The 142,172-nt window shown below is 42.9% G+C and overlaps 2 protein-coding genes and 1 long non-coding RNA gene across 6 annotated transcripts; 2 read left to right on the top strand and 1 right to left on the bottom strand.

Annotated features, from left to right (window-relative positions):
* Positions 1-29,430: 29,430 nt before the first annotated feature.
* On the top strand, positions 29,431-105,910 carry LOC121280337 (interleukin-17 receptor C-like). The gene is made up of 19 exons (XM_041192224.1): positions 29,431-30,147; positions 48,484-48,505; positions 51,936-52,079; positions 55,401-55,496; positions 59,313-59,437; positions 63,689-63,800; positions 66,795-66,839; positions 67,105-67,241; positions 70,067-70,123; positions 71,386-71,443; positions 73,005-73,189; positions 75,747-75,797; positions 78,224-78,269; positions 80,401-80,546; positions 82,375-82,425; positions 86,223-86,280; positions 88,093-88,188; positions 94,717-94,770; positions 103,524-105,910. Exons 1-19 carry the CDS (start codon positions 30,043-30,045, stop codon positions 104,129-104,131), a joined length of 2,196 nt encoding a protein of 731 aa, XP_041048158.1. The 5' UTR covers positions 29,431-30,042; the 3' UTR covers positions 104,132-105,910.
* A 2,837-nt stretch (positions 105,911-108,747) lies between these two features.
* Positions 108,748-111,679, bottom strand: LOC121279859. Its single transcript, XR_005943513.1, has 2 exons — positions 110,560-111,679; positions 108,748-109,070 (listed from the first exon to the last, which is right to left on the bottom strand). It is a non-coding gene; the product is annotated as an uncharacterized LOC121279859 (long non-coding RNA).
* A 118-nt stretch (positions 111,680-111,797) lies between these two features.
* Positions 111,798-141,456, top strand: LOC121279858 (protein disulfide isomerase Creld1). 4 transcript variants are annotated; one of them, XR_005943512.1, is made up of 13 exons: positions 111,798-112,002; positions 112,114-112,164; positions 114,010-114,186; positions 115,136-115,218; positions 118,753-118,863; positions 119,341-119,432; positions 130,377-130,553; positions 131,660-131,755; positions 132,949-133,032; positions 133,882-133,977; positions 136,134-136,274; positions 136,570-136,622; positions 136,808-136,919. XR_005943512.1 is itself a non-coding variant. In XM_041191327.1 (12 exons), exons 3-12 carry the CDS (start codon positions 114,031-114,033, stop codon positions 139,846-139,848), a joined length of 1,062 nt encoding a protein of 353 aa, XP_041047261.1. In that variant the 5' UTR covers positions 111,798-112,002; positions 112,114-112,164; positions 114,010-114,030; the 3' UTR covers positions 139,849-141,456. The 4 variants fall into 4 exon arrangements, 3 of the variants coding, with proteins under 3 accessions (XP_041047261.1, XP_041047259.1, XP_041047260.1); XM_041191327.1 differs by lacking the exons at positions 136,570-136,622; positions 136,808-136,919 and adding an exon at positions 139,823-141,456; XM_041191325.1 differs by lacking the exon at positions 136,570-136,622 and having other exon boundaries at positions 136,808-141,456.
* Positions 141,457-142,172: the final 716 nt, after the last annotated feature.

The following is a 142,172-nucleotide window of genomic DNA, read 5'->3' as shown; positions in this document are numbered from 1 at the left end:
CAGCAAGGTTAACACGTTTGGGAAGAAAGGAATACTTATCATGGTTGGAAGAGGAAGATGGGAAGAAGAGTGACTCAGGAGGCAATAAAAAGCAAGGAATGGAGAGAGAAGAGGAAGTGAGCCTTTACTCTCAGTGTACTTATTTCAGAGTACTTACTCACTCACAATCTTTCAGCCTCAATCCAATGTAATCCACAATGGAAACTTCAGCCTTTTGGTCTTATATTAACCAAGATACCCAATGTAATACCCAATTATTAATTTCATTGCACTTGATAACCAGATATCTCAGATACTTTCTCATAATGGCCAGTTAGTTCCTGAAAACGTCAGCATGAGGTTTGTCTCCCATGACAGTAAATCCAAAACTTGACCATGCACCTCCTCGTGTACGTGGTTGGCAGACTGGAGACTCACTCAACACTTGATCTCTTAGGGTATGATAGGATTTTTAACTTGCTCTCTGCTGGGTTACACTGTTGTATTCTGGAAATACTGCCAAGCCACTGACACCTTTATGCTGACCAGCAGAAGAGGCCAAGGGTGCTCCTCCTTCCAATTTTCCCTCCTCTCCTCTTTCAGGAAAAAACATTTATGCTCAACACCTCTCCATTTAACAGAGCTGAATCCTGGAATTCTGTGCAGGAACAAGTGGACATGGACTTGTTTCTTACTGTTCATCCCATCTTTTGTTTTTTAAAAAAAAAATTCTATTACTATCCATTCTCCACAAGGATTGGACAGAGGTCATTGCAGGCTGACTATCCTAATGCTGCTTCACAGTGAAGGATGGGAAACCTGCCTGTGGTAGGGTAGGCAGTAATGTTCTGGGTCCTTTGCCTAGTCTTTATACCCATATTGCTATCAAGGCCAGGAAAAGAAAAGTTAAAGTAGCTAAGGATTTTGATCAAAGTTAAGATGTGCTCGATTCAGTTCCTCTGAACTCTCGGTATCTAGGCATCTTGCCATCACCTTAGTGTTAGTCATAGTGATGGCATCTGCTCTGTCAGTATACAAGCATGAATATACTACTTTTTTGAGAAAATATCTTCACGGTCAACATCACCGCATGTCAAAATTTTGCATGTTAATCTTTTGACATCCAGTTTCCGTGAAAAGAAGCCAAATGATCCAAATGGATCCATTTGATTGTTACTAAATGGAGGAATTGTGGATCTTGCATAAGTTAGAACGTTAGTTAGAATGGCAAACTAGAGGTCCAGCGGAAATAACTCAGAGCTTCAGAAATCTGCCAAACATCAAACTCTTCCCTTCCTCATATAAAATAAAAGCAAAATACAGCTGGCGCTAGAAATCGGAAATAAAAACAGAAAATGCTGGAAAATCTCAGCAGGTCTGACAGCATCTGTGGAGAGAGAAATAGACTTAACATTTCGAATTTGTATGACTTCTTCAGAGCTTTTAGCTTTGAAACAGTCATGCGAACTTGAAACGTTAACTCTGTTTCTCTCTCCATAGATACTGTAAGACCTGCTGAGTGTTTCCAGCATTTTCTATCTTCCGCTCCTCAGCTTGGTGTCCAAATACCAATTTGAGCTTGAGTCAGTATTCCTGATACTTCACCATTAACAATTGATCAATCTGTGGTGAGCGTAATGTACTGGCTAATTAATCCTTTTGTTAAAAAAAAAAGCACTGTCTTATATTACCCATTCTTGTTGTTCTTTCTGTCTTTTTGATCTATTGAAAAGTTGTGGCCACATATGTACATGGCTCATACCCTCCATATGTATTCAAAGCACTGAATGTTTATTCAGCTTCAGTGTGAGGATCTGTTTGTGTTTTTCTTAGCTTAACAACCTTTTGATATGTTTATAATACTTAAGTATTATGTATGATATGTGACTGAAAGAAGCAACATTACTTTGCAGTAAAAGAGGATCACAAGTAGAGACAAAAGCACTTATAGAATGGTGATGCCTACAACAATCAATCATAAATTGGTTAGAAACCAGAAGAAGGTCACTAGGCCCCTCCTGTCCATGCTGGCTCTCTGCAAGATGTTATGACACAGCCGATGGTAAATGCTGAACTGCTCAAATCCCAAAGGGAAACTTAAAACAACTGCCACAACTGTTTTAAGTAAGTAAGTAAATTAAGTAAGACGTAGGGCAGAATTTTGCCCTTGGTGGGGGTGCTGGGCAGGGACAGTCGGGAAGCCGACCGCTGCCCATCGTGAAACACGAGCCAGGCAAGCACTAACTTCCCACGTGTTTGTGAGTGAGCGCTGCATAATCTCTGAGTCACAGAGCTACTTCAGGAAGATGAAGAGAGAAACTAATTTATGAAACATGTCCCCTCATTTGACTCCGTCACATGAGCTGGGATATGTTATAATTAAAACTTTTATTATTATTTGCTTTTGGAAACCTCATCCAGCCTGGATGAGGTTTCCAAAAAAATGCAAAGGCCGCTTGGCATTTTCGCCTGCCCGCCAACTGTAAGGTTTGATGGGCAGTGAAAAACTTAACTTAATTGATTCTTTAATGGCCTTAACAGGCCTTTTAATTGTTGGCGGGCGCTTTGCCGACTCCGGCGAGCAACCAGTGACTGAACTATTGTGCAACTGCGCATTGACATAGGCACATTCAGCCGATGTCAATGCGTGTCATTTCATGCTCCAGCGGGTCAGTGGGTCCTGTCTGCCAAGTGAAAATTTCTGCCCATAGATTTTAGAAGACCCAGGCAAAGAAACATGATACCGTGAACAATCCAATTCAAAGTGAGTTTTCTTAACTTCAGTTCTTTGTAGATAGCAGTGTAGATGGTGGAGGCTTGCTTTCGACCTTGGAATGCCTGCCTTCTCACCTTTGTACATATTTTTCCCTTTGAATGCAAGTTCCCATTGTTTTACTATGTGTTTGGACTTTACCTCTGTATTAATAAAATCCGTCAAAGTACCAATTTTACCAGTAAGCTTTAGGAAAAATAAACACACTGGCCTGAATCTTCTGGTCGGTGTGCGGGGGTGGGTCCTGCTCGCTGACATGTAAAATGACGCATGGTGGCATCGGGCATGCGTCCTGATGTCATTCAGATCTTCAGTTAGGCAGGTGCATGCCGGGTGTGGGAGGAGTTCTTTTTCCTCCCAAATCTGTAGGATGAGTGCATGGAGTCTTGATGTGAGCAAGAACCCAGCAGATTTGAAGACCTCAGTTGGAATGCCACAGGGGCTGCAGGATTTGATGTTTCTCATCTGTTTGTTTGCTCATTGCAGCTCTCCTATCGATGGTGGATCACCCATGGATTCTACCACTGGGCACAATAAATAGTGCCCAATTCACAAGTACATCTTTCCCTCATTCTCTTTCTCAGGATTTGTGTACTGTGAGTATTTTGTCCCTCTGTTCTGCAGCATTTGTTACACAGAAATTTAAACTGTTCAACTCTTGTGAAGAGCTACCAATATTCTTGAAGATTATTTTTGAGAACATGTCTCAAATGCATTAATTCCTTGAGATTAATTTGAAGGAAAGTAGAATAGGTTGGATTGAATTGAAATGAGATTGTTTAAGAGGAGTCAATATTGTTTGACTCCCTGGATTGGAATTATATATATGTATGTAGGTTTTGAACAGACATGTCTAGCTGTAATTCCTGGAATGGGACATAAGCAGATAAAATGTTCTATATTTAAGTTGCAAGAATGTGGCATGTGTCTTCAGCCAATTCAATTCACTCCACATGATATCAAGAAATAGCTCAGTACACTGAGCACAGCAAAGGCTATGGGCCCCAGTAACATCTTGGCTGTAATGCTGAAGACTTGTGTTCCAGAACTAGCCGTGCCCCAAACCAAGCTGCGCCAGTACAGCTAAAAGATCTACCCGACAAAGTGGGAAAATACCCTGTACACAAAAAGCAGAATAAATCCAATCCAGCCAATTATCACCCCATCAGTCTACTCTCAATCATCATATATGATGGAAAATGTTGTCAACAGTGTTATCATGTGGTACATAATCAACAATAGCCTGCACACAAATGCTCAGTTTTGGCTCCTTGGTCCAAACATGAACAAAAGAGCTAAATTCCTGACTTTCAAAAGCTTGTCCACCATCTACAAAGTCTAAGTCAGTAGAGTGATGTCAAACTGTCCTCTTGCCTGGATGAGGGCAGCTCCAAACGACACTCAAGAAGCTCAATAGTATCCTGGACAAAACAGCCCACTTGATTAGTAGCTCAGCCTTCACTTTAAACATTTAATCCCTCCACCACCAATGCAGTAGCAGCAGTGTGTACCATTTACAGATGCATTGCTGGAATTCACCAAGGCTCCTTCAACTGCACCTTCCAAACCCAGAACCTCTTCCACCTAGAAGGGTAAAGGCAGCAGATGCATTGGAACACCAGCACCTGCAAGTTCCCCTCCAAGTCCTCACTTGGAACTATATCGCCGTTCCTTCACTGTCAAAATCCTGACAGTCCCTCCATCACAGCATTGTGGGTGTATCTACACCACATGGTTCAAGAAGGCAGCTCACCGCCACCTTCTCAAGGGCAATTAGGGATAGGCAATGAATTCTGGCCTTGCCAGTGATGCCTAAGTTCCATGAACAAATTTTTAAAAAAAGCCATGATCAGCATGAACACCTTATCACCAGTAAAGAAAAAAATACTTTTGATTATCATGAGGATTTAAGAAATTGCTATGGGGATGTACCTACCTCAATTGCACAAAAGACCAAAATCATCCCTCACCATTGATTATCCTGTAGAGTTATTGGCACGACGTGATGAAGCACAGATGGAAAGAGAAGGCAGAATGGTAAGGAAACAGTGAAAAGGGGACATCTTAGATTGATAGACAGTGATGGTAAATCAAAACAATGAGAATGCAACATTAAAGACTGGCTCAATTCCAGCATGCATTCTGATGTCAGAGTGTAAATATTTTGGCTCGAGACCAGTAGATGACCGACAGCCAAAACATAGTAATATTGGGAAAAGGGCCGGGACCTAGTAATACAAGATCTCTGCTATGTAGATCAACCTATTGGCTACAGGGAATCTTTGTCCACCCCGAGAAACTTGTCATTGTAAAACCAGCCACAGTGGCGGGGTGACATCACCAGCAGTTTTCCCCCTGTTCTACCTCCCCTGCTGGAAGTGTACTAGACACAGGCAAGATATTGGGATCCAGTACAGTAGGGGCAGCAAAAGTGGAGTCTACATATAGGGAAAATAAACTTGTGTTTATGTAGCACATTTTTGGACCTCAGGACACCCCAAAGTTTGTTACAGCCACTGAAGTACTTTTTTAAATGTAATCTCTTTTGCAATGTAGGAAAGGCAGCAGCAAATTTGCACACAGCAAGCTCCCACAAACAGTAAAGTGATAGGGACCAGATTCTATTTTTGGTGATTTTGAATGCGGGGTGCACATTGGTATTTGAAATAGGACACCAGGGTTAACCTCCCTATTCTTCTTCAAAATAATACCTTGAGATCTTTTATGTTCATCTGAGAGAAGATGGGGCCTTGGTTTAACATCTAACCTAAAAAGCACCTTCTCCAATGCTCTGGCACCCCTTCCGTACTACACTGGAGAGTCAACCTAAAATCTTGAACCCCTAACCTTCTGTCTCAAAGGCAAGGGTGCTACCAACTAAGCCACAGCTGAAATAAAAACAGAAAATGCTGGAAAAACTCAGCAGGTTTGGCAGCATCTGCGGAGTTAATGACCAGAATTTTTCCTGCATCTGGCCGGCTTGGCAGGCAGGGGCTGTTGCGGAGCCGAATGCCGCCCCCGGCATTCAGATTGGCTCTGAAACGCCATTTTATGCGGGTGGGCCAGTTAAGGCCCACCCAGTGTAATACGCCTGCAGTAGCGCTCAGCACTACCTGTGCAGGCGGGGAGAGGAGGGAGGGTTGGGGCCAGCGCATGTGTGCAAAGGAGCGCTTCAGTCTCCCTGAGGCACGGGGTCCTCATAAAAAAAAATATATTTTTAATATAAAATTTTTATTCAACTAGTAAAAGCTTTAGGAAACCTCATCCCGCTCGTGGATGAGGTTTCCTAAAAAAACATGAAGGCCGCTTGGCCTTTTCGCTTGCCCGTAAGGTTGGTCGGGCAACGTAAGAACAATGACATTATTTAATTCGTTAATAGGCCTTAATAGGCCTATCAGTTATCGGTGGGCACGCAGCTGACTCCAGTGCGTGCCCACCGAACGAAACATCGCAGGACAGCGAGATGACGTCGGGACACACGCCCGACATCTTTGCGCGTCATTCTATGCGCCGGCGTGTCAAGCCCGCCTCCCACACATGGACTGAAAAATCCTGGCCAATGTTTCGAGTCCGTTTGACTCTTCTGCAGAGCCACAGCTGAACTTGCTCCGGGCTGAGGTGATAGACTGGAACACTCCACAAAAGTACAAACCACACAATTCAAATTGGCCCTCTGATAAAGGGAGCCAATTTGATTATTTCCAGAAATTTCTTTCAGCTGACCCTGCCAGCTTTCCCTCCATACCTCCCTCCATGCAGCTTTCAAGTGCCTCAGTTTACTCCCTCTGGACCTCACCCCCAGCAGACGCTGCACCCATTGATTTATTTAAATAGACTGATTTTGTTCACTCCCCACAAACTCCAGCAGGTTCAGGCTCTCTTCCCCTTTGATCTATTGAACACCCTGTGCATTCATTCCAGAGGAGAAGAGGCCACCTTCTTGAGGCTACAGTCTTATTTAAATTTGGCAGATGCGCACCAAATAGGTGCCCTGACACAGCTCGAAAGATTGAACATAGAGTCATAGAGGTCTACAGCACAGAAAAAGGCCCTTTGGCCCATCGAGCCAGTGCTGGTCAAACAAGTACCTAACTATTCTAATCCCATTTTCCAGCACTAGGCCCATAGCCTTGTATGCCATGGCATTGCAAGTGCACATCCAAATACTTAAATGTTATGAGGGTTTCTGCCTCTACCACCCTTTCAGACAGTGAGTTCCAGATTCCCACCACCCTCTAGGTGAAAAAATGCTTCCTCACATCCACTCTAAACCTCCTGCCCCTTACCTTAAATCTATGCCCCCAGGTTATAGATCCCTCCACCAAGGGGAAAAGTTCCTTCCTGTGTAACCTAACTATACCCCTCATAATTTTATACACCTCAATCGTGTCCCTCCCTCAATCTCCTCTGCTCCAGGGAAAATAGCCCCAGTCTATCCAATCTTTCCTCATAACTAAAACTCTCCAATCCAGGCAATATCCTGGTAAATCTCTTCTGCACGCTCTCTAGTGCAACATGGGAAACCTTTATTTTATTTTTGTGTGTATAATATTATTATTATTTTGCATTTTCCATGTTTGAAATCTTTTACTGTGAAGTTGTTTCATGTCTCCAATATTATTGTCATTAAGATGTGCTTTTTGTCAAATAATGATCTTCAATCCACTGTGTGGAAATCGGAATTGAACTTTTAAATTGAACTGAAAAATAGACTTTTTAAAAACACAGAGATTAAAGTGATATGAACTCACCACCCAAGATGGCTAACCCCAATTTTCATTACAATATATTCTACTTGCCAATTCATTGGAGTGAAGTCAGTCTGCTTGCAAAACCCATCAAAGACAATGACTTTAGGGGAATGTGATGGTCTCACATCTCCTGTCTCATCAGTAAGGCATCTATGGCAATCACCTGAGGTATTCAACTGTTGGAGACAGGGCCATTAAGACTAATCGCTTGGACAATGGGGCCAATGGTAAGTTAGCTTCCAGATATGAGCTAATAAAGCCACCTTGGGAATGCAAGGGCAATGTTTTTTTTATTAATTCCCCTGGAAGTTGGAGAAGGTAGGTGACATGACAAACCAATCCTTCGCATGGCCAAAATCTTCTGTTCGGCCCCGCATGCTGATGTGTAAAATAATGCATGGTGATGTCAGGCGTACATCCCGATGTCACTGCGCGCCATTCTGATCTTCCGTCGGAGTGTGTGCACCGCAGTCGGCTGCCCGCCCGCCAAACTGTCAAAGGTCTGTTAAGGCCATTAATAAAACAATTAACCCTATTGAGAAAGCTGCCCATCCAACCTTAAGGTTGGGGGGGCAGGCAAAGAGCCCAGGCGGCCTTCGCATTTTTCATGAAACCTCAACCATGGGCACAATGAGGTTTCATGAAGGCTTTATTAATTAAATAAAACATTTTATGAAAATTCATAAACATGTCCCAGCTCATGGGGACAGGTCTGAATAATTTTATTTTATTATTTTTTCCAACTTTGAAAATGAAGTTAATCTCCATGAGGCAGCTCCGCGTTTCAGGGAGATTTCTGCGCTCTTTCACACTCATGCGACTCTCCCTCCTACCCCTGCACTCACAGGAGCGCTACCGTGTGCACGTCACGCTGGGCGGGCCTTAATTGGCCTACCCACGTAAAATGGCAGTGCATAGCCGATCGCAGGCACCGATGGGCTCCCAACCGGCTTGCCGACGGAGAGAAAATTCTCCCCCATGTTTCAAGCACGTGTTTTTCTCCAACCCACCTGGTAAACTTCAAGCCTTGTTTGCTGACTGGGATCATCCAGGACGCTCTGCGACAGACAGAGATTTTGTATAGAAAGAATCCAACCCTACACCACTGTTTCCTGAAGAACAACCAATTCAGTCTCTACACCTTTAAATCAGAAGCATTGAGACCACTGAATTCAGCCTGAAGCCAGCTGAGTCACCAAACTACAGGCTCTTTTACTTTTTGCTGCAATCTAATTTGGCCAAACTATCCTTCACCACGCTGTGATTTGTATTTGTGCGTGTGACCTTTGAGTGTGTGCACTCAAAAGTCGGTGAGAATTTTATTTAGATGCGGTTTAAGTATAATAAAGCTAACCTCTTTGTTAAACCTGACCTATTGGTTCTTTTATGTTCACAATGTGTAAACAGCCAAGTACTCAATGAATTGCCAAATATATCCTTTTCACACAAACAAATCTGCTGCGGCCAAGGAGTGGCCAAAGAAGGGACCTATTCGACTTTTCTTCACCTGGTAATAACAATTTATATAACCTATGGTTTTGTTTGAGGCTCGTTGATTTTGCAATCATAATACAGTTTACACCCAAAGCACCCATGTCCCTCTGTATTTAAAATATCCATAACCATGCTGTAGCACACCCTAGCTATACCACTCAAACAGATTTATTTGCAGCACTGTGATGTTTTTCATTAAAATAATATACCAAGTACTTGGCAAATTGCCATGTGTCTCTGGTAAATGTGTAATTTGCATATGTAATAAGTCAAATATATGTACTGAATTTATGTACCAATAGAAAAAATATCAAAATTAAATAGACCTAACTCTGAATTAACATTTTTAAAAACTTTTTAACTATAATTTTGTCAGTAAATATCAAAATTAAAATAGACCTAATGCATGTTTTTGACTTCGTTTCAACTATAATTTTGTCACTAAAGTCAGCTTTAAAACACATTTTAACTTAATATTAGAATTAAAGCAACTTTTTCAGCTATTGATTTTTGTGATTTAAAAAAAAACTTCCAATAGCACATTCAGGATAATTTATCATTTCAGCAATGTGAGAAACAATTGTCACAACCATAAAACCTGTTGCTCGAATTAAAGGCATGATCTATACTGTGCTGTAGCACACCTTAACTATTCCACTCAAACAGATTTATTTGGAGCACTTTTTTTTCATGCAAATAATAATTTGGATAATGATTAACCAATTTGTGCCCCAAAACAGCAAAGAAATAAATGACCAGATCAGCTGTTTGGGTGATGTGTAAGGGATATTAAATATTAAAATATTATGCTCTCTATTCTTCTATTTTCCAATGGGAACAAAGTTAACCACACAGGATTGTCCTCATAACTTATGGAACAGTCTTCTAAATTCTTTTCTGCAATTGAACCGTACCTGTATTCAGAAAATAAAATCAGGCATTCCTGTCCTTTCTCTACAATGTCATGGAAAATGCGTTTAGCAACAAGGGTGGTACTGTTGACTCATGGTTGAATGTCCTTTCTGGCATGTTCAATGTTATCGTTTATTATATTCCAAATCTTTTACTCAGCCTTAAAAGATGTGAATCACACCATTAACACCATGTGCACTCAGCACACAATTTTAATGCAGGATACAATAAAAGGAGTTCTTTTAGATAGAGGTGCAGCTGCCAATACATTCCTGCTTATTACTCAAAGAACCACTGAATGGTTGCAGCACTAAAAGAGACTATTCAGCCAGTTGTGTCCGTGCCAGCTCTTTGCAAGAGCAGCTCATCCGCTCCCACTCCCCTGCCTATTTTCTGTAGCCCTGCATTTTTTTCTCTTCACAATTTTCCATAGTAAGTGCAGCAGATCGTTACTGGCTGTGGGGTTACAAATATTTTAATACATGGATGTAGACGTTGGGTGATGAAGTAATCAAGTTGGAGGATGACAATGTCCTAGGCTCAGTGCTAAACTAGTGGTCTCAACCAGGACAGCAAATGGTGTCACTCAATCCTCTTGCAGTAGGAAGGGGGAAATCAGCCAGCACTTAGGCTTCTACAACCTCTAGTGAAAATTGCAATCGGATAAGAACGGGATCAGACTCAGCCATAATGCCCCCAGTGATTGAACATTCTGATAACTCTCCTTGTCTAGATCAGGGGTTGGCATTTTGTTTTAACCTGAATAGCGTTAAGGGACAGAATTTTCCCGTTGTCGTGCAGAGTCAGGCCCCGCATGTCGCGTGGTGATGTCAGGCGAGTGTCCCAACATCACCACGTGTCATTGCGATATTTGGCTGGGCGGGTGCACGATGAAGTCCGACACGCTATTAATTAACGGGTCATTTAAGGTCCTTAAGTGTTCAATCGATGCCGATTTTTCTGCGCCCGTATAATCTTCGGGTCAGCGCAATGGGCAGGCGGACAGGACACATTTGTATTAACCTCATCCATGGGCGGGATAAGAGGGCTCACTGGGGTCGCGAGAGTGCACAGTCAAGTGTTTATTTCTGAAAGCTTTACAAACTTGCCTGTGTGATCTGTGTACTTCAAAATACATCCCAGTTGCTTTTGCTGGACTCTTAACCTTCAGGTCAGCACTCTGCAGTAAGGAATCTCTTCCGGGCCTGCAGGTTTCAGGAAGCCTTCCCTTAGCCTGGGAATGGGAGCTGAACTGTCCACTGGAGGCAGCTTCTCTGAGGAGGAAGGGGGAGGAGGCCGGGAGTGCACTTTCAGCCTCTAGGGGAGCCACCTTTGGGAGGACAGGTGCAGCAACAAGGGGTGCAGGGCCAAGAGGTAGTCCAAGGTGGGAGGGGCCACAGAAGATGTCACTACCCTGTTGCCAGGGTATACAGGCAGCGAAGCAGCTACCTCAATATGTCTGAGGTGCAATGCCGAAGGAGGGTCCATCTCTCAAGGGAGACAGTCAACTGTATCTGTCAGATGATAGGGCCTGAGATCTCCGCTAACGCTAATTGCTGGCTTACCCTGTGTCCCGGGTGAAATAGACTGTACACATGTGGCCATCAAGGCACCAGCACATGAGCCCGGTGCCTTCGTCAACAGGAAGGGCTTCCACTCCATGAACATGCAGATAGTGTGTGATCACAAGATGCTGATTCTACAAGTGTGTGCAAGGTACCCAGGCAGCTCCCACTATGCTTATATCCTCAGACACTCCCAGGTGCTGAGGCTCTTCAGTGCTCCAGCCCAGCTGGATGGATGGCTGCTGGGTGACTAAGGCGATCCCCTCAGAAGGTGGCTCATGACACCTCTCCAACATCCAAGAACAGAAGCTGAGCTGCGGTACAATAGGAGCCACGTCTCCAAAAGGGCTGAGGTGGAGAGAACCATTGGTCTTTTCAAGATGCGCTTCCGATACCTGGACCGCTCAGGGGGCGCACTCCAGTACCCCCAGATCGTGTCTCGGTGATAGTGGTTGCATACTGCGCTCTCCACAATCTTGCGCTGGAAAGGGGGAACACAGTGAACAATGAAGACATTGACGCAGTGGCTGTGGCTGCACACGATGAGTCCAATAGTGAGTCTCAGGATGAGCATGCACAGTGAAATGCTGAGGGGCTAGACACTGAACCAGGCATACTCCAGGGAGGCAGGGACACCCGGGAGGCTTTAATCCAATGAACCTTCAGCTAGCACACCACAGATGGTCCACCAGGACAAGCCTGGGTTGTAAGCTCAATACTCAACACCTAAGTGCAAAATCTGCCAGATTTTATTAGTCTTTGTTAAAGGTCTTGTTAGTAAAGCTGAATATCCAAAAAAGCACTCATTACAGTTTTGGAAACCATACACATGCAGAAGAAAAGAGGCACCTTCAGCCATGGTGACATATCTGAATTTAATGTGTGAAACAAAGCAGCTTATTACAAAAAAAAGACAAGAGTGTTACAAATCAAATAAAATCATTAGGGCCTAATCTCAGCCCAACACAAAAGCACCAGTGAAAAACCCATGGTGTGCCTAAGGTGCCTTATGTTTTCATTTCCGGGTGCTATGTCTTGGTGCTGCCCCATCACTCAGAGTGGCATCTGAGACAGTCTGTTGACTCTACTGACCTGTTGGCCTTGATGACCTTGGCAGTCATCCTCTGGCCCATGGAGCCAATGCTTGCCCGGCCTGGGAGGGAGCTGCTAGTTCCACAGCTGGCATCTCCCCAGTCATTGCAGCATCATCAGATGCTTCGGTCACTGGGAGAATGGCGGAGGAGCTGCAGCCCTCATCCTGAACGCCCTGAGAGGAGCCCGCAGAGATGACAGGCAGTTGCTCCGCCGATGTGGTGTCGTTTTGGACCTCCCTGCTCACCGTGGATGGACGTGCACAGAGCTGGAAAAGTTGATACCCAAACCATCTCCCACACTGGCATTGACCAGCTGAGGTCAATGCCGATGTGAGGGCTTGCTGATCTGAGCGCATCCCCAGGAAGCCCTGATCGGTCTCCTGGAGGAGCCTCCCCACAAGAGTCACCACTCTGCATGCAGGATGCATGGTGTTCAGACATGTGGCTCATTGCTTCGGCGATCGTCCACGTAGACTCCTCCACCACAGAGACCAAGCCAAGCATAGCCTCGTGTATCTTCCCCCAGATGCTCCCGCACACCCGGCTGCATTTCCTGCACCTGCTATGTCATGGATGACTCCAGAGACACATCATCAGGCACTTTACAGCCTTCCGGACTGAATATTGAATTCAACAACTTTAGGTTTTGATCTCCCCCCTCCATCCCCACCCCCCCCTTTCTGTTTCTTCCCCCTTCCTTTTGTTTTTTCCAATAATATAGATTTTTCTTTTTCCCACCTATTTCCATTATTTTAAAATATTTTTAAATCTTTTATGCTCCCCCCACCCCCACTAGAGCTATACCTTGAGTGCCCTACCATCCATTCTTAATTAGCACATTCGTTTAGATAATATCACCAACTTCGACACCTATGTGTTCTTTTGTCCTGCTGTCTGTGACAGCTTTTGATGATCTGCTTCTATCACTGCTTTTGCCTACAACCACACCACCCCCCTCCACTTCTCTCCCCCGACCCAACCCCCCCACCCCCCACCAACACCACCTTAAACCAGCTTATATTTCAACCCTCCCTGGGATTCACCTAGTTCTGTCGAAGGGTCATGAGGACTCGAAACGTCAACTCTTTTCTTTTCCGCCGATGCTGCCAGACCTGCTGAGTTTTTCCAGGCAATTCTGTTTTTATTTTGTATTTCCAGCATCCGCAGTTTTTTGTTTTTTGTATTTTGCTTTTTGTTTTTATCACTGACTATAGGTCTGGTCCCCTGCAGTTAACCAACTTCTGGCGCCAGGGGCTCTCTCTGTCTCTGCTAGCAACTCCAGCGACTGTGAAATGCCCTCACCGCAGTGCCCCAGGACACTAGCCTACATTCGAATTCCCACCGAGGTGCTAGTGTCTGCACTGGTGCCTGCTTCACAGAAACGGTGTGACACTGGTGAGACTTCAGGCCCCTCAGGTGTCAGAGGGGGCCTCTACTGGTCCTCCTCCCAGCCTTGCTCCGATGATGCTGAGAGGAAGAACAAGGACAGTGGATCAGTTAACGTGGAGACAATGACAAAGTCCATCCCTGTCCCCCAGATCATCATGCGCTCATCCTTCCATAACCAATGGTCAAGCCATGTTGCAACTTTAAATCAATTAACATTCAGCAGTGCAATGGCTGTTGGGAGGAAAATGCTGACCTCACTGTTGGGCATAAATACCTGGCCATGGCACCCCAGCCTCACCAACACCAATAGACATTGGTGCATGGCGCCTCTCTGGATTCAGAGCCTCCTGCTCGAAGCGGCTATGAATGGGGATCTGCGCCTGGCCGCCGCCAGTCCTTGCATCTTCTGCCACATTATGAGCATCCTTCTCCTGAAAATGAGAGAAGAGCATTGATTTGTGCAAATCGCACATGGACTGTCTTTGTGCACGGCCCACCCCAACCAGAGTGGGACATATCAGGGCTCCAGAGCCTCCTCACCCTGCTGCTGCCGAACACTCACGCAAAGATACTCAGCCTGCACCCCAGCCCCCTGCCCTCATCATGTAGCCTCCTCCTCCAGTCCTGGGGGACCAGCACCTCCCACAATGCTGGCCACCTCCTTAAGGAGGGCAGCAAGGCAGTCGTCTGAAAAATGAGGGGCACACTGGCCCCCCGCCCCACCCTCCGGCCTGGCCTGCTCAAGCCCTCTGCTTTGGCCTTGCATTTGCCATTGTGAGCAACCTAGAAAAGGCTGCCAGGCCATCATTTAAACAGGCTGCTGGGTCGCCATTGGACCCGACAGCCTGTGCACACCAGCCCACACCTGCTATCCTCGGGAGTCGAGAAATATGCTGGGCAGGCCATAACTGGCTCGCCTGTGTAAAATGGCGGCGCGGACCCGATCGTGGGCGGCAATTGGGTCCATGCCCCCCCCCCCGGGCACCCGCCCCCTCCTCCCGCACCACTAAAATTCAGGCCAAGGTTTGTAAGGGTTACTGTGGGGGACTGTGTAAGAACACACGACCAAGAATCGAAGGGAGCATGTTCATGGCTCCATCAGTGTAAAATCTAGTCATGTATAGGTGTACGTAGTTCAGTTGTTTCAAATAAACCAGTTACTGTTTAGACTGTTTATATCAAATTCTCAGCAATCATTGCTCAACTGGACTAACCTACATACAACATTGAAGAGCCTTTTCAAAAGAATGTGCCCAGAGTAAAAACCACTGAAAGCTGCATGATGAATACTCAGCATTTCTAAACCAAGTACTTGGCAAATTGCAATGTGCCTTTGGCAGATGCACAATTTGCATTTGTAATAGGTCAAACATATGTATTGAATTTATGTGTCAATAAAAAAAATCAAAATTAAATGGACCTAACTCTGAATTATCATGTTTTTTGACTTTTTTAACTATAATTTTGTCAGTAATTATCAAAATTGAAATAGACCTATCTCATGTTTTTGACTTTTTCTCAACTACAATTTTGTCACTAAAGTCAGCTTTAAAACAAACTTTAATTTAAGATTAGAATTAAGACAACTTTTTCAGCTATTGATTTTGTGATTTAAAAAGAAATCTTCTAATAGCACATTCAGGCTAATTTATCATTTCAGTAATGTTAGAAACAATTGTCACAACCATAAAACCTGTTGCTTGAATTAAAGGCATTATCTATAACCGTGCTGTAGCACACCCTAGCTATTTCACTCAGACAGATTTATTTGGAGCACTGTGATGTTTTTCATTAAAATAATAATTTGGAACTATAAAGTGCAGCATTAGCTGATTTGTGCATAGCAAGTTCCCAAAAGCAGCAAGGAAATAAATGACTAGATCATCTGTTGTGGGTGCTATTTAAGGGATAAATATTCAGATAGGCTGTGGGATCTTTTATAAACATCTGAGAAGACAGATGGGGCCTCAGTTTAACATCTCATGTAAACGTTCCAACAGTGCAGCTCTGCCTCAGCGCTGCACTAAGGTAGCAGCATAAACCAAGTGCTTGTATCTCAAATGGGAACTGAACCAACAACATTCTAAGTTAGAAACAAGGATGCAATCACTGAGCCACAGCTCAGACGATAGGAAATGACAGGAGAATGAGTAACTGGGAGGAAGAAATCTGTCCACAATGTGTGTTTGAACACCAAACTTCTTGAGGCTGTTAATGTCTAGAATCAGGCTGTTCCACTGAAGACATGTGTTGTACATCTAGCCATACTGAAGCCATACATGGTCTTGGATCTGGTTTCCCAATTGTAATAACAATTTATATGAAACATCCCTGTTGGTGTGATAATACCAGACTGAAGACACCAATGGTGGCACATAGAGAGTGAAGGAGGCAGCAGCAAAATTTTAGAGAGGGGTGTACTGGAAGAACGGCAATGTCCAAGGCTGCCAAAGTGAAGGGGATGATATATTTCAAGCTGGCATAACAATAATAGAAACAAACATGATGGACTAAATGACCATTTCTAGTCCTGTACATAAACATAGCAATTTAGGACTTAAGATTAGGAGTAGGCCATTCAGCCTTTCGAGCTTGTTCCACCTTTCAATAAGATCATGGCTGATCTGGTTGTGGTCTCAACTCCACTTTGCTGTCTGCCCCCATAACCCTTGACTTCCCTGTATATCAAAAATAAATTCAATGATCCAGCCTCCACTGCTTTCTGGGGAAGAGAATTCCACTGACTAACAATCCGTGACATCCTGGTGATGGACATCCATCACTCCCAACTCCTCATCCCCTTCCCATGGCACCTTCCCATGCAATCGCAGAAGCTGCAACACCTGTCCCTTTACCTCCTCCCTCCTCACCGCCCAAGACCCCAAACAATCCTTTCAGATGAAGCAGCACTTCACTTGCACCTTCTTCAATTTGGTCACTGCTCTCAATGCGGTCTCCTCTACACTGGGGGGACTAAATACAGACTGGGTGACCACTTTGCAGAACACCTTCGGTCTGTCTGCAAGCATGACCCAGACCTTCCTGTCGCTTGCCATTTCAACCCTCCACCCTGCTCTCATGCCCACATATCTGTCCTTGGCCTGCTGCAATTTTCCAGTGAAGCTCAACACAAATTGGAGGAACATCACCTCATCTTCTGACTAGGCACTTTGCAGCCTTCCGGACTTAACATTGAGTTCAACAACTGCAGGCCATGAACTCTCTCCTCCATCTTCACCCCTTTTTTAATCCATATTTTTTAGTTTTACTTATTTTTATTTTTATTTATTCATTCATTTTTTAAACTTAAAAAAAATATTTTTTATTCTTTCTCCCTAACCACCAACCTCCCACCCCTATCCATAGGGCCATCTGTCACTTTTTTTTTTATGTTGTGCATTCACAGAGTGCTGACCCTTGTTTTGTTGTTAACATATTCTGCTATCTTATCTTTATGTCACAATCTGAATGTTCTTTAGTCTTTAACACTACCATTAACACTCCCTTTGTCTTGTGTCCATTACATTTTTGTCAATCTCTCCTGAGCTCCCACCTATCCTCGATCTTCTATCTTGCTCCACCTACTCCAATCTCTCTTAAACAGTATAAAATCCATCACATTTCCACTTCTCTTTAGCTCTGAAGAAGAGTCATATGGATTCAAAACATTAACTCTGTTTTTCGCTCCAAAGATACTGCCAGACCTGCTGAGTTTTTGCAACATTTTCTGTTTTTATTTAAGAAGCTGTAGTTGCACAGCCTGGGCATGGGTGTTAATCACTCATACATAATGTTCACTATTGTAAATAAACTCCCAAGAATATCTCCTTGCTTTTTGGTTCATTGTTATGGTGAGCAGTATTTGTGTCACTCAGATGTGAAACATTGGTTCCTGCACAAGGTCAAGGCAGGTGTCTCAGTCCAGGGCCGACTTCACACTCATTGACCATGTTAGTGATGCCTGCATCTCGATGGTGCTTATCATTGCTGCCAGAATGTCGTAGGCAGGCGTCACAGAGTTCTGTCATTCTCTCTGTGTGCCCTCAGCATCTTTGAAATGGGTCTGGCCCCCATCTTCAGCATCTGCAACCAGTGACAATGTGCTCCTGAAGGGGACAGATGCTGAAGGCTGACAGAGGATCAGGTGAATTTAAAGTTTCACGGCTGCATCTCCAAGCTATGACCTTGATCACAGAGAGCAAGGAGCTGCCCGCAGCCAGACAGGAATCAGACATTCACAGAGGCCATGTGAAGTTCTATGGAGTGTCCTCACTGCATCTCGTCATCATCATCCTCCTGGAATCTAGCGATTATTAGGGCCTCTGATGTGTGTCCATGACATGAGCCTGAGCACTGAGGGTATGTGCGCTACCATCAGCCACGCTACCAACATTCGCAGAGGCAAGGTGAGGATGTCAGAACCGTCCACGCTATTTCTCGTCATAATCCTCCACGAATCTTGTGGCTATGAGGGCCTCTCGAGTGCACCTGCCTGATCTGGCCAGTGCGATGGCTTCATTGCTTTCGAGGACCTCATCACCATCATCGCCTCAACGGACATCAGGAGACGTGCAGCTCTTCCATCTCATCCTCAGCCAGGTCAACACCCTGTTGCAGCGTCAGGTTGTGCAATGTGCAGCAAGCGATGATGATGTGTGACATCCTTGGTGGACTGTATCACTAGACCTGTTGAGGTACCAGAATATCATTTTCAAAATACCTATCATTTACGGCACCAAAGTCCAGGTCGCAGCGTGAGCCTCGGTAGTGCACCTGATCCTTTGTCCGCCTTCATCACTTGGCCCCTTCAGGAGCACACCATCACTGGTCACAGATACTGAAGAGATGGCGGCCAGCTCCACCTCAAAGGTGCTAAGAGCACCCAGAGAGAATGACAGAACGCCTGCCCATGACATTTTAGCAGCAATGACAAGCACCACCAGGCATCACTAATATTGTTCTGCTGCAGCCTGAGGCCACCTGAGGATGGGTGTCATCAGCCCCAGCCTCTGTGGGTAGCTCTTGTCCCTGAGGAGTTAACCCTGCAACCCTGAGACATGCTATGTATGCCGGAGTTGTGGACGCTCCCTGGGAATCACGCGCAGACCTGTAGGATACGTTTGTGGTTGACGCACACCAGCTGAGCAGTCAGCGAGTGGAAGCCCTTGTGGTTGACTGCTTGTTGCCGTGGAGATCTAAGCACCATCTGAGTATAGTCGATGGCACCTGTGAAAAAGCAGAGATTGGGGCAAATCCAAGCACTCTTGCTTCCTGGCCTTTCTGATCCTGGGCTAAATGCACAAACTTCTGTGCTGTCATGAAGATGGTGTCCTTGACCTCCTGGATACATTTGTTTGTGGAGGCTTGTGAGGTCATACACAGGTCACCAGTAGAGCCCTGGAAGGAGCCATTGGTGTAAAAATTGAGCGCTGTGGTCATTTTGATGGGCACTGGTGGTGGATGCCCTCCATGTCCCCTTGGCACCAAATCCTGCAGCAGGTGTCATATATGACCGCCCAGTTCCCTAGGCATGCACAGTCTTTGGCGACACTGGTTCTTGGTCATCTACAGGAATGACAAGCCCCGCCTATAGACCTTGGGTCCATTGAGGTGCATATGAGCAACGGCTCTCTGTGGATCTCCAGTTGCATGTTGAGCCAGACATCTCCGCTGCTCTCTTCTACTTCTTCTTTGCTCCCTGTAAGCCATGAGGCATACTGCTAAATCACCAGGCTCCATGATCCTGATGTCCTCCTCCTGCAGGATCAAAGAGAGAGATGCATGGGTTAGCATATATGTTCGAATAACCTCTCTTGGTTAAGCCTGAAGGCCCCTTCACGCATGCAGGAGAGTGCTGGCCACCACTTGGATGCCCAGTGTGTAATGCACTTATTGTCCAAAATTCCACCCAACTCTGCCCCACTCCACTTAACCGATTGGCAGCAGCTTCGGCCATTGGACTGCTTGTGCTCTCAGCTCAGGTGCAGCCATTCACCTAACCCACACTGCAAGGCTGCACTGTTAGCTTGAACCATAATGGATACCAGCCCAAACCTTAATAAAGACATTGCAAGGGGCTGTGTGTGTCTACCTGTGACTGTGCCATGGCCACCTTTCGCAAGGGGATTCTACAACTTGCCCAGTCGGCCAATTGCTCTGCTGTCCCCTAAAAACGCACATTAATTTGCAGCCCGCGCCCAACGGGTGAAAAGTTCTGGAGCATTTGGTGGCACTTTCATGCTTTTGCATTGCTTGAGTGAGCAGAATAGCTTCAGAGGCCTGACTCCAAGCATGTCAATGCAGCTGCAGCTGAATGGTCTCAGCTGCAGAAGAATGCTCACTTCTGACAAGTTTTTCCAAGCGCGTGGCTGCTTCCCTCACCCACCCTCCCCGGCGTGTGTTTGTGTACTTCCTTCAGCCTGTGCTGCCTTGCACCACACACCATCTCCCACCCCGCCGTATGCTTGTGTACTTCCTTCAGCCTGTGCTGCCTTGCACCACACACCATCTCCCACCCCGCCGTATGCTTGTGTACTTCCTTCAGTCTGGCTGCCTTGCCCGCCGCACCCCCTGACCTGACCCACACTGGAGCCCTTGCCCTGGCACTGCACTGAAAGCCAGTTGGGAAAAAGCGTCTTGCCTCTGCCCCCCATGAATGCGTGGCGCTTCTTCCTTGATGTCCTGCGGGCGATGCTCATGAGCGCTGCACAAGGTTGTGTTCACTCACCTCCGAGTTCCCCTTGAAGTTCTGGTCACCAGGTGCATGTTGGTTATGTACAGTTGCGAAACACATGCCTGGGTGATCCAGCTTGGGAGGAATAATTCTGGTGAGCAGGGCTTATAATTCAATGCAAATGTATTAAAATGGCATTCCCGACGTGTGGCAGCAGGAACGCGGCCCACCTTTGATGGGTGGAGCGGACAATCGCAAACTGGTTTCACGATGGCAGAAGACTGACTTTTGGCCTTCTTGCCATGTTGTTCCCCTCCCACCTGCCGTGATGCCCAGTGCCAAAGGGGCCAGAAAATTCCACCCAGGGTCTCACAAAGTCTGGTACAAATACCTTCCTTTCAATTTTTTACTGTCATACTGATATCATAGAAATACTGTGACTGAGCAAACTTTGCTTTGCTACAATAGTAAAGTGAACTTTGATCACACTGTCTTCCACAGGTCTCCTGGCAACAAATGTTATTTGATGTCACTATACTTTCATAATGGTCCAATATATAGACAAGAAGTACTTATAGGTTTCAGCAGGTGAGTGCTGTAGTTTACATATGTAGACACTGACAATCCAGGGTAGTAAACGATAGTAAATGTAGTAACATCATTGTAGTCTAGGCATTTAATTGTACAATGACATTTTTGTCCAAGTTATTCTCAAACTCCACCACTCCGCCATGCTAAAGATGTAAATTGTAAAGTTCCTGTCAGTCAGGAGCAAACATTGCTTTATCTAATCAGACTGGAAAGACAATTTACCTTACTGTTTGCTCTGTTTTCAGACTACATTTGCTATGTTGCATATTACCTTCTCATTGTCTTTCCAGCTTTGTTACGGTAGGGCAAGTATTTTTCATTATCTTTCAATAGTCTGAGAAGCAATACTTACCATAAGACCTGGTTAACCTATCAGATTTTAATTTTGGTTTTGTTGAAAATATTTTCTTTCATGTCAGATCTCAGCTGATCATTTGGTTTGTTTGATATGTATAAAATTGTCAATCGGTGCATTTCTGCTTCTCATCAAAATCAATGGTGATTGCAAATCTCCTGAATTAATACTATTTTGCTTATTGTTTTCCATTTTGTCTATTACAGAGTGGTGCTGGAGGTGTCAGAATCATTGAAGTATTCAGTCGCTTAGCAGGTTGCCTATAATCAATAATTATTTAACATAATTTGATCATAAATTTAAGCGGGCACAGACATACACATCAGTTCTATTGCTGCACGCTGAGGAGAGCTTTCATTTATTTAAAAAAAATCAAGTTTAATGTCATCCCAACCTTTAAGCCATTCAAAATACAAGTAGAGATTTTTTTATAAGTATATAAACAGGGATTTGTGGGCATATTGTTGTCACTCAATCTGTGTGGCGTCCCTAATCTTATTTCATTACCGGTTGCAATCCATGTTCAGCACACAAGCTCAATAAATATTAATGGACCATTCACCCTCATAACTCCACTGAAACTGACAGCAATTTCTGGAGTCTGCACGTGTGCAGAATAATGTGGAGATACAAAAGTTGCTGTTAGTGAGTCTACACTTCTCCAGTGGCTGCACTGTTGAGACTGGACTGGAAATCAATGGAATTGATGTGAACTTCCACTTCTATGCTATAGTAAAAACAGAAAATGCTGGAAAAACTCTGCAGAGCTGGCTGCACCTGTGAAGAGTTAATGTTTCGAGTCTGTGTGACTCTTCTTCAGAGCTTATAACTTCCTTGTTTCATGATGTTTCAATGTGATTGGCAGCCTACTTGCTGCTGCTCATCAAGGCATCCCTTCTCTGAAGCGTATGAGGAAATGGGCTGTTCACTAAACACCTGGAAAACTAAGATCTCCTTCCAACCAGTTTCTACAGCACAACACCTCCCCACATCGATTAAGGTCAAGGTGAGATCCTGGAAAGTGTGGATCATTTTCCATGCCTTTGGGAGCCTCCTTTTGATGAAGGCAGAGATAGACAACAAAATTCATCATCACCTCAGCCTTTGGCCAACTGAGAAAAGAATATTTGAGACCAGGATCACCAACCTGAGACTAAGGTTAGGGTTTAACAGGCAGCAGTGACCCCCATGCTCCCTTATGCTTTGGAGACTTGGATAACTACAGCAGGCACCTCAAAAAAGGCATTGCCTTCACAAGATCCTCCAAATTCAGAGGCAAGAAAGGTGATCCAATGGCAGCATCCTCATCATCCGCATTGTCCAACATCAAGGCGCTAACCACACAAATCCACCTTCGCTGGGTAGGATATGTCAATTGTATGCCTGACACCAGACTGCCGAAGCAACTTCTTTACTTGGAATTTGGTTGCATTAGGAGACTCCCAGAAGGACAACAGAAACATTTTACGGATGTCCTCAAAGCATCCCTGGAGATGTCAAACATCCCCACTAACTCATGGGAGTCTGTGGCTTGTGACTGACCAACATGGAGAAGGTTCATTCGAGAAAGCACCAAACACATTGAGAGACTTTGTTACGAATACAGAGAGGCGATGTCAAGGTGCCAGAGAGAGTGCACAAATCTCCCAACAACTCATCTCCCCAACCTTCCAAGCACCCTCTGCCTCATATGTGGCAGAGTCCACAGATCGAGCATTGGGCTTATCAGCCATCTCAAAACCCCATCGAACCAGAGTGGGAGCAAGTCACTCTCGATCCTGAGGGACTGCCTAAGAAGAAGGAAGAGGATATAAAAGATCCCGTGGCACTACTAGAAGAGTAATGATGGTCTTCTGGTATCTCAGTCAATATTTACAACTCAAACAACACTACCAATAATAGAAATAAGAACAGAAAATGCTGGATATACTCAATGAGTCTGGGGGCATCTGTGGAGAGAGAAATGGAGTTAACGTTTCAGGTCTGTGACCTTTCATCAGACAAAAGGTCATCAACCTGAAATCTTAACTCTATTTTTCTCTTCACAGATGCTGCCAGACATGCTACGTATTTCCAGTATTTTCTGTTTTTATTTCAGATCTACAGCATCTGCAACATTTTGCTTTTGTACCACTACAAAAAACAGATTAAACTGAGGTACAAACATGGTGTTCAGGGTTGGGGGACTATAAGGTGGGAAGCCATGGAAGGGAGATCTCCAGAAGAGATGAAGTCAGTGACAATGCTGGAAGCAATGGCTTGATGTTCAACGGTGTTGTCACGATCCAGTGAGAGGTAAGGGAATGTGCCAGAGTGTTGGCATTCAGCCTCTGCTAGGTAGAGGTTGGTTGACCAAACAACAACAGTGCCATCCTTGTCAGTAGGTTTGATGGCAATGTTAGGGTGGGACTTGAGAAAATGGAGTGTTGCAATTTCAGAGCGGAATAAGTTAGAATGATTGAGGAGAGCAGAGAAATTAAGATGGCCAATGTCACATCGGCAGTTCTCAATGAATAGATCCAGGGAGGGTAAGAAGCCAGATGAAGGGACACAGGTAGAAGGAGAATTCTGAGGACTACTTCATAATCTCCCAACACTGCAAAACCCACTCTTTTTATTCATTCAAGGGATGTGGGCTTCTCTGGCTGGGCCAGCATTTATTGCCCATCCCTAGTTGCCCTTGAGAAGGTGGTGGTGAGATGCCTTCTTGAACCGCCGCAGTCCATGTGGTGCCAGTACATCCACAATACTGTTAGGAAGGGAGTTCCAGGATTTTAACCCAGCAACAGTGAAGGAAAGGCAAAATATTTCCATGACAGGATGGTGAGTAACTTGGAGGGGAACTTCCAGGTGGTGGTGTTCCCATGTACTTGCTGCCCTTGTCTTTCTAGGAGGTAGTGGTCGTGGGTTTGGATGGTGCTGCCTAAGGAGCCTTGCTGAATTCCTGCAATGCATCTTGTAGATGGTACACACTGCTGCCACTGTATCGCTGGTGGAGAGTGTAAAGTTTTGCGAATGTGATGCAGTCAAGCAGGCTACTTTGTCATGGACAGTGTCAAGCTTCTTGAGTGTTGTGGGAGCTACACTCATCCAGGCAAGTGGGGAGTATTCCATCATACTTGTGCCTTGTAGATAGTGGACAGGCTTTGGGGAGTCAAGAGGTGAGTTACTTGTCACAGTATTCCTAGCCTCTGACCTGCTCTTGTAGTCACACTATTTATATGGCTAGTCCAGTTCAGTTTCTGGTCAATGGTAACCCCCAGGATGTTGATAGTGGTGGATTCAGTGATGGTAATGTCATTGAAAGTCAAGGGGTGATGGTTGGATTCTCTCTTGTTAGAGATGGTCATTGCCTGGCCCTTGTGTGGTGTGAATGTTACTTGCCACGTGTCAGCCCAAGCATGGATATTGTCCAGGTCTTGCTGCATTTGGACATGGACTGCTTCAGTATCTGAGGAGTCATGAATGGTGCTGAACATTGTGCATTCATCAGTGAACATCCTTACTTCTGGCCTTATGATAGAAGGTATGTCATTGATGAAGAGCTGAAGATGGTTGGGCCGAGGGCATTACCCTGAGGTACTCTTGCAGTGATGTCCTGGAACTGAGATGACTGACCTCCAACAATCAAAAGCATCTTCCTTTGTGCCAGGTATGAATGCAGCCAGTAGAGAGATTTCCCCCTGATTCCCATTGACTCCAGTTTTGCTAGGGCTCCTTGATGTCACACTCGATCAAATGCTGCCTCGATCAAATGTTAAGGGCATTAACTCTCACCTCACCTGTGGTGTTTAACTCTTTTGTCCATGATTGAACCAAGGCTGTAATGAGGTCAGGAGCTGAGTGACCCTGGTGGAATCCAAACTGGGTGTCAGTATGCAGGTTATTGTTAAGCAAGCACTGATTGATCACACTGTTGATGACCCCTTCCATTACTTTACTGATGATCGAGAATAGATGGGGCAGTAATTGGTCGTGTTGGATTTGTCCTGCATTTTGTGTACAGGACATACCTGGGCAATTTTCTATATTGCTTGGTAAATTCCAGCGTTGTAGCTGTACTGGAGCAACTTGGCTAGGGCTGATAGCCCATAGCCTTGCACTATCCAGTGCCTTCAGCTGTTTCTTGATATCATGTGCAGTAAATCGAATTGGCTGAAGACTGGCATCTGTGATGCTGGGGACCTCCAGAGGAGGCCAAGGTGGATCATCCGCTTGGCACTTCTGGCTGAAGATTGTAGCAAATGCTTCAGCCTTATCTTTTGCACTGATTTGCTGGGCTTCCCTGTAATTGAGGATGGGGATATTTGCGGAGCCGCCTCCTCCAGTGAGCTGTTTAATTGTTCACCTCCATTCACGAACGGTTGTGGCAGGACTGCAGAGCTTAGATCTGATCTGTTGGTTGTGGAATTACTTAGCTCTGTCTATCACTTGCTGCTAATGCTGTTTGGCACACAAATAGTCCTGTGTTATAGCTTCACCAGGTTGACACGTCATTTTTAGGTATGCCTGGTGCTGCTCCTGGCATGCCCTCCTGCACTCTTCATTGAACCAGGGTTGATCCTCTGGCTTGGTAGTAATGGTAGAGTGGGGTATACACCTGGCCATGAAGTTATAGATTGTGGTTGAGTACAATTCTGTTGCTGCTGATGGCCCACAGCGCCTCATGGTTGTCCAGTCTTGAGTTTCTAGATCTGGTGGAAGGCTATTCCATTTAGCACGGTGGTAGTGCCACACAGCACGATGGAAGGTATCCTCAGTGTGAAGGTGGGACTTTGTCTGCACTCCTCCTTCCCAAGATCCATAAACAGGACTTGCCTACAGAACTGATTGTTTCCTATCACAGCCCTATTTTTTCTCCCCTAGTTCAGTCACTTCTCCCCTACATCTGTGACTCTTCTGACACGCTCCACCACTTCAGCAGTTTCCAGGCCTTAACCATCCAATCTGTATAAACCTCTATCCCCCACCAGGATGGTCTGAGAATTCACCACTTCTTAATTGAATGGAGGCTTAACCAGTCCCCATTCACCACCACTCTCCTCTGTCTGGCTTCACGATGAATGACTTCTTCTTTCTCGCCACTCATTTTCTCTAAAAGTCAGGTGTTACTATGAGGACTTGAACTAGCTATGCCTGTCTTTTCATGGGCTATCTGGAATGTTCTTAATTCCAGTCCTACTCAGCTCTCTTCACTCACCTGTTTTTCCATTGATGACTGTATTGACGCCATTTCCTGCTCTCATCCTGAACTGGAAAATATATCAACTTTACTTTCAATTTCCACCTGCTCCTTGTTTTCATATAATTAATCTCTGACTCTTCACTTCCCTTCCTCAACTTCTCTGTCTCCATTTCTGGGAATATTCGTGCAACCATTCATTACAAGACCACTGACTTCCATCCTCCCTTGACTACACTTCTACACACCCCATTTCTTGTAAGGACTCTGTTCTATTCCCTGTTTCCCTGACTCCCTTGATTCTGTTCTGACAACAGAACCTTCCATACCAGTACTTCCGATATGTCCTCCTTTCTCCCCAACCAAGGATTACACTCCCCAACACTGTTCTTGACAAAGCCCTTGACCATGTCCATTCCATTTCACACACTTCTGCTCTCACCCCTTCCCCTTCCTCCCAGAACCACAATAAGACTCCCCTTGCCCTCACTTTCCACCTCACCAGTCTTTTTATTTAACAGATCATTCTTCACCTTTTTCACAACCTCCTGCATGATGTTACCACCAAAAAATTATTTTCCTCTCCTCCCTTTCAGCATTCCAAGAGGACCATTCTCTCTGTGACACCTTGGTCCACTCCTCAATCACCCCAACACCAGCTCCCCTTCCCACGGTACCTTCCCGTACAAGCGAAGGTGATGCCACAGCTACCCTTTCACTTCCTTCCTCCTCACTGCCCAAGCCTCAATCACTGCTTCCAGGTGAAACAGTCATTTCCTTGTAGCTCTTTCAATTTAGTATTCTGTATAAATGATTTGGAGGAAGGGACCAATGGTACATTTGCTAAAGTTGCTGATGACACACTGATAGGCAGGGAAGTAAGTTGTGAAGAGGACATAAAGAGTCTACAAAAGGATATAGATAGGTTGGGTGAGTGGGCAAAGATCTGGCAAATGGAGTATAATGTGAGATTGTCTGTTTTGGCAAGATGAATAAAAAAGAAGCATATAATTTAAATGGTGAGAGACTGCAGAGCTCTGAGATGCAGAGGGATCTGGGTGTCCTTGTGTATGAAACACAAAAAATTAGTATGCAGGCACAGCAAGTAATTAGCAAAGCTAGTAGAATGTTATTGTTTCTTGCAAGGGGAATTGAATACAAAAGTCAGGAATTTATGCCTCAGTTATACAGGGCATTGGTGAGATCACATCTGGAGTATTGTGTACTTATTTATGGAAAGATGTAAATGTATTGGAAGCAGTTCAGAGAAGGTTTAGCAGATTAATGGGCGGGTTGTCTTATGAGGAAAGGATTGGATCCACTGGAGTTTAGAAGGCTAACGGGTGGCCTGATTGAAACATAGAAGATCCTGAGGGGCTTTGACAGAGTGGTTGTGGAAAGGATGTTTCCTCTTGTGGGAGAATCTAGAACTAGGGAGCACTGCTTAAAAATAAGGGGTCCCCCATTTAAGACAGAGATGAGGAAATTTTTTTTCTCTCAGAAGGTTTTGAGACTTTGGAATTCTCTTCCTCAAAAGGTGGTTGAGGCAGAGTCCTTGAATATCTTTAAGGCAGAAGTAAACAGATTCTTGATAAGTAAGGGAGTGTAAGTTTATCGGGGAGTAGGCAGGAATGTGAAGTTCAGGTTAAGATTAGATCACCCGTGATCTTATTGAATGGTGGAACAGGCTCAAGGGGCCAAGTGGCCTACTCCTGCTCCTAATTTGTATGTTTGTATGTATTCGCTGCTCATGATGTGATCTCCTCTACACTGTGGAGAGTAAATATTAGTTGGGTTATTGCTTTGTGGAACACCTCCATTCAGTCTGCAGCTATGACCCTGCGTTTCCAGTCACCAGTCATTTTAGTTCCTCACTCTACTCCCACTGCTTGTTATCCTTGGACTCCTGCTCTGTTCCAATGAAGCTCAACATAATCTTAAGGAACACCTTCCAAACTTAACATTGAGTTCAACAATTTCAGATCACTACTTTTTGGACAGCAGCTGTTGCTCATGATTCTGCTTTTGCCATTTACACTTCCTCCAGATGCCCATTAGCATCTCTTTTTACATTGCAACATCATCCCTCCTGCTTTCCACCTTTTCACATATCTTCCCTCTTTTCCTTTTCTCCACTGCCCCCCGCACCCCCCTTTTCCTGCTTGGTTTGACAACTGTTACCCCTCTGAGCAGCCCTGGTCCTGACGAAAGATCATCGGCCTGGCAGGTTAACTCTGCTGTTCCCTCTCTCTGCTGGTGCTGAGTATTCCAGCATTTCTCTTTTTATTTCGGATTTCCAGCGTCGAACATACTTTGCTCTTGCAACAGATTTAACCGATCATTTATCTCATCTACTGCCAGAAGAATGTTGCACTTTTGCCCGAATAAGAGAGTTGTAGCACTTCAGAAACAACTCATGATTCGTATTTTATTCAAGAAATACGTCTCAGCTCAAAGGCTGAATTGATATGCGACTTACATCAAAAAAATCGTATGTAGACTAAGTAATCAAGTTAAAACATGTGACAATCATGTAGTAACAAAAATAGATAAACGAATTTAGCAGGTGAACGGGATATTAAAAGAAGGAATACTGAATTAAAGTTATATTAAAATTACAACCAATCCAGTATAACTACATTACAGACACTGAAGTGCATGTAGATTTCATCAGTTAAAAGCTTCGTTGAGGACCTGAATCATAGAGGGTAGGACCATCTTCCCGTCCTTCATTGGCTGTGAGGTCTTTTACGACTTACAGCGGAGGTGAAAAAGGAGCTATCCATGCAAGTTTTCTCTCGTAACACAACCCTGCACAAAACGGCGGATAGACCGATTAAGTTTAATGTCACAGCGAGGCACTTGGACTCTGGAGTTGCCCTTTGGCTCCTCATTTACGCGAGATTCAGCTGGGGAGCAGGCAGTGCCATTCCCAGTCGGGCTGTAGGACCCAGTGGAATCGGTTCTAGCCTCCAGGAGGAAGCACTGGCACCTGTTACAGTAAAGAGGCGATCAGCAGCTTCGACTAGCAGCTAGAACTCATTGGACCCTGACTGCAGAGAGAGAGAGAACACACAGCTTGAGGGGCAGAACTAGAAGCAAACCCTCTTCTTTTCATTGTTTTTTTTGGCCTGATCTTTGGATATTTTGTTTGTGTGGGAAACTGCTTTCGTCATGGGAACAGTCACTTAGTGAGATGGGAACTGCATTCCGGGCGATCCAATCGAAAACGAACCGACTTTCTGACTCCCTCCTTCACCTCAAGCAACGGGCAGTCCCGGGTAATGCCCGCGATGCAGCCGAGCCTCTGCCTTATCCTGTGGCTGAGCGGAGTCTTCAGCTTGGAGAAGTTCGATGGACCTTTGCTTGAAGCCAGTTGCCCCCATGAGGTGAGACTCAGCCCTTATCAGGGATCTTATCTTGATCTCTTGCCCTTTTCTCCCTCTCTCCTTTCTTTGCCACGTTAATATCCCACCACTCCCCAGACACAGTCATTAGTTGCTGCCAGTATGTTTCTGTTTCATTATTTCTCCACAGACATTTCAGTGCCGGCAGCCAGTTCCAGCTACTAATGGAATGAACTGTGTAATTTTGAACGGTCTGCACAGATTGAATTCATTGGGCCCCACTAAGGAATCTCACGGCTGCTCTGGGACAGCGGGGAACCCAGTCTCTCTGGGACATGGGCTCCCTCTCTTTTCGTAGGATATGCTGATAGGGTTAGAGGAAGGAGGCTGGCTAGACCATTTTGTCCAGTGGCCCGTTTTTGTGCTGTAGACTGTATTGTAAACGTTGTGACTTCTAACATACATTGGATAAGTTTACTGATTTTTACAAAAATAATTTTTAACCCATTTATCATGTGAACTTCAAAGTTTTTTTTAGGGATATATAAGGTAAGGGGCAGGAGGTTTAGGGGGATGTGAGGAAGAATTTTTTCATCCAGAGGGTGGTGGGAACTCACTGCCTGAAAGGGTGGTAGAGGCAGAAACCCTCATAGCATTTAAAAAGTGTTTGGATGTGCACTTGCGATGCCATGGCATACAAGGCTATGGCCTAATGCTGGAAAATGGGATTAGAATAGTTAGGTACTTGTTTGACTGGTGCAGACTTGATGGGCCGAAGGGCCTTTTTCTGTGCTGTAGACCTCTACGACTATAATCTAGGAGGGTCAGGAAGTAACATTGCAGTGAAATGAGGTTGAGAAAAATGATAGTTATTTTTGTGTTGGTACTTGTTTCCCACCTGCGCAGTAACTGGAATTGAGTGTTGATTACTTCACATTTAGTCATTGTGATATGTGAGAAATCATAATTGCCCTGCAGGTATTTTAAGATGTGATGCACAGTTACACTATCAAGGTGTGTTAGCCTCTGAATCTCTACACTGTGTGGAATACCTTTAATTATGAGGATATACAGAAATGTTATATTTCATTGACAGTGTGTTTTGCATTTTGTATGGAGGATCACTATGACCCAGTGATAGACAATATGTTGTGTAGTGGAGCTGATTTTATGCAGAGAGGAAAACTCAAACCTCAAAGAAGGACACACTGCAAATGTGCCCCTTTCTGCGGTTAAGGGACACCCTCATTGAGAGAGATTTCCAGTTTCTCCCTTACCCGATTTTCTTGCCCTTCCCCACCTCATCCCCTCCACTCCCCACCCTCTTTCCCTCCACGGCACACCCAACCCATCCCCTCCTCTCCCCACCTCATCCCCTCCACTCCCCAGTCCCTTTCCCTCCACTGCACACCCCAACCCATCCCTTCCTCTCCCCACCCCACCCCCTCCTCTTCTTCCTCCTTTCAGCCTCTTCGTTCTTCCCTACCCCTTTTTCTCACTCTCTCCTCCAACCCTACTTGAATACTGTGCTTGTTCTCAATTTTGTATGTGAGTATTTTAAAAATTTCTTTCTATTTTTCTTTGTCGGCCAGCTCAGACACAATGAGCTGAATGACCTATTTCTGTGCTGTAACTTTTCTATGGTTCTATTTCCACAGGAGATTAATTAACATATAGTAGGGTATCATGATCTGGTCGTTAAATTCTTTGTCGGATGTATGTATTATGATGAGACAACTTCAACATCATTGCTTGTCAAATCATAAGGTGCAATATTTGTTCAATGTGTTTTGATGCTAGGCAGTTGCTCTTTGTAATTGTCTGCTATAGTACCTCGTGATGAAAACTGGGAAAACATTAGAAATGCAAAAAGATGAAAAATTCTTATTTGCATAAATTATAAACAACAATATGTGCTGGAGCATGTTGTAAGGCAACAGCACACTCCCAATTGAGATGATTTTTATGACGTCAACTTTTCCCCTTAATAACTTGCTGCCTTATAATACAATGTATATGCAATGTGGCCAGGAGTACGGTACATCCTATAAGATACAGTGTATTTCCAGTGTTGCACTTCAGTAAGTCAGAGCATTTCATTAAATATGGAACAAATCCAAAGGAGTTGATAGTGAGATATCAAATTCTGTTTATAAGTAATTATTCTGAATGGAGAAAAGAACAAAGAAAGACTAGCATTTATATAACACCACTCACAACCTCAGGATGTCCCAAAGCATGTTAGAGCCAATACAGTACCTTTGCAGTGTAGTTGCAATGTAGAACATGAGGCAGAAGATGGTCCCGGATATAACCATGACCTGGCAACTTGTTTTATGATGGTAATTGAGGGAAAAATATTGGCCAGGACACTGGGAGAAGACACCTGATCTTCTTTGAATTATACCATGGGATCTTTTACATCAACCTGAGTGAGCAGATGAAAGAAGCTTGGATGTGAGTCATGACAGAGGGCTTTCATAATGCATGACATGGTTATAAGTAGGATGTTTAACACAAGTTCAATCACAGAGCAAGTAAACCTAAGATTTGAGAAGTTCAAGTAAAGCTAGAAGCTAGAAATATTTATTCCCTGCATACAGAGTATGAAATATTTCAAACTTTGCACCACTGATGGACCATCAAATATATGGGGCAATTTATTAGAAAATTGTGGGAGTGTAGCCTGATACCACTCACTACTAGCATTGGGTCACAGAATATTTCAATCTTAATGAAAGAAGTTGCTTTTATATATAGTACCTTTATCATATCCCAAATCACTTCACACAGCACACACTATTTTGAAGCTTATTTTTATTCATTCTTGGGATATGAACACTGCTGGCAAGGCTAGTATTTATTGCCAATTCTGAAAATTGCTTGGAGAAAGTGGTGGTAAACTGCTTTCTTGAACCGCTGCAGTCCATGTGGTGTAGGTGTAATCTCAGTGCTGTTAGGGAGGGAGTTCCAGGATTTTGATCCAGCAACAAAGAAGGAACTGCAATATATTTCTAAGCCAAAATGGTGAGTGGTGCAGGTGGTGGTGTTTCCATGAATCTGCTCCCCTTGTTCTTCTAGGTGTTAGAGGACGTAGGTTTGAAAGGTGCTATCGAAGGAACTTTGGTGAGTTGCTGCAGTGCATCTTGTAGATGCTTTACGCTGCTGCCACTGCGCCGGTGATGGAGAGAGTGAATGTTTAAGGTGGTGGTCAAGCAGGCAAAGTTATTCTGGGTGCTATTTTGCTTCTTTAGTGTAGTTGGAGCTGCACTCATTCAGGCAAGTGGAAAGTATTCTATCCACTCATGACTTGAGTGGGCATTGTATCCATGTGGACAAATGTGGTAGCAAACAAGTTAAAAATGTATTGATGGTGTTGGTTGTGCATCCATTTTAACATCCATTGGCAGGTGGGGAGAAGAAACCCCAGAAAAAATCACCATAACGTTTTCAAGTTTGTGCCTCCCCATCTAGGTCAGTCCCAATGTACAGCATGCTTCATAGCACATCGACAAGGATAGTAAAATAATTGATTCAGTGCCTTACACTGTGTACAATTCATTTACCTGTTTTATTTAAATAAAATTATCTGTTATATTGGAGTCTGAGTCTCAGTCACATTCCAGTGACTAGTATACAGAATAAGAATTCTCTGCTGCAAATCCACGGTCTCATCATTGTTTACCACTGTTTAGAAGATTGAAACTGAATTCATGAAAATGCCTCATAAAAAAAACCCAAAGACATGACACCATGACTAGGCATTTCCTCAGCTTTCCTCCCACCCCATCGCCTCATTTCCAGAAGTGTAGTGCAAACTCTCTTTATGTGGATAAATGGCATCTCTGCTGACCTTTCATCAAAGTTACTGTTATGTTATGGTAGCAGCTTTGAAGAAATTTCCAGCCTATTTTTCCAGTCCTATTGAGATCATGGGAATGTGACCTAGGAACACAGTTTGTTGTGCTTGTGTGTATATATATTAAAAATGTTGAGTGGATCATGACTTTCGAACTCAAAATGCACTGAAAGCTTTGACGCCAGGTTACACAACCAGGAAAACCTATGTTAAAAGTACCAATGCCACCCTGAGTCAAGGCAGCTGGACACCCTTCTGCCCACTTAGAAGGAAATTGGAAATTGGTGAAGGAAAGGGTGATTGGAGAAGGAAATTTGGGATTGATGGATGCCCACCCTGATATACATCCTTAGAGTTTTCTGTCCCTCTTTTCCTTTTCCCTCTATCCTAACCAACCCGAAAGTCCCCACATGCCCATGTCGGCCCCTTTAAGTTACAGTGCATGTGCAGCCATGCAAAAAGTTTCAAAGTGGCCACACATTTAAATAAATCACCTGCACGCTCAAAAACTCAGAGGAAACATTGACCCCTTCTGCCCCTCCTCACCTCTCATTCCCCTCCTTCACTTCTCTGCCTTTCCCTTCTTCCTCACTTCCTCTCTCTGCTTTACCTTCTCAACCCTTCCCAATCTCTCCCTCTTCTTTCCCATTATCTCGCCCTTTTCCCATTTTCCCCTCCTCTATGTGGATCCAGTGATCCTCACCTCAACCTGATATCTATCAGCCCTGCCTTCCACTAACAATGCTTTATCTGAATACTGCCTACTGATCTACAAGGAGATTAATGAGTAAATACAAGGGTGTCAAATTTCCATGAATCAGACTTATTATGCAATATATCCAGGAATGTATGCAGAGTTATCGGGTAATATATTGAGAAATCTTACGCAACACAGATCAGGGTATAAACAAGTCCTTAACACTGCTTCTCTGTGAAATATCTTCCACTCAGCCAACTGAATTCTATCTTGGAACTAATTTTGCAATACTTCCTTTAATGAAATGGTAGAGCTTATTGCATCAAACAAGCATCCTGTGACAACACTGCCTTGTTACCAGTTCCAACGTGGTTACACTGATGCGAATAGTTGGAGGAAGGGTTGCTCAAGAAAATAGCTTATTAAAAGATTTCTGGAACATAGCTTTTTGTCACAATCTGAAATATTCAGGTACACTACAGTGGGAGAACAGGCTGGTTATAGATTGAGTGGAAGTGTGAATTCATTGCAAAGTTTCTAAGTTCAGCAAAAAGTAACCTTGTTTGAAGGATATTCAAAGATGTAATGAACATATGAGACCTGAGTGCTGTGATAAACTGCTTAATTTACTTTTTATGGTTAGGGACATTAACTACAGCTTTGTTATACAGTCTCAGCCACCTACTATTCTACAATAACAACAACTTATATTTTTATAGCATCTTTAATGTAATGAAATATCTCAAGGCGCTTCACAGAAGCATTATAGAACTAACTATGACACCAAGCCACATAAGGGTATAATGGCCCAGATCTTCCAATCTCTGGATGATTGGAGACTGGACCCCTCAAGTCCCAGTGCACTGACTCCATGGGAATTGCCCGGGATGTTTTGAACTTCCTAAGGGCAATTCCCCTGCTCCCTGGGATCCTCCAAGAACATCTCCAACTCTGAGTTAGAGATTTCAGACGGTTCCGAAGTACTTACCTGGATAGTTACCCAAGAAACGTTAGACAGAAAAATCTTAATCCAACTCCTGGGTAACTATACAATTGACTACCCATTCTCCCCCTTGACCACCCCTGCTCACCCCTGACTCTCCTCCAACCTGACCTGACAAGGGCCACAGACATATGGGAACACCACCACTTGGAAGTTCGCCTCCAAGTCACTCACCATCCTGACTTGGTAAAATATTGCAGTTCCTTCATTGTCAATGGGTCAAAATCCTGGAACTCCCTTCCTAACAGCACTGTGGGTGTACCTACACCACATGGACTGCAGCGGTTCAAGGAGGTAGCTCACCACCACCTTCTCAAGGGCAATTAGGGATGGGCAATAAATGCTGGCCTAGCCAGCGATACCCATATCCTGCAAATGAATAAAAAAGAAACAGATTGCAACTGTATGGAGAAGGCACCAACTTCTCAAGGGCAGTTAGGGATGGGCTACAAATGCTGGCTGTGCCAGTAATGCCCACATCCCACGAAAGAAAAACGTAGTCCGAGTTCCACGCTTTCCTCAGATTGTTAACCTCGCTTCTGTCAAGTCTGTTCAAGTGTATACTGATGAAATTGAAGAATGCATCGATACCAACAAAATGGGTGGAAAAATGATTGTAATTTTGGGTGTGGCTTCCCAATTACACTTCCCCTCCCTGCCAGCACCCCCCTCCTGCCGCCAGCGTGGGGGGACTCGAGAGCCGGCAGCATGCCTGCCGACAGTTAGGAGGCCATTAAAGTATCAGTCGATGGTGATTTTTTGCTGCCCGTCCAACATTACAGATGGTAGACAGGTGAATCTGCCCGGCGGCCTTTGCCTTTTTGATGAAACCACATCGAAGGGCGGGATGAGTTTTCCACTATTAATTACAAAAAATAAAAATGTTTGGACAGAATTTTCAACACCTATATTTTCATGTGAGTGAATCTGATGTGTGGACGTTTTTTATTGATTGGTTTTTAATTCTTCAGCCCTCTGAGGCAGCTCTCTGCCTTCAGGGAGCTTTCACTGCGCGCTCCCCCATGCCTGCACAGACTTCAGCACTTGCCCTCCTCCTGCCCCCACCCCGGCAGCGCTGAGCCTTTCAGGGCGCCTTTCACACTGGCTGGCTGTTAATTGACCAATCAGTGTTAAATTGCGGCCTGAGGCCGCTCGAGGTCAGCGGTCCATTCTCTGGCCACTGCCGGGCCCCAAAATTCTACTCACAGCGGTTGAACACACTGCACTTACAGATTCCATAGGCTTAACATCTCTGATGAGGCATGATGGGGAACATCCCTGCCTCTTAGCCAAAAGCGCCAGGTTCAAGTCCTACTCCAGGACTTGATAGCCAAGGAAGATGCGTTCATAATGCAGCCAAACAGGTTGAGTATCAACTTGTAAACCCTTTCAACATGTGCCAATGGCAGGCCGGAAGAGCGGGAGAAATTCCTGGTCAGCCATCTGATGGAAAGAAAATTGGAGCCTTACCATCACTGTCCATAGCTCCTGACTACAACATGCATGTGAAAGTGTATGTTGCCATTAGCAGCTCTGACTCCTTTGGGGTGAGGGGGCACTGGTGTGGATCAGAGTGGTGCCAACAGCGTGGGATTTGACCCTTGGTGAGGTTGGACTGGATTCGGGACCTGCCTCCTTACCCTTCTCAATGTGGAGGTTGTGACGCTGTGTGTCAGACCTGTCTCCGGGCAGAGAACTGAAGAAAAAGAGGAAGAATCTTTGATACTGCAGCTAAATGACTAAAATGACTACATATACTCCAGATTAATGGTATAAAGGTTGCATTTTGAAACAGCCCAACAACCCAATAATCTTTATTTTTCCATCAAAGCTGGTGTATAAAACAGCAAGAATTTTGTATGATGCCTTTATCATAATAAAACATCCTGAGGCACTTCATAGGAGCGTTATAAAACAAAATATGACATTGAGCCGCAAAAAGAGTTTAGGGCAGGTGGTCAAAAGCTTGTTCAAAGAGTTAGTTTTCAAGGATTGTGTTAAAAGAGGAAAGAGAGGTTGAGAGATTTAGGGAGAGGATTTCAGAGCTTAGGGCCTTGGCAGCTGATGGCATGGCCACTAATTGCAGAACAATTAAAATCGGGGATGCTCAAGAGGCCAGAGTTAGAGAAGCACATAGAGTAATGGAGTTGGTAGGGATGGAAGAACTCCGCACAGGAGGGACAAGGCCATGGAGGGATTTAAAAACAAGGATGAATGGAAGTGTTGCTTAACTGGGAGCCAAGTTAAGTTGACGAGCACAGGTACGATGGCTGAATGGTAATTTAAAATGTACCTAGTAATGGTAATCCCTGAAGGTGAACGACACACGCACGGATTTGGAGAATAAAGAAACAGGTAGGGTGGAGCTGTTTGGATAATGTTGTAGAGGAATTGTTCCCATGACATTGAAGTTGGTGTACAACCTTCAACAATACAAACATAATTAGTACCTGGAATTAAATATTAAACTAGTGGATGAACATATTGCGTCGGCTAGTTTGGAGACAAAGTTTTTGTGTAAAGAATCCCCTCACACGTATGGGGTTGGGGGGGGGGGTGGGGGGTGGTGGTGCGGGGATAGTCAACGAATAATAATTTGAGGAGATGTGTAACAGGCAGCTGATTTGGACAAAAGTGTCAGACATTCAATAAAATCCAAAGTCAAAATTACACCCCCCATCCCTACCCACCCCAAACAGTGGCTCTTGACTATCGGTGAAGTTTACCATATGAAAGTCAAGGGGAATGTTTGGAGACCAGGCCAGCTGTAATTATTCTGCTGCAAGCAGTTGTAGAAGGTGCTGAAAACTTGGAGGCAGACATGAAAATGATGATTGGGGAACCACCAAAGGGGGAAGAAAATCTATATTAAAAAGTCAAGGGATTTGGAGTGGGGGGAGGGGAATGAATCCAGCTGAGAGTTAGCCTGCCTAAATGATTAAGGACTTGACTGAGTGATATAAAATAACATTGGTGTAACGTATTGGCAGAGATAGGAAATTCCTGTGTGACTAAAATAGACATAGTTTGGACTTTGGAGCAGAGTTGCTTTTGGCAAAGTTTGTGAAAGCTCTTTATTCGATAATACTTGCAGCAATAGGAACTTCTGTGTGAAACTGCTTGAAGCTCAAACAGGGCATCATAATTCTAGCCAGGCACTGCCTGCAGCTTTAGCCACACGATGCATATAACTGCTAAAAACCAAGATACAGGAGTGGCATGTTTTGGGTACAATACCCTATATCCTGAAATTGGAAGAATTGATGTGTTGTTTACACATGCAGCACACAGCAGATACTATTAATGCCAGCTTCACAATAATTGTATTAACAATATTCTCCAAAGGCGAGGGCTATCATCCAACACTTAGCCAGTCAATGCTTTAAGTCAGAAAAGACTTGAGGTGGAACTTTATGAGACCCTGGACCACCACTGTGGCCTCATGCAGTGTGTAACTTATCAGAAAATCGCAGGTGCATTACCTCTGCTTTTCTGTCTATAAATGTCAGATCATGGGCCAAACACCTGCAATTTTCTGATAATTCACCTGCTGCTTGCAAAAGGCGGCACCAAGTTCTATCTACCATTTTCACTGTATTGTGTTTTCTGGCTTCAAAGTTGATTTTTCTGAGCAAGGCACCATCCCCAAAATGGCCTCCTCCAACTCCATCAATTGGGACTGTGTTTTTTTGGCACTGCATGAAGCAGATAAGAAAAAAAAGCCAATCAATGCAGTTGATGACTAACCAATTTATGCTTCAAAAACACTCAATCACTAGAAACAATTAGTGTGCATCACTGAGATACTGATCAACAACTTAATATAGCAGGATAGCTCTATCGAAGATGGGATGTGTCAAGTACCATAGATGTCCACTATCATGCTTTTGGCTATGTGCACTGAAGTTTATTGTCCATAGTTTGACTAAAGTCCATCTGTTTTGCAGACTAACATCTCAAAGGTGAGTCTGTATTTCAAAGGGTTTTCAACATATGAATGAATGACAGAGTTACCAGGCAGTTACAGTTCTGACTTTGGTTTTCTTTACTATGCAAAGGAACAACTATGTGATGTTAAATTAGACCACATCTGGCAGAGCACAGGTCACTACCCCCACTCTAAGAATTATTTGTCTGTCTTCTGTGAGAAATATCTCAAAGGAAAGTCAAAGGAACTGAACTGAAGATTTGCCTGCTTAAAGCTTATATCAACTAGTATAAAGCTAATGTCTCATTTGGACTGACTTAAACAATTCACTGTTGCTGATTGAACTGTAAATAGTACCAATCTGTGAAAAAATCCTATTTGTTAGTAAAATAAAAGCAAAATACTGCAGATGCTGGAAACCTGAAATAAAAACAGAAAGTGCTGGAAAAACTCAGCAGGTCTGGCAGCATCCGTGGAGAGAGAAACAGAGTTAACCAAGTCCAACATGGTTCTTCTGAAAAAAAACTTCCTGTTTTTGTTTGTTAGTAATGTTCTGGTGAGACTGGTTCTAATTGTTTTCCAAAGTAATTTTGGAATTTGGGCATGTGGTCCAGATATGGTAAATGTAAATACATCATGTAATCTCAGATTAATTTACGGGTTTATGCATTAGCTCACGGAAAGCCTGAACAAAGACATTGCTCTGGGCATTAGTCAAAGAATCTGGAAAGGCCTGAATTGTAACAAAATTAGCATGCCCATTTCTTTTCTTCAGCGCAGTACTTTGTACTTGCTGTTTTATATTTCACCTGCCATTGTCCTGCCCACTTGCATATTCTGACAAACAACATTTTGTTGTTCTTGTGCAAGCTCCTCAAGCTGCGCCTCCTAGATTGTTGTCATCTGCAAGTTTGACCACTTTGCACTTACCTTATGAATCCAAGTTGTTGATGTAAACTAGAGCAACACTGGTCCCTGAGGTACTTTGCATTCTCCCTGACATAACTCTGAACCAAGAGCCCTCTTCTTCCTACTCTAACCACACTTGTCACTCATCTTACATTTGCCAGAGGTAACTATTTGTATCTATAGTTAACCTCTTTGAACACCAGGATAAACTTATCCCCACAAGCGTATGCTGAGAGATTATAACAGTTGAAGATTAAACATTTCACCAAATTAACATCTGTACAAATTTCAGAACTCTCCATGAAACCACAGTCACTGCTCAACCACTGAGTAGTGTGGAGATGGTAATTTTAATATTAATGAATTTAGGTTATGTAGCAGCAATCATCACCCAAGAATTGTTATGACATTCCTCTGCATGTTACTTTAGGTATGTACTGATGGATTTAAAATAAACAAGTGCCTGTTTTAAAATATTCCACCGATGAATGGAGTATAAGTATATTAAGATTTGTATATGAACTTTGCCAATTGAAAATATCTCTCTAAAAGTAGGGCATTGGGACCAAATACCCTACACCTTAAACTTTTTATACTAACACCCCAACCACTTTTTCTTTCCTCTGCACATTAGATTATTGCCATGCTTTCAGAAATTCCCTGGTTTCTCTGAGAATCTCTTTCATTTACTTCTATTTGACAACAGCATTTCTCCATTTCTTGTCCAGCGTGAATGACAGGTTTCTTAGCTATTCGGTGATCACTCACTTACTGTCCACCTCCTCTGTCTCAGCACACCACGTACTCAATTTTAAGCCTCATAGAGGCAAAGATGAAGTGGTAAACAGCAGGTGCTTAGCAAATTCCCAGGCTCTGGTGAGTCAAATTCAAGGAGCACTTAATGTGGCAGTGGGACCAGGCCAGGATTTTACCGTCCCCTCCCTGGCAGCCTTGCAGGGGGTGCCCATAAAATTCCCTGGTGGCCTTCTCGTCACCCTCCTACTGCCCCTGACCTCTGCAATTTTACATGGGGCATGTGAGGCCTACGGAAGCCCTCTGCCCTTGCCCCATGCCAAGCTCTTAAGTGGCTAATAATTGGGCTGTTTCTCACCCGACCTCCATTTTGAGGCTGACGGGAGGAGTCCGGGGCAGGGTAGAGAAGGTCTGTAGGCCACCCTGCTCAGATCTCGAATGGGATGGAGGGGGAATGTCTCTCACAAAGGCTCCCTTTCTACATTGGGCACTGACCCCCCCCCCCCCCCCCCCCACCCACACCCACCAGACAGACATAAACCCACCTTTCCTGCCCCCTGGGAACTCCTTCCCTCCCTGGCCTCTCCATCTAGAACCCAGCCCCTTTCCTATCCCCTCGTCGGGCACCCCCTCCGTTCCCCACTGTCAGACACCTTGAGCTTACCTGGTCCTGGATCTGGGATTGAGAATCTGGGGACTGCTTATAATCCGTGACCTGGCCACTGCTGTCATTGGCACTGCTGGAACTACGGAGTTATCGGCCAGTCAGATTGCCGGGGGCTCTCTGAGGCAGGACTTCCCCTCAAGTGAGGGGCAGAAGTCCCATCTCCGGCCAATTAATGCTCCATGGAAGGTTACATGGCTGTGGGGTGGCTGTGATTGGTGGGGATGCGTTTGCCATCGACTCTCCTGCATTTGAAAAACGCTGCCCCAGGTATTCCTGGTTGGAAACCCAGGGGCGATTCCTTTCATGTTGTTGAGGGATTTTCAGGGAACATTGGAAAACTTGCAGTTTGCTGAACATGTGATGTAATCAAGGCAGCCAACACTTTAATTCGTGCAGCTGGAAGGAGAAAACAGATATAAGGGCAGCAGACAAGAAACTTGAAGGGAAATGTTGGCCAGACTTTTCCATCATTCAAATAAAAAGGCCTGTATCCAGATACAACACATTTGCTTTTTATTACATTAACCCTGTTGCAGAGCATTTGTGAAGAAGGAATTATGTAAGTTAATTTAATATCTTCTTGTGTTCAAGTTCTGTGATCTTTACCCCTCCCCGACAAGGGTAAATCTTCCTTATGAAGTTATAGCTAGATTAAAACCTCAACTAAAAGAAATTCTAATTTATTGTAAGAGCTTAATCAGCAATGCTAACTAGGGATTTGGTCCTAAGAGAAAGTGCCCTTTCTTCCAGGATTTGTAGACTAAACAAAATTATCTTGGGAAGAAATATACACAGATGTGTTAGAGTCATAGTCATAGAGTTATATTTCTAAGGATAACACAGAAAATTTAAAGAATCCTACAATTAAGAATTCTAGAAGATTTATGTGGTTCATGAGGTTACAAACTGAGACTACAATCTTTTTAATATTTACTATATAAGTGTTATGGAAAGGAAGACAGTTAATTTACACAACACTAATTTCTCCTCTGTAAACACTAGCCCTCTGTAAACAGAAAGATGTTTTTATTTGTTTCCCTCTTTGTAACGGGTGACATACTTCCCAACCCCTCAGTTTTGGTGTGATCCAATTTTTGATTAATAACCCCACAGCAGACTCGAGATAAGATTAACTCAAAGGGTTAGTTTATTTGCACTTACTCAAAACATGAAAGAGGGCTTGCAACGTCCCCCTCATATTCAGATAGAGAGGGATAGAGAAAATAAAGATATACAGTACAGTGACCACAGAGTCCAGAATCAAAGTCCAGTGAGGTATTCCTTCATGGAGGTCGGTGGGTTGAAAACCAATGCAGGATAATTCACTTCTCCGATGGCGTTTACTTCACACGATGAGACAGGCATGCAGAGATGAATCAGCCTTGTAGGTGATGGTACAGACTTCCAGCAGAAGCAGGATAGATGGAGCCAGCTGTCCAACCTGGGCCAGAGCTCCTTCAGTGTGGACTGCTAGTCAGCTGTTAAACAGCAGACTGAGTTATGAAGTTCAGCAAGATAATATTACTTGTTCCACAAGCCAGAAGCCCATGTCACATGAGTCTCACCTCTCCATGATCTTTGACAAAGGATGTGCATCCATCGCCTGGGTTCCAACGAGTCTTAGCCATTAGGAATTGAAAGGAAGGTTGCGGGGCCTTTGCCTTAGCACACGATCCATCTCCTTCTGGCCAGCCAGGGTTATTAAATGCAGGTGGCCTTTGTATATCTCTCTTTGAAGTTGGGCTGTATAGTCCACAGGGGTACGTTAGTGGCTTCTCAGAGATGATGAGGTGTGAGTTTTTCTAAAATTGCCAAATGGCTTCTTTTGTTCAGGGGTCACAGACAGACACAGTTTCAACCATTTTAAAGGTCTTTGTTCAGTTTTTAAAGTTTTAGAGTTAGAGCTGAGCGTTTCTATATATATTTTATAAAAGTATACAGTGTGAGATCTTAGTCCCTCACATTAAGTTAAAATCTTGGATTACATTATAATATTGTTTTGAATACTGCAGTTTATGGGGAGATCTAATAAGACCTTAACCCTCTAACTGTGGAAACCTGACTACCTTGCAGAATTTGCAGATTTGACTACTTGTTTACCTACATTTCTACTTTAAAGAAAACCTGTTGCTTTTAGAATAAGACTGTTATTTTGTGTTTTATTGCCAGAGCCCGTTTGTTCTGGGCAATTCTTTTCAATCAAAAGAATGTGCTTTTCTGAAAACAGTGTCATGTTATCAGTTTAAGCCTTGTTGGCTGTCTGGAAAGCCTGCTTTCAAGGCCTCTTGTCTGTCTCTGTGTCTGTGAAAATAATGGGCAGAAATCTGCGCTGAGTGGGTGATATTTTGGTTGGCGGGCGCATGAGAGTTGGCAGTGCGCCCGCTGATAATTAGGAGGCCTATTAAGGCCATTAAAGTAGCAATTGACGGTGGTTTTTTGTTGCCCTTCCAGTGTTATGGTTTAAGACTCCCGTGCGCACCCACTGACAATTAACAGGCCTATTAAGGCCATTAGAATAATAATTGACTGAAATTTTTCGCAAAGGCCAAGTGGCCGTTGGATTTTTTTAGGAAACCTCATCCATGGGCGGGATGGGGTTTCTAACAGCAATTAAAAATTAAATAAAATTTTTAACTTTCATTCATTACATGTCCCTGCTCATGTGACAGTCACCTGGGGGGGGGATGTGTTTTAAACATTGCTAAGTTTTTTATTTTTGTGTTTTGAAATCTTCAACTCCCTGAGGCAGCTCTGTGCCTCGGGGAGTTTAACTGCACTCACTCGTGGACATGTGACCTTCCATGCTTGCCCACCTCCAGCCCCCACCCCGGCAGTGCTGAGCGCTGGAGCATGCCTTTCACGCTGGCTGGCCGTTCATTGGCCAGACAGCATGAAATCGATGTCAGGGCCCGATCGTGGGTGACAGTCAGCTTCACAACCACTCCTGGGCCCACCCGCCATGCTCGCCCAACAAGGTAACAATCCTGGCCAATGTGTATTTCTCACAGAAGACTTTTAGCTGTATTTTATCTGAATTAATTTTTTAATCCTTTCATATACGGAGTCAATTTCTTAACACTTAAACTTTGTGTTATTGATTATTAGGATAATCATAGAATGGTTGCAGCACAGAGGAGGCTCTTTGGCCTGTCAACCTGCTGGCTCTCTGCAAGTGCAATTTAGCTAGTCCCACTCTCTGGACCTTCCCCCTAAACCTGCAATCTTTTTTCCCTTCAGATAGTTATCCAAATCCATTTTGAAAGTCATGTTTGAATCTACCTCCATCACACAGTCAGGCAATGCATTCCAAATCCTAACCACTCATTCACTGCCTAAAAACATTTTTCATCATGTCGCCTCTGGTTCTTTTGCCACTCACCTTAAATTAAGTCCTCTGTCCCGATCCTTCCACCAATGGGAACAGGCTCTGTCTAGATTCCTCATGATTTTGAACACCTCTAGCAGATCTCCTTTCAAACTTCTCTTCTCCAATCTATCTGTGTAACTGAAGCCTCTCATCCCTTGAGCCATTATCCTAAATCTTTTCTGCTCCATCTCTAGAGTGCATCCTTCCAAAAGTGCATTGCTCAGAATTGGACAATTTAAAAACTTACTCTTTAACCAATGGATTTAGTCCATTGTTCAATTTAATTTTGCTGCGAGCATCTTGATTTATTGACTTCAGTGGCAAATAATATGTTTTAAATTACACTCAACTGATTTCCTTGGGTGGAATTTTACGGTCCCATTGCTGGTGAGGGTAGGGCTGTAAAATGTGGTGAGCTGTTCAAAAGTCCACTGACTTCGGCAGAACCATAAAATCCTGCCGGTGTAAAATTCCACCCCTTTGTCTAATTGAAGATGCAAGAGAGAAAAAGAATCACCACGAAGGAAGGAAGGTTATATGGATAAATAATGCAGAATATCCATTAAAATTGCACAGATTGCTACTGAAAGTCAAAGTGCGCACTTGCTCTAATGTCACAAATTTGCAGTAAAATTGGGATAACTTGGCAGAAAACAAATAGAAAGTTTGAGATTTTCATCCCAATATGTTAACTTTTCAAATTAGCATATTTAGCAATGCTGGTTATATTTTTAAATGTCCTAACAATAAGAATCTTTAAATATGTAAAGCATACTGTCAACAATTTCAGTCCTTTCGTACAACCATCTGCAAGACACAAGTCAGCAGTATGATGGAGTACTCCCCACTTGCCTGGATGAGTGCAGCCCCAACAATATCCAAGAAGCTTGACACCATCAAGACAAAGCAGCTTGCTTGGTTGGCGCCACATCCACAAACATTCACTCCCTCTACTATCGACGCACAGCAGCGCATACTATCTATAAGATGCACTGCAGGAGTTCACCAAGGCTCCTTAGACAGCACTTTCCAAACTCATGACCACCACCATCTAGAAGGACAAGGGCAGCAGACACATGGGAACACCACCACCTGGAAGTTCCCCTCCAAGCAACTCACCATTCTGACTTTAAAATATATCACTGTTCCTTCACTGTCAATGGGTTAAAATCCTGGAACTCCCTTCCTAACAGCACTGTGGGTGTAGCAACACCACATGGATTGCAGCAGTTCAAGAAAGCAGCTCACCACCACCTCAAAGCAATTAGGGATGAGCAATAAAGGCTGGCCCAGCCAACGAAGCCCAAATCCCTGAATGAATTTTTAAAAAACTTAAGATCGATAATACATTTAATCCTGCTAGAATGTATCCCAAATCATCTTCGACAACCTGATGATGGAGACCTGCCAACACTTAGAATAAACAGCAAGGTGAAGATGGCACATTTTGCCTTTTAAGCTAAAAGTAAAAAATAAGAATTCAAAATTAAACATTTCTTAGCACTTAGATTATATTTTTATTGCAAATTGTTTCACTATCAACAATTTCAGTCCTATCTTACAACCCTCATGTGATCGCAATGACATTCCATTGGGACTACTACATGCCTTTCAGAATTCCCAGGTACCTGACTGAAATCAGTGGTGAGAGTGTGACTATTACTTTGGTCTGGTTTATGTTCCAGCTGATAATATTTTGGGGGTTGGGCAGTGGTGAGAAACAAATTCCTTCCCCTTCTCTTGTCAAGTCGATTTGTGCAGATGCCTATCCCTGATCAAGGACTGGCACACACACAGCCAAGTGACATTCATGCAGTGACTCCAGACTGGTATTGATGTACTGGGTTTCACACAGACACACTGAATGCAGATCGGGAGATGGAACTGTTGTTTAGAAGTATGGGTGGGGTGGGAGGAGGTTGATGATGAGCCCAATGACTACAGACTCAAGCTTCGTGCCTGCAAAGTGAAACCTGCTGACTATAAACTGAGAAATACTAGATACTGGAATAAGGTGACTGCACATTTTGATATTGAGGAGTACCTGGGTAAGGGCTTAGGGACTAAACATTGCCTGTGATGACTCATGCCTGGAGCATCTTGGCTGAGGACTGAGAAGGTTGTTTGCAAAATATTAGTTAGAAGTTTGGTGATTGAGGTTCAGTGACTACAAACTGGAGCTGGGAACAGTGCCTCGTGTGACTGAAATTAAAGTTAATAAAAGGGGGAAAGTTAGAGGACAGAGAAGGAGCACTGTGGATATAGAAGTATTAATGACTTCAGTACATTGACAAAATGAAAATGTACTTGCATTGGATTTGGGAAAAGGAACTGTGTGACTCAACAGATTTTGGTTGCAGGCTTGGGAGCACAGACTGCTTGAAATATGAAGAATGACGTCCAACTCAATCAGAATGTGTGTGGCTCAATTTCCTGCTGGCCAACTTTTCACAATCTTCCTGCAGTTTTTCGAAAACCAGCTGCGAAACAGTCACCACAGCAATAATTACTGTAATGTTTTGACCTACTTATTCTAGATATGTTTTGTATTTTTGATATCTAGATAAATGCCAAACTGAGGACTAGTCTGCTCTCTGAGTTGCAGGTAAAAGACCCATGGTACTGTTTTGAAGAAGAGCAAAAGAGTTATCTCCAATGTCCTGGTCAATCCTTATCCCTCAACCAACCTCCCAGAAAGAGATTATCTGGTCATTATCACAATGCTGTTCCTTGGAGTTTGCTCTGCACAACTTTGCTGCAGCACCTTCCTACATTACAACAGTAAATACACTTCAAAAGTACTTCATTGTATTAAATGCTTTGGGACCTCCTGGGGTGGTGAAAGGCGCAAGTCTTTATCTTGATTTTTACGGTTTTGCTTTAGTTCTCTTTCCTATTACTGCTGAGAATCTGCTTCCTCAAAAGATGGTGCCTTGGACTGTTGGCCATACTTCAGGCAGTATTATAAATACAAGTTATTATCTTCCATAAGTCTGTGTCAGTATTGAAAAGGAGTAATTTTCAAACTTTGTGCTTCATTTTGTGGTCACTTAAAGTCGGAAAAACATACACCATGCACTGGAATTTCTGATACTCGCTCCTTGGGGGCAAATCTCTACATGGAAGATGAAATCAAACAATGCTATGATTTTAATCATTTCAATTTTGAAACTTTTTTCTCTCCTTTCTTTACAGGCCTTCTCATGTGAAGCCAAGTGTAAGTATTCTACTTTTAATAATATTTTATAGTAAGACCACCCCTGTTGTCATCGTTGAGATACCAATGATCTATCTGCAAAATGCATGTTGGCCTTTCAGGTTACACTTGATGAAAAATATTTCTGATGATTGTTAAATGTTTAAGCTCTGATTTTCCAACAATAGCAAAAATGGGATCAGCCCACATCACAGGCTCTCCCGAGCAGGCAATTCATGCTGAATTTAACAATGGGAATCCCTTTCCCTAATTTACATAGGCTACGGTCACATTTCAATGGGAACACATTTGGCTGCAGAATCTGGAGAAGTGACTTTTTCTTCAGGTGTCATGTTTTACGTCTACATTTCACGGTCCTTGATAGCAGCCAACGTCTTGTATCTGTTCTGCTTCTTAAACTGTCGCTGTATTCCCTCCTTTGTCTCCCTTGTGCTCTGCTACCCTCAATTTTACCTGTCACTACCACATCTTCTAGTTTCTCTCTCCTAAGTGCGTACCCAAGGAATTGCAGTTCTCCCTAGGTGATCATCAGCGAAAGTTTCTCTTACATGCCTGCTTTCCTCAGAACTCACTCATTAGTTGAATGAAAGCGGATGCTGGAAATCTGAAATAAAAAAAACAGAAAGTGCTGGAAATGCTCAGCAGGTCTGACTCCTCCTCCTCTTTCAGGTACCATGCCCTAAGACGACCATGGACTTCCATTGGATTGGTCCATGATGCTGCTTGACAAAGCTTCCCATTGCCCTCTGTAGTATGGCTGACCAGGAAACTCTTCCGTTCTTACTGCCTGCCATCAGGTGTATTGGAAAGATTTGCAGGCTGATAATCAAACCTGTTTGGCCACATTATGAACGCAGCTTCCATGGCAGGTTTGGCAGTTGACTAACATAGTTGACTCAAAATGTTAACTCAGTTTTCCTCTCCATGAATGCTGCCAGACCTGCTGAGTATTTCCAGGACTTGCTGTTTCTATTCCTCATTAGTTGTCTGTGTTGTCCAACTAAACCTCATCAAATGTCTCAGAAACCAAGGGTGGTATTTAATCGAGGCAACGGAGGTCTCGCTTGCTGGCTGGAGAGAAGACCTCCGTCCCCTTCTTTGGAGAAAGCTCGCAGGAATTAAGCGCTGAACAGAAACTTAAGCGGCCAGCGGCGAGCCTTTCCTGGGATTAAGAATCCTGGGGGGGCAAAATTCCCATCCCTGAAGAGCAGCCAGCCTTTCAGAGGCCAGTAGCTGTCCATTGCCAGCTGCACCATGGGGGAGGTTTAGGATCACCGAGAAAACCAAGCCATACTTGACTAAGGGCAGGATGGGGGCCGCAGGGAAGGGGCCACTTTTCGTGCTTCCTGCAAGGCAACTGGCCTGCCCACTGCTGGTTGAATACCAGTGGTGGCAGAATAAGGCCCTTAAGTAGGCATTAATTGCCTTCCTGTCCCAGATTTAATCGGGGGAGAGGCAGGAAGGCAGTGGGGTCCCCACTCAGCACTCTACCCCCTCCCCTGTGATTAAATGCCCCCCAGCCACCAAATTCACCTCAGGGGAGGGCATTAAATTGTGCCCCACATCTCTGTTGCCTTTAATTTATCTCCCATTGTCTTGCTTATATTTTAATTTTCACATCCATATAGTAACATTGACCAGATATAGTCAAGGCTAGACTAATCTAAAACATAAATTGATATATTTAATTTCTTGAAATAATTATTATTTCTAAGTGGTAGGATAAGCTTGAAAGCCTCACTGCATCCCAATCGAGGGCCTCATACTTGCAGCATTTTGCAACCAGTGCAAAGACATTACAGGCTGTCAATCTTACTTAAGGTGATGAGTGTTATGATCCCCAGCTGAGGTTACCACTGAGCAAGCCTGATCTCAGGGTGGAACACAGCTTGATAGATCCTAACTTTCATTTGTTTGTTTAGATACATGGAGAGGGGCTACTGAACAGTCACCGGAGTCAGCTAATGAACTTTTAACAGAAGAATAAAATATATATTAAACAAGAAAGGATGAACTATATTACAATACTCCTTCACCCACAACTATACCTTTTACAGATATGTACAGATTTGTAAGGATAGCACAATTTACAAAAGCTACCTTATGTTCTAATGTTCACAATAATTATATAGTCCATGTAAACCAACAGGCAATCTGTAGTCAGGCACATCATGTTCTGAAACCATGTGACAGATGCCACCTCAACCAGATGCTATGGGTCCCCCCTCAACTCCACTCCCCCCCCCCCACCCCCCAACCCCACAACCAGACATTTGTCACACCGGGAGCCAATAAGTCTCGCTAGACTCTGTCTTTCACATGCAGGTTTCCAATCTCCACTCTCCAAGAACTCGCTTTAGAACATTCTCCCAAACCAACACTTTCTTTCAGATGCCTCCCACAAGGATTCACTTTCAGTGTTTTGAACTCTCCTTCTGATGTTCCTCTCCCCTAGGTCGCCAAATGTGTTCAAGCTTTCCTCCACACACTGTCTCTCACTGACTCAGCTGTCAACAGTACACCACTGCTTCACATGCCCATAGCAAAGAGTTACAGATGTTCAATTATCTCTTTGGACCTTCTGACTTCTCACAAGCCTATATTGCTTTGACTCTGCTTCCTGGAGCTTAAAGCTTGGAGCCTTTCTCTGCTCCTCACCCTTAACTTCACTTAACAGGACCTTTTCCAGGTTCCTGTTCTTCCTTTGTCTAGAAGGTCTTCTTGGGACTTTCTCCTGTTCCACTCCCCTGGATTTGGGGACTTTCTTCTTTAGCTTGGGACTTGCTATCTGACCTCTTTGCTGCAGTCTCTCTCTGGCAGCTACTTTCAATCAACTTAAGCTTGGGACTGGCTACTGCCTCTTCTAGGTTGCTTCTGCCAGGCAGCTGCTCCCAACTGAACTCAAAACTGCTGTTTCTCGTTTCTTCTGCATGTGTGTATGGGAGGGACCTGCCTCCCTGGACCCCTGTTGCTAGGCAACAGTCTATTTTTTTCTACTCTTGTGTTTGCTTAACTTCTCTTACGGTCATAAACTCTCATTAGACATGCAGGCACCTTTTAAAGTGAAACTAAACCTGAACTTGACATTTCCTTAACTCACAGGTACAGAAATACAAATCAAACTTAAACATTAGAGGTAAAACTCATTCCTAACACCCACAAACACCAATATAACTTACCTAAACTATCTCTATTTCCTAACATGATATACCATAGAATCTACCTTTGAATTCTCAGTGATTTCAAAGTTCAGACTATAGATTATGGAGCAGGCAGGCTATCACCCCTGCTGTTGCAACATTTAATGTTTGAGCTTTAACGTTATCACTTAACCTGCATCAGCAGATATTTCACTTCTCCATTGACCCTTTTATCTTCTATCTGCTATGTAATTACCATGCTAAGCTGTTTCATAACTCTTACTTAACAGACTGTGACTCTGAACAAAACAGTGAAGAGATGCCAGTGAACACACTGCTTGCAACTAACTTAACAGCCTCCACTATACTCTACTGTGAAGAGAACAAGCCTTGCAACCCATGTATACGTGTCCAGCTGACTGTGTCACTGGCAGGTAAGAGTGAAGGACAAAATATTAAGAATGTCAAACTGTCCAAAAATTCAGAAACTTCAAGATTGCAATTAATCAATTGGAAACTGCAACTTATGAGCAGATTTCCTCTGACATTGAATATATAAGGAAGTATTTTTAATAGACACAGTGTCTGATATATTGCATTGACAAAAAAATCCTTTTTGATTCCTCAAATACTGAAATAAATTTCGATGAAACTAGATATGTATCCTATGCAAATATTTATTGAAACATATGGCAAAAGGCCAGTTGGTTAAAGACTTATTTGCCTTGTGATCAGTAAAAATTGGCCATTGTTAAGAGTTGTATTCTATTATACATCACCTGCCACTCTTAGCAATGGAAAGTCTGAGAAAAAAGTTACATAGCATTTATAGACTATTTTATTATACTTGCTCTGCTGCTGCCTCCCGCAGCCAGAGACAAATTAAAGTTAAAATTAACAATTTGTTTTTAGAATAGCAGCCATGAAGACACAATGGGAATGATTTGAACACAACTTGCTTGGTGGACATGGGGCAGAATTACATACATAAGGCAAAATTTTCCCTTCGTTGGGCAGGCAGGCCTAGGAGCAGCCGCAAAATGTACCACCACCTGCGATCGGGCTCTGACTGCGATTTCACACAGGCTGGCCAATTAGCAGCCAGCCAGCGTGAAATGCACGCTGAAACGCTCAGCGCTACTGGGGTGAGGGCGGGAGGAGCGCGAGCTCTGAAGCCTGTGTGAGTGCAGGGGAGCGTGGAATGAAAGCTTACTGAAGGCAGGGAGCTGCCTCGGGGAGCGGAAGAACTTCAAAATGAAAAATAAACATTTTACAAATGACGTAAACGTGTCCCTACATGTGACTCAGTCATATGAAGAGAGACATGTAAAAACCACTGTTAAAAATTTTAATTTTTTTTTTAAGTAACTGTTGAAAACCTCTTCCTGCCCGTGGATGAGGTTTCATAAAAAATGCAAAGGCCGCCTGGCCTATTCACCCGCCTGCCAACCGAACGATTGAGCGGGCAGCAAAAATTACAAACTTAATTGATTGCTGAAGGGCCTAAATAGGCCTCTTAACTGTCGGCGGGTGCACTGCCATCTCTTGCATGTGCCAACCGAAAGATTACAAAGTGCACGTTGATGTCAGGACGTTCGCCCAACGTCATCACGCACTAATTCACTCTGGGTTGGGTTCGCGCCTGCCGTGGGACAGAAGTTTCTGCCCACAGTAACCTCGCAATTAAAGAACAGAAATTGGCCATTCAGCCCATTAGGTCCATGCCAGTGCTTATGCTCCACACAAACCTCCTCCCACCCTTCTTCATGACCCCATCAACATATCCTTCTATTCCTTTCTCCCTCATGTGTTTATCTAAACTTTCCCTTAAATGCATCGGTTCTTTTCACCTAAAGAGATGGTGAAGATAAAATTGCTGTGGCCATGTAACACCCCATTCCCACCTTGCTGCTATATTTATTGTGGCCTTCCATTGGGCCGGTCATGAATCTACCTGAATTATTACTCACTGCTGTATGGAAACCAGAGTTCAGCTTTGGGCTGATGTCTACAGGCACACTATCCACTTCACTGTAGTTTCCGGTGCGAAACCAATTTCCCGGTCACTGTGGAGCGTATAACGGACAGGTTCAGCTGAATTTGGCACCATTGGGCCCTGGATTAGCAATTTTCTGGTGGAGACTGAGCACGCATGGCCATGCCTGGAATTTGATCCCCCACAATTACAGTTTTGCATCCAAAAAATAGGCTCAACAGGGACCAACTTCACCCCTTACGTGTCTAACTAGCTGAAAAAATATCACAATGGCAAAGCCTAGTGAATATAGGGCAGGATTCCCCCACCATCGGGGGCGAAGTTGAAGGGCGGGAGCACAGGCGCGCTTCTGATCGGAGCCCCCGATTGGGGGCACGGCGCCATTTTAATTGGCCTGCCCTGCGCAACGTCTGCACAGAAGCAATACGCACTCCCTTGCCGGGGGGCGGGGGGAAACCCAAAAATCGAGAGTGCGCTCTTTTGCACATGCGCACGAAAGAACGCACTCATCTCCCTGAGGCTAAGTGCTGCCTCAGGGAGATCGGCTCTAAATGTAAAAAAGCTAAAAATAGAATAATAAAAAATTTCCCTAACATGTCCCTCATGTGACATGAGTTGGGACATCCATAATTTTTACAACAACTTTATTAAAATTTTAAAAAACCTTCATGAAGCCTCATCCCGCCTGTGGATGAGGTTTCATGCTTTTTCTAATTCCCGCCGGGGCTCCTGGCCTGTCCGCCGACCTTAAGGTTGGACGGGCAGGTCCACTAATTAGTTCAATGGCTCTGTCAATGGCCTCGATCGGCCATTGACAGGTCGGCGGGCACACAGATGATTTTGCTGTGCCCCCGCCTACCAGAAAATTTAAATGTGGCACGGTGACATCGGGAGTTTTGCTCGATATCACCGCGCGTCATTTTATGCGTTGGCGAGTAGGCCCCGCCCCCCGCTTGCCAACGGGAAAATCCTGCCCATAGTTTTTTTTAAATTCATTCATGGGATGTAGGTCAGCATTTATTGCTCAGCTCTAATTACCCTTGTTTAGAGGGCATTTAAAAGTCAACCACATCACTGTAGGTCTGGAGTCATATGTAGGCCAGACCAGGTAAGGACGGCAGATTTCCTTCCCTAAAGTACATTAGTGAACCAGATGGGTTTTTACAACAATCGACAATGGTTTCATGGTGATCATCGGACTTTTAATTCCACGTTTTTTTTATTGAATTCAAATTCCATGGTGGGATTCAAATCCAGGTCCTCAAAGCATTGCCCTAGGTCTCTGGACTACCTGTCCAGTGACAATACCACTATGCCGCCATCTCCCCACATGTGGCAGGGAGCAGTCTTGCCTCGGTACTCAAGCCCCATTCCAGCACTTGAGCATATAATCAACATTGACAGCTCAGTGTGGTGGTGTTGTCACTGGTCATATGGGAATAAAGGATTCTCTTCCAAGGACAGGGTGTTCTCCTGGATTGACATGGCCAGCGTTCTTTTCTCAAAAGCAGTACCAAGAAATCAACAGCTTAACTGGTGATTTGGAGTAAGAGCTGTTCCTGAAACCTTGCACGTGCAATTGGCTCTTACATTTATCAATGTAACAACATTGACTGCAGTTCAAAATACTTAATTGGCAGCCAAGTGCTTTACGATGTCCTGAAGATATGGTTAGGTGCCACACGAATGTACTTTGTTTCTTTAAAAGAAAGTAGAGTAAGATAATAAATTATAACTCATTTATTTTGACCGATGGCAGAGAGTAAATGGAATCCGGGGGGAAGTGGAAGCCTATCCAAAAGAAACAAGTACTCTGACACGGTTGAAGAAAGTGAGGACGAAGACAATAATGAAGGTAACAATAATAAACAATGAACCAGACCTACACAAGTGCTAAATCTAAATCTGTGATAGAAATCCAGACTTATCCAGCTTGATTTTCAAATCAGGATTGGGAATCTGATCATTTCCAGGTCCTGACCCCACATTGCGCCTGCATGGCGCGGTCTTCAAATATTAATACCCTATTTGGGCCGAAGACCAGCTGGATGCCCAATTCGTGGCGCCAAGCTCTGCGAGGAGATGGGAGCTGCCTGCTGGAACAGGAGTGTCAAAGGCAGACAGCAGCCATGATGGGGTCTGTCACTGCCTTGCACAAGAGAGGAGGCAGGGATTCAGAAGCCTCAGCACTCAGAGAATTGGTCAAACAACCAACCAAACAGTACTGTGCTTGATCTCACAGCAAAACACCCGGTGGTAAAAAATCTTCCCGTTTTAAAAAAAAATACAGCTTCATGCATTGAACCCACTAGCGGAGCACTAATGTGATTGTTCATTTGAATCTGGTGTTTTTGGATTTGAAAATCACCATCTGGCCCTCCCTAGCCGGATAACAAGTTCCTTAAGAAGCTTATTGAGCCATTCATTGGAGATGAGCCTGAGCCTGCCCCGCCCCTCCCTTTGAAAATTACGTCACATTCCGGAAGTGTCAGGATCCAGTGACTCGCTCCGGGAACAGGATTTTCAATGCGTGTCTGCATGCCTTCTCACCCTGCCCTGCAATTAAAAATTCAGCCCACTTGATCGGGGCTCCAGCCAACATCAAACCTTATTTTGATTCAGACTTCAATGAGATTGGCTTTTTTTAAAAAAACCTACAAACAGTGAAATGAATGCCTTTGCGCACTAGTCAAGTGCTACAACCCCAAGGGATCCACAGTAGTGTGACCAAGCAGTCCAATTTACCATAAAACATGGTCAAAGCAAAGTTTGTATGGACCGGGTAAAGGGTATATAAGAGTGATCTCATCTAGTTTGTGAAGTGCACACTTTATTATGAAAGGTGAGGCAGGAGTAAATGGTAATTTTATTTCACATTCAATACATAAACACCAAAAACATCAGTAGGAGATGGGTACAAGTAGGAGGAGGAGAAGTGCATACTTAAAAAGGAACATTGACCACATTATGTCACACACTAAACTGCCCGTAGAATGTACACCTGGAGGATGATCCAATACCAGTTTCATGGTCTTGTAACTGCCGACTCCCTCGGCCCCCCAGCCCCCTCAACTTCCCAACTGGGATTGTTGCTCCTGTGTATACCGTAGTGCACTGAGCTAACCTCACGTTGTAAAGCAGGATCAGTTTTCTTCGAAGAGTGTTTTGACATTCCTGACACAAAGGACGGTGATGCTTCTTCAACATCAATATCATCATCAGCAAAGATAACAGAAACATGATGTACAGGGCTGTTAATTTAGAGATATGTCACAAGGCACCTTACAAAGGCAAAATCAAACAAACTGGATATTGAATCAAAGAAGGAGTTGGTAGTAAGAGGGCTGGTGAAAAGCATAGTCAAAGAGATGGGCTTTAAAAGAAGATGTTAAAACATGGGAACTAGAGAGGCAGAGACACTTAGGATTTTCAGAGTATGGGGTCTAGATGGTGGAAGGCATAACTGCCAAGGACTCAAAGTCAGAAGAATGCTGGGCTTGGGGATGTAGGGGCAGGAGGGTGTGGGGATGTGTTAGTTGTAGGGCTGAAGAAGCTCACAGAAGTAGGGAGGAGAGAGGCCATGAAGATATATAAACATGAGAATGAGAAATAGGAAAATAGGAGTGATAGTACTGGACAATACATAGGGCAGAATTTTTCCCCTGTTGGGGAGGCGGGGGTGGGGGGGGGTTGGATGTTTAGGAGCGGATGCATGGAGGCACGGCTCCGATCGGCTCCCATGATTGGGGGTGTGCCGCCATTTTACGTGGGTGGGCCAATTAAGGCCCGCTCGGCGTGATGTCCACCAGGAAGCACTGTGTGTCCCTGTGCGGGGCGGGGGGATTCCCTGAGCTGAGAGTGTGCTCTTTCGTGCATGCACACGAAAGAGTGCACTCATCTCCCTGAGGCTAAGTGCTGCCTCAAGGAGGTGACTCTACACTAAAAAATCTTAAAAATAGGGAAAAAAAATTCCTTGACATGTCCCCTCATGGGACACTGTCACATGAGTTGGGACATGTCCATCACTTTCAAAGACACTTTTATTACATTTTTAATAACCTACATGAAACCTCATCCTGCCCTTGGATGAGGTTTCATACTTTTTCTAATGCCCACCAGGGCTCCTGGCCTTTCGCCAACCTTAAGGTTGGATGGGCAGGTCCACTAATCACTTTAATGAATTTGTCAATGGCTTCAATTGACCATTGACAGGTCGGCGGGCGCAGAGCTGATTTTGCTGCACCCCCGCCTTCCTGAAAATTGAAATGAGGCGTGGTGACATCGGGAGTTCAACCTGATGTCATCCCACGTCATTTTACGCGTCGGCGAGCGGGCCCCATTCCCCACTCGCCAGCCAGGAAATCCTGGCCAGAGGCAGCAGGGTTTAGATAAATTGTTTATAGAAGGTGGAGGTTTTATGACTGCATTAGCAAATTTCTCCTTTTGACATGGAAGAATTCAGTAAAAGTTTAGGGCACCTTTGTAGCCACTGGCAGACTTAAAAAAAGGGTTCCAGATTTGGCTGCAAGTTTATATACCATCCGGAAATTGTGGTCTCTTCATGGAGGTATATGTACAACTGGCAGAGTGGGAGTGGGTATAACTGTACCTGTCTGCTATTGCCTTCATGAATCAACTTCCTCCAAAATCTGAAAAAGATCCCATCATGGTGGAAGCTGCCGGGGGAGATTTGACGGCCCAGGCAAAAATCCATTTACTTTCAGTGGGACTGGATGATCCCAGCGGCAAGGGGGGCCGGAAAATCCTGCCCAGGGATTCCCAAGAGGAATACACATATGGGAAACACACAGTGAAATATCCCTGGGGAAACAGGGGCAGGCATGGACTGTAGCTTTAAGAAGCTGAGAGTTTGTGGGAAAAGAACTAAGCAACAACTTAGTTGCTTAGTTGCAACATCAGTTCCTCAAAATGAGGAGGAAGCTTGCCCCAAAGTACAGCTCATGACAAGGACTTGCGCTCTGGGCCTTTTAATCTGGGGACGCTGTTGTTGCTGCAGCTGTCACTCAGTGTGGCTGACCAGGATACTCTCCCACTCTTTACCGCCTGCCGTATTGGAAGGATTTGCAGGTTGACAATCAACCTGTTTAGCCATGTTATGAATGCACCTTCCGTGGCCATCAAGTCCTGAACTGGGACCCGAACCCAGAGCTTCTGGTTTAGTCGCAGGGACACTACCCACTGTGGCCACAAGACCTCCAAGAACGTGTGCAAGTAGGTGGAAAAAATATAAAAGATACAGCAGATACTTGATGGACGTCTAAATTAACCTGGCCACTTTATCAGTAAGACCTCAATCCAGCCCCTTGAAGCGCATCTTTTTTCTGGGCTTTCTACCTTTTCAAGTTAATTCTACATTTTAAATCTAGAACATGAATTTTGTTTTCTCCTCATCACTAGAATTTTTTAAAAAACCTATTTGTTTCTTTTGCTTTTCTTTCCTCCTTCATGTAAATGGCTTTCAAAAGGAGAGGGAATTCATGAATATAATATTTAGTGAACCTTATCCTTCAAAAAAAGATGCCCCTTTCACTCTGTCACCCATTTTCTAATATAGGTAGGCTTTAAAACCAATGGCAACATTGAACAGGATGGTCTAATTAACGTGCAGGTTTTCAGAAACAAAAAAAAAACGTCCTTCTTTTCCTTACAGGCTTTGGGTTGATATATATTTTTTCACATCAGCTGGATGATGGGATAAACATGTGTGCACAGCTGAAGATTCAATTTCCTCACACTGATTATGGAAACAACACATCATCAAGACCCAGGCCAATGGTAAGTGCGAGAGGAAGAGCTGGAACTCCTAGATGTTGATCATGTGTCAAAAAAGTTGATGTTAGACCAAATATGAAAAAAGAATACTGTTTTGTCATTGTTAATCTATTGTACAGACATGCACTTATTTAGATGCTGCTCCTCCTTTCCTACTGCCCAGGACCCAAATACTCCTTCCGGGTGAAAAAGCGATTTATTCATACCTCTTTCAATTTGGTGCACAGTATTCACCACTCACGATGCAGTCTCCTCTATATTGGGGATATCAAAGGCAGATTGGGTGACTGTGTGGCAGAGCAGCTCCCTTCAGTCCACAATCATGACCTGGAGCTTCAGGTTGCCTGTTATTTAAATTCTCTGCCCCGCTCCCGCTCTGACTCCCTGTTTTCAGCCTCCTGCACTGTTTCAGTTAAGGTCAATGAGGAACAGCACCTCATCTTTCCATTAGCTACTTTGCAGCCCTCTGGACTCAATCAAGCTCAACAATTTCAGATCATAATCTCTGCCCTCATTGTTTTGGTGTGCACCTGTAGGTGATAATTCTGCTTCTCTCATTACACCTCCTCTAGATCTATATTTAGTTTCTTTACTTGTTCCATTATCATTTTGTTTTACCTTGCACCATCATCCCTTTTGCCATTTAATTTCTCCTGTCTCCCCCCCCACCATCACAGACATTCCCATTTGTTCTCCACTACCCCCGCAATAACTCTGCTTAATATTTGCTTAAAACCTGTTACTCTCTAACTCTCCCAGTTCTGATGAAAGATCACGGACCTGAAATATCTGCTTCTGTCCACAGATGTTGCCTGACCTGCTGAGTATTTCCAGCATTTACGGTTTCTTATTTCCAAAAAAAATCAACATTTTCAACATTTCCCAGTGCAGTGCAGCTTCATTGTAAAGCCCTGTGGATTCCCTTTGTTTTGAAAGTCTAGTTTCCTTGTAAAACCATTCCACATCAAGAATTGAATAGCTCGTTTGTGTTTAGAAAATACCTTGTTGTAAAGTTTACAAACAGCAGGGAAAAATGTTTCTTGTAATGAGTGGTTAGGATTCGGAATGCACTGCCTGATGGGATGGTGGATAAAGATTCAGCTGTAGCTTTTGAAAGGGAATTGGACACGTATTGAAGGAGACAAAAATTGCAGGGATGTGGGAAAAGAGCAGGAGCGTGGGACTGACTGGATTGATCGTCGCAAGAGTTGGTGCAGCCTTCATAGGCTGAATGGCCTCCTTCTGTGCTGTACTATCCAATGATTCTATGTGGCATAGACAGCCTCCGCTTGTAATACCTCTGACTGTCAATCTCAGCCTGAACTGAGGTTTTGAATTCTTAGGTTCATTTGAATTAAGTTTGATGTCTACTTAAATCTACTAGATGGAGGGACAGGCATTTAGCAGTAGCTGTGCAGCACAATGGGCTTTAATGGAATATCAGAATCATTGGTGTCAGAAGTGAGGGACACCAGGAATCTGACTCCATGCAATGGCTCTGCCAATGGTTGTGGATCAGATTGCGCCTGAATAGTTGAGCCCTTTCAGCTAAAGGTGAAATCACAAGCACTGAGATTTACTGGGATGGATTTCAGAGTGCTTCGGAAGGGTTATGTTCAGGAATTCTGGAAGCACAGGCTTCCCTGAATACTATGGAGTTTTAACTCCCAAACATGTTTGGATTTTACTTTCCTGGACCCCTGGCCAGCAAACAGCCTAATTGACATGTTCGACTGCATGCTGGATGCAGAAGGCTGCAGTCAGGATTAGTGGTGGTGAGAGATCACCAGGGGCTGGGTCTGGGTAGGAGGTCATGCAGATGGGAGTCAGACAGGTCATGGGGACATTGGGTCTGGAGGAAGCACTCCTACTCCTCCTGATTCACAAGCAGTGCTGTAAAGTCACAGAGGACCATAGGCTGCTCTCTCATTAGAGAGAGAGAGAGAGAGAGAGGGACAACTGGTGGTGAGTTTAACCTGAGGGTCACCACACCTGCTGCAGTCCATGTGGTGTAGGTACATCCACAGGGCTTGGACTGCAGCGATTCAAGAAGGCAGTTCACCACCACCTTCTTAAGGACAACCAGGGATGGGCAATAAATGCTGGCCCAGCCAACAAAGCCCACATCCTGTGAATGAATAAAAAAAAATTGAATCGAACCCACACTGTTGGCATCATTCTGCATCACAAACCAGCTGCCTAGCCAACTGAGCTAATCGACCCCCAGTGCTGTAAAGGCACTTACCTTACAGCCTCCTGTGACTGCCAGTCTTCATCAGGCCTGGGAGAGCTATCCCACAGCAGTTAAAAATGGAAGCACTGTCAAAATGGAGGCAGGCAACCTCCTTAAAAGATTTCAATAACCGACTCACCTCTTGAGAATGCATTGGTTACTCCCCTTTGTCCCTTGTCTGTTAAAACCAGAAGTGGAAGATTGGAGGTTGATTAGGTTCAGATTTGACATTTTTAACATTTTAACTTCCCATCCAACCAAATTCCATCCATCAATAGAATCATAGAATTATTTCAGCAGAGAAGGAGGCCATTCGGCCTGTCACATCCCTGCTGGCCCTATGCAGGAACAATCTATCACTGCCATTCCCCCACCTTTTCCTCATAGCCCTGCACATCTTTCCTTTTCAGATATTTATCCAATTCTCTTTTGAAAACTATGATTGAATCTGCTTCTCCCACACACCCTCAGGCAGTGTATTCCAGATCCTTATCACTCACTGCATAAAAAAGCTTTTGGCAATGCCAATTACCTTAAATCTGTGCCCTCTGGTTCTCAACCCTTCCGCTAACGGGGATAGTTTCTCCCTAACTACTCTGTCCAGTCCCTTCATCATTTTGAACACATCCATCAAATCTAGTCTTAACCTTCTCTCCTCCAAGGAGAACAGTCCCAGCTTCTGCAATCTCTATGTAACTGAGCTCACTCCTGTGCGTTACAATTACCCTGATGGTAACAGAAATGACGTTGAAAAGGGAGTAGCAGTCTATAAAACCGGAACAGCTTTGTAAGAAAAAACACCAGCCTTGCTTCTAAACTGAAAGAGACCACACTGAAGGGAAAGCTGTATCTTGGTTGTCCTCACTCCAAATTAGAAGGCATCAGGGAATAGTTAACATTACTCATTGGCTTTCAAATTCAAGTGGTTCTGTAGGGAGAAAAACTAATTCTTTCTGTGCAATGTGAAAGAGATTCCAGAGGTCTTGTGGTGCTTGATAGTGCCCCTACCTCTAAGCTGGAAGCTCTGCGTTCAAGTCTCAATCCAGGGGCAGAATATTACAGAAAATTGTCGGGTGGGCACGAGCCTGACCTGAACGAGCGTAAAATGATGTTGGGCGAGCGTCCCGACATGATCATGTGATACTTTGGTTGGCGGGCGTGTGCAGGAGTCGGCAGCACACCCGCTGACAATTAACAGGCCTAGTAAGGCCATTGAAGTAATAATTAAATGACACTTTTTGCTGCCTGTCCAACGTGTTTGGCGAGCAGGTGAAAAGGCCAAGCGTCCTTTGGATTTTTTAGGAAACCTTATCCAGGGACAGGATGAGGTTTCCAGCAGCAAATAAAAATTAAAAATAAAAATGTTTAAATTTCATTCATAACATGTCGCTGCTCATGTGACTCTGTCACATGAGGGGATATGTTTTTAACATTGCTTAAGTTTTTCATTTTAAAAATCTTCAGCTGCCTGAGGCGGCTCTGTGCCTCAGGGATCTTTTACCGCACGCACTCGCACACAGTGAGAACTTCAGCACTCTCACTCCTCTTGCGCTTTCCAACCACTCCTGGGCCCACCTGCCGAGCCCGCTCGACCACCAGAAAATCCCGGCCCAGGACTTGTTCGCCATGGGAGGTGTGTTCATTACCCAGCCAAACATGTCGATTGTGAACCTGTACATCCTTCCATTATGCCTATGGCAGCTGGTATGTGTGGGAGCAGTCTCCTGGTCAGCCATGTTTGACATGGTGTTGCAGCCTGTTCCAGGAGAAACCAGCTATGGAAAAGGCATAAGCACACACTTTGTCTACCTCATGTGTCAAGAAAGATGGGAGAATAGCAAGAAAGAGACTCATGTGGGAGGGGAGAGACACCTCCCTAAGGGCACAAAGGAAACCTGCCTCAGTTACATTGCCTGCTGGTTATAGTAAGCTAACACAACATTTGGGTAAAGATGGAATGCAGTTGCTATAGCCCACAGGGAAAAAGAGATGAATTAATTGTTCTTTATTTTTCCTATTAGGGAACCGTGGAGTTGAGTTGCTTTCAAGCAGTTTTGAATAGTAAAGTTCTAATAAAAGCTTCCACAAAATTTGAAAACCAGGAGGTTTTGCAGCATATGCATGAAGTTGAAGGTGGGTAAAACAACAGAAGGTACTGTTGATCCTCGTGTGATTAAGAAGCTACCAGTAAGCTCACAATGTGCAGAAGCAGAAACTAGATGCTGCGGCTGCATAAGCAACTTTAGCAAGCTCCCTGTCCATGGAGTTTCACAAGCCTATTGACAAGACACACTTTAGGAAGGATGTGATGGCTTTAGAGAGAGTGCAGCAAAGTTTGGTTCCAGGGACCAGGGTCTCCAGTTAGGTGAATGGATTGGAGAAACTTGAGGTCGCTATCCTCAGGGAAGAGAAGGCTGAGAGGAGATTTGATAGAGATGTTCAAAATCATGAGGGCTCTGGACAGAGTGGATAGGGAGAAACTGCCCCCATTCGCTGAAGGGTCTCGAACCAGAGCACACTGATTTAAGGTGAATAGCAAAGGAAACAAAGTCGAGATGAGGAAAAAACATTTTTTTGCAGCAAGTGGTAAGGATCTGGCATAGCTGCCTGACAGTATAGTGGAGGCAGATTCAATCGTGGCTTTCAAAAGGGAATTGGATAAATACTTGGAGAAAAACATTTGTAGAACTATGGAGAAAAAGCAGGGGAATGGGATTAGCTGAGTTGCTCTTACATGGAGAGAGCCACGGGCACAATAGGCTGAATGGCCTCCTAGTGGTAACCTTTCTCTTTCTTTCTTTCATGGGATGTGGGCATCACTGGCTAGACCAGCATTTTTATTGCCCATCTCTAATTGCTCTTGAGAAAGTGGTAGTGAGCTGCCTTCTTGAACCACTGCAGTCCGTGTGTTGTAGGTGCACGCACAGTGCTCTTAAGGAGGGAGTTCCAGGATTTTGACCTAGCAACAGTGAAGGAATGGCGATATAGTTCCATGTCAGGATGATGTGTGGCTCGGAGGGGAACTTGCAGGAGGTGGTGTTCCTATGTATCTGCTGGTCTTGTCCTTTGAGGTGGTAGAGGTTGTGGGTCTGGAAGGTCCTGTTGAAGGAGCCTTGGTGAGTTGCTGCATGCATCTTGTAGATGGTACACATTGCTGCTACTCTGCGTCGGTGGTGGAGGGAGTAAATGTTTGTGGATGCGGTGCCAATCAAGCAGGCCACTTTGTCAAGCTTTGTCATAATGCTATTAATGTATATAATATTATTGGAAATTATCTTTCTTTTAAAATAGAGGTTTAGTTTGTGGATGTGTCTTAATTGGATTAAAGCCAGCTAGTCTGGGTGCTTTGATGTATACTAGTTTTGAGATATAAGAGAGATAGAGTGCATTTGCATTTTGTTGAATACAGCGTTCAAGAAGGGAAGTGAAATCTGACATCTAGCTAGCAGAGCCCAAGCAATGTTTGTATTAATAATAAAATTGGAATGATGAAAGGGGTTTTAATGTTAGAAGAGGTGGGGTTCAAAGGGGCTGGTGATACAGTGAGAATTTACATTCAATGAGATGTGCTAGATATAACAGATAGCAGTTTTGTGTGTGCAGGGCAGAGGCCTACCACTGTGTCTGCAAAGGAACTAAAGTGAAAAGAACCTCATTTTGAATTTGTAAGTTGTAAATGTTTTGCCTGGTGTCTGCTTAAAGTCTATAGGTTGTTGTTGCTTTAATGGAGGTTAGTTTGGGAATTTGTTATATGTTATGATATTAATAATTTGTAGCCATGTGTATTTATTTATCTTGTGTAAATTAACAAATGTCTCATGTAGTTTGCCATAAAAATCTCTCAAGAACTGGTGGTCTGATTCCTGAATCTAGAGCTGCATCTCAAACATTCCACTTAAAAATATAGGTTATGACAGTTGTTTAAAATTTCCCTCTGGGATTTTTAAATAACTTGGCTTTACCAACTGCTGTGTCACAACAAGCTTCTTGAATAGTGTTGGAGCTGCACTCATCCAGACAAGCTGAGAGTATTCCATCACACTCCTTACTTGTGCCTTGTAGATGGGAAGTCAGGATGTGAGTTACACTCTGCAGAATCCCCAGGCTCTGACCTGCTCATGTAGCCATAGTCTTTATATGACTGGTCCAGTTCAGTATCTGGTTAATGGTAACACCAGGATGTTGATAGTGGGGATTCAGCGATGGTAATGCCATTGAATGTCAAGGGCCGATGGTTGGATTCTCTCTTGTTGGAGATGGTCATTGCTTGGCACTTGTGTAGGGGGAGTGAAGGTTACTTGCCACTTGTCATCCCAAGCCTGGATATTGTCCAGGTCTTGGTGCATATGGACGTGAACTACTTCAGTATCTGACAAGTTGCAAATGGTGTTGAACATTGTGCAATCATCAGTGAACATCCCCTCTTCTGACCTTATGATGGAAGGAAGGTCATTGATGAAGCAGCTGAAGATGGTTAGGCCTAAGACACCACCCTGAGGAACTCCCGCAGTGATGTCATGGAATTGAGATGATTGACCTCCAACTCCATCTTCCCTTGTGCTAGATATGACTCCAACCAGTGGAAAGTTTACCCCTGATTCCCATTGACTTCAGTTTTGCTAGAGCTCCTTGATGCCACACTTTGTCAAATGCTGCTGTGATGTCAAGGGCAATCACTCTCAAGAGTTTAGCTCTTTTGTCCATGTTTGGAATGAGGTCAGGAGCTAAGTTGCCCTGACAGAACCCAAATTTAGCATCAGTGAGCAAGTGGTGCTTGTTAGCACTGTCGACGACCCTTTCCCTCACTTTGCTAATGATCAAGAGCAGACTGATGGGGTGGTAAGTGACCGGGTTGGATTTGTCCTGCTTTTTGTGGAGCGGACATACCTGGGCAGTTTTCTACAATGCCAGTTGGATGCTAGTGTTGTAGCTGTACTGGAACAGCTTGGCTAGGGGTGCAGCTAGGCCTGGAGCACAAGTCTTTAGTACTCTGATTCTATGATGCTAAAGAATTTCTGGATAAATTTTATAGTATCTGAAGATGTTTATTTCTGTGTTATTTTGCTGCTGCACAAAATAAATGTTTTGACATACAATTCCTAATGAGTCTTTTGTGTTTCCTTGCAGATTGTACCTTGAAAGATTTTCTGGAGAACATAGAATGGTGCAAGGGTGAGGAAACACAGTTTGAAATATAACGTGTATATATAAAATACATATAATTTTATAATCATGTATATTTTTCATATTAATGAAATAGAAGCAGTGAAGGGCATTGAAATTACAATTGATGGCGCAGTATAACTGAGGGACATGAGTTTGCACCAACGATGAATGTGCTGGATTCAGCTTTCTGTAATCTTAATTCTTCTTAGACCTAAGGTACAATATAATTTTAACATGATCCTCATATCAAACTTTCTTTCTTGCATTGCAGTTCCAACCATAAATACCACATTAGAAAACAAGATGCAAATGGCTGTTATTAATGTGCCGCCAAATTATTACAGCGTGTTCAAGTATAATGTGACGCCACCATTTGAGAGCAAAAACCCACTGGTTACTGATGTATCAGTAAGTAACGTTAGAAACCCTGTTACTAATGTGGGCATGTAAATCTGTAATATCTTTAAACTCCTGAAAGTGCAAAACTTTTATTAAATTTCAAACCATCCTCATATCAGATCAGAAGACTGACCTGTAATTCCCCACTTGGTGAGTACTGCTTAATTGCTGTTGTGGAGTGGCACTAAGTCAGGGCTCACTGTTACGCCATGCCAATGGATGTGGAAAAATAGATTGGTAAAAGACAGAAGAAGGTGGAAAAATGGTTAAAACTACATATTTGAAGAACAGGCACAGCCATGAGTAATGTGGTCTCAGCTGCCATTTGGTCTGGAACAGGTGTCAGTCTTACACTTTGAATGAATACAGTCAGTAGTATTTCCTGCTAGCCAGCCAGTCTTTACTCCAAATCATAGTGAGCAAGTTTGTGACTGCCGTTGCAGGCACCTAGGAATCCCTGGATCCATTAGACAGCACTTTCCAAACCCACGACCACCTGGAAGTTCCCCTCTTAGTCACTCACCATCCTGACCTGGAAATATATCGCTGTTCCTTCACCAGCACTGGATCAAAATCCTGGAACTCCCTCCCTAACACTGTGGGTGTACCTACACCACATAGACTGCAGCAGTTCAAGAAGGTAGCTCACCACCACCACCTCCTCCTGGAGCAACTAGGGATGGGCAATAAATGCTGGCCCAAGACTGCAAAGTCCACATACCATGAATGAATTTTTAAAAATCTTATTAGTTTTCAGTGTCCCCTGAAAAAATGGGAAACATGTCATTCTTACCACTTTGTAGGTTCGAGTGATAGGGTTTCTTATATCATTACCTGCCTGTTTTAAAATTTAGGAGGCCCAGGCTGGAATAAGGTTTTCTCAACATTTCATTTCACATTTACACATTTCAGGAAGCCCAGGGTGGAGCAAGAGGCCAGGTCAACATTCTGATTTATCAGTGTGATTTCCAACTCTGGCTGGACATATTCCAGGAGACGTGGGCAGAAGTTGCATCATGGAAATCCGGCAGTGTGGTGCAAGTGGGTTCATGGAGCGTGAGAGAGGAAAACAAACAACCAACTTTACTTAGGCAAATGGGACGAATTTGCAGCGAGGGTGAATAATGATTAAAGTTTAGGATTGGGGGGAGAAAGCTTTACTCACTCTTAAGGGGCTTGATGAAAGATCCGGTGGCATGGTTTCAAACAGGGATGTTCAAAGCTGCTAAAACTGAGGAAAAAAATGACCTTTTTTCTCCCTCTTCCTCTCCATTTTTAATTAAATAAAGTGATCTGAACCCCCACTTGTCCCCATCACACTCAGGCTAATGCTCGCTGCTCATGTCCAATCTCTCAATGAAATTCAAACCCCACCTATTCCATCACTGCTCCCCAAAATCCCAGGCAATCAGAATCCCCTTGGCTTTTATTTTCGGTTTAAGGTTTGAATTTGGTTGGGTAGTGCTGTGCCTGATTTATGAAGTATTTAGATGAACACTTGAAATGCCACAGCATACAGGGCTACGGGCCAAGTGCTGGAAAATGGGATTAGAATAGATAGGGCCAAAGGGCCTGTTTCTGTGCTGTATAACTCTATGACTCTATGATGTGATGCCACTGCGTTGCAATGCTGCATGATGGGAGGTTGTCGTTTCACCCCCTTCTTGGTGGTTGCTAATGATGAATTATGGGACTGATCTGTTTGAAATATCATATTAAAAATCTCCCGGATTGCTTTCTTTGGCCACCAGCAGATTGATGCCGATTCCAATGGACTTTTAGCTACTCCAGGAGGGTTGGCAACCCCTATTTATAAGTTATCATTGGGGTCATTTTCTTTCTTTCTCACAGAAACTCGAGGTTTCAATTTAACAACTACAAAATCCAAAATGTCCCAGACATCGTGATCCTGCAGTCTATTGGCCTTGTAATGACTGGGCCAAAGTTCAAATCATATGCCTACCAGATACTCAAACTTGGTCAAAAACAGAATTACCTGGAAAAACTCAGCAGGTCTGGCAGCATCGGTGGAGAAGAAAAGAGTTGACGTTTTGAGTCCTCATGACCCTTCGACAGAACTTGTGTAAGTCCAAGAAAGAAAGGGGTGAAATATAAGCTGGTTTAAGGTGTGTTTGGCGGGGGGGGTGGCGGTGGTGTTGCCAAACACCACCACCACCCCCGCACCCCCCCGCCCCCCCCACCTCCCCAACACACCTTAAAGCAGCTTATATTTCACCCCTTTCTTGGACTTACTCAAGTTCTGTCGAAGGGTCATGAGGACTCGAAACGTCAACTCTTTTCTTCTCCGCCGATGCTGCCAGACCTGCTGAGTTTTTCCAGGTAATTCTGTTTTTTTTTTGTTTTGGATTTCCAGCGTCCACAGTTTTTTTGTTTTTAACTCAAACTTGGTCATTTGTTTGGTCTGGTCATGGTGGTTAGTCCAATAGATTATGCACCTTAAAGCAAAATAATTTTATACCTTTGGAAAATGGATTTGACAGAAGAGTAGTTTGGAGACTTGAAGTTGTGACCATGTAATTGAGAAGTCATTACTATGAAGAGATGCTGGGGGTGAAAGCACAAAACAGTTGATAGCGAATCGGCTGCCCCTTTTACACCACCTGATTTTCTTTTTTCCAATTGATTCAATGATTAAGATATTTGGGCAGAATATAAACCAGACAGCCAATGTACTATCAGCTATTTTGCATGAGAGCCCAAGACCAATTTCACCCCCATGGAGCTGGTCGGCCTGTTAGTTGTGCTTCCACAACTGTGAAAGGTGGTTTTTCATAAATACATGGAGTGATAGTTCTTTATTATTATTTATCCAGAAAGTGAATGAGGTGCACCTCAACTTCTCAGACATCGTCCCTTGTTTGTGCGTGCAGGTATGTACCTATCAAACGATATTATCTAAAATTATGAGAGAAATATTAGTGATGGCCTCAGTTTCTGAACACCATCCATTACATATATTTGTCCCATGACTGGGCGGTTACTCTGTGAGACCTGAGGGAAGCTCACACTTCGGTGAAGCTTTAAATAAATTGTCCTTGAACACTAGCAGAACCCTTTGTGGTAGGCCATGTGAATTGACAAGTGATTGTGAGTCTATATGATGCTTGAAAGTGTTTGTAAGAATGTCCTTGAGTTTCCCTAACATGCAGGTAATGATAGTGAAAAAGATGAGTGAAGGCTCTCTCAGTGGTATGGGATTTGGATTAGCAATGCTGCTTTACCTCTTGAGGTCATTGTATCTCTTCCTGTGCTGTGCAGTAGCTCCTGGAGTTGTGAAGGCTGCAATGACTGCCTGTGCGACCTCCCTCCAAACAGCTTGAACCATCATCTTATAAGTCTTCTGCTTTCAGTGCCCGAGAGTCTCCCTAATTTTAGCCAGCTCCACTTCCAAGGATTCGCCTGAGAACCTGGGAGCCCTTCCTGCTGTGCAGCCCCCCCCCACCACCGAGACTGCTGCTCCTTCAGGCATTCTTGCAACTCACAACCATCCCCCTCTATTGAACAGCATTTTTTAAAGTTGGCAGCAACCTTTCTCCCTGCCATGTTAACCCAATGAGGAATGTTGCCTTTGATGGCTAATGAGGAATTGGGAAGGAAATTTCCTGAGATTAGCAGCAGTGCCATGTGTAGGACAAAAGTCCCACTCTGCCATTAATCCGCCAATGAGAGGAAAATTCCATGATGCTCAATAAAGTCACTATTTACTTTATACCAGAGGGAAAAGTTTAGATCATTACTCAGTGACGTTTCCCTAAAAAAATGAGCATACTTGTGTAAACTGTGTTTACATCATTGGACACCTTGACATTGATCAATAAGTTATTCACAAAAGCTTGCTGTGTGATTGTGAGACTGATATTTTCACACTGTAAGTGTGATTCTTCATACAAATATTGTTATTTTTCAAGAAGTGAGCACTGAGATATGCTGGCCGTGTATTTTCTTTGTACGGTTGCTTCAAATTAAATTTTGTCATTGTAGTTTTGTTTTATTTGTTTGAGATCGGAGGAAATTATTATATTCCAATGGATTTTGATCCATTGGATCCTGCTTACAATGGTCTGCAGACTATTTAGAGGTGACAATATGGTTCAGCACTGACTTTGCTTACACGTTATTCTGGTTTTGATAGGCATGGTCTGCAACAATAGAAGATGCCAGACGATGTGAAAAATGTCCATTTTCTCAGGGTGAGCTCAGCTGCTGCTAGAGTTTTTTTCTGCCTTCGGGTGTTTATGTCATTTGTATATTCATTGTGAAAACGTAATTTTATTTTTTTAAACATTTTTGTTCCCATTGTGATTTATTTATATAAGTAAGCAGAGTATCTGTTACTTTACAAAGAAAGGGGTATGTGCAATTTTTCTGATGTCCAAAAGGAATCGTTACAGTTACAACCTTGAATTTACCTATCTGTGGGCAGGATATTATGGGGAGGGGGCAGATGGCTTTATACCCCCCATACCCCCGAAGCAAAGTCGGCGTGGAGGTGATCTGCTCCATGCCAGCCAGCCCTGCAGCCATAACACACTGCAGGCAGGCTAAACAGGTACTGTGTGGAATTCCCGCCCCTCACCGGGGAGGAAGTCCCGCCCTTGGACCTATTGCCAGCCAATAGGATTTTGCTACTGGAGGAAGGAGGTGGCCCAATGCATCCAGGAGACAGGTAGGTCCAAGATCTTGGGCAGGGAGGGTTTGGGCAGGTCATGGAGGAGATGAGGAGGGGGCGGCGGGGGTTGTGAGGGTGAGGGTCATGGGTTTAACGCAGCAGGTGGGTAGAAAGAAAAGGGGGGCGCTATGTTAGGGGGGGGCAGCCCCCGCAATTCGCAAAGGGAAGCCCCCGAAGATAGAACTCCGTCCACCTCCCCCCACCCTCCAGCCTTTCTTCCAGCCCTTTGAAGAATTAAAAAAAAAATCAGGCTGCCCAATCCTGCCCGACAGCCCACGCCAACCATTTTATGGCATGGGCAGCATATTATAAGAGCCAATTGGCTTGGTAACAAGCCCAATTGACCTTTGATTACCTATTTAAATACAGCGGGCAGGCTGCTGATTTCGGTGCCTGCCCACCCCATATTTTATGGGACCAGGATGGGGGCAGGGTGGGCAGGAAGGTGGGGTGGGCACCCACCCTATTTTACGTACCCCACCCCACCCCTCCCCTGGCAGAAAACACACCTGGTGGGGGCATGTAAAATGCAGCCATGTGTTTCACTGTGATCAGTACAGACTGGTAACAGTTGTAACATCCCAGCCACATAGATAAAATTCATTGGTGGAGGCACCAGGCAGGTGGTAGCGAATTGGCTGTCTGTTATATATCCTGCCCAATATTCTTCAAAGGATTCAGGGAGGGAGAGGCTGGGTGACAACAATCAATAAACTATTCAATATTCAAAGACTGATTCAAGGTAAACTGACTTCATCTTCTCTATGCATCACCCAGTCCCTCGTCAGTGCTAAGCTTCAGTTCCACTGCTGTAACACAATAGGGCCGATTGGCCTACTCTTGCACCTAATGCTTGTGTTCTTGTGATGGTCCCTAACCTGTTGCAGCATTCAGTTCCTATTAATGAGGTTCATATACTTTCACTTGGTACTAGCTCTGCCTGTAAACATTTTTAAAAGCTCTGTCTGTATCCAACTCACATTTTACCAGCTCACATTTTGTGTAACATTCCCTCTAAAGAAAACTTCCTGAGTGATGCAAAGTAGATTTTGGTTTTTGCTAACTTTTAAAATTTCTCTTAGCTGAGGAATTTCGAGAAAACATTTGGAAGTTGAGCAGCCTGGCAGTGGAATATAGGAGGAATGCACTTCAGTGGACAATTTCATCGCCATGCGCCATGAAGGGCGAGATCTCCCTATGCTCAAAATCAGGGGATGATACGTTATGTCATGAGATCCCTCAATCCAGACAGGCAATTCAAATTAATGTAAGTCTTTTCTTGGGTCACTAACATAGCTCTAAGCTCAGCCTACATTTGTCTTTACCATTTAAATTGGATATTGTAATCAGTCTGGTGTACCGCGGAATGGTAATATGTGGGATCAAGATAATGATTTTCCACAGGTTAAGCACCTGATCTGAGTGAAATGAAAGATCAGAAGGTGAATAAGATGTTCATACATCACTGAAATGCTCTGATGAAAGACTTCAACCAAAATATTAACCTGTTTGTCCTTTCACCTATTGTGTACTTCCGTGATTTTCTCTTTATTTCCAATTTCCATTCTTCAGTTTAGCATTTTATCATGTTCTACTATTACTTTGAACACTTTTTTCCTGTCACAATTTTCTTCTCTTCCTTCCTTTTCTGACGAGGACCTCATCTGAGGAGCCTTGTCTCTGGCTGTTAATGCTGGGGCATTGCAGATGAGATTCTTTTAAAATTTGATCTCACGATAGCAATGATAGCATTTATTATCTATCCCTAGTTGCACTGAGAAGATACTGGTTGCCTGTCTACTTTGTCACGTGCTCCCTTACTGAATTTGCAAGGGAATGGCTTGCTTTATCACTTTTTGGGGAGTTAAGAGTCAACCGCTTTGGTGTGTGACTGGAAAACACATAGGCCCGAATACATAAGGATGGCACTTTCCTTCCTTAAAAAAATTAGAGAACAAGTTGGGCTTTTATGACAATCTGAAATCTATGCTTTTTTTAACTGATACCAGTTTTTAATTTCCATATTTCAAATTCTCCAAGTGCTATTGTGGTACTTGTCCTCTAGATTATTAATTCTGACCTCTGGATTACTAGTCCAGTAACGTAACCACTGCATCACTGTGCCTGTTGCTCTCTGACATCCATGCTTGCAAATTTTCAGCATGGGATATGGAGCAGGAACTTTTCCTGGTTTATGCCACTCACTTATTCACTGGACAAAGTTGACATGCCATCAGCAGAGCTTGTTAGCCCTTTAAGGATTTCATGATGTTCTTCTTTCAATTTATTACAGAATATTTGTGGACTCATTAGCAGAAAAATCGGGGAGCAGAGGCACAGCAGCATTTCAAGTCACAATTTTGGGTTGGGGGGAGCCAGTGGGTGTGGGGAGGAAGGCAAGTCAACACTAAGCAAGATAGCGGTGGCAGTGGCATAATGGTAAGGTCACTGGACTAGTAATCCATAGGCCCAGGCTAATGCTCTGGGGACATGGGTTCAAACCCCACCACAGCAGCTGGTGGGATTTAAATTCAATTCGTAAACCTGGAATTAAAAGCTAGTCTCAGTAATGGTGGCTCCAGTCCCACAGCAATACGGTTGACTCTTTAAATGCACTCTGTTGTATCAAACTATGAAGTCCAAAAGGAATGACACTGGGTGGACTACCTGGCATTGCCCTAGGCCTAACAGCACTGTGGGTGCTCCTACAACACATGGACTGCAGTGGTTCCATGAAGTCACTCACCACCACCTTCTTAAGGGTAATTAGGGATGGGTAGTAAATGCTGGTTTAGCCAGCGACGCCCACATCCCATGAATGAATAATCATGAGAATTTAATTTCTCATTGGGATTCTACAAATACCATGGGTATTCTGTGCTGAAAAAGTTCACCACATTGTGCCATCTAAGTTACTGTCTAAATAAAATATAGGGAAAAATAATGCATTTAAAAATGTGACAGCCCTAAAATTTTGTAACAGCTATTTCCGCTTCAAGTACCATAGAAGCAATGTGATCACTGATTTATATACCTTCTGGTTAATTCTTCTGTTCTTCTCAGGAAAGGTTGAGCAGGTTGGGCCTAAACTCATTTGGTGTTTAGAAGAATGAGAGGTGATCTTATTGAAACAGATAAAATTCTGAGGGGACTTGGCAGGGTAGATGCTGAGAGGATGTTTCTCTCATGGAAGAATCTAGAATTAGGGGGTGCAGCTTAAAAATAAAGGGCCTCCCATTTAAGACGGAGGAGGTGTTTCTTTCTCAGAGGGTCATTAATATTTGGAATTCTCATCCACAGAGAGCAGCAGAGGCTGAATCATTGAATATATTCATGGCTAAGTCCGACAGATTTTTGATTGACAAGGGAATTAAGGGTTATGGGAGCAGGTAGGAAAATGGTATTAAGGCCACAATCAGATAAGCCATGATCTTATTGACTGGCAGAGTAGCCTCAAGGGGTCAAATGGCTTATTCCTGCTCCTATTTCTTATGATCTTCTTGTGGAGAGGCATTGCACTGACAGGTCTGGCAAACAATTTAAATCACATCATAGTAAAGTCAAACCTGAGGAGAAGCTAAAGCCTGAAGAGGATTACAGAGAAGATCTGTTGTTTATTAGTATTGATGTGATTGGTACTGATGCTGGTGTCTGTTTTGGTGGTAGTGTCATAATTAGCACTGGTCAGAATATTTATTGTTGGAATGAATGAAAATAATCACACTCAAATCTCAGCCTGAACAAAAATCATTGGATCTTTAAATGTTGGTGTCTGTTAAAAGAGTAGCTTTATTCTCAGTCTTTCCATTTTCTCTTTCAATCAGAAACGGAGTGAATTCAAAGGTGTGGATCCGCACCCCTCCCTCTGTATAAAGGTATTTACCGACATTACAATGTATAATAAAGGAATTGAAAATAGATGCAGACACATTTCAAACTGTACACTGCCATCAGTAGAAATGGAGTTGATATGATTAAGAGACACTGTCTTGAGGTTATGGGTAAGTTTCAAAGCAACAAGCTGCAAGGCACACATTTATAGCCTGTCTGTACTCACTTCACTAATCTCTGAGTAATATGATGGGAGTCTCACCATCAGCACCATCATCAGATGCTTAACTATTAAGTGCGGATGCATAACTGAAGTAACCATTCAGCAGGAGCTCCCAACCTATAACTCTTGCTTGCTTCCAGGTCCCGTGCAACTTTGAGCAAGTACGCCTTATTTTGCAAGTCATTTGGAAGACCAGATGAAATATATCATAGAAGATTCTTATATCTATTGATTTTTAAAAGGTGTTACATAAGAACAAGAATTTTTCTATAAATAGGATCAAATATAGGATATTAATTGTCTTGTATTTACTACATTTTTCCTCTATTTCCCATCAGTTTCCTTGGCCTCCCTTCACCCTTAGCTAAATATATCCTGATCCTTTTTTGCGTTTGCATCTGTGGGTGCAGAACACTGTCTACTAGCTTGCCCAAGAGGTAGCATACTATTTTATTACCAGGATCATCGGGGAGAGAGCCAATCCAGCTCCCATCTAATGTATGTCCTCCCACAGAGCGGTGAGAACCCTGGTCATTTTTTCTCTCCCTGACACACTCCCTTAGCACTGCTAGGGTGAATTGTAGTCCATTCAAATTTAACTTTGAATATATTTTTGAATTAACTTTTTCCAAAGCATTTACAATCTTGTGCACTTCCAAATTTAAAAATAAAAAAATAGCTCGTATATGTCTCTGTTTAAGGCTGAAGAACCCAAGTTTCTTAAGTCTTTCCTCATTTTATGAGACCTCAGAGGTGGTGGTTGTTCTTTGCACTGCCTCCAGAACTGAAATGTTTCCCCTTCTTTCTCAGGCGAGCAGAACTGAGCACAGTTCTGAAGGCAAATTCTACCCAGAGCACTGTACAGTTTGATCATATCTTTACAAACGACTACTAAAGACTTCAATCTCCCATTAATTCTGTTGATTGTCACTTTGCAATGGGTTGGAAATTTTGAGCGATGCGCCTATTTAGTGGATCTTTTATCCTTTGTTATTTCAGCACCATTCACGGAGTACAAGTATTGCCCGTTTTTTCCTTCCTTTGCATAACCCTTGACATTTCTAGTTATTAAATTTAATTTGCCACTTTTCTCTTCCTATGAGGATCTAAATTCATCAATGATGTATGGATCTTGTGATGAGCTAGAACACTTCACTCGTTGATAATTATTGTAATATTTGATTGTTATGGTAAAGAACTATTTCTCTAGGTGTTAATCTTAACGGGAATTACAGTGTCCTTTTATCCATATACTTCACCTAATAGGAATATTCCTATGAAAAACGAGAAATCCCGGTGCTTTGTTTTATGGCCTGACTGCCCTGACCCAAGCTCATTTGCTGCTGAAACCCTCACCCATGCCTTTGTTACTTCTGGAATGGGCTATTCCAACACTCTTCTAGCAAGTTTATCATTCTCCACCCACTATAATCTTGGAGTCACCCAAAACTCTGCTGTCTGTATACTAACTGCACCAAATTTCATTCACCCATCATCTCTGTGTTCACTGACCTACATTGGCTCTTGATCCGGTAATGCCTTAATGTCAAAATTCCCATCTTTGTTTTAAAATCCCTCCATGGCTTCATCCATCCATTTTTCTGTGAACTACTCCAAGATCTCTGCATTCCTCCAATCCCCGTCTCTTGCGCATCCCTCATTTTAATTGCTCCACCATTGATGTCTATGCCTTCAGCTGCCTAGGCCCTAAACTCTGGAATTCTCTCGCTATACTTCTTCACCTCTTTTTCTCTCTCTTCCATTAAGATGCCCCTGAAAACATACCCCTTTGAACAAGCTTTTGCTCATCTGTCCTAATATCTCCTTATGTGGCTCGGTGCCAAATTTTCTTTGATAATGCTCCTGTGAAGCACCTTGGAACGTTTTACTGAGTGAAAGGTGCTATGTAGGTGGAACTCGTTGTTGGTTACATTTCCACAGGAGGAACATCATCCCTTTAAGACATTCTTGTTAATAAACCATGATGCAATGTTTAAATAATGAACTTCTGGCTGAATGTGCACCCCTGAGCCAATGTTTGTTTCTCTCTATAGAGAGAGGAATGTTGCCCATTGTACTTGCTCTTTTAATTCCCAAAGGCTATTATAAACAGATCATTAAGTCAAATTCTTGACAATCACACAAACCATTAAAAATGTAGTTTATTTACTACTTGTGTTACAAGTTTTCAGATTGTATCTTATGATGCTGTTTTTCCTTTCTGAATCTGTTTTCTTCTTTGCTTAGATTATCTCAGGAGATCACATCAATTTTAGTTGCCCTTTTGATGCTGGTGAGTAGGATTTACCTGCTGGTAGTTTTTTTTATTGACAGACTCTGCCATGTTTTCTGACTGCTCTTTATGGCATTTCTGATTAAAGACTTGGATTTACAAGGGGCAAGGCATTTTACTGACTGAGCTTCAGCTTATTTGCTGCTGAAAACCTCCTCTATGCCTTTGTTACCTCTAACCCACTCCCGCTCAGACTCCCATCTTTCATCCTCCATAAACTTGAGCCCACCTAAATCTCAGCTGCCTGTATTCTACCTCATACCAATTCCCATCCACCCATCACTTCTCTGCTTGTTAATCTATGTTGGCTCTGAATTGAGCAACACCTTGGCAGAATATTACGCTCAGCGTGCGGGTGCATGCCGGACATGTCAGACCGTAAAATGACGCGCAATATTTTGTTCGGCGGACATGCGCTGAAGTTGGTAGTGCCCCGCCAATAATTAAAAGGCCCATTAATGCCATTAACAATCTAATTAAATTCAAATCTATGCTGCCTGTCCAACCTTATGGTTGGCAGTCAGGCGAAAAGGCAAAGCGACCTTTACATTTTTCAGGAAACCTCATCCACAAGTGGGATAAGGTTTCCTAAAGTAAAAAACATTAAATAAAAACTTTATTTTGGAATTAAAAACATGTCCCAGCTCATGTGACACATGAGCAGACATGGTTTACTAAATTTTTATTTTCTTCATTGTTTTAAACAGCTTCTATCTCCCTGAAGCAGCTCCATGCAGGGCGGGCCTTAATTGGCCTGCCCGCATGAAATCGCAGTGCGGAGCTGATCACGGGTGGCAGTCGGCTTCCCGAGCACCCCCACCAAGGGCAAAATCCTGCCCTTTGACTTTCAAATTCCCATTCTTGTTTTTCAATTCATCTATGGCCTCGCCCCTACCTATCTCTTGCCCTACATGCGATACCTGTGTTGGTCCAATTCTGGCCTCTTGAACATCCTCGCTTTTACTCGTTCCACCATTGGCAGCTTCAGCTGCCTACACCCTAAGCTCTGGAATTCCCTCCCTAAACCTCTCCGCCCTCCTTTAAACCCTCCTTACAATCTACCTCTTTGACCAAGTTTTTGGTCATCTGCCCTAATATCACTTTATGTGACTTGGTGTTAAACTTTGTTTGAAAATGCTCCTGTAAAGCATTTTGCAACGTTTTATTACATTAAAGGGTGTTATATAAAGGCAAGTTGTTCTTGTTGTTTTAGGTATGGTGTTTTGATGGCACTCAGTAGATGAAGCCTGAGATGATGAGCGATGATTCTTGGGCTGGAATCTTCTAATCCCGCCTGCCATGGGACCGGAAATTCCTGCCTCAAGTCAACGGACCCTTGGCTGGTTCGTCATTTTCTGTCCCACCCGTGAATTTTCCCACCACAGGCAGGACTGGAAAATCTCCGGCCTTGGGCTCTTTTCTCCCTCAGACATTTTCACTCTCAGTTTAGTTTCTCCCCAAATTTCTTTCAATTATTTTTTGCCTTTCCATTTTCGAGGTACAGTACAGAACACTGATCTGGTTTCCTTTGAACCCTGGGGCAGTTTTCTTTCCAAACACTGTATTTGGGCAGAAGCTGTACAAAATTAAAAGGGGAAGCTAGATAGTTACATGAGGGAAAAAGGAATAGAAGAAAATGCTGACAGGATGAGATGAAATCAGGTGGGAGGAGGCTAATGTGGAGCATAAGCACCTGTTGAGCTAAGAGCCCTATTTCTGAACCATAATTAGTGGTAATAATATGTAAAAGGTTAATGTAATTTAGGTTCAAAACATGTCTAATCTGATGATTTCCTTTGTAGAGCTATAGCATTCCTCTCCTTCCCAGCAGCTTATATAGGATCCTGTTTTATGTTTTGATAATGCACAGTTAAGAATCGGATCATCAGTGACTTCAGCTAGTTTTTATAACTTCACCTGCTTTAAAGTGAGATAACACAAAGACAAGGATAGCTGTAAAGGATCCATTTAACCATGTGATTGGACCAAGTGCCAGTCCTGTCCTATATCTCTCTGGGGTCAGTAACCATCATGAAAGCAGGTTTACTGTACAGTTAGGAATAATAACAGTTACAATTGGAGACTGATTATTATACATATGATTGTTGCTGTTATCAATTAATGTTTTTAGAACACTCACTGCCATGGAAAGTGGAGTCCAAAGTGAAGCACAGAAATGTCATCGTGACTATATATCATAGAATAAACAAAATGAACTTCTCGATCTGTGTTGTGAAAGGAAACAAGTGTGAGCATTTCCAACAGAACATAAAAGAGGTAAGTTAAATTTTTAATGGACAGCTCAATCGTGCTTTGAAGTGTTTTTAGGCTGAAACATCAACTACTCGCTTATAAAACCAACATGCCAGTGAAAGCTGGGTGCTAGTTACATTAGGCGGGACTAACATAAGAGAGAATGTTTAGGCCTGTGATAGTTAGTGGAGACCATAAGAAATAGGAGCAGGTGTAGACCGTACAGCCCTTCAGTACAGCCATTTAATACAATCATGACTGATCAGTGGCCTTAACTTCACTTTCCCACCAGTTCAATGATGGAGCAGCCATAACTCTCTGGGTAGAGAATTTCAACGATTCACTTTGAGTGAAAATTTCTCCTTACGACAGTCTTAAATGATTGTCCCCTTATCCCGAGACAGCGCCTCCATGTTCTCAAATTCCCAACAAAGGGAAACTACCTCCCAGTGCCTACCCTATACAGCCCTTGCAGAATCTAGTATGTTTCAATGAGATCATCTCTCATTCTTCTAAACTCCAGGGTGTGTAGACTTGGAGAATAATCTGCTGAGAATCCCATGGTTATCATGGAATGAAGGGGACCCACTTTTCAGGAGACTACCAGTGTTACTTGAGAGTAAATGGACAAAGGTTGTTATAAGCTAACCCATTAACCTAAGAAGGCTTGCCATTCAAGAATGGTTTGTTAGGCCACACTGGCACTTGAGCAAAGTCAACAATTTTGTGTGGACATTCATAGATGAGTGGTTCTCTTCCAGTGTCTCACACCAAACTAATGGATCGTGCCCTGTTTTCTTGTTCCTTTGCTTGGTGTCTGTGACATGTCTTTTTCTCCACATTAACTCTGCAACCTGGGACACATTCCACAGGCACTTATTGAAACAAGACTGGTCAAATCACATTAAGTAAGCACTGCGTAAAAGTTTTACGAAGCCAAAGAGAATCTCACTCATTACTGTCTTGCGAAAATTTCTAATTGCATTCTGTGTGGACATATTGGTAAGTGGTGTGAAAGGTAGTGTTCTATGAGGTCGAGGTTAAGCCATAATACTGAGCCATTCATAGGAGTTGTATTCTATCTGACCATACTATAAGTTGGGAGATCACGATGCTGACAACAGATGTCTAAAATGGGAAACCAATTCCATTCACTAACTCTGATATGCCTCACCTTTAGCAAACAAAAAATCATCCCCAAAAGTTATAGATTTATGAACACTCATTATGGATTAGTCTGAACTGGTATTATTTGCTGCAGCTCTCTATCCAGGACAAAGCAGCCTGTTTGACTGGCACCCAATACACCACCTTAAATATTCATTCCCTCCATCACCGGCGCACAGTGACAGCAGTGGATATCATATACAAGATACACTGCAGCAACTCACTAAGACTTCTCAGACAACACCTTCTAAAACTGCAATCTCTATCACTTAGAAGGACAAGAACAGCAGATACGTGGGAACACCACCACCTGGAAGTTCCCCCACAAGCTCCACACCTGACTTGGAATTGTATCGCCATTTCTTCACTGTCGCTGGGTCAAAATCCTGGAACTCCCTCCCTAACAGCACTGTGGTGCTCCTATGGCTGTCCAATAAAGCAGCTCATCAGTGCCTACTCTAGATCAATTAGGGATGGGCAATAATTGTTGGCTCAGCCAGCAATACCCACATCCTGTGAAAGAATAAAAACAACATTCTATATGTGGTAAGTGAAAGAGGTGAATAAGCCATTCAGAAATGACTAATTATGGTTTCTTTCAAGTATGAGAAATCAGATACTTTTTGCAATATAATTGGTCTTTGTGGCTGTTACTAATCTCAGTTTTTTTCCACGGTTAATACAGATTAACCAGCAGAAGAAGCAACTGGACCTTGTTTCACAGGACTGCTTTCAGGTTGGTGTCTTTGTTCAACTGTAATCCTCTTAAAACTGACCAAAATTGTTCTAAAAATGGTTTAAAGGATGAATGGACTGCCTGGTTTAGAATTGTATCTTAAGACTAGGGAGATCCCTTGATTTGATTCCCATTCTGTGATGATTTAACTGGCTGCAGCACCACAGTTGGCCTCAGCAACTTTGGATTAGCGAAATGGTAGGGAGAAAAATCAGCCAGTGTTTTCTATTTTACATCATCTTGACTGCTAGTGTTTGGAAGTTAGGTGGGGACCAGTCTGGTCATGCATGTGATGTTTTTCACACTCAGTGGCCACTGAAAGGCTCACACAGGAAGACAGACCACTTGGGCAATGTGCCAGAATTTTGCTGGTGTTCAAGGATCTACCCGAGCACCTTCAGAAGGGAGGAAAGGAACAAAAGTGTGAATCAGAAGTGAGGGACTACTGTTAAAAGACATATTCTGTGTTGATATAGAAAATCTGCATTGTACAAACTGTAGTTCCTGTTTCTTTATTGGATCAGTAACTTGAAAGATTCCAGGTAGTGCAGCCTTCTGGAACTGCTTAAACTTATCTTTTACAGATCCGTTTGTTCCAGTAATAATCCTTGACTTCTTGCCATATGAATTTAACTTCTGCAATTAACTTCTTAAATCTAATACCCTCCTGAAACCTCAAAAAATTTCGATCAGTGATTTGCCTGTGCCTGAAAATTGTGATTATGACTCATAAATCCCCTGTTAACATGAACTGTGAATGATTTGTTTTTAATATCTATTTCCTGATGTTTCTTAGGTCAGTGTATTTCTAGTTTGTTAAGACTGAACAAATAGCAATGTCTCTTGGTCTGGGCGCAAAAATAAACAAGGAATGTGCATTTATACAAACTGCTGAAACTATTTATTTTTCTATCTGGTATTCCTGTGTAGAAACAATCTTATCCTCTAAATTGCCTCTCTTATACTCTCAGAGGAAATGTAGGGCAGAATACCCCCAGTCCCTCAAAGGTGGCATTAGCGGGGCTGGGTGTGTGGAGGGGGTGATCTTCAGATACTTGTGCGCCAGGAAGGCTCCCCGATGCTGTCCTGCCTCCGGGCTAGTTTCCTAGGGGCAAGTTGTCATGAGAATTGGAAACCTCCTCCGTGGAGGTTAGAAGCCAATTAAGGCCCCTCTTAGGGGCACGTTTCAGACGCTGATGGTATTTTCTCAATGACGGACTTGTCCTCCTGCTGAGTCCAGAAGCTGTCAGCAACTTGGAGGTGGCCTCCTGGGTAGCCATTACTACCCCCACTTAATGGTCCATTCACTGAATCCCCCACTATCAACATCCTGGGGGTTACCATTGGCCAGAAACTGAACTGGAATAGCCATATAAATACTGTAGCTACAAGAACAGGTCAGAGGCTCGGAATCGTGCAATGAGTAACTCACTCCCCAAAACCTGTCCACCATCTACAAGGCACAAGTCAGGAGTGTGATGGAATACTCCCCACTTGCCTGGATGAGTGCAGCCCCCACAACACTCAAGAAGCTTAACACCATCCAGGAAAAAAGCAGCCCGCTTGATTGGCACCACATCCACAAATATTCACTCCCACCACCACTGACGCACAGTAGCAGCAGTGTGTACTATTGACAAGTTGCACTGGAGGAACTTACCAAGGCACCTTCGACAGCACCTTCCAAACCCATGACCACTACCACCTAGAAGGACAAGGGCAGCAGATACATGGGAACACCACCACCTGGAAGTTCCCCTCCAAGTCACTTACCATTCTAACTTGGGAATATATCACTGTTCCTTCACTGTCACTGGGTCAAAATCCTGGAGCTCCCTCCCTAACAGCACTGTGGGTGTACCTACACCACACGGATTGCAGTGGTTCAAGAAGGCAGCTCACCACTACCTTCTCAAAGGCAATCAGGGATGAGCAATAAATGCTATCCCAGCCAGCAAAGCCCACATCCCATACAGGAATAATTTTTTAAAATGAGCCGCAAGAATGAAAAGGCCGCAGCCTCAGCCATAACCATCCCTATGGAGGGGTTGCCTCTTCACACTGAGCCCTAAGAGTTGTGGGCATTCCTAATTTTTAAAATTTAAGCAGTGGCTTCTGAGAGCCCTTCTATTTTAAGGCACTCCCACGCTCCCTTACCTGCTTCAGCAGCACCCACCTCTCCTGATGGGGCTGCTGTCTAGCTGTCTGGCCAGTGCTGCAGGCCCTCCTATTGGGCCTCCCACCCCAGGAACCTGTCCATTATCCTCAATTGGCTGCTGAACGTGGAGTTGGCCTGTAAATTGACTGCCTTCTGTAAAAACACAGCACTGCAGAAGCGAGCGGGGTCAGGACACGTATTTGGTCCCGACGCCTGAAAATTTTTTATGGTGAAATGATTCTGCCCATACAGTCAGCAACTTTGTAGCATCAGTGTTCCAGATAACAGAGAAAGGAAATCACATACATTCAAAAATTGATAGATTTCTGTAAACTCTTAACTGTGCTGGGTCGGAAATCTGTCCTGCTACTTTCCAGAAAAATCTAGCTTGTGAAATCAATGCTGTATCATCCTTTGCCACTTTCCTTGTACAATGCAGATGTTAGTGAAGATGAAACCACCCTTAGTAGCAAACTCAAAGCCATGATTTAATTGCAACAATATTTTCTAATACCTTGCCTTCCTTGCTTGGAAATCTGACTGTACGTAGCCACTGAGCATAAAGAGATTAAACTGTCACAAGCTGTAGAAAAGGAAGGTGAGGAAGGAGAAAGGAACAATGGAAAGAACTAGCCAACTCACTCAGCACTGTACTGTTGTTTTAGCTTGGATTAAGTATTTTCTGGAGTTGGACTTGAATCCATGATCTACTGACTCAGAGATGAGTCAAATATTGAGCCAAGGCCAAAGAGAATGAACTACTCAAGTTTAAAGCATTTTTAAATAAAGTGAAGCTGCCCTTTAACTGTTTACAAGATGCACTGCAGCAACTCGCCAAGGCTCCTTTGATGGCACCTTCCAAACACACAACTTCTGCTGCCTAGAAGCACAAGAGCAGCAGACACATAGGAAAGCCGCCACCCAGAGGTTCCCCTCCAAGTCACACAACTTCCTAACTTGGAACTATTTCGCCATTCCTGTCAGCTGGGCCAAAATTCAGGAACTCCCTCCCTAACAGCACAGTGGGTGTACCTACACCATAAGTACTATAGGGATTCATGAAGGTTACCTCCTCGCCCCCACCACCCTCCACCTGTTCAAGGGGAGTTAGCTTTGGGCAATAAATGCTGGCCTTGCTAGTGACATTCACATCCCAGGAATGAATGTAAAAAAAGCTGCCTTTTAAAATTTCAGAATCTGATCTGAATAATATTAAAATATTGCTGAGTGACAATCAAAACTACTGTTGTTTCTTCTTTTAAAAAGGATTAAAATAAATTTTTACCAGGGTCACCACTATAGCTATTCTAGAATTAGAAAGAATCTATATATGTGCATAACCCCTCATCATATCCTCAGGATGTTACAAACCACATTTCAAACAATGGATTATTTTTGAAGTGCAGTAATTTTTGTTAATCAGGCAAATGGGGCAGCTAATTTGGGCAGAGCAACACCAATGAATGGCCAGATGTTCTGGTCTCTTTTGCTGATGTTGTTCGATGGAGCATGAAAATAGACTGAGCCTCAGTTTAACGTGGCATCCAAAAGACATGGGATAATGTGTGCTAAAGACTGGTTTGCCAAGGCAACCTTTATCAACTCGACCAGTTGATCTCATACAGTTTGTACCTTACAGGTCTGGCGATCAGATGTGAACTTCTCGCCCAGAATCACCATCTGTCCCTACGATATGTGTAAGTATTGTATATTTAATAATAACCTAAAGATTTTATTGCATTGGTAACAAATTTTGTTATTTTTACTGAAAGCAGCATTTGTGCATACGCTGTGGCCAAATGGTAATAGCCAGTCATGCACAGATATTGGGATCATGCTCAGTCAGTCTACATTAAAAGCAGCGGCATTTAGTGAGCATAAATGAGGGAGAGAGTGTCACACCAGACAGCCTAGCACAACCAAAGCATCAGGTAAAAGAATTTTTGTGTCTCCTAATATGCAAGTAAAGGCAGAGAAAGGTACATTAAATGAAGAATAGCAGTAAACAGATTTGGATGCACTAATAAAGGATCTGCTTTCCCTCCCCTTTCTAATTTCATCCAACTAAGCCAGCAGAGAGAGTCTTTTGCCCCAGCTCTCTCCCATTTCTGTTCTTTTCTGCTGAAGCACTGGAGCTGATGAACACAATTCCATGGATTCCAGCAGTCCTCTGGCACCTTTCTTTTGAAGCTAATATTAGTGTGTGGAGTATAGGTGGCATCTAGAAAATTTCAACCTTAACAGGTATCACAGCCAGAGCTAGTCCTATTCACAATTGCTGTTACACATATGTACACTCTGCAGCAGATTTCGGTAGATAGAAATCAGGAGCAGGACCCTTGAACTGGCACTTGTGCTCATCCTGGGGCATTGTTGCTGCCCTGACAGATCTCTGATGTAGCATAAAGTGAGGATTGTATATTTAGTGTAGTTCTATGGCACCAAACCATCAGAGATATTGGGCCGTTACTTCCAACCGGCATTGGAAAGTGCTGGCCCACAGGAATTAGAAGAAATAAATACCAAATTACCTGGTCTTGAAAGTTACACTGACACTTCTGTTTGCCGGAGCTGCTTGGGGCCTGCTTCAAAAGGCTCCTTGCAGGCCCCACTGAAGTGCAGCTCTGGCGGATTCAAGGAGGCCACGCCCCCTTTTTTACAGCACTTTCTGCCATAAAGTAGGTAAGTTTAAAGGGCCTGTCAAATTGACAGGCCAGGGAGAAGATAAGTGTCTAAGGTAAGTAGATAGGATTTGGGGGTGGGCGGGTGCATTGATAGTAGGGTAGGGGGTTTGGTTGGTCGGGGGTGGGACATTGGAGTGTATCGAACGGATGGGGGGTTTGGGGGATCGGAGGCCAGGAGTATGTGGGGTCGGAGGTCCGGGGGGTGGGGAGGTCAGGGTGTGGTTGGAAGGGAAGGGGAGGTCGGTGGTCAGGGTATGGGGGGAGTCCCATGGCGTCGATCTGGGTGTTTACAATAGTTACCCAGAAGTTAGAAGAGCTTTTAATTCTTCTAACTTCTTCTGAGTAACTATTGGTGTAACCCTGGCGGAACCATCCAAAGTTTGTGATTTAAACTGCATTTTCAGATGGTTCCCAGTGCAGGCAATTGTCCAGAGGAAGTGTGCCCTTCTGGGCAATTGCTGTGCAAACCCTTACCTGGGAACTTCCAAGAGGGATTCCCAAGTGCATCTTTGGGGTATCCCCCAAATCTGACGTTAGGGAGCTCTGAGGTTACAGCCCATTACTTTCATTTCTAAACTTCCTGCCTTAACAGTGCCACAGCCTCTACATGGAGATACAATTAATTCTTCACTACATAGTAGGTTATGGCAGCTCTAGACAGTGCATTCAGCCTTTATCAAATTGAAGGTGTTGCACACCCATTGCATAATGAGTAAGATGGGGGAGGTCACTATGACTTCATAGTGTACGCTGATCTGTATTGTTATCAATACTGGTTTTTACCACTTCATTGAAGACTCACTGATGACTCGTTTATCTTTGCAGATGCCAGAGAACGATGGGCTCCATTACTGGTAGTATTTTTAATACTTGTCATAATTGTGATCGTCACAATTACTGTCAAGACGCAGATACTGAAAGGTAAGGAACAGACATTCTGTAACCCATAGTCTTTAGCCATGAGGACTGGCAGTTTAAAAGTATTCTGTATAAATGTCAAATATTTTTGTCTCTCAGAGCTCTGTTGACAACATTTTCACCTCCAGGTATGAGTCCCACACCAGGACTTAAGCATCTAACATAGACTGAGACTCTAGTGCAGTACTGCATGCAAGGCCAGTGCCTTTATTGGGTGAGCTGTTAAGATTGAAGTCGTATCCATCTGTTCATGTGGGCACCGAAATTGCCAAGGTGGCAAGAGGAGCAGGGAGTTTTCCTAGTGTCCTGGCCAATGTTCTTTCTTCAACAAAGGTCACTTAAAAAAAAAGGCAGACTTACTGGCCATTTTATAACTGTTCATAGGACATCGCTGATACAGAATGGCAGCCATGTGGGGCTCACCTAGCAAGAAGCATTACACTCAAAATAATTCATTGTGTGAATCACTTTGAGTCATTTCAAAAGCTTGATAAGACAAATCTACACATGCCTTCTATCTGTGTACACTTCTTGTCATCTTTTATCATTATAAATTCCTATGTACACATTTATAATGAAAATTGCTGATGTAAACTTGACACCTCCTGATTACAGCTGCCAGTGCATGCTCCAGCACCACCATAGGTGGGAGGGTCATTATAGAAAGGCAAGTTTATATTATAAATGTGGACGTAAAAGAATTTAGAAATGTTAAAAGTAAAATAAGGACAGGATGTGTGGCTTTAAAATGGGGATTAAATTATGTCATTGTGCCCTGGAACAATATCCCCTACCCTCTAACCTTGATTCATCTGAAAACTACATATGGTTTTCATTCCTTACATGTAATGTTATGAAAGATTGCTTAGATATATAAAATATATTACATTTGGAAATTACCATTCTGCCTTGCTTCCAGGTCGCACTGGATCAAACTTTCCTACTTTAAAACTATTGGTCACGCAGACATGTTCGCCATTGCACACTCCTGTGATTTTAGTGTTGGTCATGGCTCAATGGGTAGTGGGTTCAAGTTCCACTCCAGGGACTTGAGCACAAAATCCAGACTAACACATCAGTACAGTACTGGTGGAGCCCTATGTCGTCAGAGAAGCTGTCTTTCAGATAAGGTGTTAAAACAAGGATCCCGTGAACTTCCACGTGAACTTAAAAGATTTTATGACACTGTTTTGAAGATGAGCGAGGGAGTTCCCCTTGATGCCCTAGTCAATATATATCCCTCAACCAACATCACCAGAGTTGATTATCTGGTCATTTAACTCACTAATGCTTGTAGGATCTAGTTCACCACAAATTGGCTGCCATATTTTCTATGCTAAAACAGTGACTACACTTCAAAAGTACTTAATTGGCCGTAAAGTACTTTGGAATGAACTGACATAATGAAAGATGATCCATACATGCAAGCTCTTTCTTATGATTTAGATGCAGCTTCATAAACTTAAAAAAACTGCAAATATCCATAATTATGTGTCATGACCGATGCAGTTGGTAAAGGGGAGTTATTTAAAAATCCCAGAGGGAAACTTTAAACAACTGTCATAATCTATAATTTTAAGTGTTATATTTGAGATGCGACCCTTATTCAGGAATCAGACCACCAGTTCTCGAGGCTTTACATTAAACTAAATGAAACATTTTATTAATTTTCCACAGGTTAGAATAGATATACACATGGCTACAAATTACTACTATCATAAGTTTTAACAAATTCCCAAACTAATCTCCATTAAGGCAACAGCAACCCATAGACTTAACCAAACACCAGGCAAAGCATTTTCACCTTACAAATTCAAAATGAGGCTCTTGTCACTTTGATTCCTGTGGACCCAGTTGGAGGGTTACAGCTGCCTCTTGATCTCACATTGCCTCTGCTCTGCCCACTGAAAACTACTGAAGTGAAACCTACCAGCCCCATTGAATGTTAATTCTCATTGTATCAACAACCTCTGAACTAAACCTCTCTAACGATAAAATCCCTTTCATAGTACCAACTTTATTAGTAATATGAACATATTGCTTGGTAGCTGCTAGAAAGGCGTCAGTTTTCACCCCACTTCTTGAATGCTCTATTCAAAATATGCAAACGCACGCTATCTCCCTTACATATCAAAACGAGTACACATCAAAGCACCCAGACTAGCTGACTTTAATCCAATTAAGGCACAAACACAGACTAAGCCTCTATTTAAAAGAAAAATATTCTCCAAAATATTATATACATTAATATCTTCATGACATATGCTTGAGGGAAATTCACTTTGGCCAGAATCTTACATTGATTGGGTAGGTGTGTGCCCGACCCGAACACACGGAAATTGCGCAAAATGATATCGAGCATGCATCCTGACGTCATCGTGCACGTGTGCAATATTGAAAACAAAAACAGAATTACCTGGAAAAACTCAGCAGGTCTGGCAGCATCGGCGGAGAAGAAAAGAGTTGACGTTTCGAGTCCTCATGACCCTTCGACAGAACTTGAGTTCGAGTCCAGGAAAGAGCTGAAATATAAGCTGGTTTAAGGTGTGTGTGTGGGGGGCGGAGAGATAGAGAGACAGAGAGGTGGAGGGGGTTGGTGTGGTTGTAGCGACAAACAAGCAGTGATAGAAGCAGATCATCAAAAGATGTCAACAACAATAGTACAATAGAACACATAGGTGTTAAAGTTAAAGTTGGTGATATTATCTAAACGAATGTGCTAATTAAGAATGGATGGTAGGGCACTCAAGGTATAGCTCTAGTGGGTTTTTTTTTATTTTATATAATGGAAATAGGTGGGAAAAGGAAAATCTTTATAATTTATTGGGAAAAAAAAGAAGGGGGAAACAGAAAGGGGGTGGGGATGGGGGAGGGGACTCACGACCTAAAGTTGTTGAATTCAATATTCAGTCCGGAAGGCTGTAAAGTCCCTAGTCGGAAGATGAGGTGTTGTTCCTCCAGTTTGCGTTGGGCTTCACTGGAACAATGCAGCAAGCCAAGGACAGACATGTGGGCAAGAGAGCAGGGTGGAGTGTTAAAATGGCAAGCGACAGGGAGGTTTGGGTCATTCTTGCGGACAGACCGCAGGTGTTCTGCAAAGCGGTCGCCCAGTTTACGTTTGGTCTCTCCAATGTAGAGGAGACCACATTGGGAGCAACGAATGCAGTAGACTAAGTTGGGGGAAATGCAAGTGAAATGCTGCTTCACTTGAAAGGAGTGTTTGGGTCCTTGGACGGTGAGGAGAGAGGAAGTGAAGGGGCAGGTGTTGCATCTTTTGCGTGGGCAAGGGGTTGTGCCATAGGAGGGGGTTGAGGAGTAGGGGGTGATGGAGGAGTGGACCAGGGTGTCCCGGAGGGAGCGATCCCTACGGAATGCCGATAAGGGGGGTGAAGGGAAGATGTGTTTGGTAGTGGCATCATGCTGGAGTTGGCGGAAATGGCGGAGGATGATCCTTTGAATGCGGAGGCTGGTGGGGTGATAAGTGAGGACAAGGGGGACCCTATCATGTTTCTGGGAGGGAGGAGAAGGAGTGAGGGCGGATGCGCGGGAGATGGGCCGGACACGGTTGAGGGCCCTGTCAACGACCGTGGGTGGAAAACCTCGGTTAAGGAAGAAGGAGGACATGTCAGAGGAACTGTTTTTGAATGTAGCATCATCGGAACAGATGCGACGGAGGCGAAGGAACTGAGAGAATGGGATGGAGTCCTTACAGGAAGTGGGGTGTGAGGAGCTGTAGTCGAGATAGCTGTGGGTGTCGGTGGGTTTGTAATGGATATTGGTGGACAGTCTATCACCAGAGATTGAGACAGAGAGGTCAAGGAAGGGAAGGGAAGTGTCAGAGATGGACCACGTGAAAATGATGGAGGGGTGGAGATTGGAAGCAAAATTAATAAATTTTTCCAAGTCCTGACGAGAGCATGAAGCAGCACCAAAGTAATCATCGATGTACCGGAGAAAGAGTTGTGGAAGGGGGCCGGAGTAGGACTGCAACAAGGAATGTTCCACATACCCCATAAAGAGACAGGCATAGCTGGGGCCCATGCGGGTACCCATAGCCACACCTTTTATTTGGAGGAAGTGAGAGGAGTTGAAGGAGAAATTGTTCAGCGTGAGAACAAGTTCAGCCAGACGGAGGAGAGTAGTGGTGGATGGGGATTGTTCGGGCCTCTGTTCGAGGAAGAAGCTAAGGGCCCTCAGACCATCCTGGTGGGGGATGGAGGTGTAGAGGGATTGGACGTCCATGGTGAAGAGGAAGCGGTAGGGGCCAGGGAACTGGAAATTGTTGATGTGACGTAAGGTGTCAGAGGAATCACGGATGTAGGTGGGAAGGGACTGGACAAGGGGAGAGAGAAGGGAGTCAAGATAACGAGAAATGAGTTCTGTGGGGCAACCACACCAACCCCCTCCACCTCTCTGTCTCTCTATCTCTCCGCCCCCCACACACACACCTTAAACCAGCTTATATTTCAGCTCTTTCCTGGACTCGAACTCAAGTTCTGTCGAAGGGTCATGAGGACTCGAAACGTCAACTCTTTTCTTCTCCGCCGATGCTGCCAGACCTCCTGAGTTTTTCCAGGTAATTCTGTTTTTGTTTTGGATTTCCAGCATCCGCAGTTTTTTTGTTTTTATCTCTGTGCAATATTGAGGTTGGTGGGCGTATGTGGGAGTTCGGGCAGCAGCCGCCAAAAATTAAAGGGCCAGTTAAGATCATTAAAAAGCCTACTGACCGCAATTTTACATTGCCCGTGCGATTTCGCAATCGTCGCAAAATACTTTTAACGAAACCTCATCCGGGGGTGGGGATGAAATGTCCAGGGTGAAATATAATAAAAAATATCTGGGAACTAATGTTTTTGAGTTCTGCTGTCAGGTGTGTGAATGAGCTGCATAGACACAATTTGCTGCATTTTTTTTCTTCTCATTTAATCTGTATGGATCCGCAGCTCCCTGAGGCATCTCCGCAACAGCTGTCTGGCTTCATGGAGATCGCCAGGAGCGCCCACCTGCACCCTCACTTTTGTCAGCGCCTGCCCTCTTCCCATCCCCCTCAGAGGCGCTGAGGCTTTCTCAGCACGCATTTCATGCTGGCTGGCCATTAATTAGCCAGCTAGCGTGAAATTGCGTCTGGGGGCTGATCGCAGGCAGAAGCGCATTTCGTGTCTGCTTCCAGGCCCACCAACTTGGCACGCACAACAAGCATGAAATTCAGGCCTTTGCCCTTTTGTTTTGCTCAGAACACAGTGTTTATAAATGTACTTGCATAAACATACATATAAGTACTTCAAACAAGACAATTAGTAGTTCACATGACTAAGTGAATAAATGCTAGGATTGTCATCATTAATGTAAACCACAACCTTCAATCTAAACCACTCCGTTAAATAAAAGCCAACGGGCAGAATTTAGCCCTTGTGGGATGGGCTCAACAGGGTTGGGCCTGACCACCGCCTGCAATTGAGGCTGGAAGGTGATTTCACGCTGGCGGGCTAATTATTGCCTGCCCAGCGTGAAACACGAGCGGCAGCGTTCGGCACTGTCTGTGTGGACGGGGGAAGGAGGGCAAGTGGGGTGAGCACGAACTTCCCGCAAGTGCACACTTGAGAATCTCCCTGAGGCACAGAGCTGCCTCGGGGAGATGAAGAGTTTTCCAAAAAAAAATAAAGAATTGAAAAATGTTATAAAACATGACCCCTCATGTAATTAATGTTATTAATTAAATTTCAAAATTTTTATTTCCTTTTGCCGCTGCCTGTGGATGAGGTTTCCTAAAAAGTGCCACAGCTGCTTGGCCTTTTCGCCTGCTCGCCAACCATAAGGTTGGACGGGCAGCGGAAAATGTCAGTTAATTGAGACTGCAGCATGCCCGCCGACCAAAATATTGTGCGACTGTGCGTTGACGTCGGGACACTTGGCCGATGTCGATGTGTGTCATTTTACACTCGAGCGTGTCGGGCACACACCTGCCCGTCGAGGTAAAAATTTTGACGAATTGCTTTTGAAAATCGGATGCATGGTAAAGTACTGGAAGACCGAACAAGACAAGCTTGTGTAATTCGAGAGCCAGCTGAAAAGTGGCCGCGTATAAGTGGAAAAGCAACGTAAGGCTGAACGATCAGAACTGAGTCAAGCAGGAAGAGGCTTTGATCCTATTGTAATATTTTACTGTGCACTTCCAACCCTTTTCCTCACTTGTTTTGGAGTACGTCTGTTCTTGACCCTATCTGTAACGTACATGTTACAATTCTCTATATCCCTTCCAATCTCAAATCTGCTCTGTACATGCCAAGACTGTGGCTAATTATGACCATGTCTGTGTTGTCCTCCACCTCCCTTTAAGTGTTGACTTTTCCCACACTATACATTGTATTGCTGTCTAACAAGATTAGAGGGAAGTTCAATATTATGAACATGTAACATGAATCATATGTATTGCTATTTCCTAAACTCAACTGTCTCAACTATACTTTTATTCAGTATTTGTGGCTATTTTCTTGAGCGTTTATTAACCCAGATTTTGCTTTGTTCCTACAGGTTGTATAGAGATGATCAAATGGAAACCCATTGCAACAGCTCCTACAGCTGCAGGTAATCTTCTATAAAGGGTAACAGAAATAGCCACTTTTGTTTGCTAGCCTGGAATTGAAATGTGTCAAGGTATGTGGTTACATTCTAGATGTCCAAGTGGTTGAATAAAGGAAATATTAGTGACAGTTGCTTGGTAATACAGAACTTGAATATTGCTGAAAAAAGAGACATGTTGCTGAAGCTTTTCATCTTGCACTCATCAGGACAAACACAAGAATGACAAATTTCAAATGATCACAACAGTTTATATGACTGGAGAAGAGGGTGCTGATTGGTTGGCAGATTGACTCTGGTTGGTTGAAGCATTGCCATGGAGAAACCAATGGGGAACTATAGGCTCCCCAGGCTCCCTCAAAAAGGCGCAAGGCTTGAAAATATTCCTTTTGCAGAGAACAGGATATGAATGTATGTCACTTCTAGCAAGTGTAAATGAGCCACATTGTGAGCTTGACTGATAATTAGGAACACAGGAATGCACAGAACTGAAAAAGACCATTGATCATCTGGTCGGTCCCTGTATTTAGAGAAATCATATAGCACAGTATCTCCCATTCCCCTCCCTCAATTTTCTTTCCAGAAACATTTTGCACTAGTCCCTTCCATTTGATGATAAAATCATACCCCATTGCCTCTGTTGGCAGTCTCTTACACACAATTCTCCCTTTCACAAGAAGAAACCTATTATTTTCGTAACAACTACTTGCATTTATAGAATCATAGGGCTGGATTTAATGATTGCCACAGAACCTGCCTCCAGCTAAAACAGCGGGGGATGGTGGAAATCCGCCCATGATCCCGACAGCTGCTGCACAGCCATTTAAGGCTAGAAGGAGCTTTAATTAAACTGAGAAGCGACTTCCATGCCTCCCTTGAGAGGATGTCCTGCCTTAAGGAGCTGCCTGCCGATCAGATGGCTGGCAGGGCCACTGGGAACAGTAGCTGCTACTAGGACTACAGGCAGTCCCGCCATGCCAAGGCGACCAGGTGAGTCCGAGTTCACTGAGGTCTGCCAAGCTGTCCCGACGAGGTGGGGTGAGGGGATGGGGGGCCGGATTCGAGAGGTCAGGAGGGGAGGTTAAAGAGGGAGTGACCTTGCAGTGGAAGGTGCCTCCGGTGGGCCCAAAGGGCCTGCAAAGGAATTCCCCCCAACCATTGCCCGACACCAGCTCAAACAGCTAAAGCTGTTGGGCTTCCCAAATGGCATGGGCCTTACCCCTCCTCGGATATAATATTGATGCCAGCGGGATGAGGCCCTAAGTGGTCATTAATTGACCAAATATGGACCTCAATTGGCCTAGGGGTGGATGGGCCTCTTGATGACTCCCCATGCTCCATTTAATTGCAGTGTGGGCAAGAGCAAGCTGGCAAGTGTCAGGCATGATGCCCACTGGATTTTACATGATGCCCACTGGATTTTACATGATGCCCACTGGATTTTACATGCTCTGTTACAATCTCCGTAGAAGCTGATAACTTTTAAAAAGAGATTCAAATCTCCAGTTACGAGCTGAATGAATGACCCAACAAGATTTCACGTTTTCTGGCTTTTTCTGCATTAAATTACTGAAAAAACATTATTGCGTAAACACCATTTTTGTTTTATAAGCAGGGTTCTAAATTGGGTGAAGGCCAATTTTATTAAGATCAGACACGATTTGGCCACAGTGGATTGGGAGCAGCTACTTTTAGGTAAATCTGTGTCAGAGCAGTCTTGGACTTCAGCAAGGCTTTTGATAAGGTCCCACATGGGAGACTGATAACGAAGGTAAGGGCCCATGGGATCCAAGGCAAATTGGATCCAGAATTGGCTGAGTGGCAGGAAGCAGAGGGTGATGCTTGAGGGGTGTTTTTGTGACTGGATGCCTGTGTCTGGTGGGGTTCCACAGGGATCAGTTTTGGGTCCCTTGCTGTTTATGGTTTATATAAATGATTTAGACTTGAATGCATTCAAGAAGGAAAAAGAGCGAGTACAGGGCCAACATATTCCAGTAAAGATAAAGGGTGGGACCAAGGGGGACCAACAAATCCAGGGAACCTGGATGTCGAGGGATATACAGGATTGGATAAAGAGAAAAAGGGAGGCTTGTGGCAGATACCGAGGGCTTAAAACAGTGAAAGCCCTAGAGGAGTATAGAATGTGTAGGGGAGAACTTAAAAAGGAAATTAGGAGGGCTAAAAGAGGGCATGAAAAAACATTGGGAGGTAAAATAAAGGAAAATCCAAAGTTATTTTACAGGTATATTAAGAGTAAGAGGGAAAAAGTAGGGTCCGTTAAGGACCATAGTGGTAATTTGTGTGTGGAGCCGGAAGATGTAGGTAGGGATCTAAATGAATACGTTGTGTCAGTGTTCACAAGTGAGAGGGACAACGTGGGTATGGAAATCAGGCAGAAGGACTGTGATATAATTAAAGAAATTAGCTTAGAAAAGGAGGAGGTTCTAAGTGGTCTGGCAGGCTTAGAAGTAGATAAATCTCCAGGCCCGGATGAAATGTATCCCAGGCTGTTGAGTGCGGCAAGGAGGAGAAAGCAGGGATGCTGGCAATATTTTTCAATAACTCTCTGGCCACAGGAAAGGTGCCAGAGGACTGGAGGACAGCCAATGGTACTGTTATTCAAGAAGGGAGGACGGGATAAACCTGGGAACTACAGGTCAGTCAGTCTAACCTCAGTGGTGGGGAAACTATTGGAAGCAATTCTTAGGGACAGAATTGATCTACACTTGGAGAGGCAGGGATTAATCAAGGACAGTCAGAATGGTCTTAAGGGGAGGTCATGTCTGAACAATTTGATTGAATTTTTCGAAGAGGTGACCAGGTGTGTAGATGAGGGCAATGCATTTGACATAGTCTACTTGGACTTCAGCAAGGCTTTTGATAAGGTCCCACATGGGAGACTGATAACGAAGGTAAGGGCCCATGGGATCCAAGGCAAATTGGATCCAGAATTGGCTGAGTGGCAGGAAGCAGAGGGTGATGCTTGAGGGGTGTTTTTGTGACTGGATGCCTGTGTCTAGTGGGGTTCCACAGGGATCAGTTTTGGGTCCCTTGCTGTTTATGGTTTATATAAATGATTTAGACTTGAATGCAGGAGGGTTGATCAGTAAGTTCGCGGATGACATGATGATTGGTGGGGTGGTAAATAGTGAGGAGGATAGCCTTAGATTACAGGAGGAAATAGACGGGCTGGTCAGGTGGGCTGATCAGTGGCAAATGGAATTTAATCCGGATAAGTGTGAGGTGATGCACTTGGGCAGGACAAACAAGACATGGGGATACACAATGAATGGTAGGAGCCTGGGGAGTACCGAGAATCAGAGGGACCTTGGTGTGCATGTCTACCGGTCCCTTAAGATAGCGGGACAGGTAGATAAGTTGGTTAAGAAGGCATATGGGATACTTGCCTTTATTAGCTGAGGCATAGAATATAAAAGCAGGGAGGTTATGCTGGAACTGTATAAAATGCTGGTTAGGCCACAGCTAGAGTATTGCCTGCAGTTCTGGAATCCGCATTATAGGAAGGATGTGATTGCACTAGAGAGACTGCAGAGGAGATTTACCAGGATGTTGCCTGGGCTGGAGAGTTTTAGTTATGAGGAGAGATTGGATAGACTGGAACAAAGGAGGTTTAGAGGGGATGTGAGGAAGAATTTTTTCACCTAGAGGGTGGTGGGAATCTGGAACTCTCTGCCTGAAAGGGTGGGAGGCAGAAACTCTCAACAACATTTGAGAAGTATTTGGATGTGCATTTTTGATGCCATGGCATACAAAGCTATGGGCCTAGTGCTGGCAAATGGGATTAGAATAGTTAGGCACTTGTTTGACTGGCACAGACTCGATGGGCCGAAGGGCCTTTTTCTGTGCTGTAGATCTCTATGACTCTATACTCTATCTACAGCAAGAGATGTTCCCTTGAATACTTATCACCCATCACACACTCCACGGCATTACAGTTCTTTTAGCAAACAGTCCACAGTTGCTCCCAGCTTTCAGTGGGTTCCTGTATCACTGCTTCACCAAGTAGTAACTTTTGGTGACCGTTTCCATACACTTTCCTCAGTTTTCAGGGAGTTTCTTAAATGAGCCACCAGCAGAAAAGCCAGTTCCAATGATTCTTCTTCCCCCTTGCCATGCCAGAACAAATCTGGAATCTGTAGAAGGCTGCAGGATCTGTCATTTTGATTAGACACCATCTCCCTCTGGCTGTGGTAGCTTGCGAAGTCGAGCAGCCTTTTTACTGCTTTGTTACCTCTCTGCAGCCTCCCTGCTGACCACACAGACCCTCTGCTGTCTGATTTTCAGTAATTTATAGGGAAGCCTTTAACCTATCCCCAAAAATGGCTTCCTCTGCCCTCTTCCCCTGGCAATATGAAACGTGGTAACATTGATTCCAGGTAGAAATGCTAATTAGCTCCCTTTGATCTTTGAAGTAAAGGGACAGTTTATAGCGCAACTGTTTACAGCCCAGTACCTTATCACCTTTCTGGGACTTTAGGAGACTCAAAGTCTACTTATTGCAAGCCCAAAAAGTGCTGCCATTGCATCCTGGCACAAATACCTTGCATCTTCTTAGTAAAACACTTTAAGTCTTCCTTTGATCTCAAACAATCAAATCACCCAGGCTTACTGTCAGGCAGACTGCAGAACAGGCCACAGAACCCCCTTCATTTACATAAATTTAAAGCTACATTCCCAAAATATATAACCTTTTATAAAGCTCATCACTGCAACTGCATCCCCACCTTCATACCTGGCTCGGGAGTGTAAAATCCAGTCCATGGGATCATTACAGCACAGAAAGAGGCCACTTGGTCTGTTAAGTCCATGCCAGTTCTTTGCAAAGCAATCCAATCAGTCCCTTTCCCCTTTCTATTCCCTGTAGCCCTGCAAGTTTACTTCCCTCAAATGCCCATCCAGTTTCCTTCTGAAGTCATTGGTTGTCTCTGCTTCCAGCACCCTTGTAGACACTGAGTTCGAGGTCAGTACTACTGTATAAAAAAAGTTCTTCCTCTCATTTTCCCTACATCTCTTGCCCAAAATCTTAAATCCGTGTACCCTAGTCCTTGTACTATCAGCTAATGGGAATAGTTTTTCTTTACCTCTCTTATCTAAACTTGTCATAATCTTGTACACCTCTATCAAATCTCCCCTCAAACTGCTTTGCTCCAAGGAGAACAACCCCAGCATCACCAGCCTAACCTTGAGCTAAAACCCCCATCTCTGGCACCACTCTGGTCAATCTTCTCTGCACCCTTTCAAGGACCTTCACATCTTTCCTAAAGTGTGGTGACCGGATTTGGACACAATACTCTAGGTGTGAGAGCTGCGGACTAACCAGCGTTTTATAAAGGCTTAGCATAACTCCCCTGCTTTTATATTCAATACTTCTAGTTATGAAACCCAAATACCACATACTTTGCTAAATGCCTTCTCAATTTGCCCTTCTGCCTTAAAAAACTGGTACACATGAAACCCCAGGTCCCTCTATCCCTGCATACTCTTTAGAACAATGCCTTTAAGTCTATTGCCAGGATTTTCTGGAAAATTTAATGGACCAGCCAAAGGTCCATTGACTTTGGGTGGGAATTTCCACTTCTGTGGCAGGCGGGACTGGAAAATACTGGCCTATTTTGCTGCTCCCTTTTCCACTCCCAAAATTCATCACCTCACACTTCTCTGTATTAAATTCTATCTGCCACATGACTCTCCATTCTGCTAGCCTATCTATGTCCTGTTGCTATCAATTGTTTTCAAGCTCACTGTTTGTCACATCTTTAGCCTGTTATGAATGTGAGGTTTTATAAGATTGTTATGTTTTAAACCATCTCTTTAACTTAAGGTAAAATGGAGTAGTGAAGATGGCCATGTGATCTGTTATGGGTTCTGCCCAACAACAAGCATGGTAACTTGGTTACCATGGGGAAGGGGGAGCCCAGGTTGAGACTTACTGGGAGCAAGGTGCAAAACATTGACACCTGGAAACAAAGCCAAGAGCAATTAGGCTAACTGTGGACAAGCTGCCAAAGAAAATAGTCACAGCCCCATCACTTGAAATCTTCAAGACCGATTTCTAAATAATTTCCATTTATAAGTCTTCATCAGGACTGCAATATCAACAGAACATCTGGTTTAATTAGAGCTTTGTTGGTGGAATGTTAGGATGTGATGCCGACACAACCAATGCAGAAACAGACAGACTTTCAGTCTCCCAAGTGTTTGAACAGAAAAGGAGAGAGAGAGCGGTCTCACAGAGACGAAAGGCTGTGGCTGATGTAGTTAGCAGAGAGAAGAGGGCTGCGAGTTCTCTGCGAGCAATGGCAGGCATTAATCTGTTGGAAGTTGGGAATAGCAGTGGACTGTTTCCTATAAAGACTAATCCTGCAGAGAATATGCTGTAATACATATTAATACGGTGTAGGGTTTTTTTTATTCATTCATGGGATGTGGACATTGCTGGCTAGGCCAGCATTTATTGCCCATCCCTAATAGCCCTTGTTCAGAAGGCAGTTAAGAATCAACCATATTGCTGTGGGTCTGGAGTCACATGTAGGCCAGACCAGGTAAGGACGGCAAATTTCCTTCCCTAAAGGACATTAGTGAACCAGATGGGTTTTTTACAAAAATCAACAAGGGTTTCATGGTCAACATCAGACGTTAATTCCAGATTTTTATTAAATTCAAATTTCACCATTTTACCATGGCCATCCGGGTCCCCAGTTACCCTGGGTCTCTGTATTATCAGTCCAGTGACAATACCACTATGCCACTTGCCTCGGTTACATTAAAGTCTTAAAAGGATTAGGGTTTTTGTAGTTTAGACTATTAGTTGCTTACTCGGTAATGTTTAGATGATGTCTTCAAACTTGAAATCTTGTTGTGCAATTCCTTTAAGTTGGTCACTGGGAATCCAAATCTCTTGCTTAAAGTTATCGGTCTCTGCAGGGATTGTAACAAACCTTCTGTAGTGCCTTTAATGCAATAATATGTCCCAAGGAACTTTATAGAAGTATTATGGAACAAAATTTGACACCAAGCCATGTAAGGAATCATTAGGTCAGATGAAAAAAGACTTGGTCAAAGAGAGAGGTTTTAAGGAACATCTTAAAGGAGGAAAGAGGACTACCAGTCCATCAGCATTCTCCTTTAAGAGAACTAGCCTGCTGGCAAACTCTGTTCAGTTCATCTAAAGCTGTGAGAGCTTTGACCATGTCTGCCCTCATGAACACAACCTTCTCTGCTTAAATGCTTCTACTTTGCTGACACTTCAACGCTTCCACCCTCACTTTTTGTCTCTCATTTTGAGATATAAGGAATAATGTATTTTGAGATACATAGAACATTTTCCAACATTTTTGAAATACTTCCATAAAATGCCACTGTTTAAAGCTGTACATCTAAGTCATCTTTTAATCTTAACTGAATAAAAATTAAATAGCTACCATTTTTCCATCAGTTATCCTTGAAAACTCAGAAATATAAGTGGCAGTCTTATAAAGTCAAAGATGATGTGCCTGAATCTGAGAGGTAGAGGCCCACATTGAGGGATATGTATAAATTGGTTGAATTTTATGATATAGCAGAGGTTTCCCTGGCTCATTGACCAGTTACATTGAATCACCTGGATTTTAAAAAAAATTCTCATGGAAAGTGGGTGTCACTGGCTAGGCCAACATTTATTGCCCATCCCTAATTGCCTTTGAGAAGGTGGTGATGAACCACCTTCTTGAACCCCTGTAGTTCCTGTGGAGCAGGCACATCTGCAGTGCCATTAGGGAGTGCCAGGATTTTGATCCAGTGACAGTGAAGAAATGGCAATATGGTGAGTGACTTGGAGGGGAATTTGCAGGTGGTGGTGTTCCCATGCATTGGCTGCCCTTGTCCTAGGTGGTAGAGGTTGCAATGTGGAAGGTGTAGTTGAAGGAGCCTTGGTGAGTTGCTGCCCACTGCGCGTAGGTGGTGGTGGAGATTGAATGTTCAAGGTGGTGGATGGGGTGCTAATCAAGCGGGCTGCTTTGCCCTGGATGGTGTTGAGCTTCTTGAGTGTTGATGGAGCTACGCCCACCTAGGCAAGTGGAGAGTATTCCATTACACTCCTGACTTGTGCCTTGTAGATATTAGACAGGCTTTGTGGAGTCAGGAGGTAAGTTACTCTCTGCAGAATTCCCACCCTCTGGCTAGTTCTTGTAGCCACAGCATTTACATGGCTGGTTCAGCTCAGTTTCTGGTCAATGATAATCCCCAGGATGTTGATTGATTAGATACTAGAAATTCAGATGGGTCTGAGCATATGCAAGGCAGGTTCCTTAACAGGTGCATACCCAAAGAAACTTGCCGTGAAATATATTGGCACAATTGGTCACATTCTCACTTCCAAGTCAAAGGGTTTTGAATTCAAGCTCTGGGGCTGAATTGAGTGGATATCAGAGCAGTCTGGCAGGAGTGTTGCATTGTCAGAGTTGCCATCTGCCTGTTCAAGAGACATAAAAGATCCCACAGCACTATTTGACGAATGACTAAAAGGTCTCTCAATGCCCTAGCTAACAACTCTACACCATCAAAAAACAGATTATCTGGTCATTCATCCAACTACCACTAATGAGATTTTGCCATGCATTTACGGTCAACATGGTGCACTTCCAAAGAATCAATCTCCTACATCACATTATGGAACATTGAGTCTGTTTAGCACACTATATAAATGCTGTTTTTATTTACATGTTATAGCCTGTAATATTATAATACTTTGCTTTTTCCAGACTCTCTGGGTAACAGGAAGATCCTTCTTCTGTATTCGCTGGATCACAATCAGTTTGAAAAGTTGGTTAACACTTTTGCATTTGTCCTGTGTGAACTTAAATTCCAAGTAGCTGTGGATCTATGGAAGCGTAAAGAACTGGGTGCCCAAGGTCCCCTACCATGGGTCCATTCCCAGAAAAATAAAATTACAGAAGAAGGTGGAAAAATCGTCATCCTCTTCTCCAAGGGTGCCAGTATAAAATGTAATGAATGGCTTCAGTCCACTGGAAGCACAAAAACCATACATGACCCATATGATGGATTTATGGCTTCCTTAAACTGTGTTCTTCCTGATATCATGAAGGGAAATGTTTCTGGGGAGTATGTTGTTGCATATTTTGAAGACTTGCAGAAAAAGGAAGAAATACCAGAAATGTTTAAGAAAATACCAGTCTACAATTTGCCATCACAACTTTCCGAGTTCCTCCAAGAGATTGGTGAACCGGGCATCTTCAAACCCGCACAGAAAGCAACCAGCTATCAATCAGCAATTAGTGACCATCTTAATGACGTCATTAAGGAGTGCCAGCTGTGGGAACAAAATCACTTAAACTGGTGTCAGGACTAATGCACGTTACAGTGGGGACTTGGCCTAAATAGTCAAGTGGTTATGGTACTGGGTTTGTAACCCCAAGATCAAGAGTTCAAATCTCACAATGGCAAACTATGAAACAATGTAACTTCATCTGAAACAGATGGAAACAGGTTTGTACTCGAAAGAGTTACAGTGGACATCTGAAGGAGAACAAGCAAACAATGCAATGATGCACTGTTCACTGATAGAAACGGAGATGCTTTCAATGGTCTGAAGATTCCACAAGGACATAACCTCAGTGCATTGAGCAATCACTGTCCCTTGCTGCTTTGGTTAAACTCCAGGTTACTGCCCAATTGTTAAACATTGTGACAAAAGAAAATAGTTGCAAGGCAGGCCAAACCAAAAACTGTAACTGCATTAATTTAATCCTGCTGATGATCTTTGAAACAGATAATGTTTCAGTTGGTAAGGTTGGAACAACTTAAGTGTTTTAAACCAATATTTGGTAACACAATGCCCTCCTGGAATTCTTTTCAATTTCAAAAACGATGAGCAAAAGCTGTAACAAATCTGAGCTAAAACAAAAACTCTCTTCATGTCACTTTCTGCAGGAATGAAAATTTTAATGACATTGTAAAATGATTTCCTACTTTAATGAAGGGACTAAAAAACTGAATATGTTCACTGCGAGAGACATATTTTTGTCAAACCAAGATGTATTGTCAATCTGGCTTTTAGGTTTTAGACATTGTAAACTCAAAGCCCAGGAAACTCCATGCATCTATGGCACTGCAGCAGAAGTAGACATTACTGGAAAAGACTTCAGGAGGACCTTATCCAGTACCCAACACAATCCAGTGTGTGTGAATGAGCCTGTTCATTCTAATTCAGGAGACTTGAGTCACAACCTCAGGCACTCAGCAATTCTATAACTGTAGTCTTTTATGTGTATATGTGTACATCAGTGTAAATACCTTAAATGTTTTGTATTCAGTATGATAAATCTGATATCTCTTGGTTCTTTTCACTACAAACCAGTCATTAAAACAGGAAATGTTTGCAATGGGAAAATCACATTTCTCCCAAGATCATTTTCCTTCTTTTGGTTGATCTTAACTCCATCTTTTTAACATATCCTTCAAATCACTCTTTCTTTAGAAACCTATTTGATCCCATCTACACTACTGGAGCCCATTTAAGTGCACAGCTTGTTTGTCAAAAGTACTTATTCAGTTGTTCACTAAAATGATGTGCTATTTTTCATTACAACGTTCTGCTGCATCTCCCAAATGCTGCTTCTCTACAAATTCTCACTTGACCCTTTTGATCTGCTGCTGTTTCCCTCTCCACACCTATGGACTATAACTGCTGACATTAAATGAGAACAGAAGATTGTTTTAGCTCACCACTTCAATGGTCTACAATTATGTTGAAGTAAACTGTTGCAGTTGGATCTCAGCCAGTAAAAAAGTCATGTAATGTATTCCTAGTTCATGGTTCAGAGGACATGCTGTACCAGAAGTGGTACTAGATGAGTAGGATTGGGTGGGAGGCAGCAGCAGATACTCATTTAGGTTAAGAGTTCATTTGAGCGTTTTGGAAAATATGGAAGTCATAAGAAAAGAATTTCTGTACTGATGTTTAATTTATGTAAATGGACTATCCCTTTGCCAGGTATTTACTTCAGTGAGTTTCACTGTAGTCATTTCACTGACCTGTTAACTTATTCCATGTATCTATTTATTTCTAGTTCAATCCTTTGTGCGTAAAGAGAACTCCTTGCTCAGTCTAATAAAATTTTTAAAAGTGTCAAATGAGAAGCCTCTCCAGATTAGATTTGGGAGATGTTATTCTGACTGCAAGTTATCGGAATTCTAGAGAACTGGAATACCAACAATTTGCATTTGTATAGCACCTTCAACACAGTAAAATGCACTACATTGGCATTATGGAGCAACTGAAATGATGGCTTGGACAATCAAATCTGTAACTGCTCAACAACTAATGAGTTTCAAGTACCTTTTCAGTCTCATTTTTTTGATATATGCCATTTTTTTGTATTGTAAATATAGAGGAATTTTGTCAGTTGTATAATTACATTGCTTAGATAGCATTGAATGAATGTGCTGCAATGACTGGATCAATGAACCATTACTGTTTAGTTGTATGGAGAAACAATGGCCACTCTTCATGCTTGTGGCTAGAGAGTGAATGCAATCATATAACATTACACCAAAGCTGAATTCTATCTCCATTCAATGTCCACATACCTAGACTTTACATTAAGCCTCATTAATCTGTGATAATGATTGGGAATCCTGGCTGATTGTGTTTTAATGGAGGAAGGTTGGTAATATGCAATAGCAGAGGGATTTGTGAGTTCAAGTTCAAAAGACATTAAAGCAGCAACTCATTAAAGGAAAGCTAACTTATGGCAAGATGTCTTCTTCAGTTCTCTCCCCAGAGGCAGGTTCCTGATGATTATTCCCCAAACCATGGCAAAGTGCTGTGAAATTTTTTCCAATGCGTAGGCTGAGGAGCTAAGTCGCAAGTTTATTTCAGCTGGAACGGAGATCGAACCCCATGCTGTTGGCATTAATCTGATCCACAAGCTAGTAGTCTAGCTAACTGAGCTAATCAGCCCCCCATGGCAAAGATATAGAATATAAAAGTCAAGACATACTGATAAATTTATCTGAAAACTTTGTTAAGACCATAATGAGAGTACTTTGTGCAGCTTTGAGCTCCACATGATGGGAATTATATTGAGGAACTATGGAGGGTACCGTGCAGATTCATTGAGATGTCTGAAATGAGAAAATACCAATGCAACATTTTGAAAAATTAGGCTGTTTTTCTTATCTCATCCCTGACTAGAACCTTTTCTTTCTATTATGTTACTCTGAGGCTATTCTACATCACAATTGCTCTTTAATGCAATTCCTTGCTACATAACTCTCTAATTTCCTGCCTCTCCATACATTTTGAGTCTGGCTTGAAAAAATTTAGGCCAGGGCTTTACAGGTCCCATGGAGGCTGGGGAGGAGTTGATAATATAGTGAGAGCCCTAGCTATCAGGTGGGCTTACCAATCTAGTCCCACAGCTGTGACAATTTACCAGTGGTGGAACTGGATACTGAAAGGCTGACTGTTACAAGGAGACAATCAACATTGTTAAAGGGCCCCACTAGGGGCTCTTTACAGGCCCAATGAGGGACATTTTGCCAGTAGCGGGCAACCCCCCGCCATGTGGCGAGGCCGCTAGCTGAATGGAGGCTGCCTCCCTGCAGCCGGCAAGGGGACCAGGCTTGATGGCCTAAAGATGGGGCCGTGGACAGGGAAGACCCTGGAGGGTTTTGCCTCAGACATTTGGCCCCTTTGATTTTTTTTCTTTTCAACTGACCTGGCCCAGCTCCCACAGTCTTCTGCGTTCCTAAGTAGCACCCACCTCTTTGGGTGGAGCTGCTGAGTCTTCGGAGCTGCAGGCCCTCTGATTGGGCCAGTAGCACCAGGAAGCTGTCCGCCATCCTTAAGTGGACAGCAGGCCAGCAGTCAGTCAATTAGGAGGCCGCCTGTGGTAAGATGGCCGAATCAGTCCCATTGTCAGCAAGTGTGGGCTCGGGACCGGTTTTCCACCCTGATGTCGGTGTCAAATGCTGTTGTAAAATTCAGGACTAGTATTATGTTAAAAGGAGGCTATTCAATAAGACAACTTCATTCTTACTGAACTGTTTGCTTGTATTGCAAAATATAGCTGGGTTACCAAGGGAGTTTAACACTAACACTAAATAATTAGTTGAGCTTAGTAAAAGATTGAGCTGAAATGTGAAACTGTTGTAGCAGCTTATTTATTATGTGTTCCCTTAAACATTTCATAGTTTTAAACGGTAACACCCAAATGACTGGAAAACGGAACTCACGGTGTTAGGCAACCAAAATAATGGCAAATGCAAGTACTCTCAGAACAGCAAGTACGTGGTTGAATAACAATTCTGTACTGTTTATTATAGGGGCCTCCAGTACACATCCTTTGCACAAACTCTCCACATGGTGCTGTACACAATCTGTACAGGTTTGGATAAAAACTGTATTATGTAACTTAAAGGTATATAGTTTATCAGTGAAGAATGGAGCTTTTCTGTGTACAGTCACTGTGATGAGTTGAATATTCGCTCTGTTGTAAAAATATTATGATTCTAGTTGTAGCATTCTTTGTTAAGCTAAATTTTACAAATGAGCATCTGGGTTAATTCAGACACTAGTAAAGGAGAACAGGAAAAGAATTGGGCCTGAATTTTTAGCTCATTGGGCATAGGCAATCGGCAGGCCCGGGAGCGGACAGGAAATGGGCCACCAGCCATGATCGGCCCCCAACTGCGATTTCAAGCTGGCTGGCCAGTTAACATCCAGAGTGTGAAACATGTGCTGGAATGCTCAGCACTGCCAGGGTGGGAACGGGAAGAAGGCGGTCGCTGACATAACAGGGTGCGGGTGAGTGCTTCGAGAAAGCTCCCCGAAGGTAGACAGCTGCCCGAGGGAGCTGCAGACCTCCACGGACTAAAGGACACAATGAAAATGCTGCAAAATATGTCAATACAGCACAATCAAGCACCTGAAAGCATACATCATAAAAAACCAGTACCCAGATATCTCATTATTTTATTTCCCCATGAAGATTTCATCCCGCCCGGATCGAGGTTTGAGCAAAAATGTGAATGCCGCCTGGGAGAATGGCCCATCCGCCAACTGTAAATGGGCCACGTAAAATCACTGTTGATTGCATCGTAAATGGACTTAATTGGCCACTTAATTGTTGGTGGCTGCGTTTCTGACTGCTGCACATGCTCACCGAGCGAAATATCACGTGAGTGCACAATGACATCGGAACACTCGCCCAACATCATCTCGTGCTATGTCACGTCCATCCAGGTTGGGCGCGCGCCAGCCCATGGGACATAAAATTCTGGCCCTGGAGTTAAAAACAAAATACATTAATAAAAGATATTAAAGCATAAAAAACCTTAGTAAAGCCATAATTTAACATGAAGAGATTTAATTTTGTCAATTTAGCTTAATTAGCCCTAACTTAGGATTGAAACTTTGCAGTAAGCAATGAAGTGACCGCATTTGCTGCTGACCTTGAAGAAAGCTGTGAGTTTTGTAGCTTCAATTTCACCATTCCCAATGTTAATTTAATTCTGGTGCCAGCTGCAATGGTTCTCTGCCATCCAGCAATAATAATGTCATCATCATCAGACTAAGCAGCCAATCACACTAAAGAAATCTCACAGACGGCAAACCAGGAAGTAACAAGCAGTTTTTATCACTCACTTTTTATAATTTTACAGGACATGAAATATAGATTGGGACCTACACATGAGATTTAGAAACTGAAATATCATAAAACGTTAAGAAATTTTAAAAATATAAAATTATTATAGAATGGAGAATTTGACATTCCACGAGTATAAAATTCATCTTTCAGGGTCAGACAGGTTGTTCAGCAGAAATCATGACTTAGTAGGCTACTCTACTAGTTACACTTCATTTGACAAGGCGTAACTTTTTCAAGGATTTTACAATGAGAATAATAACATAAAAAATGGAAATTCATGTCAATTCAGTGATTTCTAATTGATTTCCATCTGCGAGAACATCAACAGCACACCCTCTGGATGAGTGGGGAATCACTACCAGCAACTTCTGGATTTCGGCTTTTAACCAATATACGTGTGGTTACCAGAAGATGCTTCCAGTTTTACAGACTGTTGACAACAAACACTGACAGTTTTGATATAATTTCAAATGCAAAATCTGCGCCATGACTTCAGTACTGTACCGAAGGTGTTAGAGCCAAAGTTCCAACATGCTCTTTCAGGGGATATAAATATCCCACTATTCAAAGTGCAGCAGAGAGTTTTCCTAGTGTCCTGGTCAACATTCCATTCTCAGTCAACACCATCAAAAATATATCACCAGATCAATCATCCCATTTGCTTCTTGTGATATGGAAGCACTAATGGAGACTGAGCAGTTACGTCACAACAAAATGGGCAGAGCAGCTAATAGTACAAGATAGGCTACAGTTGTGACAGGACAAAGCATAGTAAAGGTGTAATTGAATGTCAAGGAACAGTGTGGTTTCATTCTAGGGTGAGAAGAGTTAAAAAAATTATAGGATTGAGAGCTACACCAACACAAGACAGCATTGTTATAATGTAACAGGAAAGGGTGGAACTGTATCATTGTATGACTGATCAGAACTATAACAACACAAAAACTGGACCAATATGTAAGATGATAGGAATAGGCAGAAAATTAATTGTAAAGTACAAAACTGTAACAGTATACAAACAGGCTGAAATGCAATGACAGAGCAGATTGCAAGTTCTTTGTCAGGTTGAAAGATGAGCTATCACACCAAGTGGCATAAATAAAAATTACAAAATGTCACCTACATTTGATACCTTCTCAGTTTCCAGCCAACCTGGAATTACTTAAAGTAAGTTTTCCTCGTTGCAGCAGCGTGGTTATCTGTGAAAGGGAGAGGATAAATGGGATAAGGACAATGGCAGGGAAGGGTATATTGGTAAAGACATGAGACATTGAACTCCCTAGCCCATCCCCTTAAAAAGACTTGACTGGCTTTTGGGAAATTTCAAACAGATATATAAGACACCAAAGAACTGATTTTTAAAAGGGACATTTCTCATTCCTTTTATTATTTTAATTCATTCTTGGGATGTGGGTATTGCTCAACCCCAGCCACCCTTCAGAAGTTAGTGAAGGTTGTGGGTTTGAGAGATGCTACAAAGATGCCTTGCAAGTTGCTGCAGTGCCACATGCGGATAGTACATACTGCAATCATGGTACATCAGTGGTGGTTATTTATGTTAGTAGATAAAGTGCCGATAAAGCAAACTACTTTCTCCTATTTGGTATTGAGCTTCTTGAGTGATTCTTCAGCTGCATTCATCCAAGCAAGCAAAGAATGCCTTGTAGTCATTCAGTGCAGAATATCCTCTTGCCTACTTTAGTGGGAACTGCTTTAATGTGGCTTGTCCAGTCGAGTTTTCTAGTCCTTTGGCCTTGGCTATGTCCAGCGCACTCATCCGAATGTTGAGGTCACATCGAATGAATTCTGTTGGCTGAAGGCTGCTTCCGTCCGCAATGGTGGGAACCCCAAAGGGTGAGAAGATAATCTGATGTTTGCAAACACTTCAACCCTGACTTTTACACTCACATGCTGGGTTCTGCCATCATTGTGGATGGGGATGTTCACGGAGCCTCTTATATTAGTCGCTTAGTGTTCCACAGCCAAGCCATGATTGCTCGCAGCTTTCCCACTGGAAACCAGTGGCTTTGATCAGGGCCAAATAAACCATAGGGCTCAGGCCATTGACCAGTGATGGCTATCACTGCGCCATATCATCCCTTAGTTTCTCTCAAGGCCAATGAGGACTATGCAGTAAAAACAGAAAATGCTGAAGAAACTCAGCCAGTCGAACAGTGTCTCCTGGAGAGAGAAGCAGGGTTGACGTTCCGAGTCTGTATGATTTACGTCATGTGCGTGATGGTGGTTGGTGGGGGGGTGACGTCATGTGCTTCGCTCCGGTCTCCCCCCGCCCTCCCTACCCACAACCAACCCCGACCCCACGGCGCAATCTGATTGGCTTCCGACAGTGGGCCAATCAGGTTGAACGTTATTGGGATCGCCAGCAGGTTGTTTGGTCCGCCCTATTTTATTTTGGGGGAAAAAGAAACTGAAATAAAATTCGTTTCCCCTTCGCCCCCCCCCCCAGAAAAAAACAAAATAATAAACACGAGGGAGGTTGTGGGGAAAGGAAGATTCCAATCTGCGGGGTGAGGAGTGGCCCCGGCTTTCTTGTTGCCATCAGTCGGTGAGCGCCGCCATTATTATTCATCTCGCCTCTCGCTCTCCGCGGGTTTGTTCATGTTCAGCTCATTCCCGGCATCTCTTGTGTTTTTCTTTTCCTCTTTCACTTTCGCAGGTTCCGGGCGTGTGTGGGAGTGAGACCGGCCGGCCGGGGCTTTCCAACCAGGTACAGGAGCTTTTTGTTTTTAACTTGCTGTCCCTTAGTGAGCTTTCATTGATCAGAGAGAGGCAGTGGGAGGAAGGTCACATCCACACCTATTAACCTGCTGTCCTCAGAGCTTTCACCATCCAGGGAGAGGAGAGAACATCATACCCACCCACCCTGCTGTCCTCAGTGAGCTTTCATTGATCAGAGTGTGAGGAAGATCACATGTACACCTCTTCCCCCTCCCTCCCTAACCTGCTGTCCTCAGAGCTTTCACCATCCAGGGAGAGGGGAGAACATCATACCCACCCACCCTGCTGTCCTCAGTGAGCTTTCATTGATCAGAGTGTGAGGAAGATCACATGTACACCTCTTCCCCCTCCCTCCCTAACCTGCTGTCCTAAGAGCTTTCACCATCCAGGGAGAGGAGAGAACATCATACCCCACCAAAACCTGCTGTCCTCAGTGAGTTTTCACTGACCAGAGAGAGAGGAACATCACACCCACCACCCCCTTAACCTGCTGTGCTCGGTGAGCTTTCATCATCCAGGGAAAGGAGAGAAGATCATACCCACCCACCCTGCTGTCCTCAGTGAGCTTTCATTGATCAGAGTGTGAGGAAGATCACATGTACACCTCTCCCCCTCCCTCCCTAACCTGCTGTTCTCAGAGCTTTCACCATCCAGGGAAAGGAGAGAACATCACACCCACCAAACCCTGCTGTCTTCAGTGAGTTTTCACTGACCAGAGAGAGGGAGGAATATCACACCCACCACCCCCTTAACCTGCTGTGCTCGGTGAGCTTTCATCATCCAGAGACAGAGAGGCACATCACACCCACAACCTCCCCTCTTCCTCTCCACCCCCTCCTTAACCTGTTGAATGGTAGCCATTCAATTAAGGACAGTTTTAAACCAAATTGAAAGGCCCGTGGTAGGTGTGAATTGGGAGGTGGTCGTGTGAAATGGATGTATATAACTCAGTTGGGTTTCTCCTGATGCTTGTTCTGTGCAAGGGATTTGGATGAATGCACATACCTTAGGATTGAAGCAGGTCCGGAAGCATTGATGGCAAAACAGTTAACGTTTCAGGTCTGTGACCTTTGGGACTCTGAAGAAAGGCCGCAGTGTTGAAACAACCCTGTTTCTCTCTTCATAGATGCTACCAGGTTTGCTGAGTATTGTCAGCATTTTCTGGTTTTTATTTGCATTTGCACTATTTTGATTTTGTGCTGTAGTTATTGGTCTCAATGTTACTATAGTGTATTCTTAATGAGTGTGTAAGAAGTGCTTTCTTTTATATGTGTGTGCTTAATTGATTTATTTTCCATAAGGTATTTGCATGTGTGAAGGATAGAGTATACTTATAATTTAAATTTAATTGTTTGTTGTGATATTTTATTGTAAATGTCCATCTCTATTTCAATTATTGGACACTGACAAACCCCACAATTCCCTCAAAGAGACAAGCAATGCAAGCATTGATAGCTTGTTATTACTGTAAAGAAATACATTTGCTCTGTCTGTTATTTCTAGGGCTGCCATGTTTTAGCATGTTTATTGCACATTTGCAGAGGATTTCAAGTCCTGTGTGGCAACTAAAAATGGGACTGCCTGGAATTCCTTCGGTGCCATGAATTAATTCTAAATGTTACAGATTGACAGCCTGCAAATACTCACAATAGGTGATATCAATGATGGCACCGTTACAATGAGTATGCAGATAAAATATAGGAAAGTTGAAGAACAGCTATTTGACATAGTTCTTCTATCTGGTGCCCTTATTTTTCTTCTGTATCCGACTGTAACTAGACACAATTCTCCTTGATATTATGTGATATAATGTTTTTTCTTTTTTTTTGTGCAGCCCTGATCTTTCCAATTCACAATGAACATCTCTCAGCTCCTGAGCCACAGGCTATTCATCTCCCCAGTCCTTTGGTTCACCATTTACACTATCGTTCCTCTGTTATCTTTGGAGTCTATAGCCACAAAGCAGGACTCCTGTCAGATTTGCCGTCGCATCACTGAGAACTTCAGAAAGGTAGGGAATTGTGCCTATGGATCTCACTTGTTGCTTTGGCCGTGAGGGGAGCTGCAGTGTCACTGAAGTAGCTTGCCTCTGGCAGCTGTGACTTGAGCCAGCTGTCTGGCAGCTTCAGTTGTTCCATCCCATGTTTTGCCTCTGCTGATCACTCATCCTGAGATTCTGAAGAGTTGTGGATACAAAATCCTAAAAGGGACCAATGGGGGAGGCATTAAGTGAATGCAAAGTGCTTTCCCTTACTAGAATGGAAGGAAAGAGTATTGGGTTATTTACCTCAATCCACTCAAGAAATTACTTTCAAAAATGGAGCTAAAAAAGGGGTTTGAATGCATTTTTTCAAATTCAAGTGCTGCCTGGTGTTTGAACCATATGTTGCTGCATTGATGAAAAATCCAACTTTAAATGTCAGACTGATGTGGACGAGTGATTTTCTTTCCTTCCTGATGATGGTGTAGATTTATGATAGTTCTCCGGTGTTGTGTATTATCCAGTGTGAAATTTGTTATTCCGTGTTCTGGGCTGTCTTTTAAAAGACAAAGTTGGTTGCAATTGCATGTTGGTGAGAAGCTGTACTTTAATCTTTGAAGCAATTCCATAGGAAGAATGTACATTTTAATTTCAAAACTTCAGTTAATCCCATTAATGGGAATGTTTTTGACAGTTTTACATAGTATGTTTGTTATTCCTTTTCCTAAGCCATAACCATTTGTCTTGAAATGTATTCAGTGGCTTGAATTCTTTTCTTTCATAGACAGGGTGGAAAACCTAGCCCCAAAGGGAGGAAGAAGCTAAATAGGCTGTTGAAAGAAAGCTTGAAACAAGCTAGTGCTGGGCCTCTGATGTACTCACAAAATGAACATGAGACAACCAATTGGCCCTAGTAAAAAGGGATTGACTCAATCAGTTTAATTGTAAGTGAAGTCTTTTGCCTTGCTTTTGTTCATAGGGAATGGAAAATACTGCAAACAAGAATTTTGGTGGTGGAAACACTGACTGGGAAAAGAAAAATTTGGCAAAGTATGAAATCAGGTAAGCACTTAAAGGTCTATGTGTATGCAGAGAAGTGTATAGGTTGGATCATATGCATTTAGCTCAAGCAATTGGTGTTACGGGTGACCAGTATTGTTGAAATGGGAGAGTTGGTTATGCATGTAAGCTGGATCGGATTGGTTTAGTCCCATGCTAGGATGTTTCAACAAAATTTGAAAATAGTGAGTTGCTGGTTTCATCTGTTTTAAAAAAAATTTTACAGCATACCAGCTTAGAAATTTTCTTCCACTGCCCTGGAGCATTAATCCACTGATGCATTGGTTGCCTAATTAGTTGCTATGGCACGCTAGCCATTATCTTGTTGCGTGCTGTATATATTGATGATAAGACAAGTTGATCTTATAGATAAATATAAGGTACTGTAAAAAATATGGAAAACTACTACAAATGAAATTGAGAATGCGACAAGGGAATACAGTTCAAACCAAAATTAGGTAAATTTGAGACTAGTGAAAAAAAGTTCTTTATGGTAGAGGCAAAAATCATGAAATTAGTTAAACAAATACATGCATCTGGGCAAGGGTCATGGGATCTTTTGGATGGATAAATTAAAATGGACCTTGTTTTTTTTAATTTGTATTGTTGGGGAAGCAGTTATAGTTTCATGTCGAGGTTAACAATCCATTCAGCGGCTTTAGCTGATGCAATGTTGATAGGAGCAGGAGTAGGCCACTCGGCCCTCAAGCCTGCTCTGGCATTCAACTAGATCATGGCTAAGACCATAAGACAAAGGAGCAGAAATTAGGCCATTCAGCCCATTGAGTCTGCTCCGCCATTCAGTCATGGCTTATAAGTTTCTCAACCCCATTCTCCCGCCTTCTCCCCGTACCCTTTGATCCCCTTACCAATCAAGAACCTATCAATCTCGGTTTTATATACACTCAATGACCTGGCCTCCACAGCCTTCTTTGGCCATGAATTCCATAGATTCACCACTCTCTGGCTAAATAAGTTTCTTCTCATCTCTGTTCTAAAAGGTCTTCCATTTACTCTGAGGCTGTGCCCTCGGGTTCTAGTCTCTCCTAATGGAAACATCTTCCCCATGTCCACTCTATCCAGGCCTTTCAGTATTCTGTAAGTTTCAATCAGATCCCCCCTCATCCTTCTAAACTCCATCGAGTATAGACCCAGAGTCCTCAAACGTTCCTCATATGTTAAGCCTTTCATTCCTGGGATCATTTTCGTGAACCTCCTCTGGACTCTCTCCAGGGCCAGCACATCCTTTCTGAGATATGGGGCCCAAAATTGCTCACAATATTCTAAATGTGGTCGGATGAGAGCCTTATAAAGCCTGAGCAGCACATCCCTGCTTTTATATTCTTGTCCTCTCGAAATAAATGCCAACATTGCATTTGTCTTCCTAACCACTGACTCAACCTGCAAGTTAACCTTAAGAGAATCCTGGACTAGGGCTCCCAAGTCCCTTTGCACTCCAGATTTCTGAATTCTCTCCCCATTTAGAAAATAGTCTGCCTCTATTCTTCCTATCAAAGTGCATGACCTCACACTTTCCCATGTTGTATTCCATCTGTCACTTCTTTGCCCATTCTCTTAACCTGTCCAAATTCTTCTGCAGCCTCCCCGCCTCCTCAATACTACCTGTCACTCCACCTATCTTTGTATTATCTGCAAACTTAGCCAGAATGCCCTCAGTTCCTTCATCTAGATCATTCATGTATAAAGTGAAAAGTTATGGTCCCAACACTGACCCCTGCGGAACTCCACTAGTCACCAGCCGCCATCTTGAGAAGGACCCCGTTATCCCCACTCTCTGCCTCCTGCTAGACAGCCAATCTTCTATCCATGCTAGTACCTTGCCTCCAACACCATGGGCTCTTATCTTACTGAGCAGCCTCCTGTGCGTCACCTTGTCAAAGGCCTTCTGGAGGTCCAAGTAGATAACATCCTTTGACTAACCTTTAACCTCAATGCCATTTTCCCGCACTAACATACTCAATGGCTGAACCTCCACAGCCCTCTGGGGTGGAGAATTCTGAAGATTTACCACTGTGAAGAAATTCTTCCTCATCTCAGTCCTAAATGAGCTACCTCTTATTCTGAGACTCTGTCCCCTGGTTTTAGAATCCCCAGCCAGGGGAAACACCATTCCTGCATCTACTCTGTCGAGCCCTGTAAGAATTTTGTATGCTTAAATGAGATCACCCCTCATTCTTTTAAACTCTAGAGAATACAGGCCCACTCTCTTCAAGCTTTTCTCATAGGGCAATCTTGATATCCCAGGAATCAGTCCAGTGAATCTTGGCTGCATTCCTTCTATGGCAAGTATGTCCTTCCTTAGGTAAGGGGACCAAAACTGTACACAGTGCTCCAGGTGTGGTCCCATCAAGAGTCTACACAGCTGCAGCAATACTTCTTTACTTTTGTACTCAAATCCTCTTGCAATATAGACCAACATACTACTGGTCTTCCTAATTGTTTGTTGCATGTTAGCTTCCAGTGACATATGAACAAGGATACTGAGATTCCTTTGGACATCAACACTTCTCAATCTCTCACCATTTAAGAAATACTCTGCATTTCTGTTTTTCCTATCAAAGTGGATAACTTCACATTTTTCCACATTACATTCCATCTGCCATGTTTGTGTATACTCACTTAACCTGCCTAAATTCGCTTGAAGCCTCTTTGCACCCTCCTCACAGTTCATATTCCCACCAAGTTGTGTGTCATCAACAAACTTGGAAATATTACATTTGATCCCCACATCCAAATCATTCATATGGAGTGTGAATTGCTGGGGCCCAAGACTGATCCTTGCAGTACTCCACTAGTCAAGCCTGCCAACCTGAGAATGACCATATATTCACACAATCTTGTTTTCTGACTATTAACCAATCCTCAATCCATGCCAATGTATTACCCCCAATCCCATATGCTCTAATTTTGCTCATTAGCCTCTTGTGTGCGACATTATTGAGAGTCTTCTGGAAATCCAAAATACGCCACATCCACTGGTTCTCTCTTATCTATTTTGCAAGTAACACCCTCAAAAAACGCTCTTAACAGGTTGTCAAACATGATTTGCCCAATTCTATCATTATTTCCTGAGTGTCCAGTTATCACGTCCTTTATAATAGATTCTAGCATTTTCACTACTGCTGATGTCAGGCTAATAGGTATGTAGTTCCTTGTTTTCTCTCTCCCTTCTTAAATAGTGGACTTCCATTTGTTACCTTCCAATCTGCAGCAACTGTTGCAGAATCTATAGAATTTTGCAAGATGACCACCAGTGCATCTGAAATATGATGCCAGGAATGGATCTCTCAGGGCAGAAGTTCAGGGTATGGGTGATGATCTGACTTGGATGGCCATGGTCACAATTTGAGCTATTTCACTTGTGGAGCGAGTGGCCACATTTTCCCTGGCCTGTCCTCAAGCAGTGATTGTGATTAACTTAATCTAATTGTGTTAATATTTTGGTACATAAAATTATAATCAATATATGTAGGAATTCATTAACAACTTTGTTTCCTCTCTTTACGTTGCTTGTAGTGAGACCCGCCTGCTAGAGATCATAGAAATGCTATGTGAAAGTATGAACTTTGATTGTAATCAGATGGTGGAACAGAATGAAGAGCACATTGAAAATTGGTGGTTTAAAAAGTGAGTGTTTGGATTCATCATGTTGCCGTTTACATTATCCTTCTCTTTACCTTTAATCTTTCATAAATGCCTCTAAGCCATCTCATCTTGGATCAGAGAGTGATTCAGCAGTTTGTTAAATCTTCTCTGTCCCTCACCTGTGAAAGTCATAATTGAGTTGTGAACTTGTCTTTAGACACATCCCAGTCAGGGCAAAAAAAAAAAACTTACTGCTACTCTACAACTGCTAGTGGGTGTGTCTTTGCAGACTTTTATTTCTTGTCTTTCCTATGGGAGAGGGCACAACATCCTGGCATTATTAATATCTGGAGAGAGTTCTCTTTCTCTGGTAATTTCTTTGTGCATTGTCCTGGATAGGATGACCTCTCTTCAGTGTTGAGGGAGCTTTGAGCTGAGCAGTGCATGAGGGACTCACTATACCTTTTGTATAATTCCACTTTCTATATGTCACCCTGTATTCTGTTTAACTCCTTGCAGGCAGGAGGAGAACCCAGACCTATTCCAATGGCTCTGTCTGGATACTATCAGAGTGTGTTGTCCTCCAGGGACATTTGGACCTGACTGCTCCTGTGAGTATAGCCAGAATGTAAATATCAAGTGGAGACTCTAGGTCCCAGTGCATGTCTGACAGAAATGTTCATTTAGCAGAATGAAATGGTCTATTGACCAAGGAATTTTATCATTGTGTATTTCCTTGTATTTTCCAAGTAAGTTCAAAATGTTAAGAGTATGTATAGGAACTAAATTCTGTTTGACAGTGCATGTTTTTGACACCTCTGCAACCATTGAATATTGTTCTTCTGAATATTGTTATAGACTCACTTGCTGCTTAGATGCTCTATAATGGTTATTTCTGCTCTTGCCCGCTGTGGCATTGAGCTTATTGCTTTTATTGGACCTTCTTACTTGTTTAAATGCAGGGGTAGGTGTGAAACATTGGTGTAACAGAAAAAGACATATTGGCCTGGGTCTTGTGGTCCGAATAGCAGCAAATATGGAAATATTCACCACTGTTGAGGGCTACAATCGAACTGCAACTTCCGGGGAGCTGACTTACTTTGGAACTCAGAAGTTGCTGTTTGCCAGAAAGGGGAAAGTCTGCGCACTGTTGGGCCTGCTGCGACCTGTCAGCATGTAAACTTGAGCTGGTTGTCATTTACTTACACTGATTTATTCAAAGCTGCTAGGAGCACAGCCCTTTAAATCAGGTGGCATGTCAGAACACTGCAGCGCCATGTCCCCCCTCCCAAACCCCGACCCCACCCACCGACTCTGCTCACAGCCAGAGTTGGTGGGAACTATAATTAAAAGTTGAATAAAGAAGATATTTTAAATGATTAAAAGCACATTAATACATTTACCTGACATTGAACTGAAGAAAGACCCCAAGGGGCTATTTTCAACTCATGACATCAAAGGAGGCATGTCTTCACTAGATTGGACGTTGCAACTGAGCCTCCCTACCTACCTCACTGGATTCACGCTGCTGCTGGGAGAGCAAGCCCCTGCTGCCGACTAGGAGAAAGATAACTTAAAATGCAGTCAGTGGTGAATGCCTCCACTTTGCCGCTGACTGCAAGATCTGGGTCATTTACTTTGTTTCTCTATGAAAACATCCTCAGCAGGGTTCAAAACCATCCTGCTAGATCCATTCTGCCCTTTTCTCCTGTACATTATTCACATATACATTAACTTTCGGGGGGCTTCTTTATGGCAGGGAGAATTACTTACCTTCAGAATTGTTATAGGTATGTCCATATTCTTTTTATAATTACTTGACTTAGCTAAGTGGTATGTAATTGATGAATATTCAAAATGAAGCTGGCTGTACAAGTTAGATGATCTAACTAGGATTGGCTGTGAAGGAGAATGCATAAAATATGCCAAGAAAGCTGAGATCCTGTGTCATTACCAGGACCTTGCTTGATTGCATAGTGTGGATGTTAAAAGAACTTTGTTCTTTGAATGCTTGGTTAACTATTATTTCCCAAGGCTAATATTAAACATTTACTTGCTTTGACCTTCATAATAGTAACATGAATTAGTGAGGTAACAATTTAATCAGTAAAATCCTTTGACAAATATATAGTTTAATGTAATATTCCCCTTATCTTGCTACTGACCAGGTGGTGTGGCTATTAATATAGTACAGTACACAAACATTTGAATTAGATAATGATTTATGTATGTTTTTTTTAGCCTCTTAGGGTTGGAACATAAAGATTTGTACCAGGCACATTATCATCTGAAATAGGCCTTGTTTATATTCATTATATCCTTTTAAGAAAGAAAGAGTGGATGATATGATCTTCTAATTTCAGATTCTAAGAATCCTTCATATATTCCATTAAGTAAAATGTATCATGCCAAATGTTATAAAGTAGTGTTAACAAAGTATACATATAACATCAGAAAATGCTGGAAAAACTCAGCAGGTCTAAAAGCATCTGTGGAGAGGGAAGCTAAGAGTTAACGTTTTGAGTCCACGTGACTCTTCTTCAGATGGACTCGAAACGTTAACTCTGTTTCACTCTCTACAGGTGCTGCTAAGATCTGCTGAGTTTATCCAGCATTTTCTGTTTTTGTTTCAGATTTCCAGCATCCGCAGTATTTTGCTTTTATACATATAACATCTTTTCCATCACCCTTTTATTTTTATTTTCTCCCACCTCCCCCATATTGCACACCCATCCCTGACTTGAGTGAGGAGGCAGCTGGCTTGTTCCTAGGTTACCTCTTCTGCTGTCCATCTGTTCAGAAGTGCATAAGAACAGTGCAGCTTGATTCTCCATTGCCTTTCACCATGCTTCTGTTATCACTTTCAAAAATGCTGGCTGAAATTGACAAGTTATATTGGGAAATTGTGCAGACCTCCTTCCTTCCCTGTGTTAGTGCAGAATTAATCAACCTGGGGAGGGGGGGTTGATTGGACTGATACAGGTGCTTGTTTCTACATTTGACTTTCATATAAAAAGTCAAGCTGTTGCAATTAGCAATGAACCATTATTGCAAGAGGGATGGAGTATAAAAGTAGGGAAGGCTTGTTACAGAGCATGGTGAGACCACACCCAAAGTACTGTGTACAGTTTGGCTCTTATCTAAAGAGGAATATATTGCATTGGAGGCAGTTCAGAGAAGGTTCCCTAGGTTGATTCCTGGGATGAAGAGGTTGTCTTCAGAAGAAAGATTGAGCAGGTTGAGCCTATACGCTGCTCCTGATCTTATTGAAATGTATTCTGAGGGGGCTCCCCTCATCAGGGAATCTAGAACAAGAGGGCACAGTTTCAGAATAAGGGGTCACCCATTTAAAACTGAGATGAGGAGGAATTCCTTCTGAGGGTTGCCCGAGAGAGCAGTGGAGGCTGAGTCATTGAATATGTTCAAGGCTGAGTTACATTTTTGATTGACAAGGCAATCATGGATTATGGGGGCCATGTAGGAAAGTGGAGTTGAGGCCATAAAACAGATCAGCCTTGATCTTATTAAATGTCAGAGCAGACTTAAAGTGCTGAATGGCCTCCTTCTGCTCTTATTTCTTATGTTCATAAACAGTCATTCATTGATACCTTTATTTTTGAGAATAAAGCGGAATTAAATTTTTAGAATCATAGACCTTAAATTTCTCTGTCCTCTTCAGGACTGCCTCATTGTTAACCCTGTGGTTAAGCTGAAAAGATGATGTAATTTTTGCATTTAGTGCACTTGGGTGCATTTATGTCATTATTGTGCTAAATGCCAGATTTCTGTGTCTTTTAACTCTGCAAATTTTACAGTTCCCAAAGCAATGTTCATGTACACAGAAGTTTCCCAGGTTTATGCTATTTTGGCAATGCGTGTAATTTTATGATTCAAACACCCCAATCTAGTATCTTACTTTATAATAACAGACAAGTGTAAGTGAGGAGTTAGTGAGCAGCAAAGGATACAAACTTCACCTTCTAATTACAGGCTTCTGAGAGATTTTTAAAAATTCTTTCCTCCTCATTTTTTATATCACTGTCACCTGCACTTCATTTTACCCTAGTACTTTCCTCTCTTCCCAGAAAACAGTGTTGGGACCCAAATTCCCCCAACTCAAACCCATACCTGGATCAACCTCAGAAAAGGGGTGACACCCTGTGGGCATATCACTCTATGCCATCATAATGGAGGAAAAGTGGTATCAATAGCATGTCCAGGTCAGGAGAATCAGGCAGATGGCTGAGGAAAGCAGCTTAATAGTTATCAGGTAACATCCCAGAAATAGCTGTAAATCAGGAATTGGAAAAGAGGGAGGAATTCAGGAGAATTACAATCACCGGTGAAATGGTACTTAGCAAATTGTTGGAGCTGCGGCCTGACAAATTCCTGGGTCCTGATGGACTTTATCCTAGGGTCTTGAAAGAAGTGGTTAGTGGGATAGTTGATGTGTTGGTTTTAATTTTCCAAAATTCTCTGGATCGGGTAAGGCGCCATTAGATTGGAAAATAGCAAATGTAGCTCCTTTATTCAAAAATGGAGGGAGACAAAGCAGGAAACCACAGGCCAGTTGGTTTAACATCTGTCATAGGGAAAATGTTAGAAGCTATTATTAACGATGTTATGAAAAATTCAAGGCAATGAGGCAGAGTCAACATGGTTTTGAGAGGGAAGTCATGTTAAGCAATTTATTGGAGTTCTTTGAAGGAGTCACGTGCTGTGGATAAAGGGGAATTGGTGGATGTACTGTACTTAGAATTCCAGAAGCCATTTGATAAGGTGCCACATCAACGGTTATTGCGGAAAATATAAACTCATGGTGTAGGGGGAAACATATTTGCATGGATAGAAATTGGCTAGCTAACAGGAAACAGAATAGCCATAAATGGATATTTTTCTGGTTGGTGGGATGTAATGAGTGGTGTGCCACAGGGATCAGTCCTGGGGCCTCAACTTTTTACAATTTATATAATTCACTTGGATGAAGGGAAAGAAGGTATGGTTGCTAAATTTGCTGATGATACAAAAATAGGTTGGAAAGCAAGTTGTTAAGAGCACATTAAGGAGGCCAAAAGGGTGCATAGGTTAAGCAAGTGGGCAAAGATCTGACAAATGTGAGAAAATGTGAAATTGTCCATTTTTGGCAGGGAGGTTATCTAAATGGTGACAGATTGCAGAGCTCTGAGATTCAAATGGATCTGGGTGTCCTGGTGCATGAGTTGCAAAAGGCTAGTCTGCAGGTACGGTAAGTAAGTTGGAAAGCTAATAAAATGTTGTTCTATTAGGGAGGGTGATCAGCCAGAGGTCATGGTCCAGGTTGGTACCAATGACTTAGGGAGGAAAAGGGATGAGGTCCTGAAAGCAGATTTCAGGGATCTAGGAAGGAGATTGAAAAGCAGGACTTTTAAAGCAGTAATCTCAGGAATACTCTCAGTCCCTAGTGCTAGTGAGTCTAGAAATAGGAGAACGGAGTGATTAAACACATGACTGGAAAGCTGGTGTAGGCGGGAGGGCATCAGATTTCTGAGGCATTGGGATTAGTTCTGGGAAAGATGGGATCTGTACAAGTCAGATGGTCTACACCTGAACAGGACTGGGATGAATATCCTCAAGGGGAGATTTGCTAGCCCTGTTGGTGGATGGGAAATGGGGTGGTTAAACCAGATTGGTAGGGGGCTGGGAACCCAAGAGAAAATTCAAAGCAGGGAATAGGAGATGGAGAATTAGTGAGTGACTCTGAAAGACAGAAGCAGCACAGGTTAAAATATGTACAGCACAGGAATTTGGCAGTGTTAAAAGGTGTTTATGCAATAGTAAGGAGTATAGGAAATAAAGCTAAAGGCACAGATTGATGAGGGATAGCCGGTATGGTTTTGTTAGAGGAAGATCGTGTCTTACTAACTTAATAGAATTTTTTGAAGAAGTAACATGGAGGATTAATGAGGGTAGTGTAGTGGATGTTGTCTACATGGATTTTAGTCAGGCATTTGACAAGGCCTCACATGGCAGACTGGTCAGGGAAGTGAAATCTCCTGGATTCAGGGGAAGGTGGCGAGTTGGATCTAAAATTGGCTCAGTGACAGGAAACAAAGGGTAATGGTCGATGGATGTTTTTGCAAGTGGAAATCGGTTTCTGGTGGCGTTCTACAGGGCTCGCTGTTGGGGCCCTTGCTGTTTGTCATATATATTAATGATTTGGACATAAATGTGGGAGGCATGATTGGATAATTTGCAGATGACCCAAAAATTGGCAGTGTAGTTGATAGTGAAAAGGATGACTGTTGTCTCCGGAATGTTATCAATGGTTTGGTTGGTTGGGCAAAAAAGTGGCAAATGGAATTCAAAATGGATAAGTGTGAGGTGATGCATTTGGGGAGAGCAAACATAGCAAAGGAGTACTCGATAAGCAGGAGGATATTGAGAGGGGTTGAGGAAGTTAGAGATCTTGGTGTGCATGTCCATAGGTCCCTGAAGGTGGCATGATAGGTGGAGAAGGTGGTAAAGAAAGCATATGGAATGCTTTCCTTTATTGGATGAGGTATTGAATACGAAAGCAGGGATGTAATGATGGAACTGTATAAAGCACTGATTAGGCCACAGCTAGAATTTTGTGTATAGTTCTGGTCACCACATTACAGGAAGGACATAATTGCTCTGGAGAGAGCACACAGGAGATTTACAAGAATGTTGCCAGGGCTTGAAAATTGCTGCTATGAAGAAAGATTGGATAGGCTGGGGTTGTTTTCCATTGAATAGAGGAGGCTGAGGGGTGACCTAATTAAGGTGTACAAAATTATGAAGGGCCTAGATAGGGTAGATGGGAAAGACTTGTTTCCTCTAGCTGAGGGGTCAATTACTGGGGGGTATAGATTTAAGGTGATTGATAGAAGATTTAGAGGGGACATAAGGAAAAACTTCTTCACCCAGAGGTTGGTAGGTGTCTGGAATTCACTGCCTAAATTGGTGGTTGAGGCTGAAAGGCTCAACTCATTTAAAAGGTTACTGAATCTGCATCTGAAGTGCAGAACTCTGCAAAGCTATGAACCAGGAAAGTAAGATTAAAAATCTGGCCTCTTTCTATTCCATAACTTTTCTATGGTTCTAGTATTATCATTTATTGCGAGGGGAGCTGAATATAAAAAGAGGGAGGTTATGCTTCAGTTGTATAGGACACTGGTAAGACCACATCTGGTGTACTGTGCACAGTATTGGTCCCCTTATTTTAGGAAGTAAATGTATTAGAAGCAGTTCAGGGAAGGTTTACTAAACTAATACCAGGAATGGGCATGTTGTCTTATGAGGAAAGATTGGACAGGCTATGCTTGTATCTGCTGGATTTTAGAAGATTAAGAGGTGACTTGATTGAAACCTTTAAGATCCTGAGGGGCCCTAAAAGGATGGATGTGGAGAGGATGTCCCCTCTGGTGGGAGAATCTAGAAATAGGCAGATGAGAATTTTTTTCTCTGCGGGTAGAGAGTCTTTGGAGCTCCCTTCCTCAAAAGGCAGTGGAAGCAGAATCTTTGAATGTTTTCAAGGCAGAGGTAGGTGGTGGCGTAGTGTCACTGGACTGGTAATCCAGGAATCTACAGTAATGCTGGGGTCCTGGGTTTGAATCCCACCACGGCAGATGGTGGAATTTGAATTCAATAAAAATCTGGAATTAAAAGTCTAATGATGACCATTGTCGTAAGAACCCACCTGGTTCACTAGTGCCCTTAGGGAAGAAAACCTGCCTTCTTCTGGTCTGGCTACATGTGACTCCAGATGTGCAGTAATATGGTTGATTCTTAAATGCCCTCTGAAATAGCCTATCAAACCTCTAAAAAGTCTATGTCTGGAAAGAAACTGGATGGACCACCTGACGTACCTACACCAGAGGGGTTGCAGTGATTTAAGAAGGCAGCTCACCACCACCTTCTCAAGGGCAATTAGGGATGGGCAATAAATGCTGGCCTAGCCAGCAACCCCCACATCCCATAGATGAATAAAAAGAAAGGTAGATAGATTCTTGCTAAACGAGGGGGTGAAAGGTTATTGTTATGACCTTGCAGTTGGTAAAGTTGAGTTATTTAAAAATCCCAGAGGGAAACTTTAAACAACTGTCATAACCTATATTTTAAGTGGTATATTTGAGATGTAACTCTAAATTCAGGAATCAGAGCACCAGTTCTCTAGAGGTTTTATATTAAACTAAATGAAACATCTTATTAATTTCCACAGGTTAAAATATATATACACATGGCTACAAATTACTACTATCATAAGTTTTAACAAATTCCCAAACTAATCTCCATTAAGGCAACAGCAACCCATAGACTTAACCAGATACCAGGAAAAGCATTTTCAACTTATGAATTCAAAATGAGGGTCTTGTCACTTTTGATTCCTGAGGAGAGCCATTTGGAGGCTTACAGCTGCCTTTTGATCTCACATTGCCTCTACTCTGCACACTCAAAACTGCCAAAGTTATACCTAGCACAGCTCATTTAAAGTAAATTTTTATTGTATTACCAGCCTCTTTGAACCCACCTCTCCTAATAATAAAACCCTTTCATAGTACCAATTTTATTAGCAATATAAACATATTGCTTGGTCTCTACTCACTAGGTGCCAGACTTCACTCACCTTCTTGAATACTCTATTCAAAAAATGCAAATCCACTCAACCCCTCTTACATCTCAAAATTAGTACACATCAAAACACCCAGACTAGCTGTCTTTAATCCAATTAAGACATACCCACAGATTACACCTCTATTTTAAAAGTAAAATATTTTCCAATAATATATACATTCATAGCTTCATGACAGTTAACAAGGGTAGATGGGAGGTTACAGTCAGACCAGCCATGTGGCTGATTAGCCGAGTGGCCTAATGCTGATCCTAACTTGTATATTCCCCAACATGCATGAGCCCTATGAGGATCCCTCCAAGGCATTATGCACCTTTTCCAAGAATGCCATTGTGAAACCTGCCAAGCCTTGGTGATATTCAAACTCTCTACTGCACCAGCTGTTCTGTCCATGACAATTATATTGACAATGGGTCTCAATTTCCACAGCTCCACCATCTTCCAGGCTGCTACACAGCATCTGTGCAGCATTCATTGGGGAGCTATCAGGGCACATTTCATGCAAGTGACAGATTGCACTGTTTTGTGAATAGCTGAATTCCTCCATATGGACATCAGCCATTTCCCTGAAAGCAGAACTTCAGCCTTCCCCAGATTAACTGGATGCCCCAGTGTGCAGGGTGGCACACTAGCACACACATGGCAACCGAGCAGCTGCTGGCATATGTAAATAGGAAGGGTTCTATTTCAAAGATATCCATTTCATCTTTTGATGTAAACCGAGCAGTATCCACACTTATAGCTGCAAAACTGCAAGGTGTATTAGAAGTTTTCATTGACTGATAACTGCAGTAGCAGCACCTTAGGATGGGTAAAAGGTGACAGGCTAACAGATGACAGTGCAGCAGACCTTACTGGCTTAACAGGATTTTGCCACGAGGCATTACCTGAGTGAACAAGCCCATGCCAAAGGCCTTAACCATAAGTAACAAAGCACAATTGAACAGTGTAGTTCAAACAATTTTTTTTTTAGTTACAGAAAATAAGTGTTAGTCTCTAAGTTACAAGGCTTCCTTCTTGGCACCATGCTCCCACCCCTACTTAACTGGGGCTTCCTATCTCTTATCCTGCTACTGAGTCCAGGTGCTCCCGATGACCTGTAGTGAGAGAGGTGGCTGGTTGCTCAAGCTGTACAAAAGAGTAAGGAGATTGAGGTGGACATTGGGTAGCTGGCTCCTGTAAGTTTTTAACTGACAAAAGAGGAAATTCAAGGCCGTAGCATCTTGCAGCACAGAAGGGGGCTATTTGGCTCATTGTGCTAGCTCTTTGAAAAGTCATATTCTTCATACTCTTTCCTTTAACATTGTTTTCCCCAAATTATTTATGTTATGAATTCAGCTTCTTCTACTGTTTTGGGGAAGTGCATTCCACCTAATAGTCCTCTGTGGGTGAGGATGGAGGTGATGGGGGGAGAAACAGTGACGGGGTGGATTTCTTCTAACTTCTCTCCATTTGATAAGTTTTTACCCTTTAGTTACTGACATGTCAACTAGTTTTTCACAATTTTCCTTTGCAAAACCCTTCATAATTTTGAACACCTTTATCTGATTTCCCTGTAGCGCCCTCTGTTCTAATTAAAAGAGTACAACCTGCTTTTGCTTAATTTGTTTTGGAACTTCTTGTCTTCTTGTGATGGCCTTTTAGCATCATATGTTTTGAAAACTTCGGCTTCCTTAAATAGTGATCAACACATAATCGAGATAACCTAGTAGCATGCAAGTTTCTGAGATTATTGTGGGTTGCATCATGTTTAGGTAGTTATTCATAAGTTGACTATGAAATTCTTGGCTAGTGTAAGTAATATTTCTTAGAACTGGACTGCAGATTGAAAGGTCAAAATGTTTTAGTTTGTTCTCTGTGGGTGGTCTGGGGATGCACTGATTGTTTATCATGCCTTAATGTTGGGTATGCTGTTAACTGGATACAGGAAATAAGATAAGTATGGCATCTTGACTGGAGCCTCAAATAACTATCACTGGACCCTGCAGGAAGCACAAAATATCATTTATGAACTTCAAAATATTTTGTACCCTCTTTTTCTAATTCTTCTTTAATACATGAGGTATCATGTGAAAAAAATGGAGCTTGAAAGCTTTAAAATGTTGAGTGCTTGCTGAGTAGCTCTGCATTCATAAGTAGTCCAATCTCGCAATCGTCATTTATTGAGTTGGTTTTACCTGGGCCAGTGACATGCACAAGTCTTTCTTCTCTCTATACCTGTAACCACCTCCAGTCCTTCAACCCTCCCAGTAATCCAATTCTGACTGCTTGTGCATAGCTGATTTCCATTGCCCTGCTGTTGGCTATTGTACCTTGAGCTTTTGGGTCATAAGCTCTGGAAATCTTTCCCTAAAACCCTCTAACTCTCTATCTTCCTTTAAGATATTTAACACCTACCTTTTCGACCAAGCTTTTGGTATTTGCTGTAATATCTATGTGGCTGACTATCAGATTTTTGTCTGTTATTGCTTCTGTGAAATACTTTGCGAGGTAATGGGGCCTATGTAAATGTAAGTTGTTGTTTAGGACACTCGAATTACTTTAACTGAGCAATTTATTTTTTTTATTCGTTCACCGGATGCGGGTGTTGCTGCCAGGCCAGCATTTATTGCCGATCTCTAATTACCCTTGAGAAGGTGATGGTGAGCTGCCTTCATGAACTGCTGCAGTCCATGTGGTATAGGTACACCCACAGTGCTGTTAGAAAGGGAGTTCCAGAATTTTGGCCGAGACAGTGAACTAACGGCGATATGGTTCCAAGTCAGGGCGGTATGTGGCTCGAAGGAGAACTTGCAGGTGGTGGTGTTTCATGTATCTGCTGCCCTTGTCCTTCTAGGTGGTAGAGGTTGTGGGTTTAGAAGACGCTGTCGAAGGAACAATTGCATTCTAACCATATGATCAAATTTTTATTCCATATTTACAGCATGTACGGGGGGACCTACAAAACCATGCAGTGGATACGGTCAATGTGATGGTGATGGAACTCGATCTGGAACTGGGTTATGTAATTGTGATTCAGGCTATGCAGGATCTATCTGTATGGAGTGCGCTGATGGATACTTTGAAGAGTCAAGGAACGATACACAATTGGTATGTCAAGGTATGTGATACATATTTCCATATCTTTTATTCTGTAAACATAACTCAAAGGCATAAAGGAAGCACAAATAATCTGTGTAGATTTTGTGCATGGGCATAAGTGGCAAAATAGATGGGCAATATTAATTTTCATTTCTATATTTTTTTTTGTTTTTGGAGCTTGGTTTTATTGGCACCAGTAGTTATTGGCTATCTCACCTGAGTGGTAATTTTGCATGTGTGATCCAGCTTTTTGGGATCAAAGCCTGCACGGAAGCTTTCTGTGGAATGAAATACTATAGTAGCAATTGTCACTAGTAGGAATTCTGATCTGTATTTATCTTTAAATATTGACTTTATGTTTCAAGTCAGAGAATATAATCGCTCTTTTACATGCTTCTCCTGTATTCTGCTACATTTTAAACCTAATTCACTCAGCAGAGCAAGTCTGGTTCAGGTCAGGTGTCCATTTTACACCCCATCTATTTTACGTTCCAATTATGTGATTTGTAGGACATTGGATGAGGGCAGGATCGGATTTGACTGTGATGGATAATGTAAACAAATTACTTACCAACACTCGTGTAGAATGGACACTTGGGCCCAGTGCTACCTGCCTTCTGAGAGAAAGTCTGAAAATTCTCCAAAAGAGAACTGGTGCAGTGTCAGTCCAATTCTTGAAATCACCCCTAACTTGGCATGCGTTTTTCATAGAGATGCCACATTTCGCAATAGTGCAGAAAGGAGTGCTCTGGAGCAGAAGTGATTTAGCCTTGGGACCTAATTGAGAATATTGATGTTATACAAACTTGGGAGTGCCTTACACTGACACATTATAGAAAAGAAAATCATTTTCATGAAACTGAATTATTCAGATGGAGAAAAACAAATTTCTACCTGTCAAAGATTCCAAGAGCAGCAAATGTGGACCATGATATTAAAACTGACACAGCTTTGAAAGTGACATCCTCCTCTCAACAAGGGACTTTTCCTGCATGCCTTATGCCAAATCCAGAATCTTTTTGTGTCAATTCTTCTTAATTCATGCTCATGATTTCTAAGCATAGTTTTAATGAGGTGTGGTCACAGGTAGATTGATCTTGTGCCCTGTTGGCTGCTGTGTTTCAGAATGTTACAAATCTTGTAAGAAGTGCACAGGCCCTGAGGACTATAAATGTCAAGAGTGTAAAGTTGGCTGGTTCCTGCATGGTGACAAGTGTATAGGTAAGCACTTATTGCTTATCTTTGGAATCCTTGTGACTTGTTGAGGATTAGACTGTGCATCATTAATGTTGAAATCTGTCTACTTCAAAATTCGTTATGCTCTGTTCTGGCCTTTATTTAAACTATTTATGTTGGTTTTGTTAACATTACAAATGTTTTTGATATGGTACATTGAGATGGATTATTTCCTTTGTTTGGAGAATCAGTGACAGGGTGTTATCAATTTAAAATCCTCACTTAAGGAGTGAGGAGAGGGGGTGAAAGAAATTTATTTTTGTAGAAAACTTGTTAAAGAAAGAACTTGCACTTATATAGCACCTTTGATAAACTTAGGATGTTCCAAAGCACCTTATAGATAAATTGTTATTTAAACAGTTAAAAAGTAAACTAGTATTGTAAGAAATTCGGCAGCTGTTTTGCATACAGTGTGCTCTTACAAACATTGGTGTGATAATGGCTATATAATCAATTCCAGTGATATTGATTGACGATAAATATTAGTTTTGACACTGGGGATAACTCCCCAGCTCCTCTTTGAAGTAGCGCTATGGAATCATCTGCATCCACCTGAAATGGAAGATGGGGCCTTGCTTTAACAACTGAGAAACTGTACCCCCGAAATGCAGCTGTGCCTCTGTATGGCACTGAATGTCAGCCTAGATATTCTGCACAAATGTCTGGAGCGGTAGCACAGAGTCCTTTATCATTGGGAATGTAGGCCATAGCATCTTTTAGGGAAGAAAATTGATAACTGCTTTGAAGAGAAGATTCAAGACTCTGGGGAGAGCAAGATGATGGGATTAGATTTGCATCTTTCTGATAAGAAGCCAGCCCAGATCAAATTGTCTCTTGTGCTTTAAATCTCTCTAGTTCTAGTTACAGCTATAACATCCAATATAAATGTGTTTGACATTTTGCAAGATCCAGTAACCACTCATTATTACTAGGGGCAGTTTGGCACAGAATTACAAGATCACAAAACAAAGTGGAGAGAGTCACAGTCTGTTTATTTAAACACAAATCCAGGAATCTAAAACAGTTTTCAGTCGAGAGAGAGTTTGGCTATAGAGGCAGCTTGTTTGTAACTTAGAAGAAAAACATTTTGCAATCTTGGGAGGTTGTTTGGATTTTTTCCAATTGTTTTCTTAAAGTTCGTTTAAATAAAATCTAATAATCTCTCTCCCCTCATTCAGATATTGATGAGTGCGACACTGAGTTGGCGAACTGCAAAGCTGGCCAGTACTGTGTGAATATGGATGGCTCCTTTGAGTGCAGAGGTCAGTGTTGCTATCCTTTCTGTGATGATGGCTAAAACACCCTATCAGCTGCAGTTTGTACATTTTACGACATTGTACAATACAGTGAAAAGACAGTTTATTTCCTTCCCTTGTCCCCCCTGATTGTTCATATTAACAAGTACTTGATCTCAGTAGAGCCCCTCACCAAAGTAAAACTAGGTTGCAAGACAATGTGTTACTCCTACTTCTAAGATTTCCCCGCTCCACGTATTGCCCGTGTTGAAAGTAAATTTTCAGTGACCATCTTGGCCAAAGACTAATGAGCAACATTAGCTGAAGGGAGAGTTGTACACCCCTTGGTTGTGTAGATATTACAGCTTGTCAGCATTGTGGAGTGAGTTTTGTCTTCCTGCTACTACAAGGCATTCTTGATAAAAGGATAGAAAATTATTGACTTAAAGCATTTGATAATTTTGGCTGAGAAGAAGTGGCCCTAAACTCAAGCATTTAATTCAGTTCCATCAGTCCAGCCATGATCTTATTGAATGGCAGAGCAGGCTTGAGAAACAGAATGATTTGCTCCTGCTCCTATTTCTTATATTATTCATCAGTGCTTAGTGATCTTCAGGGAGACCAGGAAGACCGTAATAAAAAGAAAGAAAATAACCGCCAAGTTCATTGATCAATTTGCTCAACGTTATTTGGTTTTTCAATACTACTTCTTGCCTGCCCTGGTTTCTAACTGCAATGGAGTCTGCATGTAAATGGCAGTGAGCTTTTAAACTGAAGACTGAGGAGTAACTTTGCTAGGCTCCAGGGCACTCTGATGTGCTGTGCATTACACTGTAATACTTGATTTGTTTAATATTTCTCTTATCTGATTTCTAGCTTGTGACAAAGCTTGTTTGACCTGTATGGGAGCTGGACCTAGCAGATGTAAAAAGTGTAACAAAGGTTACCAAATGGATGGCACAAAGTGCCATGGTAAGTATTTGCACAAAGAAGGATGTCAAGTCCATGGAGAGTTTTTTTAAATTCATTTACAGTATGTGGACATTACTGGCCACGCCAGCATTTATTGCCATCCCTAATTGCCCTTGAGAAGGTGTTGGTGAGCTGCCTTCTTGAACTGCTGCTGTTCCATGTGGCGTAGGTACACCCAAAGTGCTGTTAGGGAGGGAGTTCCAGGATTTTGACCCAGTGACAGTGAAAGAACGGCAAAAAATTTCCAAGTCAGGATGGTGAATGGCTTGGAGGGGAACTTCCAGGTGGTGGTGTTCCCATGTATCAGCTGCCCTTGTCCTTCTAGATGGTAGCGGTTCTGGGTTTGGAAGGTGCTCTCTAAGAAGATTTGGTGAGTTTCTGCAGTGCATCTTGTATATGGGTACACTGCTGACACTGTTCATCAGTGGTGGAGGGTGTGAATGTTTGGGGGTGGGGTGCCAGTCAAGCGGGCTGCTTTGTCCTGGTTGGTGTCAAGCTTCTTCAGTGTTGTTGGAGCTGCACTCATCCAGTCAAGTGGAGAGTATTCCATCACACTCCTGACTTGTGTCTTGCAGCTGGTTGACAGGCTTTGGGGAATCAGGAGGTGAGATACTCTTTGCAGGATTCCTAGCCTCTGACCTGCTCTTGTAGCTACAGTATTTATATGGCTAGTCCAGTTCATTTTCTGGTCAATGGTAATCCCCAGGATGTTGATAATGGGGCATTCAGTGATGGTAATGCCATTGAATATCAAGGGACTGTGGTTAGATTCTCTCTTGTTGGAGATGGTTATTACCTGGCACTTGTGTGGCATGAATGTTACTTGCCATGTGTCAGCCCAAGCCTGGATATTGCCCAGGTCTTTCTGCATTTGGGCATGGGCTGCATTTGTATTTGAGTCGTCACGAATGATGCTGAACATTGTGTAATCATCACTGAACATCCCCATTTTTGACCGTATGATGAAAGGAAGGTCATTGATGTGGTAGCTGAAGATGGTTAGGCCTAGGACACTACCCTGAGGAACTCTTGCAGTGAGATCCTGGAACTGAGGTGATTGACCTCCCAATAAGTACAGCCATCTTCCTTTGTACTAGATATGACTCCAAGTTTCAGAAAGCGAGAAGATAGAAACTTTAGTTATGTGGATCAATTCGTGAAACTGGATCGCTCTTCACTAGAATAGAGAAGATTCAGCGGAAATTGGAAAGAAGTAGTCAAGATCATGACTGATTTTTATAAATTCCTTCCAATGGTCAGTAACCAGATTTAAGATTATCACTAAAAAGATGGAAGGCTAAGTCAGGAGATTTTTTTAAATGCAGAACTGCTTGTCAGAAATGGAATGTGCTGCCAGAAGCAATATCCATAATAGATTTTTAAAGAGAAATAGACAAATATGTGGAAAATAGGAATTTAAAAACAAATGCAGAGGATGAGGATGTAATGGTTAATCAGGAATGAGGGGCCAAATGGCCTTTTTCTGTGCTGTCAAAATTATTTGAAGGTCAAGTTTGGATACAGAGAAACATAATCTTTACCAACTGGTGTATTTGATCAAGATCTCAAGACTGTTACAGATGTAAGCATCACCATGCTGGGGGGATGGTCTAAGGTACCAGTTTTTCTGGCTCTGTTAGATTCTGTGCTGTGATTAAGGGTAGAGCAGGACATTTTATAAGTACTGGTGTAGGCCCTGATCGTGTCAATGTTTAGGTTTTCAAGGATTTTTCATGGATGCATCTAGGGTTGCAATGTTGAAATTTAGCAACTACAGTCCTTGAATAGTTTAAGTAAAAAAGGGCAAATGACATTTATTGCCAACAGATTGCAGCACTGAATTTAACAATGGACCAGAGAGATTGGTAACACAAACTGTCCTATTTTGAAAACAGTCTATGGTTCAGGCTGTGCAATAGTGAGTGGTCTCTATCCCAATTGATGGAAGAATTAGATGGAGAACAAACACCATTCCAGCATCTCAGGTCACCGGTGAGTAAATTACACTCAGATTAAAGGAGGGTTTACAGTGATAAACTATGTTTGGGTTGGGAGCTGGAGAGGAAATGGGAGTTCTGACCAAAGTGTTTTGGAAGCTGAAGAAGTAGTTCAGTTGTGAAAATTTCAGTGTCTGAATGTGTTCTGTTTTGTTACAGATATCGATGAGTGTAATAGTGAGAAACAACTTTGCAATGGTGCACATGAGAAGTGTAAAAACACAGATGGCAGCTACACGTGTGCATGTGTTGATGGGTTCTCGAAACAGGATGGTCTTTGTGTTGAGGACAAGTTGGCCTGTAAGTATTACATCTCTTCTAACCCAAACTTGTACCCCTCTATTCCAAAATAAAACAGGTGTGATTCCCCTTTGAACGTTTCAGTAGAGCTAATATAACATACCAAGTGGCAATATTACATTAGCTGTCAAAATGTAGATGGAAGAATTTGAAAGGGAAATGAGTGCTGGAAATGCACAGCAGGTCAACTAGCAGCTGAAAGAGAAAGCTGTACCAACTCAGAAAGCTCAGTAAAGCAGGGCTGGGAACGTTTTTTTTCTGCATCTGACCCTCGGCATGCCTAATGTTGACACAGGACAAAACTGTGGGAAAATGTTCTATTCTCCAACATTGACATCCTTACACTTGGTGAGCATAAACTTAAAGCTTTTTCTCAATTTTATAATTTAATGCCAGTCATGGAATACTTCAAAGAGGCTTCATAAAGGTGTGACTTCACAGGAGTTTTTAAAAAGAAAGACTGAATTAAAGCTGTAAATAGAAAATATTTTTTAAAAATAACTAATGCGCAGCTCTCTCTATTTCTTCAACAGCTGTCCCTGAGGAAGGTCTCTTTGACAATGTCACTGAGGATGAGATGGTGGTCCTACAGCAGATGTTCTTTGGTGTCATCATATGTGCACTGGCAACACTTGCTGCAAAGGGAGATATGGTCTTTACCTCCATCTTCATTGGTGCCATTGCTGCAACAGCAGGCTACTGGCTGTCGGAGAAATCAGACCGGCTTGTAGATGGATTTCTTAAAGGGAAATAATGAGGAATATAATTTGAGTGCAATGAATCGGATGGTTCTCTGTGGTAATAGCTGACTATTTAAAACAAAACTGGTTTGTTACCCAGTGGACTACTTTGACAGAGCCAGCAGCTGGGATTACCACGTGGAAGTACGGATAAAATATCAATCTATAAATTATGAATTCAACACAAGTAAACTGTGCATGTCTGAAAACACAAGATTATTTATATTCACATGGCATATTTGGGGTTGTTTATATCGAAACAACTTTCATGCTATACTTTTGGGTGAATTCAGAGTTTCGATAAAATGTACAATGATACTTTTTCTGAGTAATGCACTGTTCTAATTTATTGTAAAAAGCTGCAGCATGGGCTTTATCCAAAAGCATATTTAAGATTCAGGGGAGAAGTATTATCTTCTGTCACCCCTCAACAAAATTGTGCTTCCATTTACAAAACATCTTACTGTATTTTTGGCAAGAATGTCCCAACTTCAGCTGAATGGACCGTGGCTTTGTCTAATAAATGTGTCAATGCCCAGTTTGTGCTGTTTCAGGCTTAGAATCTGGTTGGTAATTGGTCTAGTCTCACTTTGTAGGTCTTGAGTTGCTAGTTTTCATTCTAGCAATTTTATTCCTAAAGTTATCTGTCTCACGAGGAGAAATGGATTTAAGCTGTGGTGGGGTCAAGTATGAATGGATACAGATCAGGTTAAGATTGCTTCTCAATCTGTGGGAGTGGGATGATTAGGAAGTAACTTGCATACTTGATGTACTGTTCTGTAAATAACCTTTCTCTTGACCATTCTGGCATGCTATTCACAGCAGATATGAACTGATCTATAGTTAAAACAAAAATGGGAATGAGAATGCACTCATTAGAAATAGGACACTAATTGAGCTGAGAGGATGAGTGTGCAGGTTGTAGCATTTCATGTGATGTGCAGCTTGTGAAAAGTTACGGCCAGCTAGGAAAATGTTAAAGAAGTCTTCATGTGATGTGATCAAAGCATGAAATTGGTTTTTATTAGGTGCAAAGGCAGGCCTGTTACAGGCCTGGAAGAAAGTTTCTTCATTTCGATGTGGGTGAGGAATCTTATCTCTAGGTCTGCACTTTCTGCCTGAGGAGGTAGCTGGTGAAGTCCAAATCAGAGGAATTTAGGAATTTAGAAAGTGGCTGGAGTGGAGCAAGATGGCTTCAGTTTAGCCTGCATTAAGATGGTAGAAACCTTGACTTATCCTGGTCTTCATCTTGGACAGGCTGTTGGAGAATGGAACAACAGTCTTTGGATTGAAAGAGGAAAGATAAACATGAAAGCTGATTCCATGTTTTTGGATGTTATGACTAAAAGATACCATACAGAGTGAAGTTGGGGGGAGCGAGAAGAGGAACCAGAATGTACCCTTGGAGGTAACTTTGTATTTAGAAGAGTTAAAACTAGGGGAGCACCTGTGTTGGGTCTAGGTTGGGGTAGAATAGCAGAAGAGAGATATTTGAAAAAGATTGCGTACAAATTCTTGGTACTACATTTGCCTTCTCATGGAGAATGGAAGCTCATCTGTCATGTTAAATTGGAAGGGAGTCAGCATATTTAAACTCAAATGGATTTAACTCTGAACAAAACATCTTTTCCTTTTTGAGATGGGACTGTGAGTATGCTTAAAGGATGTTTGGGTATATTTGATCAGAGGAGCAGCCAGCACCATCTGCCTTTGTTCAATAATAATAATCGTGTCATTGCAGCCCCTCAAACACTCACCTTTGAAATAATACCATGATGTAATTGCCACCATGAAATTGGAATGGACCTTTACACTGGAAAAGATCTTTGTATCTGTGTGGATCTTACTGATATGGATTTTATAATATCCCTTTTTTTTTATTACTTAAGCATTATTTATTTACTTGAGAAGTGTCTTAATTTTTTTCTTCCAATTTCTTCCCTGCAAACACTGACTGACCACTTGGGTGTAGTTCATGGATCATGGTGAGTGTAGAATCCTGGAGAATAATTCTCAGTTGGCTATTCCATTGTGAGGGGCAACACGGCTAAACTCCAACTGGTCTACACCACAAGTGGTTGTGCACTTTCCAGCAAGAATTATTGAGGTATGAAGAGAATCTGGGTTGGGGTTTTTTTTACCTTTGATTCCAGACCAGTTGCACTGATTGCTGGTAATAAAACACAAATTCAGTTGAGGCTCAGACACTTGTCCGTGCAACTCATTGCTGCACTTAATGGTTGGAGGTGGACGTGCATCATTACGCAGGGGTTGGCACTGGGAGGGGTACAGACCCCCTAGATTCATATCTGTGGGAATCATGTTGATCCTATAAAAGACAGCAAACTGCAGAGCCATGTAGAGGGTGAAATTGCAACTGTCCTGGCAATGAACCTGTTTTACTTTCAATCAGCCTGTTCTTGACCTTTGTCACTGCCCCCATTGATGCTCTTTTATGCATAATGCTTTTTGTTTTATATTTGAGATTTATTTGCAGAAAATAAATTGTGATATAGTTAGAAACCGGAAGTTTCTAACCTCAGTCAACCTGTCTTTTCTCTTGTACTGATGCTATGATGTTTTTGAATAAGTTCTGACGAACATATGAACACTTAAGAGCTTATGATGTTTCTGGGATTTACCCTTCAGCGCACACCCATAATTTGTCTTCTGTTTGCAGAAGCTGACAGCCTTGTTATGTATTTCCAGCATTTAGTTTTTCTGCATTTTAGACATTTTGATTTATTTATATTACTTTTGATGTGGTTGTGATGTATGTAAAATCTTTTTTTTTCATTCCGTCCTCAGTACTGGAAGATCACTTCTGTCCCTGAGATGCAGCACCCCTCACCAAGTAGAATTTTGCTGTGTTAATGGCCCTTCAGGTCCTTAAAGATTTTTGTCATTTATTGTTTCTATATTATTAATTGTCCTTTTAACTTATATGTATAATTTATTGCACTTAACTGTGAGAAATTATTTTCCATGTTACATGAGATGTGAATTGACAGCAGAGCTGACACTAACAAGCTGGTCACAATTTCTCTGTACGGCCTTAACTACCTGGATAGAAATAAGAAGGATTTGGTTAGATGTTTTATTTGACATCCAGACAGCACCCTCCACCTTTTTAAAAAAAAACTATTGTTGCTGGATTTCTGCTGCTCTCTCAGTACATTTGCATAATGATTATTTTTAATCTACCGTGTAACTTTTAAATTCTGATTTAAAACCCAGTTTTAACCAAAATTCTGGTATTTTTTAACCTTTCCTTTTCTGTGGTTTTTGAGTCAAACAGCTGTTGCAAAGGACATGGTTGTGAATTACTCTGATAGCATTGGGTTTTTTTTGTATATTCACAAAATTAGGCTTTAAATATAATCAGTTAATAGTTTTTAGTTTGGCAGTTTACATCAAAGGGCAGTACTAGGGAGTTTTATCCTTTTTAAATGAAGGTGCGTAGTGTATCTTACATGTGCAAAACATTTGCTCCCAATTTTCACTAGTTTGAAAAGTGTAGCAGCCATCTGCTGGTGAAAGATGGAAGTGTCTGCACTGAAACTCCCATTGTTTCACTCTGGGGATTAACAGCAGACCTCGCCCTTGTCTTTCAAGCGGTGGACTGCAATGCCCTAGTTCTACTTAAATCTGAAAGTAAACTTCTATAATCACCCCAAGAGTGTGACATACCTCAGTTTCGTTCATTGGATTCTTGCTAGGGACTGCTTTACTATCGTAGACAATTATTCCAAATATATTTTAAAAAAGAAACTGGAGGTTTCTTAATATTGGCTACCCTATAGTGTAACAATGTGTCGTTTCCGATATTGACCCTGTAGAAATGGCTAGTTGAGTATTACTATCATACACTGACCTTATTGCCTCAATTTGAATGAAGTACCTGCTGTGTATGTGATTATGCTAGACATTTCTCATACTGCCCTTAGCAGATAAGCATATGTGACACTGATATTTCTCTCTATTGTATCATGTGTGTGTATATTTAGGATATGTGACATGCATCAGTGCCATGCACTAAAGGTTCTCATTGCTATCTTGGTATAATTCCTTTTGTTGGACCTGAGTGAATGCAAAGCAGTCTGGATCTATTCATTCTATAATTGATTTTGATGTTTGAAGTGTTTTTATAGTGTATTCAGGTGTTTCACCAGGTACCAATTAACACTCTGACCTTCAATCCAACTTTTCTTTGGGAGTGCTGTGACTCAATTTAAAAAATAAACTGGAATCAATGGCTATGTTACTCAGTTATTCTGAATATGCCATCTTACTAACCGGAAGGCTCCAGTTGAAATTATGTGTTGTAAAACATGGTGGGACAGGGGAATGGGTTGGAGTAGATCTTCTCAAACATTGACGCTGCTAGCACTGAAATTCTAGTGAAAACAAACATTTTGTGGTAAATAAAAACTTGAATTGTGTCTTTGCTTTGATGTTGATGTTTTCATTCTTTGTTACAAAACCCTTGCACCTGAATCTTACATTATCAGGACCTTCCAAGCCATGATAAGGCCACATAACCATTTCTCCTGAGCAAGTGAACTGTCAGTGTAGCCCATTCTGATACAATGACATTTGCCTTCGCTAAAGTGATTTCAGGCTGCGAAAATATTCTGAAAGGTAGCTGGTTAAAGCAGCGATTAATAACTGAGGATGGGGTTATAGTGGAGAACCGGTTTAATTGCATCACTGTCTCTTATTTCAGCATAGACATTGCTAGCAATTGTACGTTGACCATCCTTGTACATTGACAATTCTCTTATTGCCTAATAATATCAATCAGTGGGGGCACTGAAGATGAGCTTGCGATGCCTCATTACTTCTGATGCAAGTAGAACACCATCTTGATCACTGCTAATTTAAATGGTACAAGCATACAGCCAGCACTAAATGCACTTCTTGAGTGGCTGCATGCTTCAGGAGGGAGCTCAAGCTTGTTTAAGGCTCTCACTATTTAAAGCCAACTTGTGCCTCTCAAAGGAGAATTGCATTTTGGCTGGAGCAGGTGCTGAAAATGTTTGTGGAAGAGAAGCTGAGCAGGAAGAAGAGTGAATTATGGTGAAACCAGGGAGAATGTCCAAGATTCTCTGCTGCACTGGATGCCTTGGTGGTGAGGAGGACCAATATGATCTATCTA

The sequence above is a fragment of the Carcharodon carcharias genome, chromosome 7 (genome assembly GCF_017639515.1).
Source record: "Carcharodon carcharias isolate sCarCar2 chromosome 7, sCarCar2.pri, whole genome shotgun sequence".
Lineage (NCBI taxonomy): Eukaryota > Metazoa > Chordata > Chondrichthyes > Lamniformes > Lamnidae > Carcharodon > Carcharodon carcharias.
The sequence above is the reverse complement of the archived record's forward strand: the minus strand, read 5'-3'. Positions and strand labels throughout refer to the sequence as shown.

Coding starts and splice junctions, on each gene's coding strand:
- LOC121280337 (XM_041192224.1), top strand. CDS start 30,043: ATGCCCGCGATGCAGCCGAGCCTCTGCCTTATCCTGTGGCTGAGCGGA. Junction 67,242..70,066: donor CACTGGTTACTGATGTATCA/GTAAGTAACGTT, acceptor TTATTTATCCAG/AAAGTGAATGAGGTGCACCT. Junction 86,281..88,092: donor CATCTGTCCCTACGATATGT/GTAAGTATTGTA, acceptor TTATCTTTGCAG/ATGCCAGAGAACGATGGGCT.
- LOC121279858 (XM_041191326.1), top strand. CDS start 114,031: ATGAACATCTCTCAGCTCCTGAGCCACAGGCTATTCATCTCCCCAGTC. Junction 114,187..115,135: donor TCACTGAGAACTTCAGAAAG/GTAGGGAATTGT, acceptor TTTTGTTCATAG/GGAATGGAAAATACTGCAAA. Junction 133,033..133,881: donor TGGCTCCTTTGAGTGCAGAG/GTCAGTGTTGCT, acceptor TCTGATTTCTAG/CTTGTGACAAAGCTTGTTTG.